This window comes from Leptidea sinapis, chromosome 40, assembly GCF_905404315.1.
Source record: "Leptidea sinapis chromosome 40, ilLepSina1.1, whole genome shotgun sequence".
Taxonomy (NCBI): Eukaryota; Metazoa; Arthropoda; class Insecta; order Lepidoptera; family Pieridae; genus Leptidea; species Leptidea sinapis.
Window position 1 is genome coordinate 589,944 of NC_066304.1, and position 138,879 is coordinate 728,822.

Genomic DNA, 138,879 nt, shown 5'->3' on the forward strand with positions numbered 1-138,879 from the left:
AACAAAGCGTGCGAGAGAGAAGTACATCCCTAACGGAGATATAGCAAGATAGAAAAGGAAAGCGAATCTATTGCTCCTGTAACCGATTTTGGTTGACAAGTCGTAACGCGTGGCAAATCAAAATTGGTCACGTATTATGGGGCTGTCAAGTCGTCTATACGCTAATAATAAATATCCTAAGTCTGTAGTTAAATCATTGACTGCCATGTAAATTCTTATTTATTTACGGGCGTTCCCAATATACTATCTACAGATCTAGAGATAAATTACTACCTTCTACTCTCAGTAATTAGCTGTCAATAATCTGAAGCTGTCCCAATATACCCGATAAGTCATTCTTTTCGCCTTATACTGGGACGCGTGAATTGCAATTTCCATACAAACTTCTATCGCTGGTAAGCTATACGTCGTCCCATTGACAGACAGCGTGTACGGATAAGGTGAGTTACCGTCGATAAGTATATTGGGACAGAAAAGTCAACGATAGTTACAATTTTTATCTCAAGTAACAAATAGACTGAATATTGGGAACGGCCGTTAGGCTATTCGGTCCAACAATGGACAGACCAAAGAGGATATATATACTACGGAATAAGAGGCGGGACTGCCTAAGTAAAATTTGAAATTTAGTTTAGTATGAAACGTGCAGTAATTTGACTCAAAGTATTTATTACAGTATCGCGATTGGCGACGCAGTATAATTCGGCTAAGGTTGGAAGCGAACAGTTGCTTAAAACGTAGTGGATTTCGGCTATCTCCGTTTTTTACAAGATTATAGCCGTCATCTGTCAATTTATCAATGACTGCACGTTTCATACAATCGAGTGAATCGCTTTTTTCTTAGAGAGTGTAGCTGTACCTACAACAAATAATATCAATGAAGTAATACAAATGTCTAATATCTAACTTGTAACGTAATACCTTCGTAGCATTATAGATCGTAGAAATATAAATCGTGCATATTAACTGTAATAAGCGTATGCCGAAAAATTCGTTCTGAAAAGAACATTTTATTTTATATACCGTAATATTGGCTCTTATAAGAACCATTTCATAATGCTGTACATCAACTCATAGAATCATACAGATCACCAGTAGTCATCTCATCGAAGTACAAGCATCGTCACGTTCTCTCGAAGACCGCAGATATGCTCACGTGATCGGTCATATGCTCCGCGTTGCACAACCTTACAGCAAGGCCGAGTGTACTCGACTGAAGCGTCGCGGCGTCGATCACTATTCATTCAATTATAATCAATGAGTGACAGAGTGGGTGCTAAATGCTCATTGACATCGGATGATCGAGGTTCGACGCGAGTTTACACAAGCGCGTGCTCGCTGGCCGGTTTACTGCGATAGCATTAGTTTTAGAGCGAGATAGAACACATAATATTATTCTCAATCCTTATTGAATGAAACGTTTAACTATTGGTCAAAATGTAAGCTTTAGTATTGGTGTGTATTTTCTAAACTTGTTAATATTTTTTAAGTAACAATTGTAATTGGTTAACTAGTTTTAAGGATTTTGTATATATATCATGTAACTGAAGTAAACTATATCATCTTCCACATATTCCTCACAGTCTTCATACTACTCAAGCAGTTGTTTTATTTAATTTCTAAACGCACAGTCTCTAAAAGAGTTTCACTGGGCTGGGACAATTGATAAGGAAGGCTTTCGTATTATGAGTTAGGTACCTACTTATAATATTTTTATTTAATTATGTTATTTTTTATTTAGTATACACTATTTTGCACTAACTACGTGAATCGCGCGAGTACTGCGCTCATAATTCGAAACACATTGAAAGAATGTAAAAAAAATGATGATAGATTTTGATTTGTCATTGTTTTCTTTACATTTTTTTAACTTAAAACTTTTTTCAATTTTTCTGCATTCCGGACCAACATATGACTTAAAATAGTTTTGATTTTGCCGCAGAATTAGGAAAGTTATGGTGTTCCGACAAAAAAATAAACATTTTTGTGACAAAAATAATAGATACAAAAAATGTATTTCATTGAGCGATAAAGTCAGCGGCAAAGTTCTGAGCGGCACCACAATTGCGCTCGTCATCTTGAGATATTAGATATTAAGTCTCATTTGCCCAGTAATTTCACTAACCACGGCGCCTTTCAGGCCTAAACACAAATATGCTTACACATTACTGCTTCACGACAGAAGAGAGGGCGCCGTTGCCTTTGCAAAGAAGCCTAAGACTGGTAATGGCCCTTAGTCTCACGACACCCTTGGGCCTGGGAATTCCCTATTCTTTTGAAGTCCGGGAAAGCAAAGGGCTCTCTATAAGGCTTACACCGTCCCTTCTATCCTAGATACTCTAGACTAAATTCTCTCGGTATCGCCACTTAGGTTGATAACACACCAATTTCCCTCGGTTGAGACTGAAAGACACAGGCTCAAGATTGCGTCTGATGATATCCCGAGAGAGGTCTAAGCAACAACCGTCAACAACAACCTGAATGCTGTCCCAGTGATGAAGCTTGTGATCCACTTTGAAAAACAGTAGAGAAGCTTATATCACGGAAGTTTCGTGAGATGCTCCTTGCAAACAAAGGCGTTCTATATATCCAGACTAAATGTCAATCCTTCTCCCATGCCCTTAACACCCGTCTAATGGTAGGTGCTAGTATAATTCAGCCGCTCGACCATTGTCATAGACGGACTGGCATTCCTCTAAATATACTAATAGCAGGTGGCTCATGATTCTCTCGATCATTTTCGAGATTAGAGAGAATATGGCAAAAGGCCTGTAGTTAGGCGAATCCTCGCTGTCGCCTTTTTTGGGTATTGGATAGAAGTGGGCTGAAATAATTACGAATTACTGAATTACTATACATCTAGCAAGCCACTAGTGTAGTCTTGTCTTACCAACGCATCATACCATTTGTATCTACCAATTATAGTAAAATACACTGCACTACAATAAAATAATCAACAGGTACAAAAATTCATATTTATACCGCTGTCACCAAACTTATATAAAATTCAATTAGATAATCATATATTTTTTATATAATACTCCTGCTTAATGTATACTCAAATTAAATTAAAATGTTTACGTAAATTTCCCGTGATCTGTTATAGCTCCATTTTCATCTCGAAAGAGTTATTGTAATGCAAAAGTTATCTATGGAATAAAAACGTTGTACGTAAATAGAAAACCGGCTCATCAGAATAAGCTGCCCAAAAATGAGCTGCGATTTAGTGGAATGAGTGACAAAGTGATTGCGACAGGGTGAAGCTTAGCTTAGAGAACGTTTGACGCTGCGCTCACAGAGCTTTACACGTTATTGCTTACAAATTAGGGCTGTCACTCGATATTTTATATTGTTAAAAACAATTTTGAAAAACAAACAGTATCGTAAGCAGGCAGACACGCTTGCCCTTAGCTTTTTTTTGTATTTTGAACATTAGCTAACGCACACATTGATAACTCAAAATTGATCTCGCTTTAACGGCTGTCGGGTCGTCTTTACGCTAATATATTCTAACTTCTAACGGGCGTTTTCAATAATGTATCTCTAGTTACGGATTATATACATTGCTGTCACCGTTTAATGACAAGATCTTATCTATCCATAGTTATGTCCAATATACACACATCAAAAAAGTCTAAGCAACATGTACTAATTTAAATTTTAGGATGGTTTTTCACATTATAACGTTGTATTTTATTTTTAAAATAATATTTTAAGGGTCCTATGATGTTAAAATAACAGCTGTTGTCTTAATAAGTTCTTTTAATAACAGAAATTAACAATATTAGAATATACTGCAGAAACTAAGGTACATAAGCAACTAAACATTTTTTTAACAAATTGAAATTTCTAAAGAAAATGAATTTATTGTGAAAGAATAGGATAATTTAATACAAAGTATGGCCCCCTCTGCTATTTAGAACTTGTCGGCAACGATTATTCATTGAACTAGTGAGACTGTTTATATCATCTTGCGGTATTCGCTCCCGATGGAATTGTAGCAAATCCTTCAGCTGTTGGGTTGTTGTCACTCCGTCCAAGTCCTTCAAAACGCGTCTCTGGAGCATGTCCCATGCGTGCTCGATGGGGTTGAGGTCTGGCGATTGTGCAGGCCAGGGTAATACCCGGACGTTCTCCGTTGCCAAGTATTGACCGGTTCGCCGAGATGTATGTGAACGCGCATTGTCATGCATTAACGTAAAATCGGAGCCAAAGGTTTGCGCAAATGGATGGGCATAAGGTCTGAGAATATCGTCAACGTAATTTTCAGCGTTCATGTTTCCATTTACAAAAACGAGCTCAGTTCACCTGTTCTTCATAATACCCGTTCATACCATAACTGTTGAGCCGCTGTGTGGATGAACTTCCTGAATGCACTTGAGCCTTTCAGTATTTCCGGGCCGACGGTACACTCCCTTCTTGTATCAGGCCGAAGCCCGAATCATGACTCATCGAAAAAATCTTAACCACATCGTCGGTCCATCTTGTGGGGGGCCTACCAACACTGTGTCTTCCGGTACGTGGTCTCCATTCGAGGAAATTACTGCCCAAAAAGGCAATGTCTCCGTCGAACTACCTGCCCTGCCCACTGCCATCATCTACATATCAAACTTATGTTATTCTATCAGTTTGTCATTAATTATCATAAAAAAGGCGTATACTTAGGTATACGCCTTTTAAAGATATACTTTGGAGTTTCCACCAAAACTACACCTGCACATTACACGAACTCGGCTGGATTCAACGTTCCGGACTTTGTAAGAGCTGAACACAGGTCTTCTTCTAGCTCAGATCTGAACCTATTATGGTCAGTTTTAGACGACATAGCCTGCTGAAAACGACATGCCGACATCGACAAAATTTCCCATTGAAACAGTGAGTAAATCCATAAATTTGTGGTTAAACTGATTAAAGAATAAGTATGGCGGGAAATGTAGTAAGAACTTTAACAGAAAAAGATTGATAATCTTACTAGTATTTGGCAGCCCTAGTGAGCTCGTTACGAAGCCTCAACGGAGTCATCAGATAAGAACGGGGCGCTCAAGTTTAATTGAATTTCCGCAAAGTTTGAACCACCCTAACCCCCGCCCTCTGATTGGTGGGGCTTGAAAGACATAATGTTCCTTTATGTATATATCTGTCTATAGTTAGCTACAAAGCTATAGACTGTTATGTTTCTACTAGATTTTATTCACTTCTACTACATCCTTGTCATTTTGATTTATGTATGCGTTTAAATGAGACTTCCGAGAATAATCAGATACGATGCATTTTTAAGAAATAGTGCAAGTCTAACCTAGGTCACTTTCGTACTTGTATGCACTTACATAGTTCTTAGCCTTCCTAAAGTTGATCGAAGTATAGACATTTATAATGATAAGTTCTCTGCTTTTCGGTATGAGCTTCGGAAATTGCTATGTTGCTAGGCAGGAATTAAAAAAATTATTCAACATAAATTATTACTTACTAAAAGTACTTAATAAGTAAAATAAGTTTTGTTCATTTCAATTATTTTCACCTCCCATTGTTAAGAGAACTCTACAACTAAGGCTGAGATCTAAAGAGTAACTTAGAGATTGCTCAGGCATTACTTACAAAAGCTTAAGAAAAAAAATATTCTCCTGACCAAAGTACAATATCTAAATGTACCTTGGCCACTGACCAAGGAACAATTGATTGTGGTACGAGGTACAGTGACCGATGTACAACACTACTCCAACTTCAACAAAACGGTAAAATTCAAACAATTTGGGGTTACTTATCTCGTAACTTTATGATTGTTTTAACACTTGATAAAGTAAAGAACCAATGGCATATAAAAGTTCAGTGACTATTTTAAAATTATCAGACTTCATAGCATATTATAAATACTTATTTTGCTCTCTAAAAAACTTTTTAAAGTCGATATCACGAAACACCGGCTTAATGGCGGTAAGTGACTACTTTCAAATTGAATAGTCAGTAGTGAAGTACAGAATACATTAGACAATAGAATTTAACATCGCGGAAATTTTTGAAACCAGCCTTATTGCTTAGGTACACATAGTGCTAAGGTACAACAGGTTCCACTACAATTTTTATTGGGAACAATTTGACAAAGCTAATACAAGCAAGTATGGCCTATTGCTATTACCTCCCTGCTCTCCAAAATGATGGAGAGTATAATTAGCCGTCAGCTCTTTGTATACCTAGAGGGTCACCAGTTGATCAACGACCGACAATGCGGGTTTCGCCATGGTCGGTCGGCAGGTGAGCTTCTGGTATACCTAACACATAGATGGGCTGCGGCTATTGAAAGCAAGTGGGAAGGCCTGGCAGTTAGCCTGGATATAGCGAAGGCCTTTGATCGTGTATGGCACAAGGCGCTCCTCTCCAAACTTCCATCATTTGGGCTTCCCGAGAGCTTGTGCAAGTGGACCTCCAGCTTCCTCACTGGGCGCAGCATACAGGTCGTTGTCGACGGATATTGCTCGAACCCGAAGCCCGTGAATGCTGGAGTGCCCCAAGGCTGTGTGCTGTCTCCAATGATATGTTGGACACCTCCAACATTCATTGCTATGCGGATGACAGCACTGGTGATGCCGTATACACGGGCCATGCAGGTCTCTCTCGGGAAATCATCGACCAGTGCCGGGAGAAACTTGTGTCTTCTATCGAGTCCTCTCTTGAGAAGGTCGCGGAATGGGGAAAATTGAACCTATTCCAATATAACCCCCAGAAGACTCAAGTTTGCGCGTTTACCACTACAAAAACCCCATTTGTCGTATCACCGCTCTTCGACAACACTTCTATCAAAGCCTTGCCTAGTATCGGAATACTGGGTCTCGAAATCTTCGAGAGTTTCTTGCGCCGCTTCTTCTCTCTCAGAGCGCCATTTGTTTCCGAAGCGGTGGTAGTGTAAGAAATGACCTCAAAATGAAATTGCAAAGGAATCAATTTTGAGAAAATAAATGCCTTTTATGCCAGGAAAATTGAGGTATTATAACTTTACAACTTTGACTTGCATTTTCGTTACTGAATATTTTAACATAGTTTTCGTAAATTCAAGTCGTCTGATTTAATTGAGAATTTACACACTTTAGGTACACAATATTATCAAGGGTCAATGGCAATAAAATATATTCTTACTTTCAAAGTCAGATAAACTTTATTCAATTAGACTTAACATAAACGGTTTTGAACACTATAAATATTTCTTTTAAATCTATCTTAAGCTCGCACTCGAGCTTGTCAGAAGACCATACAAGAAACTGAACGGCTTTTTCAACCAATAGAGTATTTTACAATGCCTGTAATATTATTTATTTATATTTAAACTAATTTGTTTTGTATATACAAAACAAATTAGTTTGTAAGGCGCTGCATCCGACTAGCAATGTGCCCAATATTGTATAAACACACATACAATCTGTTATAATATTTTGATGGTGATTCGAGACCAAAAAGAAAGATATAAAATTGCTGAGAAATTTAAAAATAGTTACGAAAAAAAATAGAAAACATATTTTTCACTTCTCATGCTCTGAAATTGCTTATTTGTGCACGATATAGGCTGCACAAAATCGATTTTTGTGCACAAGTGCACAAAAGGATCTACTCATAAATGTATCTATATGCTATCTATAGGCAAAGAAAATGAGCCATACAGCCAAACACAATAAAAAGTTCAGAGATAGAATTTGTTATTTTTTAATATTTACTTTAATTTATTTGCCTGTGTTTTTAAAGACATAAAAGATATTAAAATTTAAGTTTAAATACGATAGATTATTTAATTAATTAAAAAAATATATATTATATTACCAAATTAATTCAATAGTAGGCTGTATAGGTGTGGAGCCCTAGCCTTATATCAATGTCGTAAAATTAAAAAAAAAAGCGACGGGAAACAGGTCTTGTTTTTTCGTGCGTTTATTAATTTCTTCAAATTTGCTAAAATTGTTAAAAATGTCCATGTTATGCTACTGTTTTATTTCCTCGCAATCGAAATGAAAAGCAGAGTTTATAACTCGTCCTCAAAACCTTTTTATCCTCGACATTGCTAAAAGTCTCGGATAAAAATGGTTCGTTTTGTGCACTCGTTGTAAAATCTACTATTTTTAAATATGGAGAATTCGTTCTAATAGCGACATAAAATCCTCTGGCTTACTATAATATAGCTTAATTATAACCAAGCGTGCGGTTTCTACCACGTACTACAGAGCTTTGGAAGGAGCTTCCTTGTGCGGTGTTTCCGGGACGATACGACATGGGTACCTTCAAAAAAAGCGCGTACACCTTCCCTAAATGCCGGCAACGCTCTTGTGAGTCCTCTGGTGTTGCAAGAGAATGTGGGCGGCGGTGATCACTTAACACTAGGTGTCTCGTCGCTCGTTTGTCCTGAAGACACACAATGAAGCGACGTCTCTACGCAACGCCAAGTGATCCAGCCGTTCACAGAGCACTGGGACCCCGACAATTCGAGCTGCTCTGCGTTGCACGCGGTCAAATGGATCGAGCTGATACTGGGGTGCGCCAGACCAGAGATGACAGCAATACTCCATGTGTATTTTAATGACGCCCAGTTTCTTTGAAGCCAATTTGGCTTTGCCTTCCAGATGACCACGAAATTGGCAACCGCTCGAGATTTCGAGACCCAGTATTCCGATACTAGGCAAGGCTTTGAGGGAAGTGTTCTCGAAGAGCGGTGATACGACAAATGGGGTTTTTGTAGTGGTAAACGCGCAAACTTGAGTCTTCTGGGGGTTAAATTGGACAAGGTTCAATTTTCCCCATTGTATATTACAGGCATTGTAAAATACTCTATTGGTTGAAAAAGCCGTTCAGTTTCTTGTATGGTCTTCTGACAAGCTCGAGTGCGAGCTTAAGATAGATTTAAAAGAAATATTTATAGTGTTCAAAACCGTTTATGTTAAGTCTAATTGAATAAAGTTTATCTGACTTTGAAAGTAAGAATATATTTTATTGCCATTGACCCTTGATAATATTGTGTACCTAAAGTGTGTAAATTCTCAATTAAATCAGACGACTTGAATTTACGAAAACTATGTTAAAATATTCAGTAACGAAAATGCAAGTCAAAGTTGTAAAGTTATAATACCTCAATTTTCCTGGCATAAAAGGCATTTATTTTCTCAAAATTGATTCCTTTGCAATTTCATTTTGAGGTCATTTCTTACACTACCACCGCTTCGGAAACAAATGGCGCTCTGAGAGAGAAGAAGCGGCGCAAGAAACTCTCCCAGTATTCTTTTTATTTAAGTATTAATTTATTTAAGTATTAATTTTATTTAAGAGGTATTAACCTTATAATATAATTATAACTTCTCAATATGGAGAAATCCCCAATTTTTGTGTTTCTTAAAACAGCACACAGCTTGTCTTCTGTGATTGTTTTCCATACGCTATCTTTCATTGCATACATATATACTTCTGTATAATACATACAAATTGTATGGCTATTGTCTTAGTAAATTAATCTAATTAAATATTGCTAAGATAATATCGTAGTTGCAATAATTTATTGTGATTATTTAGTCCAAGGTGGTGTTGTGCCACAGAATGAGCTCCAACATAGAACTAGGGCGGATGTCCCCTATTTATATTCATTATTATACTTAAGTCTATGTAGGTAATAGTGACCAATTATTTTTCATTTTCAGCTTTGATTTGCAATTAAATAAATATTTCAATAAAATACTTTTGAAAGGATTAAAACGCGTGTAATTGTAACTGTTTTTACATTAGAAAAACAAAAATGTAACTTTTACGTAAAATCTAATGTAAAAACAAAGTTACAATTACACGCGTTTTAATCCTTTCAAAAGTGTTTTATTTTAATGTGTAACACTCGCGTTAATCAAAGAAATTACTAAGAAACAAATAATTTTGAGGAGGTTCTCTAATTTCTTTTTTAACCTTTTGGTCCTGACGTGAACTATCGTGCAAAATTTCATTCAAATCGGATAAGCCGGTTGGGTTGAAAGTTTACGCCCTGTTAGGGATACAGAGTTACTTTCACAATATTTCAATATAATAATAGTCATAGTAGCAATACTAAAAGGCAAGTCAATCAACACTCAATTTACCAATTACAATCACCCGCAGGAGTTACAAAAATACATAATATTATAATGTATAATTGGTGAAAATACTACAACACACCTGTTATAAAAACGAGTATAATAAGATAAATAATTATTTTACTGTAAAATTACATCATAAATCATCATTTGATTAAATTGTGATTTTTGATGTAAAATTATTGTTAAAAAGCATCAGTCGAAAACACGTCCACGTGCGCCGAGCCTTATAAATTGGCCGTATTTAAGTTTTTCTGAAATTTTTATTTTTTAATGTTTAATGGATCCAACGGTGTGCCACAAAGTCTACGGAAGAGGCTTGGAGCACCCTGAGGCGCGACGTGTGCTGATTTTTCCATCGCAGTATCTGCTCTCCGCAGGGTGGCCCTTGTACATGCTTATTTACATGGTATTCTGATAGATGCGCATACTTTGGAATGTTCTGGTGGCAACATGTACGGTGAGAAATTTTAATTGTGTTTGTTATAACTTATTATTTTTGCAGGAGGAAGACAAGATTGTTTTGTTGAAGAGCGCGGTTGCGTCCATGGCACTCACGATCTCTGCGAGATGGACATTCATCCTGGTTGATTGCAATGACGGCAGCCGTTCAAGGTAGGGCAGCATAGCCGAAAATCGGACTTTTAGTCTCATGATACAGTTTCGTTGCAGTTAGTGGAAGCTCTGGCCTTGGTTACAACTAACCGTGTGATGCGCTAATTTATAATCCGTCGGGCACCTCATTCTCGTGAACAGTTGACCGTATCGGCGGGAAACCTACCTGCGAAAATCACCTACTCACCGAGATCCTGTTGCATAACCAACCAAGCCCATTTCATCAACTTTACGAGAAGGGTTGTCACTACAGCCGCACTACGACTCAGTGTGAGGATAAGAAATCAGAATAATGGGCAAGTACCTGTATTAATAATTTAAAACATCCCGATGAAAATCTTTTATAAATCTGCGAGGAAAACCTATAAGAATAAGTGTCTGGAGCGTAGTATTTATTTATTTATTAGGTTTATTTACAATCACTTACAATAATACACACATATTATATAAAAAGTAGAACTAAAAACTAGGAACTAAATGTAGTGATTACTTACAAATAAACACAGCATGCATAATAAGTTAAGAATTAAATAGTTTTTTTTTAAATTAATAAATGAGTAGGTAACATAGTGATACACAGTTACATTAATTTTCATATTATAACATTATTAAAGATTGCCAATGTTGGTGGAAATGGTCTTGCGGAATTTGGCTAAGGAATCAGCAAATATGTCAATATCAGCTACGCTATAAGAATTTAAAATTTTACATAACCGTGGGACTGGGGAATTGGTAACTAGGATCGTTCGACGAAGTGGAGGACAAAGTGGAGTAATAGGCTTACGTGGAATTCTTACTAAACCTTGATGCTAAGCATTCTTGATAACCACAAAACCTTGATGTTTTCACAAGAGATACCGGGATTGGGATGCTTTGTGGAATCGTGACGTACACACCACAGATATATATACTTACAGTATGAGTGTCTGAAGCGTGGTAATTTTTAGTAAGTTATTGAGATCATCATAAAAAATTCTTAGTTCCAATTTACATGCATCACGCAAAGTCTGATTTTCATGATTTTTAATTTGTTGTATTCGTCCCAAATAGCAGAATAATATAAAATATTGTAAAATTGACGAAAACATAAAATAATTTCTTTCATCTAAAATCATTAAGTATCACAATTTTCTAAAGGCTAATCTTTTTTATGAAAAAGGAGGACAAACGAGCATACGGCATAAGTGATCATTGCCGCCCACATTCTCTTACCCCAGAGGAATCACAAGAGCGATGCCGGCCTTTATCTCTGGATCTACTGAACCGATTTGGATAATTCTGTTAGCAATAGAAAACCACTATTTTGTGAGTTTTATATATTATATGCTATTTAATAACCCGAAAATAGGATTTGTAAGGTTAAAGTTACATCAGAGAAAAAAAAACGAAACAAAATAATTTATGTATAGTAAAACAACGTTTGCCGTAAGTCTTAGTATACTAATACATGCAAAAAATCTGTATCGTAGATGAAGGTTTTCCTTAAACGTCTGTGGGGTGGATACATTTTAATTGTGTATTTCAGGTATAAACTTAGAATACTACGCTAGTATACTAACTATTTTATTCCTTCTGCTTACCAAGCACAACGCCCACTTATCGTTATCAAAGTCGCGCTTGGGCTCTATTGTTATATACTGTTCAGAGCACAACTGTAATGCGCTCTGTACAGTATGCGAATACCGTGAAATGCTCGAGTAGATAGCTTCACGCCTTCGCGATCGCGCTTCTCAGTGTTCCCCAGTCGATGTCGATATTATGTCCCACGACAAAGGATTTACGCTTAGTTCATACTGCGTGAACGATAACGTCGCGAGCGTGTCTACACTCGCACTGTTTTCGCAATAGTCAGCGGTGGATTTACAATAGGGGCAGTTGGGGCAAGTGCCCAGGGCGGCAAATTTTTTAGGGCGGCAAAATTTTGAAAGTGAAAAAAATTTTTTTTAGTCTTATCAAGATTGCTCAATATACTTAATTCATTCTTGAGTTCATTAATAATTTTTGGTTAAATTGATAATTCAAGAAATTCAATTTATCCATTATTTGTAAATTCATGTTTATAGAATATATAGGTAACATATAATAAAGTTTCTGCAATAAATTAGTTATTTTAGTTTTCAAAAATACAATATATAAACTATAAGTTTAAGTAAAATTCCAGTATTGGGGCGGATTTTTTTCTGGTGCCCAGGGGTGCCATTAAGTGTAAATCCGGCCCTGGCAATAGAATTAGTAGCGGACGTGACTCGTGATTGAGCGACATTCTAGTATTTTTTTACTCCTCCAGAAGGTTCAACTACAAATTCACTCAAATGCTTTCCCATAGTTGCACTGAAAAAAATAATTAATTAAATAACATAGACCACTCTAAACTAGGAATATATCAACTTTGAAGTGTTGAATTTTATCAGTATTATTACGGAATGATGACATGATGATGATATGTCGCGGGAAATCACTGTCATTTCCCGGCTGGGAAGACTGCAAAGTGGTGGGTCGTAATAATGATTTTGATTACCTGGTTCTTTTGCGATGAATTCCTGTCATCCATCATCTTCTTTATTTGTTTTTTATTTTTAATATACATATAATTGCAGCACGCTAGAGCGCACAGAGTCACGGCAGCAGCAACTTCGACGTCCATTTCTATCAAAGGCGCGAACGTTATTGCGAACATAACTGGCAAAGTTACAAATGTAAAGGGCATATTTTTCGCGCAGAGTTCAGACGCGAATCGCGGCTGTAAACTTTTGTCGTGATTCACGGCCGAGTGTAGAGCCCACTTAACGTTCAGTTGACTAAACTCAACCGTTCCGGACCTCGGAAAGTGCAACTTTTCAACCATCACAATTGATAATTGGCAAACTTTCCGCGTTTATCCATTTTGTTAAGAATGTTTGATTGGTGCAATTGTGTTTCTGCAAGAAAATTGACTTTTGACGATAAAGCTTTAATGTTATGTCATTATGCCTCAAGACACCATGGTCGTTCTGAACATAGGAGCGAGTTGAAAAGATAACGCAAAAACAGAACGCACCCCAGGCGTACGATTAGGCAATAGGCTGTGTGAACACTTTCAGTCCCCAAAGTATTTTTTCTTTTTTCAATTTAACCATAGCCTACTATTATTCTAACTACACTATTAGTAGGCTATGGTATATCCCAAAGAGTTTTTTGGCGGGAACGAGTGAACGAAGGAAGGCGCGCTTATACAAAAAAAAATTGTTTAAATTATTGTTCATAGTGCATATATTTTTCATACTTGTAAATTGTTTATCCTGGTTTATAAATATTCGATTTTTGTATATATAAATTGTTAAGTGCGCTTCCCCATCGCCATGGGGAAGCGTACAGGTAAAAGGCCGAAGAACGGCCAGAGCGACGCAGAACCAGCAGACGAACTTCCCCTATCCGAATCCTCGGTATCTGACGCGGAGGTGACTGAACGTCTCATTGTAAGAAGAAAGGATAAAGAGAAGTATACCCCTTATAGAGCGACAAATTATTATAGGTTATACGACGAAAATTCAAATAAGGAATTTATTGTATTTCTCAATCGCAAGCAGGGTGAAGTCAAAATATCAGACAAGGACAGGTTGGGTCTGTCAAATGGAATCAGGAGGCATTGCGTATCGGGTGTGTTGCACCTGAGGTCCGTTAATGCTTTTAAAGTTGGTGTTACCTTTGACCTGCCTAACAATGCGAATGTATTTTTAAAAAATGAAAAGTTACTTAGCGAGTTGGAGATGGTTGCCTCAATTCCGGCTTCTGAAACGGAGGTCACTGGAGTTCTTACTTCTGTTCCCACTGATTACTCCAACAAAAAAATTCATCAATTAATTGCATCGAGTAAAAAAGTTATTGCTGTGAGAAGGTTCATGCGGCGAGTAAAGGACCCACAGGGTGTTGTCTCCTTTGTTCCAACGCAAACTGTTGCAGTCACATTTGCATCAACGTTGTTACCTGAGTATGTAACACTTGATCACTGGAGGCATGAGGTTAATGTATATGTACCCCCTATTAAACAGTGTCTACGCTGTATGAAATTTGGCCATATTGCTAAATTTTGTAGAAACAATGAAGTTTGTTCCATATGTTCTGACAATCACAATTTTAAAATGTGTCCAAAAACTTTAACAAAATGTGCCAACTGTGGTGGAGATCACATAGCTATCTCATCTACCTGTCCTCTGAAAAAACAAAAAATTGAAGAAAACAAAGTGAAGTCCCGTAGTGTTAGATACTCAGATCTCTTCAATGAATCTGCTTTCCCTCAATTAAACTCAAAGTATATTGACACACACCTGAGCAATCTTATAAAATCTGACAAATTTATGAACCTCTTGGTTGAAGCAGTTTTACAAATTTGTACAAATAAAGATAAGTTAACTATAAATTCAAATAGTATTAAGGAAATTCTGAATAACACTTTTAGAAAAAAGACACCTAGTTAATTGTTATTATGGATACATTGAATATAGTGCAGTGGAACGCTCAAAGTATTATTAGTAATAGGCTTATTTTTACAAGGTTTTTATATGAAAATCATATCCATATTGCTATAATTTCGGAAACTTGGTTAAAACCACATCAGTATTTTTTAATAAAAGGCTATAACACAATAAGGAATGATTGTGGTAATAAACACAATGGTGTAGCAATTTTTATTCATAATAATATCACATTTTCTAACATAAATACATATTATGATAGTGCTCTACAAGATGTTTGCATTAAAATTAAAATTAATAACAAAGAACTGAGTATTGTGAGTTTTTACAGTCCTTCCAATTCAAATCCTCCATTTAATAAAAACAATTTAAACAGTTTAATTAAGTCCATTCCAGAGCCAATGATATTTGCAGGTGATTTCAATGCTCATCACATGTTGTGGGGATGTGTTGATACATTGCCTCGAGGTAAAGATGTTTTAGAGGTTATAGATGAGAATGGTCTTGTTATTCTGAATAAAGGTCAAGCTACCACAATAGGATCTCCATCTTGGCGTCCTAATGCTCTTGACTTGACTTTGGTAACTCCATCTTTGGCTCTTTTATGTGACTGGTCAGTTATTGACAGTCCTCTGGGCAGTAGTTATCATCTCCCTGTAATAATAAAAATGGCAGTAAGTAGTGATAGTATTAGTTTGCAAAACACATTATGTAATAATCTACATTTGCCCACTCACCCTAATTATAAGCAGGTGAATTGGAATATGTATAGTAACTTAGTTGTTTCTTATTTGGATGATGTTAAATTTGACACTTTATCTTCAATAGATGCTTTTAATTCCTTTTGTAATATTTTACTTTCTGCTGCCAAGCAGTCAATCCCTAGCTGTCTGTTTTCCAAAAGTTCTAATAGTAATAATGCTACTAGTTCTTGTTCACAAAAATCTTTTAAATATCCTTGGTCGCCTTGGTGGAATCAGAGGTGTACAGAAGCAGTTTTAAATGCTAAAAATGGTTACATTAATTTTAAAAACTCCACTGATGAAAATTATGTGGAGTTTAAGAGATTGCGGGCTTTAAAAAAACTTATCTTAAAAAGTGAAAGAAGAAATAGCTGGATAGGCTTGTGCAATTCATTTAATCGTTGTACTCCTTTGTCTTCAATTTGGAAATACATGCGCAAATTTAACAAAACTTACATTCCTGACAGTGTGTTAAATGATAGTTGGATTCCAGATTTTCTACAAAAGTATACTTCTGACTTTGTATCAAATGAGTTAACTAACTATGTAAATGTTGTTAATGATAGTAATAAATATTTGATAGAGCCTTTTTCTTTACAAGAACTAAAATCCGCTTTATTTACTAGAAGAGATACATCTTTCGGTCTTGATACCATTCCATATATTTTACTCAAAAAACTTAATTGCCACAGTCTCAACATCTTTTTAAATAATCTTAATCGCCTATGGAAGGAGAATACTATTCCTGCAGAATGGAAAACAGACTGTTTAATCCCAGTTTTAAAGCCAGACAAAAATAAAATGTTACCTGACTCTTATAGACCTATAGCTCTCACGTCTTGTGTTGGGAAGATATTTGAGCAGCTTCTAAAACAACGTCTCGAGTTCTTTATAGAACAAAATTGTCTTTTGCCTAATAATCAGTTTGGTTTTCGCAAAGGTCGGTCTTCTAGGGAGAGTATAGCGCAGTTACAGCTTGATGCGCATCAATGTTTAGCAAGTAATCAATATCTTTTGTCTGTATTTTTTGACATCTCAGGTGCCTTCAATAGTGTAAATATTGCCGTGCTTTGTGACGAGTTATCAATGTTAGGGATACCAGGTAAAATAATAAATTGGATGCAATCCTTTTTGACTGACAGAAAAGTATATGTAAAATTTAATAAACATTTGTATGGACCACGACTTTCTTCTCTAGGTGTTTGTCAGGGGGGAATATTGTCTCCTTTAATTTTTATTATGTACATAAGACGATTGAACCTTATTTTGGGGCCAAATATAGTAAACCTACAGTATGCAGATGACTTAGTCGTCTATGTATCGGGAGTTGATCTGATTAATTTAGCCGCTACTATTAATAAAGCACTTGTAAATTTATATCAATACTTTTCTTATCTTAATTTAAATGTAAATCCAACCAAATCAAAAGTCTTTGTGATTGGTCGTAAACGCATCATATTACCTCCCATTTTATACAATGGCATTCCACTGCCTATTTCATGTGACATAAAATTTCTAGGTGTAACATTTACTCCAAAACTTTCTTGGAAAAAATATACAGATAGTGTTATAATTAAAGCGAATAAAGCTTATAATGTATTAAAATCTTTGTGTGCAACGTCGTGGGGAGCGGACCCTAAAATATTGTTAATTTTGTATAAATCGCTTATTCGTAGTCATTTTGAATATGGCTTTCATTGTTTCGCCGCAGACAGCAAAATTGTTGATAGTCTGGATAAAATACAAAATAAATGTATGCGTACAATATTGGGTGCACTTAAAACTAGCCCAATAGCTGCTATGCAAATCGAGGCCAACCTTCCTCCTTTGTGTATTAGATTTAGTTATCTTAAAGAAAGATTTATTTTAAAGCTCTATAGCTTGCCGACGAACAATCTTCTTAAGAATCTTATTGCTTATCAATCGTCTTCATTTCCGAGACAGTTGTTTATCTTGCAAGATTTTTCTTCATTTTTTAAATTTCTACAAGATTTAAATATTCATCGGAATAATAATATACTTCCCTGCCATGCAGGTTCTTTTCGATGTAAATATTCTGCAATTAATGTTGTAATAGATCCAAATTTAACTTCAAAAGAGGAGGTTCATGTATTATTGTCAGAATGGTCTAATTGTAAATTTGTTTATACGGATGGCGCAAAAAACAATAATAATGTTTCTTTTGCAATCTACCTTCCTGAAATTAGGAAGGGTATTGGCTTTAAGATTAATAGATATGCCAGTATTTTTACTGCTGAAGCCGTCGCTATTCTTTTTGCTTTAAAGCATATTAAGAAACAAAATCAACTTAATAAGAAGTGGGTAATAGTTAGTGATAGTATGAGTGTGTTAAAAAGTTTGTCAAATAACAAAATGAGTGCTAACATCAATTACATCATTTTTGCTATAAAGGAATTGTGGTTCGAACTATGTTTAATCGATATTAAAGTGGATTTCGTTTGGGTCCCGTCCCATATAGGAGTAGCAGGAAACGAAAGCGCTGATTTTCTAGCTAGAACTATCATTAATATATCCGATCTATCCCTATATCCTGATTGCAAAGATCTAGACATTAACATACCATATACAGATATAATAAGTAATCTAAAACAGCGTATGACTCTTCTTTGGGGAAGATATTGGTACAATTGTACAGAAGTTGAAAATAAGGCTCATTCGTATACTTTGTTAGATAATCCCGTTAATAGCACACCCTGGTTTTGTAAGTTTAAAAATAACGCTCACAGAAAGTTCTATACTACAATAACACGAATGCGTATTGGTCACTATTGATTGAATTTACATCTTCATCGCAAAAAAATTGTCTCCTCTCCTTTTTGTGACCATTGTAATAAGCAACAAGATCAGTCTCTGGATCACATCTTTTTTGATTGTTCGTCCTTTGGCATACAGCGCCTTGTGCTGATGGATGAGCTACTGGAAATATATGGTGCACCCAATATAATCCCGCTCTCAGTAATAGATCTATTAAAGGACACATCAACTTATATGTCCTTGTATAAATTTGTATGTAGTACTGTAAATACATTGTAATTTGTAGATACATACGTTGTAAATTTGTTTATAATTATGTAAATACGTTATAACTTGTACATATACAACTAGTAATAGCATAGCGCAATTCGCGAACTGAACAGATAATGTAAATAGGTAGGTATTATTCTAAAAAGTTATGCAAATTACACTGGATTTGACTTTAAGAAAAGGGGAAAATTATTAGAGACTATATTACTGGATTTGGACTTACTAAAAGGAAAATATGGAAAATATTCTTTAGAGAATTATACATTAACGGAAATGGTAAAATAACTGATGACTTTAAGACTGGATTGGATTTGATGAAAGAAACTACTATAAATATTCGCTATCGAATATACATAATTGGAAAAGGAAAATGGAAATAATGTAAGATGAAATGAGAAAACTGGATTGGACTTTTTGTAAAACAAAATAGTGAAAATAATAAATACCAAAGAAATGAAAATACTAACGACAAGGCAGTAAGGCCCCTGGCTATAGCCTGTTCGAAAGAACGAATTAATATAAAAAAAAAAAATATATCCCAAAGAATCTTTTTTTATTTTTATTCGTTCCACAACGAACAGGCTAAGGTCACAGACCATGCTGCCCAGTCATCAGTTTTATCCCAAATAATCTAAAGACTAAAAGTACTCTGTGGTCAGTGTCAGCTGTTTGCTGATAAATCAACAACGTGAGAATGACAAAACAAAGTACAAACCGGCCGGTGAATCTTAAATTCCTATTGATTGGGATTTAAATTTCGAATACCAATGAACATGCAAATTATAAAGTGCAAGTAACATAGAGTTATAAAATCTTACACACCTGCTAAGAAAGAAATTTGGTAACTATAAGTAATATGGAAAAAGTAAAAGAAAAATCAAATACAGGGGTAAGGTTTTATTACATAATATTTAATGAATATTAATTGAAATCGTAATTTTAACTTCAAAATTAATATAAGGTATAACTAATTTTAAGTTTATTATTTACCTTTGGCCTCATCATAATAGCTACTTTCCAACAATTATTACCATAAATGATAAGATATTTGTAAACATCGGATAAAGATACATTTCCACGATCAGATCGGGGATCTATGTAAAGGGGTCCGGTCTAGAGTATCAAAAATAATATGGCTTGTGTGAAAGAGTGAATGTAGTCCTCCAGAAGACATGCATAATGCACATGTACTTGCTATCAAGACTGTGAGATATAAGAAAATAAGATGAAGCCTATTATTTTCCATTTATTTGCAGTCGGGTCTGTAGTAGAAATTCGCATCCTTATTTAAGAGTGGAGGAGGGAGAAGGGGCATATATAGCCCCCTTCAACCCCCAAAGCGCGAAAAGAGTAGTTGTTGTAATAATTATACAGGTGGTGCTATATTGGTGACATATGGGTAGAACTACTTAACTGTAATCATAAATATTTTAATACAAACAAATTATATATTTAATAAACAAAAATTTTGGTCATCTTTACGAGGGTGTTACTCACCTACAAGTTCTGAACAGCTTTGGTGTTGTGTGGGACAAGTTGATGCCAGTGCCTATGCTAGCATGTGTTTACTAGATTACTTAAGGGTTGCTCCAAAATGATATTATGAAAAATTTATTATTGACATTAAATTTTGTTTCAGAAAAAAATATCAATCATTTTGATATTATGTTCAGTTGCTCTATCATACTATGTCTATAATGTCCTACATACTGCTCCTGAGATGCCCAAGATAGACATGGATGCTTATTGGGGACATTATCCTTTAGACAGTAAACCTGACCTATCTATAAAACCCTTTTATGTGGAGTTTTCAGTTGAGGTAAGTGTGTTAATAATGGAGTTGCTTATTTTTTCATATGATAAACCACATAATGAACAATCTATAGAGTTAATATACATGGCAAACAAGATTTAAGATCTTATGTCTCAAGGAGACGAGCTGAATTGTAGTGCCACTCAGAATTTTTGGATTTTTGAAGAATCCTGAGCAGCACTGCATTGTAATAAGTAGGATGTTTCAATTACCATCAGCTGAATATCCTGCTCATCTCCTTCCTTATTGTTTTAAAAAAACATATACATATACTGAGGATTTTGTGGAGATGTCACTTCATTTTGTATCTTATGCCACATTTATCATGGGGAGTACTATGTTGCTGTCTGACCTGGCTCCTGCTAAAGAATTCCAGTGTCACACTAAATGCCACACAGTTAAATATAATCCTCAGCATTTGGATGGTTCATTTGGAGTGTCTCTATAGGGCAGTTTGAAAGATATACAATGAAGCTGTAGAATGAGCTTAATTTTGTGCTATTTCCATGTTGGTATGACATCCAGAGTAACTCCAAAAACCATGCAAACCTTTGATGCACAGAGACGGTGATCACTTACCATCAGATGACCCATAACCTCATTTGTCCTTCTGTTCTTTTTTATGGAATAGGAGGACAATCGAGTGTACGGGTCACCTGGTGTTAGGTGTTCACCGCCGCCCACATTCTCTTGCAACACCAGAGGAATCACAAGAGCGTTGCCGGCCTTTAAGGAAGGTGTACGCGCTGTTTTTGAAGGTACCCATGTCGTATCGTCCCGGAAACACCACACTAGGAAGCTCATTCCACGGCTTAGTAGCACGAGGAAGAAAGCTCCTTGAAAAGCGCACTGTGGAGGACCGCCACACATCCAGATGGTGGGGATGATATCCTAATTTGTGGCGTGTCGTGCGAAGGTGGAATTCGGTGGCAGGAATCAGGTTAAACAGCTCTTCGGAACATAATACGTGATAAATGCGGTAGAAAACACACAATGAAGCGACGTCTCTACGCTACGCCAAGTGATCCAGCCGTTCACAGAGCACTGGGTCGCCGACAATTCGAGCTGCTCTGCGTTGCACGCGGTCAAATGGATCGAGCAGATACTGGGGTGCGCCAGACCAGAGATGACAGCAATACTCTATTAATGACCCCCAGCTTTTTCGAAGCCAATTTGGCTTTGCCCTCCACATGGCCACGGAATTGGCAATCGCTCGAGATTTCGAGACCCAGTATTCCGATACGAGGCTTTAAGGGAAGTGTTGTCGAAGAGCGGTGATACGGCAAATGGGATTTTTTTGTGGTAAACGCGCAAACTTGAGTCTTCTGGGGGTTAAATTGGACAAGGTTCAATTTACCCCATTCCGCGACCTTCTCGAGAGAGGACTTGATAGAAGACAAGTTTCTCCCGGCACTGGTTGACGATTTCCCGAGAGAGACCTGCATGGCCCGTGTATACGGCATCACCAGTGCTGTCGTCTGCATAGCAATGCATGTTGGAGGTGTCCAACATATCATTGATATGCAGAAGAAACAGCGTGGGAGATAGGACACAGCCTTGGGGCACTCCAGCGTTCACGGGCTTTGGAATCGAGCAATAACCGTCGACAACGACCTGTATGCTGCGCCCAGTGAGGAAGCTGGAGGTCCACTTGCATAAGCTCTCGGGAAGCCCAAACGATGGAAGTTTTGAGAGGAGCGCCTTGTGCCATACACGATCAAAGGCCTTCGCTATATCCAGGCTAACTGCCAAGCCTTCCCCCTTGCTTTTAATGGCCGCCGCCCATCTATGTGTTAGGTATACCAGAAGATCGCCAGTCGACCGACCATGGCGAAAGCCGTACTGCCGGTCGTTGATCAACTGGTGACCCTCTAGATATACCAAGAGCTGACGGCTAAGGGTAACTATCGGGAACCGTCTGTCCATTTACCAGTGAACATGTTATCTTTCATAGAGTATTATTAGGTCCTATTGTCGTTATAACAACAAAAATAAAAACTGGTGACCCTCAAGGTATACCGAGAGCTGGCGGTTAATTATGCTCTCCTTGATTTTGGAAAGCAGGGAGGTAATTGCTATAGGCCTGTAGTTTGACGGATCCGAACTGGCTCCTTTTTATTGGATTGGATGGACAAGGGCTGACTTCCATGAGTCAGGGACTACGCCTTTTGAATAAGAGTGCCGGAATAAACGCGTTAGCACCCGCGTCAACTTAGGGGCACACGTTCTAAGCACAATTGGAGAAATGCCATCCGGCCCGCTCGACTTCCTGACGTCCAACGAAAACAGAGCTCGCCGAACAGTTTTTTGTCTGAACTGTACTTCAGGCATGGAGCTCTGACACCGCGGGATGGTCGGCGGTGTTTTTCCGTTGTCCTCAAGAGTCGAGTTGGAGGCAAAAAGAGTGCACAGGAATTCGGCTTTCTTTTTTGACATATGGGCCAGGGTGTCATTCCTCATGTGCAATGGCGGCATGGACAGCTGGTTGAAGTTACCAAGAGCAGCTTTCTTTTTTCTATTTCATATAAAAAACTGTCAGCTGTTGTAGGACTGTGTATCTGAAGTGAAAACTTCAGAACAATATTTTTGAGTTTTGAAGAATTATTTTAGGGAGTATTTTTCTCATCATAATTTATTTTATCAAAGTATTAATTTATTAATAAATTTACTGTGATGATGAAAGGATTATTATCATATGACACACAAATAATCAAAATTATATACAAATAAATTTTATAAAATTTAACCAATGGGAATTTTCAACATTACTTTCATCACTTCATCTTTAAGTATGTTTATTAATTATCATCATATTTAAATGCTGATACTACATGCTTATGGTGACAAAAAGAATAAAACTAACAAGTTAAAACTTAACACAACCACACTACCATAATTGATACGGTCACTATTGTGACTGTGTGATCCTGTGATTCATATGAACTAAATTGTACTATCACATGATTTCGCATTTAACACTTCAATAGGGAATTATGTGTTAGCAGAAATCAATAAAACTTCAACCGTCACCTCGAGAATAGATACCATGTCTTCTGTAACCATACCTTACAATTCTACCACTAGAAAGTTCTAAAAATTTCTTCATATCATTTCAGATGATCAGAGAGCTTCGAAACCTTCTGCTTCACCGACGTCAGTTTGTGCCACCGATAGAAGATGCCGGTTTCAACTATGGATTTAATTCTAATTTTCTCACTCAAGTACTTGATTATTGGCAAAACAAGTACAACTTTGCTGAGCGGGAGAAGTTTCTTAATAAATATAATCATTATAAAACCAAAATACAGGGTTTGGACATACATTTTGTCCATGTTAAGCCTGAGGTCACTGGTGATGTAGATGTAAGTATTTGTTACTATCCCTAATAAATTGTAATGTTCAATTTATTATTCAAGTTTAGTGTTAAAAAAACCATGTATGATATGGATATGAAGTAGAATGCGGCGACACCACTAAAAATTAAAAAATACCAAAACCAAAACCCCTGACTTATTTATTCTACTAGTAAACTAAGGTCATCGTCCTGAACTCGGTCCAATGGCGTAAAGCTAGCGTCAGCTGTGCGGCCGCTCAAAAGAATAAGGCGGGGCTTCTCACGCCTTTGTCCGCCGCTGTCCATTGATCGATGCCGCCATCGCGTAAATTAGAATTATTACTTTATAAAATTACAAATTACGCTGGAATTTCCAAATTTTGCGCTCGCGTCAATTGCATGATATTTGGTAAATTATAACTTATAGTGTTAGTTTTTGTGTGTTTATATACTCGAATGAAGAGTATTTTACCATGCCCATGTGTCTAGTCTGTCACACTCACAGACATGGATCCAAATAGATGCCACGAGTGTATGTAGGTACTTCGCGTGTCAAATGGAGGAACAATGCTCTTCCTTTGACGCTTTTATTTTATTTATAATACATTGCCGACTTTAGTAATAAGCAATACCGACTATTGATGTACTGAAAACGTCAACTAATAATGATGCGAGCGGCTAAACGTTAGGCTTTGGCATCTTAACGACGTCACAGTAGGTACAAAAAAGGGCATGCTTGGTTTTCATACAGACGGAGGGGTTTGCGTTATCTACTTGGATCTATGTCTGTGGTCACACTCGTCACTTTCAGACAACATGTTACGTCTGATTAGCCCAGTAATTCTACTAGCCTCCCAATGGTGGTCATTATTAAGTATTATATTATTATTTCAGGTAGTACCCCTGCTTCTTCTTCACGGGTGGCCAGGATCTTTCAGAGAGTTCTATGAGCTGATTGAAGAGCTATCCCCTAAACCGGATCAGTCTTTCGCCCTAGAACTTATTATACCGAGCCTGCCTGGATATGGTTATTCACAGGTATTTTTTTTTTATTAAGTGACAAAACGAGTTACCGATCACACCACCCTGCGCTTGTCGTTACTCATAAATAAACTCTGTGTCACCTTTAAAACTGAAACACGTTAGTTAAGGTATACTGGGTTGCAGCTGTAGTATGTGTAGGCCGGTGAAAACTCAGACTAAAACTGTTAACTGAACAATATACATAGTTGGTTCTTCGGTTAATGGTATCAATGTTACGGAAACGTAAAAAATACTTTAAAATATATTTTTGAATTCACACACCCTAACATAAAATATGATGCGGGTTACGGATCCGCTTCTCTGGTGCTACTGCCTCCAGCGCTCTTAACGCGTGCTTCCACTAACAGATAACTGCATCGTTCATAAATCTTTGTATGTTTGTTCAACTCTCCAGTTGTGACCTACAGGTTTTATTTACAGTTGATAGCCTGCTCAATCCCCATTATAGTAAATTGCCTAAGACACGTGAAAGATTGAAGTATCTAGGTCGACGGTGGCGATCGAATTATGTATAGTAAGGCCAACGAGAAGAGAAAAAGAATGTAAACAAAGTTTAAGTGCTTCAAAACATTTTTATTTGAAGAAATTATACACAACTTATGGATTCCCTTGTCTTGTTGTAGTCTTGTCTGTAGACAAGGATGGTTCGTGGAAAGACTCCGAATCAGCCGTTTTTATGACAATATAACTCAGAATAATGTAACTCAATCAAAAACGCGAAATCATGCAAACCATCAATATGAGGAAAGTCGTATATTTGGGGCACGTGTTTAGGCACGAGAGGTACGAATTCCTACAACTCATCATGATTGGAAAAGTTGGCGGAAGAACAGGCGTCGGTCGTAGAAAAAAGTCTTGGCTGCGTAACATCCGAGAGTGGACAGGAATCGCGAGTGCGGCATAGCTATTTCGCATCGCGAAGAACAAAAATTTAAAATTACAAAGCTGACTGCCAACCTTCGCTAGTCGAAGAGGCACGCAAAGAAGAAGATAATGTAACTCAGTAACGGCTCGTTTATGATCAAGTGTATAATCGATGAGAATTCAATTCTTCAAACTTCGTGCCTCACACAGCCACTTGGTAGTTGGTGGAATCATCTGCCGGACACTATTCCTAAATTGATACGACTTAGGAGACATCAAAGCTTAGAACATACACTTCAAAGGTCAACTCCTTAAAAATTAAATTACATCAAGCGTGTGTCACAACATAAACTTGTTATGCCTACTACTCGGCTAAGTCGAGTTAGTAAGTCTTTTGTGGGGCGATGTACCTATGCTTTTACAACAAGATCCCAGAAAATGTTCAAAACAAAAGTATTACGATATTCAAAAGAATTTTTAAAAAAACGTTTATGTGGTAAAGGTTACTATAACATAAATGACTTTCTTAATGATTCCACAGATTGGGAATGGAGCGACCGCCCTCAGGCTATTAAATAATAAGTTTAATTGTACAATATTACTTTGTAAACATATTTTTTTATCAAAAAAAAAAGCCCGGTGAGTTTGTTGCCCCCATTCTTCTCAGATCTGAGGCATTCTTTTTGGAATGGGTGGTAGTTTTTGCCTTTCAATAAGTGGTGATGTCACATACTATTTTTGAATAAAAATATTTGAATTTGTCAAATCTGCGATTTAGGTACTGACCTGAGGCCTCGTGGGATCTTCGAGATAGATATGGAGTCGGTTTTAATCGCTCACTACATCATTGTAAATGTTTTAGTTTTATTTATTTGATCGGACTAAAGCAGTCCTCTCAAACATGGAGTAGTCGTAGTGTACGTAAACTAATTAATCATGTATTATGAATCCGCGGCAGCTGTGAATTGAGTATAATTTAAAATTAATCTTCTCAGTCTTTCAAAGGTGTGTTTTCTTCATTCTGTGATCGCATTAAATAAAGTCTTTTTTTTATATTACAACCAATTTTATCGTGTTGGTATCGATTTATGTAGATGAATTGTATAGCAAGTTTAAGAGTAGTTAAATTATATCGCAAGTTTTTAAGATTTTTGACACAACTTCCTATCAAATTTGTCATTAAAAGAATAAAGATTACGAATAATGCCTTCTGATGTTACACCAAGTATTATTTCTTACTACAAATAAAAAGTATTTACAGTTCTTTTATTTTAGGCTGCTGTTCGTTCTGGTATGGGCCCGCTTGAAATAGGGGTGGTAATGCACAAACTAATGAACCGTCTGGGTCACAGCAAGTACTACATTCAGGGTGGTGATATTGGACACATAGTTGGGTCTGCAATGGCAACAGTATTTCCTGAAAATGTTCTGGGCTTCCACTCCAATATGCCTGTATTGAGTTTCACACCATTGACACTATTTTATACTATTCTGGGTATGTATAATTTGCTTCGTGGATTAAGGCCTTATCTTTTCGCCCTCCACTAGTCCATTAAGTACTAATGTAACGCAACGAGTCTCCCATCTATCTATACATATAAATAAAATTTTAGTGTCTGTTTGTAATATGTAAATAACCGTTTTAACATGTATATGAATACATACACCAAAATAACATTTTTTACAATTTTTGTCTGTTTGTTCCGGCTAATCTCTGAAACGTCTGGACCGATTTTGACGGGACTTTTATTGGCAGGTAGCAAGAAACGGTCTAACTCTAAAAATAATTTATATGGAAAAGCAACGTTTGCCGGGTCGGCTAGTTGTACATATGGACCAACGACGAAATCCACGCGACCTCATTCGATTTCACACCTTATTTTGTTAATAGGAATTGCTATTTTCCTTTGAACTTATAATATAATAAAAGTCTGTGAAATTCTGTATAAATTATAACAAAGACAATTGGATGTCCGCATACAAAAGTTAACGGAAAAGGGACTTCAGTCTTTATCGGCCGCCAACGTGATAGTGAAGTGCATAGAATTTTAGATTTTTTTTTCGAAGGGGTCTTTTTGGGTAAACCCCAATATTTAGTAACTTGCTATTTTTAATAACACATCCAGACTATAATTCCAAGACATTAGCCTAATTATAATAGTATTTGTTTTGTTTTTGTCCATTCAAATTTAATAAACACTTTAATTAATTTGAAATATGTTTACTTTACTAAAAAAAATTGTTAAATTCTCGGAAATCAACGGAATTAAATCTTAGAGCTTTTTGCGAAGGGTTAAATTAACTTGTAATAAATAAAGATATATAAAATTAATCTACCATAGTAAATTCTTCTCGCTGAAGCCCAAAAAATACGATATGTTACTCCACCTATTGTTAAACTAATCGCAGTTTATATTGGTAGTAATGCATTGAGCATGGAAAAATGCGTGGTATTAGCGACTTACTTCACGCGATTAATATATAGTTATTGCAAGATCAAGCGCATCAATAGGTACGTATTCGTATAATTCATAAACAGTTCATTCCACTCTATTAAAAAGCCAAAAAAGAGTAAATAATGTAATTGTGAAAAGAAAACGATTTCACTATCGATCACTCCGAAACGGGTAACAAATGCTTCAATAGTCTAACTGTAACATATCCAAGCTAGACATATAGGGCATGAATACACAATATCAATACGCAAACACAGAAATAAAATTTTGTGAACGATGCGGGACTCGAACCCACGACCTCTCGCGTTTCGTGCGAGTGCTCTGCCAACTGAGCAAGCCGTTCGAGTGACGTATCGTCATAAAATCTTGTATGCTTTGTTCAACTCTCATGCGTAAACAGTGAAAGAATCTCCTATTTTCCCAGACTTTGTTCCTTGCTCAGTATACTAATTATCGTTATGCTTTCAGGGAATTTCGTTCCCAGTTTATTGGTGGAGAATGAAATATATGACCGTGTGTATCCTTTAGGCAAATATTTCTCATTTTTAATGGAAGAGTCAGGATACTACCACCTGCAATCCACTAAACCTGACACCGTTGGTAAGTACTGATAATGAACACGAAGTTTAATTTTTTTTTATGAAAATAAAGGACGAGACCAGCAGCATGTTCAGCTGATAGTAATTAATATGACATGTCCATTACAATGCAGCGCCGCTCAGGATTGTTGAAAAACCCCAAAAGTTATGAGCGGCACTATAACTGCGCTTGATCACCTTGAGATATAAGATGTTCACTAGCTACGGCGCCTTTCAGACCGAAACACAGTAATATTTACGCATTGCTGCTTCAAGGCAGAAATAGGCGCCGTTGTGGTACCCATAATCTATCCGGCATCCTGTGCCAAGGAGCCTTCCACTGGTGAAATATTTTTATTCAAAATAGGATATTATATCTAACTACCATCCATTCCAAAAAGTATGTCTCAGTCCTAAAAAGAACGGGCGCAACAAAATTATGGTTACAATGTACAATCGTGCAATATTTATTATTTATTAGCCTGTGCACGGTCGCTTCATTCCCAATCTGTGGTATCATTAAGAAAGTAATTTTAGTTACAGTAACCTTTACCACACAAATGTTTTTTAACAATTCTTTTGAATTTTGTACATTTTCTGGGATACACTGCCCCACAAAATACTTGCTAACTCGACTTAGCCAAGTATATAGTACTACATAGGCATCACAACCATAATTTTAACACCATGAACAAAATAAAACTTACAGTGCCTACTACTCGGCTAAGTCGAGTTAGTAAGTCTTTTGTGGGTCGACGTATATGCTTTAAATAAGATTATCAAGAATATGTTGGGAGACAACAGTTAAGATGATTTTTCTTTAAAATTTGCTCTCAATGATGCTTTTGGATCTGGTTTATAGTAGCGCAAATCTGTTAATTCCACATTGATTAGAAAAAAAAATCAATATGAGCATTCAATATAGGTTGAAGCTTAAGAGAAATGACCAAGAAGTAATTTACATAAACGTCACTGCACTACGATAGTATAGCAAAACAAAAGTAAACCCAACTTGTCGCTACATGATATTATAAAACAAAGTCCTCCGCGGCGTTGTCTGTCAGTTCGCGATAAACTCAAAAACTACTGCACCGATTTTTATGCTGTTTCCAGTGCCAGAAGAATAAGGCGTCTGGGAGCTTTCAACGATATCGCTGTCTCATACCCTTTGAGATATAACAGAATAATTTTTGGTGGAATTGTGTATCTTATGTAGGTCCACAGAATAATCCGCGATAGCATGTCTATCTTTTACACTATAACTATTCCAATACTTATAACAAATACCAATAAAAACGAAACAAATACGATATTATTCCTTATCATTTGTTACCTACTTCATATTAAAAAATCATTCAGAAATACGTTTTTGTTTAATTTTTAACTCATTAACTTTGATTACACATTTCCGATGGCTGTAGACTACATTATTCCCGAATACTTATCTACATAAATTTTTTCTTCTATTGACATTACAGCGTCTGTCTTCGTATCTTATAAATAGCCTATTAGTTATTCTGATGTGTAAGCTATATTATTATAAAGTTTCATTAAAATCCATTCAGGTGGTTTTGCGCGAAAGAGTAACAAACATACACACATACATTCTTACAAACTTTCGCGATTATAATATTAGTATTGTTTTTTTTAATGATGGTTTTACCGAATGTATCGCGGTTATGCAAACCTTCTTCTCCCTTACCTTACCTTTATCGTGAAAATACTGCGAAGCGATGGAAGGTAGTGTAATTAATTTACATCATAAAATATATTTCTAAATGTATCTATTTTGAAAAGGTTACCCTTTACTATGTAGCATAAACGATTTTCTTAATGACACCACAGACTGGGAATTAAGCGAAGACCGTCCGATATCACTTTTTTTTTTATTGACACACTTTTATACAAATTATCATGCCCCAAACTAGGCATAGCATGTAGGGGAAAAAGGTACAAGACGATATATTTAATACAATATACTTACTTAAACATATATAAATACAAATAAACATCCATGACTCAATGACATGAAAACAAACATTCATATAAATGATTGCACCTACCGGGATTCGAACCCGGGACCTCTAGCTTAGTAGTCAGAGTCACTAACCATTCGGGCTATACCTATACAGCTATCGTCATTTATATAAAAAAAAGCCCGCTGAGTTTCTTGCGCCCGTTCTTCCAGGTCTGAGGCAGTCCATTGTGAATGGTTTTTGTATCCTATTTTGAATAGAACTATTTGAATTTGATAAATGGCGTTTTACTTTTTTTTTTTCTTATAAAACTTAGGCATCGCACTGACGGATTCCCCGGCCGGGCTTGCGGCGTATATCCTGGAGAAGTTTTCAACATGGACGAATCCAAACAACAGGAATGCCACCGACGGAAACCTGCTCTCCAAGTACATGCTGGTGCATCTCTTAGATAACATCATGGTTTACTGGAGCAGTAACTGTATCACCACATCCATGAGACTGTACAAGGAGCACGTTAATAGTAAATACGGAGCCATTGTTAGTAGGTAAGTTAGTTTTAATGGTCCCATACCCAAAAAGTGACCAAGTCAACCGTGTTATTCTTTTTTTTTTATGGGAAAGGAGGATAAACGAGCGCACGGGTTACTTGGTGTTAAGTGATCACCGCCGCCTATATTCTCTTTCAACACCAGAGGAATCACAGAAGCGTTGCCTGGCTTTAAGAAAAAATTACGAGACTGTATGTACTAAGAAGCAATAGACCACGTGCGTGGTTCCATTTACATGCGGCGCAACTCTCCATCCCCTTATTTCAACTCGAATGTCGTCAATTAATCGATATTGCGCATTTACATCTGTTGTGCTATTACGTGGCGCGACCGATAGTAAAAATGAATATATTATGACTTTGGTGCAACATTTATATTAAATTTACAAACGTTCCAGAATACCAACCAAAGTGCCAACGTGTGGCATTAAATTTAAATACGAATTAATGACTGAACCGGACGGAATTTTGAAGTTGAAGTATCACAACTATCTGCACACGACGGTTGTAGACGGCGGCGGCCATTTTGCCGCGCTCGAATCACCGGCGGTATTAGCGAAAGACATTCTGCAAGCTATCACTACTTTCAGAGAGTTTTGGGGGGAAAAGTAAGTATCTATGATCATGTTACAATAATTAAAGTTTTTAATAATTAAAAAAAATCTCCTAATGGTTTGGACACGTGGAGCGAATGAGTGAAGAAAGTATGACGAATCAAATATATAAGGCAAGTGTGTGTTGGCTGGTCGGTCGCAGGAGATCTCGTAGAACATTCGTCGAGCAAATTGGGGATGTTTTGAGAAAAGGAAAGGTCCGAAGCACCCGCAACCGGTGAGCATGTATGAAAAGAGTAATGAATGACGAGGAAGCGCGTGAGGTGTGTACTGTGGATAGAAGCAGTAGCATTCTATTGTCTCTGTACCCCGACGGGAACAAGGCTTGAGTGTGTGTGTGATTTTTCTCCCCATTTGAACGCAAATTTACTGCCACTTTGGAAAAGTTGAGCTTTAATAGGAAAAAGTGAAAAGAAACTCTTCAAGTAGAAGGGCTTAAGCATTTTACACTATATTAATCCACTGTGTTCGAAATGATGCAACAAAAATACTCCAAACGTTTCGCCTTATTTGTGTAAATAAAAAAACGAAAATAAATCAAAGTAGTGATGAGTGCAACTAATCCACATACATTGTAAATGAGTAAAGGTAATAGAATTAATGCAACGAAATTGCTAGTTTGGGGTACTGGCTATTTTGGATTAAAATACCAGATTTCAGAGTGAAACTTTTTTCAAATTGCAGCTGGAACATTCTTGATTTAAATAATGTTAAAATTAGAATTGTTCATTTATTCTGCGGTCCGTCAAAATATAATCGGGAATGAACATTGCAAATCTACTAAGTAATCTTCTTCTTCTTAACGTGCCGTCTCCTTGCGAAGGTTGGCAATCATTAGGGCAATTTCAACTTTCGACACAGCTGCTCTAAATAAAGATCTTGTGCTCTTCCCAAACCATTGGCGCAAATTTTTAAGCCACGATATCCTTCTGCGGCCAGGCTTCCTCCTGCCTGCCACTTTCCCTTGCATGATTAGTTGAAGGAGTTCATATTTCTTGGCATTACGCATCACATGTCCAAAATATTCTAACTTTCGTTCCTTAATAGACGTAATCTGTAAAACGATAAGTATCTCTGTAGCCTTTCCCATTCTCTCTAACACGATGCTATTCCGTACGCGCTCTGTCCAAGAAATTCTCAGCATACGTCTGTACACCCACATCTCGAACGCTTCCAGTTTTTTTAGCGTCCAAGCTTCTACGCCGTATAGGAGTACAGAAAAGACATAGCACGGCGCTATGCGGAGATGAGAGATGTTTAGGTTCCGGTCACAAAGTACTTTTTTCATTTTTGAAAAGGCGTTGCGTGCTTGCTCTATTCTGCGTCGTATTTCTAGGCTGTGATCTCCTGAGTCGTCAACCGTTGTGCCTAGATATCTGAACTTGGCAACCCTTTCAAGACTTTGACCATTGAGGGATAAAGAAGTGGTAAGCTCAGGTGTACGGCTTATTACCATGTACTTCGTCTTTTTGGTGTTGATGTTAATACCATACTCAGCACTGACAGAAGCTACGGAGTTGACTAGTCTTTGAAGGCCCTGAAGACTGTCCGCGATTAATATCGTGTCGTCTGCGTACCTAATATTGTTCAACATTTTGCCATTAATTGATATTCCGTCTGTGCTCTGTTATCAAGCGCTTCCGAAAATATGGCTTCAGCATACAAATTAAAAACTAAGGGTGACAAAATACAGCCTTGTCGTACGCCCCTTTCTATGTCGATGCATACATCGACTCTTTCATCATAATGAAAGTTTCCCGTTGACCCTAATGTTTGCACGCTGTTTCCAATATAAGTTTCTGATGAATCGACAGTCTTTAAAGTCCAAGCCAATTTTCTGGAGCACTTCCATCAATTTGACATGTTGAACTCGGTCAAAGGCCTTTTCATAGTCAATGAAGCAGACAAACAGATCTCTATTCATATCCCAGCATCTTTGTACCAGCACCTGATAGCCGAAAAGTGCATCTCTTGTACCCAAACCGCTTCTAAAACCAAACTGGGTATATGATAGTAAGGACTCACATTGCGAGTAAATTCTGCTATGAAGTACTTTTAAAAAGAGCTTCGAAACGTGACTCATGAGTGAAATTGTGCGGTAATCACTGCATTTTTTGGGATTATTGATTTTTGGTAGGGTGATAAATGTCGATTTGAGCCAGTCAGAAGGAATCGTGCCCGAGTCGTAGATAGCATTAAAGAGGTTAACGAGATAATCTAGATTACACTCTTCGATTTCTTTAATAATCTCGACTGGTATGTCATCGGGACCACAAGCTTTTCTTGTTTTTGAATTTCTTATGGCATGATAGACTTCACTTTTCGTAATGGCTGGTCCCGTGTCATCACAAACGAAATCTACAGGATCAGATCGAGTGTCATGAAACAGCTCAGTAACATATTGTTCCCATGTTACTAACATGTGGTCGGTGGAAGATGCATAATTGCCATATTTATTGAGAAGAGTTACTTGTCTGCGTCCTTGATGTTTAGGAGATATAAGCTCTTTAATCTTCTTATGCATATTAAAACAGTCAAACTTCTTATCCAGTTTCTCTATCTCAGAACAAAGATCACCATACCATGTTTCTTTTGCCTGTCTTATTTTATTCCGTATTAAAAGTTTTATTGTGTCATACTTTTCTTTGTTCGTTTCATTTTCACGTCTTTTATCCATTAAATCCAATATTTCGTCAGTAATCCAGTTCTTTTTCTTCGTTCGTGGCGTCGACGTCAAGATCTTTTCACTTGTGTCAAGTATTGTCGTCTTAAAACTATGCCACGATTGTTCCATGTCCGAGAAACCAGGATTAACATTGTTTCGTTTTAGCCTACACATGTCGTCATTGATGGCTAAATGAAGTTGTTTTTTGGATTCAGTGTTTTTCAATTTAACTAAGTAATATATACTTTTAATTTTCAGAAAACCTCAACACGCATCCCAAGGTAATCCATTAACCGCGAATACAGTCTATGAATTTTCAGTTACTGACTTGTATGGTAGAAATGTTAAATTAGAAAAATATAGAGGCAATGTCCTTTTGATTGTCAATGTTGCCTCCCAGTGCGGCCTGACACTGAAGAACTATAAACAACTAAAGGAACTGCATGAAAAGTATGCAGACAGAAACTTTAAAATATTAGCATTTCCTTGCAACCAATTCAACGGTCAAGAACCTGGCACTTCAAGTGATATCATCCAGTTTATCAATGAAAAGGAAGTCAAATTTGATGTCTTCCAGAAGATCGAGGTGAATGGAGAGAATGCACATCCACTGTGGAAGTACTTAAAGCAGGTTCAAAGTGGGACATTCGGAGATTTTGTTAAATGGAACTTCTCCAAGTTCATTGTTGATAAGAATGGTGTGCCTGTAGAAAGATTTGGTCCTAATGTTGATCCAATAGATTTGGAACCAGAAATAACTAAATATCTGTGAACTAGAGTTTATTTTTCCAAACTATTGTTAAAATTTATGCTTTCTCAATATTTTATTGCATATCTAAAATTTTATCACAATTGTGGTAAGAGATTCTTCTTATTCTTATTATTAGATTTCTTCTTATTCTTATTCTTAGATTCCGTAGCTTGATTTAAAGAGATTTGTAGTCTCTTTTCAATACTGAACTACTTTTTCATTTTCGCGCCCGCTTATGAATTAGAGTGAAATTGCATAGTATTTATTTACTTTTTCGGAAACCCAATAATCCCACACTAAAACATAAACTGCTTACAAAAATTAAAAAATATATAAGTGTACAGAATACGTACAAGGGTAATATAATTAAAAATTTTGCATTTATTGACGGTAATATAACGAAAATAGCAAAGCCATGTACATCGACCCCGTACACCCCATTCAATACAAACTATAGATGATCGCATTTGTTAAATAAGGACCCTTTTTTTAGTTATGGGTCGATTACTATATCGATGTTACTTACCCGATTTTTGTTACTCATCAGTGGAACTAAACATTTTTTCTAAATTGATGACAATTACGACATTTAAACGAATTTAAAGAAAAAAGGTTGATTTGACAATTTCGAATTAACGAAATTAGGATTACATACATTATGCCTGTTTTGGGCCGTATCTATTTTTGGGACCTTGTTTGAATATTATTTTGATATATTACATAGTGAACTGAAAATGTATTTAATATGTTGGGACAAAAGTTTATTTACATTTAATTACAGTACTATTATGCGCAATTTTTGATGCCTTCTTCTATCTTATAAATTTGGCAGAATCCCATTGTTTTTTGGGACTTCTGATTAAAGAAACTCGACAAGTGGTTTTGGCAGTCCTCTTTTGATGTTCAGGGCTATATGGCGGAGGCATTAACCCCTCCCAGCCACACTTAATTTTTATTAAGTGGCTACAGATGCGTGTGGTCCACCGTTATCGTAATGAAAGACCACACCCTTTATATTCATGGTTTCCGGCCAGTTTCTCTCAACTTCTTGCTTTTATCTCATCAATTCGATTAGATAGTGAGTCCCGGCGGTAAAAGCTGAATGAACAATTCCCTTCTAATACCACCATAAGCATAATCTTATTACGAATTAACCCCGATTTTGCCACCGTCTGTGAAGCCTAACCGACGTTTGTACGTGATCCACTTTTCATCACCAGCTATCGGTATTTCCGACAGTTTGGGTTTATTACGTCTCAATAAATAATCACAAATGAGTACACGATTCATTAGGGCTCTTTTATTCAGCTAGTGTGTGTTTTTTTTCTTTTCAACCGACTCTATTTGTAAGTAAATTTTAAAATTACATTAATTAAATTACTTCGATTGACTCATTTTGTCAGAAAGAAAAACAAAAAATGATGTGGTGTCGTGGGACACCAGGTAGGAACGAAGTTCCTTCGGCTAATGTAGAATCGACAAAAAGAGGGAGAAAGAGAAAGGTATTATACACTACTCGCTTGTGTATGCGACTGTCGCGCCTGCGCACGTCTCATTTAACGGTTTTATTCCACGGATTTTTTCTTACGGTTTTACTATCACATTTTTTTCAGTTCGGTCGCGCATCAAAATCCTTATCCCCTCCAAGCCTGCCGTAAGGAACTTCGTTCCAATAAAAAATAATTGGAATCAAATTTTTTCTAATTTCTTTTTTTTTTAAATGTAATCTTTTGAAGTTCACCAAAACCAGCTTTTATTAGAAGCTTATAGATACTATATGCGAATAGACTTTTTCCCCGACGTATTATTTTGGTCCCAAAGAAACATTAATCCAATATGCAAGGCGTAAGTTGGGAATTGATTATAAATTATTAAGCATTTGTTATTACTTATTAAGCATACAATGGTTAATCTTTTTTATTTTTATATGTTTCTTGTATGTAGGTACATACTTACATTATTTTTTACAATAAAATGTTTTATCATTTTGGTTATTACATTTGATGTTTTGCCCAAAAACGTTCATCTGTTTTATTAATATTAATAAACGCGATGTAAAGTTTAAAATTACTTCCAAATGTCATCTAATTCTATAGTGACAAAGTTAAGATAAAGACAAAAAGTTTTAAACTTGGAATAACTTTACTTCTTTATTAATAAATAACACAGATTAAGGGTATGTTCGGATATGCACTGCGACCACTGTACAGTGTGACGTCAATATAGTATACTGTGAAGCCGTTCCTTTATAGCCAGTTATACTGGTTACTATTTAAAACGGAACGCAATCCCGTATACTGTCAGTCGCATTTTTTAACGCAGCATTCAAATGAGTGTATTAAAGTTTTCTAGTCAATTAAAAAAAAACTGTTGTTGGAGTACTGTCAAACTAAAAATATTAGTAGGCGTAAAAGATAGGCACTCCAGTGGTTTTGACTGATCACGTGATCAAAGTACTGCGAGTACCTTACCTCGAAATCGCCAGTGCTCACAGTAGAATATGGCGGCGATTTATGACGTCATATATATTACCCTTGGGTACTGCGGCAGTATACTGGCAGTCCATAACGGAACGAATTCTTTCTACAGTGATAGCACTGTGCAGTGCTCGCAGTGCATATCGGAACATACCCTACGTAAACCCACATGAATTGTCATTGACACGCAAATTAATATACCAACTCTCTCTTTCACTAACATCGGAGGCCCTTTAATCGGAATTGTATGGGAAGTTTTATACATCCAAAGTAAGTTCTACATACCATAGATAGGTATCCACAATAAGACTATTTATGGTTAGGTCTTTGTATAATTAAAAATGAAATTGGCGAACTTTGAACCGATCTGTAATGATGGATTATCGAGCGCCTACTGTATTTTGTAAAATAAAAGAAATATGAGTTAAAAGAAAAATATATTTGGTATATTTTACATCAGATATCTATACCGTTTGTCTTCCAAGCCTGAGCTTCGAGAAGTCTTGCAAAGTATTTCTGGAACTGGACTCACTCCATTGCAGTTCTGGGTTGGCGGCTATCATCTACAATGGTCAGACATCATCAAAACAGGAAATGCGTACGAGACGTAGATGATCCGCAAAAACACCAGCATACCACGCAGTAGGATATCTGACATTCCACAACCACGCTTTTTTTTATGAAAATACGGGACGAGACGAGCAGGACATTTAGCTGATGGAAATTGGTACGCCCTTCCCATTACAATGCAGTGCCGCTCAAGATTATTGAAAAATCAAAAATTCTGAGCGGCACTACAACTGCGCTCGTCACCTTGAGACATAAGTTGTCAAGTCTCATTTGGCCAGTAATTTCACGGCGCCCTTCAGACCGAAACACAGTTACGCTAACACATTACTGCTTCACGGCAGAAATAGGCGCCGTTGTGGTACCTATAGTCTAGCCAGCATCCTGTGCAAAGGAGCCAGCCTCCCACTGGTAATGACGCACGGAATGGAAAACACCTGTTGCCTCGCACTATGCCACTATAAGGAATCAATCATTGGTCATTTCAGCTAAATCGATCCCTTAAAAGCGTGTCTCGAGATACCGTCTCCACGGCCGTACTCACACATTATTTTATTTTATTTATTGGGGTCAACAAACAGTGATACATTAGATCTCTTACTAACTAAAATACATTATAAGATGATGCTTAATGTTGACACATTACCAGCACCGTAACACATAAGTTACAAAAATTGAGAAAGTTAAACATTACAAGGTTAAAATTTATTAGATAGTACAAAAAAATAATGTAAAAGTGCAACAAATTATACATTTTAAAGAATAAAAAGGGTATTAGTTATGATATACATGCTTTTATGGGAACCTTTTGGCTATATATTCATGTAGGAACATCAGATATTTCTTAGTACAGCACTACACAATACAATGGGAGGCTCCTTTGCACAGGATGCCGGCTAGATTATAGGTATGAGGTAGTAATGTGTAAGCATTATTGTGTTTCGGTCTGATTCTGAAGGGTGCCGTAGCTAGTGAAATTACTGGGCAAATGAGACTTAACATTCTTATGTCTCAAGGCGACGAGCGCAATTGTAGTGCCGCTTACAGTTTGGGTTTTTCAAGAATCCTGAGCGGCACTGCATTGTAATGGGCAGGGTGTATCAATTACTATCAACTGAACGTTCTGCTCGTCTCGTCCCTTATTGCCATTTAAATAACCTTCCTTTAATATTTATGATGTTATGAGGCTATCTCTATTCTCCTATAAATCAATCTGAACTCAATTTAATTTTGCACACTAGTAGTCAAAAGTAGAGAGTGTAGGATATAGGGTACAACACTAGAAACCATAGACTTCATATATATTAGCGTATACACTTGAGAGGCCGTTTATGCGTGACCAACGTTGATATATGCGTGCAATATTGCAGCCCTATATGGAGTTCTGTTCTCTCCAGTTCCAGCTTCTTTCCCTTTGACCACACACAAAGAGCGACTTGAATCATGGACAATCAAGTCATTTTCGATCGGCTTGATTCTTGGCGTTGCGTAGAGATCTTGTGGTTGATACCAGCAGCCGAATTACGCATTACACATTCCACAACCACGCGTCCTACCAGTGGGAGACTGCTATGCCCAGGATGCCGGCTAGATGGGTACCACAACGGCGCCTATTTCTGCCGTGAAGCAGTGATGTGTGACTCAAACTGTTAACTTCGATCTTGATCTGCCTGATTTTTGCACACGATGAGAATCGTCCTTAAATATATAAATTTTAAATATGCTACCCGCAAGCGCCACAGGTCACGCAACATCGAAAACGTAGTTTGGTACTCAAATTAAAACTCCTAAATAAGACTTCTTAGAGTGCCGTATCACAGCATTGAAAGCTCAAATCAGAAAAGTAAGGCGTCTTATAATATCTCATATAGGCAACGGTTGATGGAGCATTATTAATGTTCGAATCCAAAAAAAAACACTGACAATTCGCTCATTATGAAATGTGGTTAAGGGCATACTGCCAAAGCTAAAAACTAATTCGGTATTTGTTTTAATGTCCCTTACAATTACTCCCGAAGGTTATAATCGAACCCCACAACTGCCCGACGGAAAGCGCAAATTATTGAATAGCTCATATCCAGAAATATAAATTATGAAGAACATATGATAAAAGCTCAGTTACCAGAAATCTTAAAAAGAGAAAAATTTAATTATCAAACTTTTGCTGGGGACAAGTTGGCTGCGGAAAATATTTATTTTATGTTTGGTAACTATTATCAATTAAAGACATTGTAAATATATATATTTATGTTTTATGTATTGTTAATCAAAATAAGTTTATTACAAAACTACCTAGAAAAATGTTGATAATCTCTGAATTGTCATTTTGACAATGACATTTCTTTGTTTACATTTTAGAGCTCGAATTACACATATATATATATATATATATGAATACCATTTATTTATTTACAAAAAAAAATCTCGGTCTTGTCAAACTTGTTTAGCCGTTGAGAAAATGGAATTGACTCGAGCAAATTCTAGAGCGATAATATATGACTTTCGAAGTGGTTTAACACAAAAACAGTGTGTTGACCGGATGATTTCTGCATTTGGTGACGAAGCTCCATCCAAAACCACAATTTATCGCTGGTTTGCTGAATTTCAACGTGGACGTGTCAAGCTCAGTGATGATCCCCGGTCGTCCAAAAACTGCAGTCACCAAAGAAAACATTGATGCTGTGCGTAAGCTGATTGAAGAAGATCGACATGTGACATACCGCGAAATTCAGGCAACTTTAGACATTGGCATGAGTCAAATACAATTAATCTTGCATGAAGAATTAGGTGTAAAAAAGTTGTTTTCCCGATGGATACCGCATTTGCTCTATGAAGAGCAAAAAGCGGCTCGCGTTACTTGGTGCGTCAGAACTCTCGAAAGATTCCACACAGGATCCTGAAATGCTGTATACAACATCGTATCAGGTATCCTGGATATAAGCGTACGAACCCGAAACAAAAAACCAGTCACGAGTATGGGTGTTCGAAAATGAGTTAAAGCCAACAAAAATTGTTCGTTCGCGGAGTGTTGCAAAAAAAAATGGTGGCCACGTTTGTCTCCAAAACCGGCCATGTTGCGACTATTCCTCTTGAGGGACAACGAACGGTTAATGCAGAATGGTATGCTAGCATTTGTTTGCCACAGGTCGTTTCTGAACTCCGTAAAGAGAACTGCAACCGCCGCATCATCCTCCATCACAACAATGCGAGTTCACACATCGCGCACAGAACAAAAGAGTTTTTAGAGCAAGAAAACATAGAATTATTAGACCATCCGCCGTACAGCCCCGACCTAAGCCCTAATGATTTCTTTACTTTCCCTAAAATAAAGAATAAATTGCGTGGTCAGAGATTTTCATCACCTGAAGAAGCTGTGGACGCCTACAAAACGGCCATTTTGGAGACTCCAACTTCCGAATGGAATGGTTGCTTCCATGATTGGTTCCATTGTATGGAAAAATGTGTCAAATTTCGCGGAGAATACTTCGAAAAGCAATAAATACATTTTTAAATAGTAATGTTGTGTCACTTCCTTGATTCCCGAAATTTTCAGTGCCGCCCTCGTATGGCAGAGTAAAAATATCATTACAATTTACACCAGATGTATGTCTATCGTTTCCAATATTCTCTGATTAGCAGAAAACGAAATTTATATAATAAAGAGAAATTTTAGATGCCGAAGATTGACTAAGTCACACCTTTTAAAGAAATACCTTCTTTAGCTACAAGCTAATTAAATTCATTTTAATCGTGTAGCGACATAGCCAAATAAAGAGAAGAGAAGTAAAAGGGAGAAAACAAAGAGTGACGACTTGCATCGACGTGGCAGCCGCGAATGACAGCTCTGCGATGTCCCCTTAGGGGCTTTGTTGAGACCTGCTGCTATGGGCGTGCGTTGTTTTAAACGTTTGTACGTAGTTTCTCCGCGTATGACACAGGCGAGACGTCGTAAACCACGAAATTCATGTGACCATAGATATATAGAAATCCACCAGTTAAGTCCGCTCGCAAGTCACACAATGCGTCCTCCTCGCCATATCCAAAGATTAGGAAAATGGCTATCGAGCCATCGCCTAACATTAACACAAATATGTGCAGGACTTCCGTTTTGCTGGTATATCATGTTTTGCTTTATAGCAAAAGCCTTGTTTCGATGTTACATCTATGACTTTGAATTGAAAGTTAAAGTGAAAATTGAAAGGCTAAAAACCCTGATAACTCAAAAATGGTTCACTTTTGCATATGGGGGTTAAAATTATCACAAATAGTCACCCCTATCACGTTCTAACAGGAATAGGTACGTCGAATTCATATCTTACAACACAAATTCTTTCGACCTTACAAATAATTTTGGTATAAAGTTATAACTGAGAAGATTATGCAAATTTTTTACAATTAATAGAAATTTTGCTTAATTCATTTATTTAAGTTCCTGTATCCCCATGCTGGGGCAGAGGGCATCCACAGTGCATTTCCATCGCCGACCGCGGTCCTGAGCATCTTTCTTGATTTCACTCCAGGCCTTTCCGATGTCTTTCGGTTCGTTTGACATTTTGCTTATAATTTGTTTAATCAGATGTACCTACCTATAAAATGTCACTCGTTTATTTGCAAGGCTGCTTGACATTCGGAAATCTTCAGAATTATCATTGTTTTGACAGTGTTGTCAGAGATATAGTCAACATTTGGCATATTCTTCGAAGTATATTATTTATAACAATTTTATTTGTAAGGCCACTTATGTTTGAGAAGGCTTCTACTCTGAGCAAATAATGAAGCCATGACTGTAATAGAAGGAGCACTCGATATGCGATGACTCGCTCGAGGAAGGATTGTGTTCATATCTAAAGCGCGGAGTAACACACACCTGGGTTTGCTCGCATTCACCTAGCCGTCGTATCGCTGTGATAACATCACAGTGTGGCGGCACGTTATGAGTGTATATAGATGATATTATAATATCACTCACGTCACCCACCATCAGAAATCCTCACAACTTTCAGCTACTTATGTCTACTATTTGATATACGAAAACTAAAATACATCTAAAATAATACAAAACAATACAAAGTATACTTTAATTATATCATGATACTTATTTTAAGGTTCACAATCTCTCACCACCCATATAATATTACAAATAAATTATCCTCAATTCTTAGTGCATCATTGTTGTTTCATTCAGGTATTTATATTGTCTCCATGTCTAAAGATAAGAGTTTAAACTCAAAATGGGGAAAATGTAGGCAATAATTTGCAAAATATTGCAAATGTGATATTTGAGCTATTTATGGTGCAAGTAGCCAGACCACTTTAGGACCTTTAACAGTATATAATATACCAATAACCCAACATAAAATAAAGAAAAGAAAACATCAAAAGGGAACAGAACCCTTTGTATGTACATGTACGTCCAAATCGAACTTGACAAGAATTGTATAACATACATACAGCAATGATAAAGAAGGTATAAAATTGTAGCAACTTAGCGAAACTCTTGGGTCAATTAATAGTTTCTTTAGAATCAGGACAGTATGTTATTATTTAAGGCCCGTAGTGGTGAGAATTATTCAAAAATTTAATAATCCTTCCACATTACTAATTAAAACTAAAACAACAGCTACAGTTACTGTTACTAAGAACAATTTACTTGTAATATTACTTCTAACAACAGTGTACAGATGGGCTTCATTACTATTATGTGAAGAAAAATACAAACAGTACTTTTTGAAAAACAAAGTTGCCACCTACCCAATACTTTTTTCATAGAAAACCAATTCGAAATGGCTCAAAACCATGATAAAATCATCTCAATCAGTCACAAAATGAGCTGGGATGTTAATGTACAAGGATACCACTTTTACATTAAACAGGTGTTTGATTTTTGATAGAATCTCTGAATTCAATGGAAAATTCGGGAATCCAAAAGAAAATGACTCTTAGATTTGAAGTTAAATTATCGAATACTATTTTGGTTAAGCCCAACATTGACAAATGAACAACATCCCATGTACAAAGTCTTTATAAAATATTACCAACAGTTCCACTTTGGGAATGGTACTACAATGATTGACCAATGTATTACAGAGAAAAATACATGTATTTGGAGCAAAAACTAAAACATCAAAATTTATAAATGCACTTAATTCTTCCTTTAATAAAAAAAAAACTAATTACACCCATCTGTACAAATAGAAAATACTTAAGGTATATCTTTTATAACCTCAGCCAGCTGTTCCCGAGTGTACATGTGGAATAGAGAGTCCGGAGTCATAGTGACCACCTCAACATTGTTCTCTGATAGTTTCTCCTCCATTACTTGTTTTAGGATTGTAAGAGATGACTTGATCGCTTCCTTTAATGTCATAGACTTGTGATACACCTCCTGAAAAATTAAAAAGTATATTTTATAAAAATCATCAGCCGAAAGACACCTTCGCCAAAGATCTCCACGACGAAAAGTCCTGCGCTGCCATCATCCAACGTATTCCGGCGATCTTGACCATATCATCTTGTGGGGGGCTTACCAACACTGTGTCTTCCAGTATGTGGTCGTTATTTGAGGACTTAATATAAAAAAAAAATACTTTTCTGTTACTTTTTTAATTTTTAAGAAATTTAGAGGAAATTATTACTGTAAAAACTTCATCAAACAAAAATATTACTGCAATTAGAAGTCTAAACAATTTTGTTATTTTTAAAGTGAATGATGAACTTCGAGGTATATCTTCCTCGCATCTGGGTTTAATTAAATTGAAGCCACAATCTGAGAGTTGTACAACACATACCGAGATTTAATTTCAGTTATAAATTTAATTTAATTAATCCCAGAAGTAAGGGATATCACTTTAAAAATAACAAAATTGTTTAGATTTGAAAGTGTGGCATCTCAAATCAATTTCCTAATATGCAATTGTAAAGGGGTTTGAGCAGGTTATCAACTGTAAAGTAGATCCTGTAGATGAAGCCACAACCTGAGAGTTGAACAACACATACCAAGATTTATGAACAATATGCGCGCTCAGACTGAACCCGAGAGGTCGCAGGGTTCGAGTCCCGCATCGTTCATAAAACTTTCAGAACAATAATAAAATGTGTCATTATATTTCATTTGTCATAATTTTTTTATGAAAATAAGGGACGAGACGAGCAAGACGTTCAGCTGATGGTAATTGATACGCCCTAACCATTACAATGTAGTGCCGCTCACGATTCTTGAAAAACCCAAAAACTCTGAGCGGCACTACAATTTCGCTCGTCACATTGAGACTTAAAGTGTCTCATTTGCCCAGTAATTTCTCTAGCTACGGCGCTCTTCAGACCGAAACACCGTAATGTTTACAAATAAATGCTTTAAGGCAGAAATAGGCGCCGTTGTGATACCCATAATCTAGCCGGCTTCCTGTGCAAAGGAGCCTCCCATTGGTACTACTTACTTTAGTACAATAAAAGCTCTTTTTCGCGGGGTAGGTATGTGTAAGTATGAAGCGAATACAGAAACCGTTAAATATGAAATGATAATATTTTATATGTGGTTATAGAGGATTCGTTCCTAGGTGACAAAATAAAGAACTAATATATAAAAAATCAATTTTATTGAATTTTTAGACCATATTGATTAATTATTATCTTTAGGCTAAGGTAATGTTTTAAAGAATTTTGTAATATTTTCTTGCTTGGCAAGTTTTAAAGCTAACCGACTTCAAAATGGAGAAGGTTATCAATTAGATCGGTATTTTTTTTTATGTATGTACACCGATTACTCTGAGATTATTATCCGATATGTATATAGAATATGTACCGATATACCGATAAGTTCCACGAATAAAGCTGAAAAATCTTTAGCTGCCAATATAGGAATTGGGTCGCATTTTGTTGATCCGCTAAAAGTGAAAAAGCGAATGAAGGAAGCACGAATATGAAGCTCTTACACATGTACAACTTTGTAATACTGAGAGAATTGACTGTACAACTATGGATAATCAATGGATTATAAATCAAAAATCACTTTATTACTTTCGTCACGCAAATGACACTTATGAAAAAATTAACTTTACTTATTGAATTTACGGCAACTTCGTAAAGGGTTGAGCTAATGAGAAGAAGTGGCAAGAAACTGATTGCCACTCTTTTAAATCAACATTTACATTTTCATCCTTTTACAAATCATTTCAATTACAATACTATATTATGTAAAGTGATTAGCGATTATAAAAAAAATAATAACTTTAATTTTAAGAATCTGAAACATAGTTTTTGGTAACAGGATTATCCTGCCACCACGAGTAGCACCCGTTAACGAGCATGACGCCTGGGCCAGCCATCGCCCACCTCGACCATATTTTATGGAAGGGAACGACCCGTTCCACGTCGCCGCCACAAGTAGTGACATTTAAGCGAGCATGACGAAACTTATCACGAGAACTCAACCAAATAAACAGACTCATATATATTTTTTTTATTTAGGAATTTGTGACATGATTTAGGTAGATTTTTTACTAAATCAATAATTTTAAATAATAATAACTTATTGTGAAATAATGAAGCATAAGCAGCAGATATCTTTAAGCTTTACCTTTAAGCTCTGCTGTGCCCCCTCGCTGCCAGATCCAATAGCTTTAGCATCATACTGCACAAATGTTCCGCTTGGATCCATATGGAAGAGCTGAGGTCCTTTCTCATCAATACCTGCCAAGTTATACCAAAAAGTATAAGTAAACTCAAAATATACAATGCTTAAATTTTTTAAGGAAATTTAATAAAGTTTTGACTATGCTCACATAACTTCCTTCAAGAGGGTATCCCATAATAGAATTGGATTTTTATAAAATTGTTAATTTAGGTGTTATTTTGCGAAAATCCTCCTGAGGATGCCTCGTGTGGAGGCGAAACGGGTGTCGAATTGATATTTATTAGAAATATTTAAAGAATTGGATTTAAGCTAATCTTTTAATGAAGTTAATCATAAAGCTTGATTTATAGGTACCACAGTTTTTTATATGACAATAAGGGACAAGACAGCCAGTATGTTCTGCTGATGGTAATTGATATGCAATGTCCATTATAATGCAGTGCCACTCAGTATTCTTGAAAAACCCAAATACTCTGAAAGGCGCCACAATTGCGTCATCCTGAGACATGAGATGTTAAGTATTATTTGCCCAGTGATTTCAATAGCTATGGCGCCCTTTAGACTGAAAACCAGTGAGGAAAGCTACACCCGAAATCCAAAGATTGTGTGTGAAGTTGATCAGCTCGCACAGGGCTTAAAAGCTCTTGAACACAAGGTATTTTCACGTAAAATAGGCGCATAGTAAACATCAAGTTACTTGATCATCATCTTCAGGTAGAAAGCAAGGTTTATTTTTTTCTATAATGTATGAGAGTGTCCAACTCATGAACATAATTAAGTCTAAGTGATCTTATAAAGGGGTTAGGGTTAACACTTATATAATGGCCATTATAATATATACTATCTTTTTTACATATGTATATCATTACATATTAACAACCCATATAGTCCAGAGCTACAGGTTGAGCTACAGGTCCCGGGTTCAAGTCCCGGTAGGGGCAGACATTTTTATTATGAATATTTGTTTTCAAGTGATGGATGTTTATATGTATTTATTTATGTATATTGTAACAAGGAGTTCTTATCCGCACATAAGTTATGCGGTTGACCAAAAGGATTCAATATATTATTAAAAATAGGTTGAAGTGACATAAAGAAGAACACAATCGAAAAGATCATGAAGTGAGATAAGAACAGTCGGCCCCCCGGCCTAAAATAATGTTTAACAATCCTATGTGTGAGGGAAGACTTATGTGCTACAATATAAAGTATTAAATATATTGTTGTCTTGCACCCATAGCACAGGCTACACCAAGATAATTTGTATTAAGTATCAATAAAAGTTGATTCATTTAGAATTCTTTTTGATGTCATTTCTTATATACTAGATACTACTACCGCATCGGAAACAAATGGCGCATTGAGAGAGAAGAAGTGGCGCAAGACACTCTCGCAGCATTCTTTTTTTGCACTCTTTTGAATAAAAATATACAATATTGTACTGTTATTGCTATAAAATAATCATAATCTAGTCCCAGGCTGTTTGATCACTTAGATATTCAGCTGTGGAGTAGTAGAATATACGACAGAGCCATTTTTTTTTAACATTTATAGATTTATGTGACAATTTTTGTGAACATATATTAAATCTCTTAAAATCAGCTTAAAATAATAGGGTGTATTATTATTGCCACTATAACAATAAATAAAAATTGCAATTTTTTTTTTGACTTATTGTCATATAGTTAATCTCCTACTCTTAACACTTTGGTGGACAGTCACGCTCACAGGCGTCTATGTAGATAAAAGTGATACAGCAGTACGCCTGTCGACGTCTGAGTTTTTACTTGCATAAAATCAGTACGCCAAACGACGACTGATTTTCCATACTATCATAAAGAACGCCATCTTGTACTGTCACCACAGGTATAATTAAGACTTTAGTACTGTCACAACACAATTTCCAAAAAATCGCCAAATAAAGCACCTCCACGCTCACATTCACGTTTTTTATGGTCCTCTCCCTACGTACACTACGCTCATGGGCGTCATAGTTTCATACGATGAGTCGAGTAGCGCGACGCTGCGGTGTTCCGACATGTCGCTATATGATTTCGCAATTTTTATCTAAAAAGTAACTACTGTTTATTTTCAATGAAATTTTATTGTTTTATGTATACCAAATACTAATTAAAGTCTAGTTTCAAATCTAAACAACGTATTTACGTTGATAATGTTTGTAGTGAGCTCGATTTTGTTGTACTAAATTTGTAACTAAATTTATTGCAAATATCTCGAGACTCGCATGAAAAATAACAAAAATCAAGTGAAGACCCATTTGCTGGTGATGGAGAGTACGTATCTGACAATCAGTATCAAACATCCCTTGCCGGATCCACAAATTCAGACAATAAATCTCTTGCCTCATATACAAGATGTATACGCTAGACTAGAGCTGCTATATCATCTGGTGTGTCAACATGCTCTTCGTCTAGTTATGCAGAAGTCGATGGTGACAAATCTTCATATTCTGACTAGTCTCAACTCAATGAACATCAGGAAATTATATAAAACTACGGATAAAAGCGTGTACGTCTATGGCCGTTGTGTCATATCATATATTTTTTAAATATGTGTTATGACACTACGCCCGTGGGCAATGTATGAAAATAAGTAGTGTCTCAGTAGCCGCAACCACTAACACAATACTGTCCACCAACATGTTAATTCTGCATACAAAAGAATATAAAAAGGATATTCTTATACCTTGCATGATAGTATGGAAACCTATATTCTTAAAATCAAACTTACTTGCAGCTTTTATTATTTTAGAGACATATGGAAAAGATTTAAACTGACCAGCAAACATCACTGCAACACCAAATGGTCTTGACATAGCTGTGCCACTGTCATCATCACTGTCACCAAACTGAATAGCTAAGTTGGAGACAGCCTGTGCACATGATTCCACAGTCATCTTCTCATTGTACACAAACCAATGGTTCTGGCACTCCACTCGAGCTCTTTCAATTAGGGTCCTGGAATATGCATTTATAACTTCAACAAACCACACTTCTTTTTATGACAATAAAGGATGAGACAAGCAGGCTTTTCAGCTGATGGTAATTGATATGCCCTGCCCATTATAATGCAATGCCACTCAGTATTATTGAAAAACCCAAAAATTCTAAGTGGCACTATTATTGCACTCATCACCTTGAGACATAAGATGTTAAGTCTCATTTGCTCAGTAATTTCACTAGGTATGGCACCCTTCAGACTGAAACACAGTAATGTTTACACATTACAGTAGAAAAGGTGCCATTGTGGTACCTATAATTCCATAATCCTTTGCAAATGAGCATCACACTGGCAAGATTTAGAAGAATAACTCAATAGAAGGTAAAGAGGAACACTTGAGTGAATTGAATTACAGGAGCATTGCCAGCCTTTAACATGGACAAGAGATTGAAATCATCTAATATTCCCATCTACCTAAATAGTTGAGGGAGGAAGCAAAGTGTTGTAGCATGTGAAGTAAAAGTTATACAACTCTACAAAAAATTGTGTGGGGCAGCACTGTCTATCTATAGTTTTCTCACACTAGTGTCTGTACACTGGATTTTTTTTATACATGCTAATCTCTGGAACTACTAGGCGGACTTGCAGGAATACCATCAGCATATTATTTACTTATTATAATATTTACAAATCTTTAGTTTCTACGAGCAGTCGTTATATCTAAAGGTACCTGGAATCAGCCATCAGTCCAGAAACAGCACAAGCTACATGACGATCAACTTCAACAATCTTTTCAATAGTTGTTGGTTCCATAAGTGGAGAAGTTATTCGTTTTTCTACAGCCAGTACAACTCCTTCCGAAGTGCAAATGCCAATAGCCGTTGAGCCCAACTTAATAGCTTCAATAGCATATTCTACTTGAAACAGTCTACCTTCAGGACTGAAGGTGTTAACACCGCGGTCATACTCCGAACGAGTTAAAAACATCTACAAAAACAGCCGGTAAAGGTTATTTCAGAAAAATGTTGTACACAATATATTATAAGTTCAGTTTGTAATAAACATATTAATACTTACATTTATAGCTTTATCGGTTTGTTTCAATTAAAAACAAAACTTTTACTTGGAAAGAAAAAATTCGTGAGTAATCAAAAATCGGTTCGAATTGAATGACTGAAATGAATTTAGTGATTACCTACTGAATAATGTCAAGTCATGACAAATGACAATCTAGTTAAGTTTTATATGTTTAGAGCATTGGTAACAAGACCATCAGCTCAAACAAAAAAGAAGAATATTTATCTGGTTTCAATATACTCAATTACAAGAAAAAAACCTCTTAAGGCTCTTAAGGCCTCTTAATTTTTGGAGTCATAATGCAATGAACTGATATTGACAATATTTCTCTATTGTTACAAACTTTTACTTTATAATAAAAAATACGCTTTTTTAAATAAGAAATATTATATCGTATCAATGATATTATAGTTTAAAAAGAGGTAGATATGTCATTAGCGCGCCAAAAATGAATCGCCTAAAGGGAGACAATTGGTCCCTTTGGTCGCAGTCGCACTCTCGATACGAAAACGGTACGCACGCGTTTGCTGTTGACAGAATTGCTTACAATTTGATATAGGTACAACATTAAATGCCGTCTTGTGTTATGGGAACATGCACTAATTACGAAAGTAAAAAAAATTCATAGAATTACATACCACAGTTAAGAAATCATGAATTATAAAATTTCATTTGATTTCATTATTTATCTAACAAGAGAAATATGTCGCCATGACAACGCCGATCGCCGCCAAGCCGATCATAGGTTACCGTACAGATATGACGAAATATTGATGCTGTCTGTTGCGGGATGATTGAGGTAATTACATCTGAGGAAATGATGTAAAAAGGCGTTGTTGCGGTGAATGTAATTGGAAATGCATAATTTTTAATAAACAAGTGCGTATATAGGCAGCTGAACTATCAAACTACAAAAACAAGTTTAAGAGTAGGTAGCGGACGTAGAAAGTGCTATATGTTTACCTAATTTTTTCACTATCCCATTCGGTATATCCTTTCCTAACTGCAGAAGAATCAATGGATCATTTTCTTCTTCTCCCATCATATTATTGTAATACACCCCCAACAAAAAGACATTCATAAATAATATAAGATACAAAAAATAATAATTGTAAACTTAAAACATTTTAGGAGCCATTGTTAGTAAAATTGTCAAAAGCGTCGCACCCATACTGTAAATACTTTTCGGTTTTGTTTTGTTTGTTTTTTATTATTTTATGTACAAATAACTGATATCATTAATGTGGCTATATATTGTAATCAATATTAATTTAAAAATTCATAAAATCAATGACACTTTATTTACCTAATTTCAATGCAGTTTTACTACTTTACAAATTTTACTACATGAAGTCATGAATGAATAGTATTTTAGGCATAAATAACGGTACACGATAAAAAATCATATCTGATGAATTGTTCTGTATTGTTTTATTCAAATATGAAGCAATTAGCAAATTAGATTTATCCCTTTTTCGCTTGCGATAATTGCATTTACTATCCTTCTTTGACGTGTAAGTAATTGTAATGTATGTGCTATTGCAATGTTATATTATTCATGTGTGCGTTAGTGTATCATTTTCAAACACCAAATGTTGTCTAGGTAACCTATCTATACTTTTAAATATCTTTGTATCGTATGACAAACCGAAAAGCAACAACAGTACCTAATTGAATAAGTTATTTATTTTATGATATATTTTGCTATTGAATATTAATGAATAAGTTTAGTAAGCAATTGAATAAATAATAATATTCTTATTAAAGATCTCAACGAGAATCATGATAAACATATCAATGTTAAGGTTCTATTAATATAACATATTCATTAAACTAACTTCAAAATTGGTACCTTGTTAAATCAGTTTAAAGGCCGGAACGCATTAGCGCGGCGCTGCACTAAGCGTCAAAATATTATTTCAATCATTTTGTATGGAGCATGTCGCACTAGAGCGTCGCTGCACTGCGCGTCGCGGCAGAGTTGCCTCCGAGAGAATATTTTGACGCGCAGTGCAGCGACGCTCAGTGCGACACAGCAGGCGGCGCGTCGCTTCAGTATGCATACTGTTAATTGTTGTCTATAGAATTTTATCTTATAATTTAAAATAAAATAATTTAATTATTAATTTTATTAGTTTAATTTAATTATTATTTTATTCATATATATTGGATGCATACCCTTACAAACCAATTTATTTTGTATATTACAGCCATTGTAAAATATTATATTGATTGAAAAAATTGTCCGTTGTATTTCTTGTATGTTCTTGTAAGCTCTACTTTTTCCGAATATTATAGATTCAGTAAATTAAATGAACAATTTATAATGACGATACAAAAGCGCTTAGTTGAAGCCTAATTGAATAAAAAGTTTATTTATCTTTGATTTTTTTTTCTCTTCCATTAATGATTTCTTCTTTTGCACACAATAAAGAAATAATGACCAAATTCTCGTCACTATCGCTCATCTTAATAATTGTAATGTTGCTCGCACGCGAATTGCTACAGAAATGCCGCGAGCTGCCGCTTACTGCAGTTGTAGTGCGGTAGGTGTAAATATAAAATGGCTTTGTTAAAAAAAGCAACAGGAAGCTGAAAATTTCAATTGTTGTGTATGGAAAAAACTTCCCTTAAATAAATATTTTTCTTAATTTAACCATAACATTTGCAACTCGATTCATATTACATTTAAACTGCCACATTGACTTATATATTTATACAACACACACACTCACAAATACACTCATAATTTATACAGAGGTTGATTTGCAAGAGATTGAGAGGCATTGTAATCGTTATTAGTTTGCCCTCTTTACTATGTATCCCACTGACTTAAGCGATGAGACAATCGAAATGATAAACACCCTCACAAATGCATTTCGATCCTTACTCCCCCACGGGGAATCATGAAGCCGCAAAACCTCGCCGACCAGCTGAGCGCCCCGTGTATCCTTCCTACGGGGCTTGATCACTGGGGACGAGCGGGGGCGCCTAAGAAGCCTAAATAAGATTAATTAAGGAAAAATGGAAGGAGAAACGTCATGGGGGACGATGTTGGGCGGGGGTATCGTCAATGAATTTCTGACCTTGGTTGACGCAACCCCGATGCTGGGTTTGGCGAATGAATGAATGGCGATGAATGGTTTAGAGGTATATCAATACAGCGACCCTCTAAGCAAGGCCAGTGGACTATCCTTCTCGAGGTTGCCGCCCGTTTTTTGGCCAAGAGCCTCCATAGAGTCATCAAATAATTTATACTAAGGTAATTGGCAGAACAGAAACCTCTGGCCGCCCTCCCCCAACCTACCCACACAATCTTTTCCTCCTTCACCTCACCTCGCGTGATCGAGAGGTCGAGGGCTCAGTAACATCAATGAGTAAGGAACTTGCGATCACCCAGGTGTTTGTGCCGTGCGTGGATACCCGTAAGGAATCCTGGTGGTTGAGCGGATAGCGGTCGGTCAGTTACCTGCTTGATGCAACACACCTCTTTGGCCCTGATCTTCCTCTCAAACGGGCGGTCGGGGACTCAGCTGAGCCATTCTCGATCAATCGGCTGTGGCTTCCCGTCAGAGGGCTGCCGGCGAGTGACCCAAATCCATGTGGGTGCCTATGGCCCGGTCGCGGATGTTGAGGTGAGCGCGGGAGGATCTCTTCCTCACGTATGCGGCTTCTACATTACTCGGCCGTCAGTCATCAGGTATTTACGGTGAGGGTTACTATATCCTCGCAGTAGTCCTGGCGGACATGTACATCAAGGTGCATGACGTCCCCTACTGAGGCTCCAAGGCGGGTGGGGCACTGACGAGGATGAATCTTAATAAATCTCTACCCATGGACCAAAAGAGAAACTTCGACCAAAACAAACGAGGTGCTCCCTCGGGAGCGCTTAGCCAATCCGTCCAGAATACGGCTGCTCCCACAGCGCCGAAAGAGTCTTCCTTGCTGGATCTTTCCACCCTAAAGAAAGCCATACCGGCAACTACCTTCACGGACGATGCCTTGACGCATCAGGAAGGGAGATGCCAAGCCTACATACAAGGCACCTAGCAGGACCGCACGAAACCGCACGCGAGCTGAGGCTAGGAAAGCGAGAATAAAAGCCGCTAAAAGCAACCCCCCCAAACCCAAAGAGGTTCAGGTAGACAGCGCTACTGGAGATAAAGGCAAGTCCGCAGGACAGCCGACTATCGAACCAGTAGCAGGCGGTAGTAAGCCCCAAAAAAGGCCACGAGGGAAACGCGCTGGCCGAAATGTTCAAGAGAGGGCGGAAGCTCGTGCTGCTTCCGGGCAAGGTCCACACCTACCCAAGGGCAGCAAAAGAGCTCGCCCGGATGACACTCTGTCACCCCGCGAGGACGTTAAGCGTACGCGAACGAAGCCGCGGCCTACTCCCAAAAAGGGCTCCGTAAATTACGCCGACTTGTGTAAATCTAACGATTTACTAGTCGCGATCATGAATGAGCCCTTCAGGGACATAAAAGCCGAGCAAGCCCAGGCGATACAGTCGGAAATAGAGGGTGCGATAGACGCAGAAGTCTGCGCCGCCACCTCTTCCACTGATCCCTTCAGGCTGCCCAGCTTCAGAGGCAGTGCCAACCATGGTGAGGGTACTCTCAAGCTTTGGTGCGAGGACACTTACACCGTGGAATGGCTTAAGAAGACTGTCTCCAAAATCACTTCGCCACTTCCACACACCAGACTCGTGGTCAAACGCCAAGCCGACATCCCCAGGAAAGTCAAGCCGACCATGATCATCCCAAGGTTTTCCAAGGACGAAAATCTTGGCATGCTGCAGACCAGATTCGCCGAGCAGAATTATCATAGAGGTCTTACTCATAGAAGAAGAAATTAGTGACTTTTGGTTACTATGACTACAAAGCAGTCATGAAAGTTATTGCGTTGTTATGCTTATAAAAAAGTTGTAATTAATTTATAAAATTGTTTTCTTATATTAAATAATGGTGAATGCACTGATTTGCTCATAGTCTACTGCTGCTACTCTGCTTTATCTCATATAACAGGTTTGGGCCCAGAAACGGGAATAAAAGAGAAAAATGAGTAATCACGTGCACATAGAACAATTGAAAAAAGAAAACTACGATACATGGAGGATCCATGCAAAAGCTGTACTATTAAAACTTGGCCTTTAGAGCTATGTTTCAAATAAAATTAAGAGACCAACGCGAGAAGGTGATTCATTGAATGACTATATGGAAAAAGATGAGTTAGCATTAGCCGAGCTATTTCTCATAATGTCACCGGGCGCATTAAAACAAGTTAAAAATTGTCAAACAAGTAAAGATGTCTGGGATACGCTAGAAAGCATATATTATAGCAAAGGTCCTGCAAGAGAAGCAAGCCTATTAAAAGAGTTGATATTGAAGAAGATGAAAGATGGTGATAATATTGTCAATCACTTGAATAAATTTATGGATATCGTCGATAAACTAGCAGATATGGACATACCAATTAATAAAGATCTTCTTAGTATTATGATGCTTTACAGCTTACCTCAATGTTTTGAAAATTTTATAAAGATAATTGAAGAAGCTGAGGCAAGAAAAAATATAGCTAGTACAAGTGAACAAAACTCTGAACAAGAGGCGCTGTATAGTAGACAACGTGACAAAAATAAAAACTTTATTGTTAAATGTTTTAAATGCAAAAAGAAAGGACACAAAGCTCATGAATGCTGGTCAAAAGTGGACCGAGTTAATAAAAATAATGCAAGTCTATGTTGCTTAGAAGAAACATGCCTAAATACGTCTGATAATAAATGAGAAAGAGATAAGAAAAAAATAAGAAATGGTGTCTTGACAGCGGATGTACGTCACATATGAGTCATGAATTGAAAAGATTAATTAATATGGACAGAGCTGATAACAAAACGTTAGGGTTAGCATCAGAAAACTGTCTTGCACAAATCGAAGGACGAGGTCCAGCAAAACTTTACACCTATAAAATACCAAATCTGAAACTAACTGAAGCCTTGTACGTACCATCGCTGACTACAAATCTAATGTCAGTTGGAAAAATAACAGACAAAGGTGGTTTTATTTAAACAAAAAAATGCTATCGTGATGCGAAACAATAAAATTCTGTTAAAAGCAGAGAGACATTCAGACGGTTTGTACTACGTTAAAGAAAACATAGAAGAGAAAGCTAATTACTGCGAAGCAAGCAAAATGCAGCAATGGCATAGAAAGTTAGCACATCTAAATGAAGGACAAATGAGAATAGCACTTGATAAGAAAATTATGGATGTCTTAGAATTCAATAAAAGTGACACAGTCAAAGACTGTGAAGTCTGTGCTAAAGGCAAAGCAACAAAACTACCGTTTAATGCACCTAAAAATGAGCAACTTACAAATGAAAGATTAGAAATTGTGCATACTGATGTATGTGGTCCCATGAGGCAGCCATCGAAAGGGGGTTCCAACTACTTCATCACATTTACAGATGATTATTCAAGATATACAAGAGTATATACAATGAAAACTAAGGATGAAACTCTATCAAAATTTAAGGAATTCAAAAATGAGGCTGAAAGATTTACCAAAAAGAAGATAGTATGCTTACAAAGTGACAATCGGACAGAATATATTAACAATAATTTTGACAAATATTTGAAGGAGAATGGCATCAAAAGGAGACTTTCCGCACCATACACGCCAGAACAGAATGGCTTAGCAGAAAGAAAAAATAGGACATTGCTTGATAAAGCTAGATGTATGTTGATAGACGCCAATATGAAACAAGTTTTTTGGGCTGAAGCTATTAATACAGCTAACTACTTGGCAAACCGTAGTCCTTGCACAAGTATTGATAACGCGACTCCATTTGAAAAATGGGTAAAGAGAGTTCCGTCAGTGGACATTTTCACATAATAAAGATTTGAAAGAACATGAAATTGATGAAACTGCCCAGGAATTGAACAATGATGAAATATTTGATGACGCAAATACAGAAACAGATGAAATAGTACCGACTAGTTCTACTGATAAAAGACAGAGAAAACCACCAGCATGGCATCAAGATTATGAGATGGATGCTGAACAATCATACCTCTGTGAAATAGACGAGAACATGGATGAATGGGAAGATGCAATTATAAGCGAGATTGAATCTCATCTTAAAAATAATACTATGAAAATTGTACGACAGGAACGAAAGCAAAAATTTGATTGATAGTAAAATGATTTTAATATATAAATATAATGCAATGGGAGAAATAGATAGACGAAAAGCACGACTTGTGGCGCGTGGGTTTAATCAGAAAGAAGGAATTGATTACACTTACTATGACTACAAAGCAGTCATGAAAGTTATTACGTTGTCATGCTTATAAAAAGTTGTAATTAATTTATAAAATTGTTTTCTTATATTAAATAATGGTGAATGCACGAATTTGCTCATAGTCTACTGCTGATACTCTGCTCTATCTCATATAACAAGAATCCGTGGTACAACTTCCGCACTTGGAGCTTGTACCACATCCCAGAACCGGACGAAAATGGCAGGGTGCGTATAGTCCTTGGGATACCTGAGGCAGATGTAGCTGAGCTTAAAAAGCGAGATCGCAGGGTCTCGTACAAATGTGGCTCAGTGTACGTAAATTTCCCCGAAGAGGAGGGTAAAGGCAGCGAAGCACCGAAACCAAACCCGGACGTGGCAGCGCAGCCGAAAGTACCAACCTCGACCGCACCTGAGGCGGCGCCCGACAACCGCATGGATGTCGTGCCGGAAGGAGGGCAGCAGCCCTCAGGTGCAGCCCCTGACGCTACACATCAGAAGAGGACCGACGGTGTCTCCATGACCGCCACTTGTAAAGAGGTTCGGACTCCCATAGACACCAAATCGCGTTCCATAGACTGGTGGCAGCAAGGGGCCGGGGAAGAGGATCAGACAAAGGAGCTAGAGGATAGTCTACTGCACAGCGATGGCAGCCCGGACCGATCCACCTCCACTCCTTAAACTCATACAAATCAACCTCCAGCACAGCTACACCGCGACGGCTAACCTGCGACGTTTGCTGGAGGGAAACACCGAGACCATAGCCCTAATCCAGGAGCCGCGGATTAGGAAAGGCAATATATGTGGTCTCAACAACATCGGAGGCAAACTTTTAACTGCTACCGAAGGTTAACCACGTTCATGTTTTTATACTCCACGACATGTAACGACCACCATTATAAATGAGCTATGTTCCAGAGATCTAACCGCTGTGAAGCTCCAGGCAGATGACCGCCTAGGCCTAACAGACGTGGTCATAGCGTCGGTCTATTTGCCGGGGGAAGAGGAGGTACCAACACCGGAGCTCACCGCGCTAGTCAGCTACTGCGAGACAGAGAGGCTGGAACTCATCATCTCCGCTGACTCCAACGCACATCACACCATCTGGGGCAGCCAAAATACCAATAAAAGAGGTGAGGACTTACTTACATACCTTTTCTCAACTAACCTTAACATACTTAACAGGGGCTCCGAGCCTACCTACGTTACGGCGCGAGCCCAAACTATAATCGACCTAACACTGGCAACCGACCATGTCTCTTCTCTCGTCAATGACTGGCACGTGTCAGACGAACCTTCATGCTCGGTTCATAGATGGATTAGGTTCAACCTTCGCTTAAACATCAAACCTGCCCTGCCAAGGCGGAACCCGTGTAAAACGGACCGCACCAAATACGACAGAATGGTGAGAAATGAGCTTATGGCTATTTCCCTACCAGACGATTATAACGGTACCGCAGGTATAGAAACTCATGTAACTAACATAACTCAAACACTTATCAACAGCTATGAACAGACGTGTCCTCTTACTTCGACAAAGCCCAACTCAATCGACAAAAGTTTGTGGTGGGGTCCAGAGTTAGATAGGCTGCGCTGCAAAGTAAGGAAGCTGTTCAACAGAGCCAAAAATACCCGGGCACCAGACGTTAAAGAACGAGAGGTAAAAGTGGTATTTATCCCTAAGCCCGGCAAAAGTGATTACACAAATCCCAAATCGTACAGGCCAATCAGTCTCACATCATTTTTGTTGAAGACTCTAGAGAGACTCTGCGATAGGGATATTAGGGGAAATGCCCTGATACAAAAACCGCTACTTGACAACCAACACGCCTATACTCAGGGCAGATCAACCGAATCCGCACTCTAATGCGTAACATCTCTCGCAATGAAAGGATTATCACGTAAACAATCAACCTTAGGTGCTTTTATTGATATCGAAGGCACCTTCGACAAAACCTCTTTCACTAGCATAGGCCGAGCGCTAGCCGCTCATGATGTAGATCCTACAATTGCCGGGTGGATAGACAGCATGTTGAGGCATTGGGCGATACGATTCACTGTGAACACCAGTACTAGATGTGTGGTGGCAACGGGCTGCCTACAAGGAGGGGTACTCTCGCCGCTGCTCTGGAACCTTGTGGTAGATGAGCTCATCACAAGGCTAAACAAAAAGAAACTGTACACGGTGGGCTATGCTGACGACCTCGCCATTCTAATAACAGGACCAGTCGAGAGCATCTTATGTAGCCTCATGAGATCTGCTATTAAGATTTTGGAAAAATGGTGCGCGCAACACAACCTTACAGCTAATCCGTCAAAGACGGAACTAATACTATTCACTAACAAACGCAGCCTTGGTAATCTAACATTACCAAAGCTGTTCAACACCGAACTAAGCCTTACTAAAGAAGTTAAATACCTGGGGGTTATACTGGATAGTAAGTTGCTTTGGAACAAACACCTTGAACACAAGCTGGAAAAAGCATGCATCATCTTTTGGCAGTGCAGAAGACTCATAGGCAGAACCTGGGGTCTTGCTCCAAAGATAAGCAGATGGCTCTATACAGCAGTCATCAGACCAATTATCTCCTACGGAGCAATAGCGAGGTGGCCCAGGACAGAGCTTGTGACAGTACAAACCAAGCTGCAACGTTTCCAGCGGCTGGCCTGCACAGCCATAACAGGATGCATGCGCACCACGCCTACCTCGGCCCTTGAAACTATTCTAGGGCTAACACCACTCGACATACACTTTCAACAAGAAGCGACAATGGCGACTCTACGTCTAAAGCTGTTGGGTGTATAGAAGAATGAAGACGGCCTAACAGATAAGCTCTGGAATAGGGTAACAAAGGATTATCCACTCTGTGAGGCACCATGTGATAAGATACCTAAAACACATACCTTCCATAAAAACTATCACATACAGCTATATGAGAAAGATGCTGACCAGTCAAGTGTAAACGAATTAAGAATATACACAGACGGCTCGAAAATGGCTACTGGAACTGGTGCCGGCATATTCTCACAGGAACTAAACATACACATTTCCATACCCTTGGGCACACACACCTCCATCTTCCAATGTGAGTGCGTAGCCATCAAGGAAGCCGCCAGCGCTATATTAAGAAGAAAGGTACATGGCCACAGCATCAGATTTCTTTCTGACAGTATGGCAGTACTAACAGCGCTGAAGGGTACCACACACAACTCAGCACTAATACACGAATGTCACCAAACCCTGTAGCAAGTTGCCTCTTATAACCAGATAACTCTGCAATGGATCAAGGGACATAGTGGTTCGTTGGGTAATGATGCAGCGGATGAGCTTGCAAGGCGGGCATCGGCAAATATAGTGACTGGTCCTTTGCCACTTCTGCCACTGCCCTTCAGCCAAATGCGCTCATGGATACGCTCTCTCACCAACGACCTACACAACACCCGATGGATGAATGTCTCAAGCTGTAGACAGTCGAAGGTGGCGATACCTGCACTATCGCTCAAACTGACACGTAGACTTATCAGCCTCAACAGACATGACATCCGTATAATGGTGGGCACCCTAACGGGTCACACATCACTAAACAAACACCTTTTCACAATCAGCGTAACGGACAGTCCTAAGTGCAGAGGTTGTCTGACCGAAGACGAAACGATCGCTAACATAATCCTGGAATGTGCGGGGGTGACCAACGGGCAAAAACCTTAACCAATACGAGGTCGCTCCAAGAAGTCTGTGAACACCCCAGGAATGTTCTGAACTTCTGAAAGGAGCTGGGCTGGTTGGAGTAACTGGCCATTACTGCACGCAAAATGGACCCATGCTAGTGGTTTAATTGCGGAAACAGGAGCCCCTATACCATACCATACCATGGGGGATGCAAGAACCCCGCCCCGACGACCTGGACACAGTTATGTCCAACGCTTGATACTTGATGCAGGAGGCTATCGCCTCGATCATCATACCCACGCGCACTTCGGGCGCGCGTGAGATGACATCATACGACCGGCTTCGGCACCCCCTCGGGCCCCGCCCAGTCGGACGCTAAAAAGGCCGAGGCATTAGATACACACTTTGAACGACACCATCGACTCAACGTTCGTGGGTCTGAGCGACCCCGACTCCGCAAGCTATCGCGATCTCTAGACCACCTTTATAAAATACATGGACCGCCCGCACCAACGCCAGTTCAGCCTCGCGAAGTTCAATTAATTTTAAAACTGTTAAGAGAAAGTTAGAGTCAAAAATAGTCTATATATGTCTAATGTCCCCCACATACAGTAGTAGCAGGTGTTCCACAGGGCTCCATCATCTCACCCAGGACATTTTTACTCTATATGAGAGTCATCCCTAAACCTCCTAACACCGTCCTCGCCCTGTACGCTGATGACACAGCTTATCTGCGCAGCAGTAAGAACATCAATTCTATACCATAATACAGCCCTCCATTCTGTATGGAACTACATTAAGTGGAAGCTTAAAATCAATGACAAAGGCAGATACTTTTCTCATACAAAAGATCCCGTAAACTCAATCTCAGATTAAAACCACACATCAATAACCACGCTGGTCCAATGGCAGTCACAGCCTGTGACCTAAGTAATACCTAGGATTAATCCACGACCAAAAACTTTCCTTCACGCCTCACATTAATTATGTCCGCTCTAAGGCACTTAATGCGTTGAGCCTTTTGAGACCCATTTTCAATAGAAATTCGACTCTTTCAACTAAAAACAAACATCTATTTTAACAGTCCTACATACGCCGTGTCACGACATACGCAAGTCCGGTATGGATTAACACAAATCAAAATAACTATCGCAAACTAGAAACTATACAAAATAGAGCCCTTAAAACCATTTACCGGGCTCACCCGCGTTCAACCCTCCGGTCGACTTGCAAAAAACGTTACAAACATGCATTACCACATCACAACTGGTTAGAGCTCACAGAACACTAGCATACACATACACACACACACACACACACACACACACAGAGTTCTCGCTAGGCCCAAATCAATGTAAAACCAATATTGTGTATTTGAATTGGTTTAGTTATAACTATTAAATATCGGCGAATACTGGCCTTTTATTTCCTATCCCTCCTTTCCTTATTCGCGACCTCACCAACTCTAAACAAAACTCTAAACTCAACGAAAGATCTCACCAACTATGTCACCGATACACACATTCACAGCCAAGGGACATTCGTCAATGGTCTTCCATCGCTTGAGCCTGGCGGTATCATGCGAATACTATTGTACAGCACACTTGTTCCTGTATATTACCAAAATTCATTACAAAGTACAACTGTAAACATCATAATTAAAGTTTCTCTCATCATGGGACTTATTAGTGGGAAAACTCACAAGTTTGTCTCACTCTCCCATTCATTTTTTTCATTAGTTTTAAGCATAATAAAGTTTTATCCCTCAACACAGATAGAGTGGTAGAAATAAGTTTTCTGAGACCTACATATATAAGACTTAATTGTTAATTCTAAATTATAATTAGTAATTTTGTACATATTTTATTAGCAAATACCGATTTTTTTTTTAAATATATATTCCTCAAGCAGTTGTTTTATTCAACCTCCAAACGCTCAGTCTCTAAAAAAGCATAAAGACAATTAAAATTGATCAGAGGTCATTGCAATCCAAATTTAGGACTCCTAAAGACACTGAAATGATCTAACATGATTACTATTATTATGAAATTACCATTCATGTTAGCTACATTGCTATGTATATATATAGTATAGCTATACTAAGTAGATTTAATGGTTGTGTTTCGCTTTTTGTACTTGGACCAAGAGATGTCTGCAAAAAAGTTAGTTGTTATATAAAACCAAAGGGGATGTGTGTAAGTCTAGCTCGCGTCATGGTTCTGTTCAACCTCATATGTATTCTGCCCTTCATTGTTTTGTAAACACCAGCCTAAAATGGTGGATATTAAAATATCACTGTAGAGTTTAGACTGTAGTTAGAACAGTTAATGTGATGCTAAATGCTAACTTATCTATTATTTTCTACAAGAACTATTATTATAAGGAACAAATTTATACTTGTTATGCCTACTACTTGACTAAGTCAAGTTAGTGAGTCTTTTGTGGGGTGATGTATATGCTTTTACATGAGGTCAGAAAATGTTTATTATAAATGTACTTATAACAAACTTCAAATGAACTTTTCATAATAGATATTTAAGTAGTAAAGGTTACTATAACATAAATTACATTCTTAATGATATCACAGATTGGGAATGGAGCAAATGCCATCCGGCAATATTTTATTATCCCCAGAATTACATAATGTTGTTTTTTGCTACCGAAAAGATAATGATGCGCCTTAGAGGCACTCAATTTTATCCTTAGTAGTATCTCCAAGTCTATATCATACACCTCCAAAAATGCATACATTTTGATTCAATTCCAATAACAATTGAAATTTAACATTTTATGAAACACATTTGTTTACACATTCAATTATCAAAGCCACATAGTAGGTTAAATAAAACCTTGTAATTACAACAGTATAAAACAGTATGATGTTCTGTTCGCAGTTTAATTTGGAAATTTGGTTTTATACCAAATTCCACTTCAAATGGTATTTTTTTCATAAGTGAGTTTGGACTTGGCAAGGCCATCAATTTGGTTGGGCTTAGCATTATGGTACTATTAGTGTTAATGGTCCATTGTACATAGCTTAGTAAAATTGCCCAACATTTCATTGAGGTATTATTTTCCAGAATGAGATAGCATCAATAACATTCTCCAAAATATCTAAGCACTTTAACTTTTTATTTGCAAGTACTTCAAATTGTTGTGTTTCACATGTGACCATTTGTCTGATAAATTTAGCAGCCAGCTCTATTTTTGATCTGTTTTGCTCTGTTGTGCTAATAACTTCTGGAACACCAAAATTAAGCATTATTTTGAACAATTCAAATGATATTTCTAATAAGTCTGAAGATTGAAGCGGTTTGGCATACCGTGTTCTATCATCAATGTACAACAAAAGGTAATGGAAGCTGTTATCAGGGGTGCCAAGTAACTGAAGAATTGAAATCTCTGCTGTGTACCTCCCTGTTGAAACATTTGGCATTTGTTCATTATTTTGTTGTTCTATGGACAATGTTGCAGGACTAAGCAGCACATTTACAGGTAACCCATGTGGTTTATTAGAACAAATAGGGCAGAGTGAACAAAGGTAAAGATCCACCTGTGAGGAATATAGTATGAGGAATATAATATTGCAGTGATTGTTTTTGCTGGAGCATGATCATAACTAAAATGTATATCATATATTAAATCAAACCAATTCTCTATTGGAATTACAGGTTTTGCGAGCTTACTCTTTGGTTGTCTTTTGGATACAAGGATGCTTTTCTTAGATTCTCTAATAACTTCAAATGCTTGTTTCAGCTGATTTAATTTCCTTGCAGAAGTATTACCAGCAACTAATTCCACACCATTCAAAATATTGATAATTTTCACTACATCTGATTTGGTTGCAGGATAAACTGATTGATCAGTTTAACAGTGTTTCTAAACATATTTCTGAAAACTGAGTGTTTGATGATTGTCGTCTTATCGTCATCTAATAGTGCTTTAAGCATCAGATTATTTTCCTGGGGATTCTTTGCCATACTTAATATTGCTAATTAGTTAATTATAATAAATATCTTTTCATTGTCATAGCACTACACTGAGTTTTTAACCCTATTTTTTATTTAGAAATATTCTCTACGTGATTTTATCCTATATCTAATAACTTTAATTTAATATTTAAATAAGGCATAATATGAAAACATTCTAAATAATACCTACTATCATAATATATTATTGTAAACAAACATTGATTGTATATTGTTTTTTTTTTTTTTTTAATTAATTCGTTCTTTCGAACAGGCTATAGCCAGGGGCCTTACTGCCTTGTCGTTAGTATTTTCATTTCTTTGGTATTTATTATTTTCACTATTTTGTTTTACAAAAAGTCCAATCCAGTTTTCTCATTTCATCTTACATTATTTCCATTTTCCTTTTCCAATTATGTATATTCGATAGCGAATATTTATAGTAGTTTCTTTCATCAAATCCAATCCAGTCTTAAAGTCATCAGTTATTTTACCATTTCCGTTAATGTATAATTCTCTAAAGAATATTTTCCATATTTTCCTTTTAGTAAGTCCAAATCCAGTAATATAGTCTCTAATAATTTTCCCCTTTTCTTAAAGTCAAATCCAGTGTAATTTGCATAACTTTTTAGAATAATACCTACCTATTTACATTATCTGTTCAGTTCGCGAATTGCGCTATGCTATTACTAGTTGTATATGTACAAGTTATAACGTATTTACATAATTATAAACAAATTTACAACGTATGTATCTACAAATTATAATGTATTTACAGTACTACATACAAATTTATACAAGGACATATAAGTTGATGTGTCCTTTAATAGATCTATTACTGAGAGCGGGATTATATTGGGTGCACCATATATTTCCAGTAGCTCATCCATCAGCACAAGGCGCTGTATGCCAAAGGACGAACAATCAAAAAAGATGTGATCCAGAGACTGATCTTGTTGCTTATTACAATGGTCACAAAAAGGAGAGGAGACAATTTTTTTGCGATGAAGATGAAAATTCAATCGATAGTGACCAATACGCATTCGTGTTATTGTAGTATAGAACTTTCTGTGAGCGTTATTTTTAAACTTACAAAACCAGGGTGTGCTATTAACGGGATTATCTAACAAAGTATACGAATGAGCCTTATTTTCAACTTCTGTACAATTGTACCAATATCTTCCCCAAAGAAGAGTCATACGCTGTTTTAGATTACTTATTATATCTGTATATGGTATGTTAATGTCTAGATCTTTGCAATCAGGATATAGGGATAGATCGGATATATTAATGATAGTTCTAGCTAGAAAATCAGCGCTTTCGTTTCCTGCTACTCCTATATGGGACGGGACCCAAACGAAATCCACTTTAATATCGATTAAACATAGTTCGAACCACAATTCCTTTATAGCAAAAATGATGTAATTGATGTTAGCACTCATTTTGTTATTTGACAAACTTTTTAACACACTCATACTATCACTAACTATTACCCACTTCTTATTAAGTTGATTTTTTTTCTTAATATGCTTTAAAGCAAAAAGAATAGCGACGGCTTCAGCAGTAAAAATACTGGCATATCTATTAATCTTAAAGCCAATACCCTTCCTAATTTCAGGAAGGTAGATTGCAAAAGAAACATTATTATTGTTTTTTGCGCCATCCGTATAAACAAATTTACAATTAGACCATTCTGACAATAATACATGAACCTCCTCTTTTGAAGTTAAATTTGGATCTATTACAACATTAATTGCAGAATATTTACATCGAAAAGAACCTGCATGGCAGGGAAGTATATCATTATTCCGATGAATATTTAAATCTTGTAGAAATTTAAAAAATGAAGAAAAATCTTGCAAGATAAACAACTGTCTCGGAAATGAAGACGATTGATAAGCAATAAGATTCTTAAGAAGATTGTTCGTCGGCAAGCTATAGAGCTTTAAAATAAATCTTTCTTTAAGATAACTAAATCTAATACACAAAGGAGGAAGGTTGGCCTCGATTTGCATAGCAGCTATTGGGCTAGTTTTAAGTGCACCCAATATTGTACGCATACATTTATTTTGTATTTTATCCAGACTATTAACAATTTTGCTGTCTGCGGCGAAACAATGAAAGCCATATTCAAAATGACTACGAATAAGCGATTTATACAAAATTAACAATATTTTAGGGTCCGCTCCCCACGACGTTGCACACAAAGATTTTAATACATTATAAGCTTTATTCGCTTTAATTATAACACTATCTGTATATTTTTTCCAAGAAAGTTTTGGAGTAAATGTTACACCTAGAAATTTTATGTCACATGAAATAGGCAGTGGAATGCCATTGTATAAAATGGGAGGTAATATGATGCGTTTACGACCTATCACAAAGACTTTTGATTTGGTTGGATTTACATTTAAATTAAGATAAGAAAAGTATTGATATAAATTTACAAGTGCTTTATTAATAGTAGCGGCTAAATTAATCAGATCAACTCCCGATACATAGACGACTAAGTCATCTGCATACTGTAGGTTTACTATATTTGGCCCCAAAATAAGGTTCAATCGTCTTATGTACATAATAAAAATTAAAGGAGACAATATTCCCCCCTGACAAACACCTAGAGAAGAAAGTCGTGGTCCATACAAATGTTTATTAAATTTTACATATACTTTTCTGTCAGTCAAAAAAGATTGCATCCAATTTATTATTTTACCTGGTATCCCTAACATTGATAACTCGTCACAAAGCACGGCAATATTTACACTATTGAAGGCACCTGAGATGTCAAAAAATACAGACAAAAGATATTGATTACTTGCTAAACATTGATGCGCATCAAGCTGTAACTGCGCTATACTCTCCCTAGAAGACCGACCTTTGCGAAAACCAAACTGATTATTAGGCAAAAGACAATTTTGTTCTATAAAGAACTCGAGACGTTGTTTTAGAAGCTGCTCAAATATCTTCCCAACACAAGACGTGAGAGCTATAGGTCTATAAGAGTCAGGTAACATTTTATTTTTGTCTGGCTTTAAAACTGGGATTAAACAGTCTGTTTTCCATTCTGCAGGAATAGTATTCTCCTTCCATAGGCGATTAAGATTATTTAAAAAGATGTTGAGACTGTGGCAATTAAGTTTTTTGAGTAAAATATATGGAATGGTATCAAGACCGAAAGATGTATCTCTTCTAGTAAATAAAGCGGATTTTAGTTCTTGTAAAGAAAAAGGCTCTATCAAATATTTATTACTATCATTAACAACATTTACATAGTTAGTTAACTCATTTGATACAAAGTCAGAAGTATACTTTTGTAGAAAATCTGGAATCCAACTATCATTCAACACACTGTCAGGAATGTAAGTTTTGTTAAATTTGCGCATGTATTTCCAAATTGAAGACAAAGGAGTACAACGATTAAATGAATTGCACAAGCCTATCCAGCTATTTCTTCTTTCACTTTTTAAGATAAGTTTTTTTAAAGCCCGCAATCTCTTAAACTCCACATAATTTTCATCAGTGGAGTTGTTTTTAAAATTAATGTAACCATTTTTAGCATTTAAAACTGCTTCTGTACACCTCTGATTCCACCAAGGCGACCAAGGATATTTAAAAGATTTTTGTGAACAAGAACTAGTAGCATTATTACTATTAGAACTTTTGGAAAACAGACAGCTAGGGATTGACTGCTTGGCAGCAGAAAGTAAAATATTACAAAAGGAATTAAAAGCATCTATTGAAGATAAAGTGTCAAATTTAACATCATCCAAATAAGAAACAACTAAGTTACTATACATATTCCAATTCACCTGCTTATAATTAGGGTGAGTGGGCAAATGTAGATTATTACATAATGTGTTTTGCAAACTAATACTATCACTACTTACTGCCATTTTTATTATTACAGGGAGATGATAACTACTGCCCAGAGGACTGTCAATAACTGACCAGTCACATAAAAGAGCCAAAGATGGAGTTACCAAAGTCAAGTCAAGAGCATTAGGACGCCAAGATGGAGATCCTATTGTGGTAGCTTGACCATTATTCAGAATAACAAGACCATTCTCATCTATAACCTCTAAAACATCTTTACCTCGAGGCAATGTATCAACACATCCCCACAACATGTGATGAGCATTGAAATCACCTGCAAATATCATTGGCTCTGGAATGGACTTAATTAAACTGTTTAAATTGTTTTTATTAAATGGAGGATTTGAATTGGAAGGACTGTAAAAACTCACAATACTCAGTTCTTTGTTATTAATTTTAATGCAAACATTTTGTAGAGCACTATCATAATATGTATTTATGTTAGAAAATGTGATATTATTATGAATAAAAATTGCTACACCATTGTGTTTATTACCACAATCATTCCTTATTGTGTTATAGCCTTTTATTAAAAAATACTGATGTGGTTTTAACCAAGTTTCCGAAATTATAGCAATATGGATATGATTTTCATATAAAAACCTTGTAAAAATAAGCCTATTACTAATAATACTTTGAGCGTTCCACTGCACTATATTCAATGTATCCATAATAACAATTAACTAGGTGTCTTTTTTCTAAAAGTGTTATTCAGAATTTCCTTAATACTATTTGAATTTATAGTTAACTTATCTTTATTTGTACAAATTTGTAAAACTGCTTCAACCAAGAGGTTCATAAATTTGTCAGATTTTATAAGATTGCTCAGGTGTGTGTCAATATACTTTGAGTTTAATTGAGGGAAAGCAGATTCATTGAAGAGATCTGAGTATCTAACACTACGGGACTTCACTTTGTTTTCTTCAATTTTTTGTTTTTTCAGAGGACAGGTAGATGAGATAGCTATGTGATCTCCACCACAGTTGGCACATTTTGTTAAAGTTTTTGGACACATTTTAAAATTGTGATTGTCAGAACATATGGAACAAACTTCATTGTTTCTACAAAATTTAGCAATATGGCCAAATTTCATACAGCGTAGACACTGTTTAATAGGGGGTACATATACATTAACCTCATGCCTCCAGTGATCAAGTGTTACATACTCAGGTAACAACGTTGATGCAAATGTGACTGCAACAGTTTGCGTTGGAACAAAGGAGACAACACCCTGTGGGTCCTTTACTCGCCGCATGAACCTTCTCACAGCAATAACTTTTTTACTCGATGCAATTAATTGATGAATTTTTTTGTTGGAGTAATCAGTGGGAACAGAAGTAAGAACTCCAGTGACCTCCGTTTCAGAAGCCGGAATTGAGGCAACCATCTCCAACTCGCTAAGTAACTTTTCATTTTTTAAAAATACATTCGCATTGTTAGGCAGGTCAAAGGTAACACCAACTTTAAAAGCATTAACGGACCTCAGGTGCAACACACCCGATACGCAATGCCTCCTGATTCCATTTGACAGACCCAACCTGTCCTTGTCTAATATTTTGACTTCACCCTGCTTGCGATTGAGAAATACAATAAATTCCTTCTTATTTGAATTTTCGTCGTATAACCTATAATAATTTGTCGCTCTATAAGGGGTATACTTCTCTTTATCCTTTCTTCTTACAATGAGACGTTCAGTCACCTCCGCGTCAGATACCGAGGATTCGGATAGGGGAAGTTCGTCTGCTGGTTCTGCGTCGCTCTGGCCGTTCTTCGGCCTTTTACCTGTACGCTTCCCCATGGCGATGGGGAAGCGCACTTAACAATTTATATATACAAAAATCGAATATTTATAAACCAGGATAAACAATTTACAAGTATGAAAAATATATGCACTATGAACAATAATTTAAACAATTTTTTTTTGTATAAGCGCGCCTTCCTTCGTTCACTCGTTCCCGCCAAAAAAACAATTGTATATTGTTATCACAATAATTGTTATTTTTTTTTGGGATTTTATGACCTGGTAACTAAGACCTATGTTATTTGTTAAGTGGTCAGTGGAACACAGATGACAGAACACTTATCACTAGTATATACAAAGGTACTCTGTAACACTAATCTAATTTTACAATTAGTCTATAATATTATGTAGGTACCTACTAACGTAGTTTTGATTTGAATAAGAAGTGTATGTAGGTATGCTTTCAATGGATATCTCTTTTCAATTGTATTTGCGCTCGTTTAGTACGTGTAATATTATTTACGTAGGTACTCTGCCCTCAGTCCCTTATGTACTCATCCTACCTAATTGAAGTATTGAACATGTCAATTATGAAGCGCATTGGATGACAGCTGACGGCTACAGGACACCAGACTACAAATTATTTGTATTTACACTTTTGTTTATCACGTCACGTCACCAATAATCATTCTAATTAATTCATAACTAATTATTAGTTTCAATGTGGGCTTGGTACGTGTATCACGCTTGATCTGTTCTTTTGTGAGTATCTAACACAAAATCTATTTAACATCTTTTATTAGTTACTTTTGGTATGTAGCATGTTATTACTTTACTTATTCGTTTTCTTTTTTGTGTTTACGGGACTAAAAGGTACTCTGTGGACTAGGACAACGAGAAATTAAACACTACGTGACCGGGAATACCAGTGGGATGATAAATATCTGATATCTTTAACATTTTTTATTTTATTATATTTACGGCTTTAGAAGCAAGTCCTTCAAGGTGCATGGCTTTCGTTTTGAATATTATTCATTTGTTTCTAATTTCTACACAAATTTACCGGGCCTACGACAGAAGTTTAGTCTGAAATGTGTAAATGACTAAGTACCTAATGTTTTTTAGTTTGATTATGTAAAGGTATTAAATATTAATTTATTCGTGACTGTAATGTAAGAGAATTTAAATAAAAATTAAGAAAATGAAGTATAAATATTTAAAGAGGCTATAATTATAAAGTACATGAATAAAAATTCATTATGAAATTTAGTGGCCCTCTGCCTTGCGCGTTTACCACTAAAAACACCCCATTCGTCGAATCGCCGCTCTTCGATAAAACTTACCTTAATGTCTTGCCTAATATCTGGAAGGCAAAGCTAAATTGGCTTCGAAGAAGCTGGGCGTCGTAAATAGAACACGGCAATACTTCAAGCCGGCCCACATCCTAGCGCTCTTAAAAGCGCAGGTACGGCCACGTATTGCTATCATCTCTGGTCTAGTGCACCCAAGTATCATCTTGAACTATTTGACCGCGTGCAACGCAGCAGCGTCGAGCACCTTAAATTGTCGAGGATTTAGTCTTCTGTATTCACAGAATAGAATACTGCTATTCTAATCTAGCTATTCAGCTAGATCACCTGGTGTTGCGTAGAGGCGTCGTTTCTTTGCGTGTACTCTATCGTATCTATCAGGGGGAATGTTCCGAAGAGCTGTTTTTTTTTTATATATGAGAGGGGGCAAACGGGCAAGAGGCTCACGGGATGGGGAGAGGTGAGGCAACCGCCCATGGACATCCGCAACAACAGGTGTGTCAAGAAATGCGTTGCCGGCCTTTAAGGTGGGAGTATGCTTTTTTCTTGAAGGTCCCTAAGTCGTATCTGTTCGGGAAGACCGCTGCCGGTAGTTGATTCCACAAAGTGGCTGTGCGAGGCAAGAAATTTCGAAGAAAACGCGCGGTTGTGGAATGCCAGACGTCTACGTGATGCGGATGGTACTTTGCACGTAATGTCCGATGGTGGAATTCGGCCGCTGGAATCAACCCGAACAGCTCCTCTGAGCACTCCCCGTGATAAATGCGGTAGAAGATGCAGAGAGAACCCACATCTCTACGCAATGCTAGAGAATCAAGCCGATCGGAGATGACTTGGTCGTCGATGATTCGAGCCGCTCTTCGTTGTATGCGGTCAAAAGGAAGAAGCTGGTACTGGGGAGCACCCGCCCAGAGGTGAGAACAGTACTCCATGTGAGGCCGAATTTGCGCCTTATAAAGTTGCAGGCGGTGGCTTTTAGTGAAGTACTGTCTCGCCTTACTGAGTACACCAAGCTTTTTAGAGGCCAGTTTGGCCTTCTCTTCCAAGTGACCACGGAACTGAACGTCGCTCGATATATCGACGCCAAGTATGCCAATACAGGCTGTGGCAGTTAGAGGAGTGATCTCGAATCGAGGGGATACGACAAAGGGAGACTTTTTAGTGGTGAACGCACAAACTTGTGTCTTCTTGGGGTTGAATTGGACTAAATTTTGTCGGCCCCATTTTGCAAAGCATAGTCTCGATTTCAGACACAAGTTTGATCCGGTTCTCGTCGACGCTATCCCGGGACATGTTGGCACGGCCGGTGTAGGAAGCATACCCCGTGCTTTCGTCTGCATAGCAATGAATATTGCTGATTTGAAGCATATCATTGATATGCAGAAGAAACAGCGTAGGGGATAGCACACAGCCTTGCGGTACACCAGAGTTTATGGGTTTTAAGTCGAAGCATGCACCGTTGATAACAACCTTGATGCTCCGATCAGCCAAAAAGCTAGTGACCCATTTGCACAACTTCTCGGGAAGCCCATAGGATGGCAGTTTCGCTATAAGCGCTTTATGCCACACCCGATCAAAGGCCTTCGCTATGTCCAAACTCACCGCCAACGCCTCTCCCTTCGACTCAACCGCTTGCGCCAATTTATGGGTGAGGTACGCAAGAAGATCACCAGCTGAGCGACCCTGACGGAAACCGTACTGGCAGTCGCTGATCAGCTGGTGCCCCTCTAGGTATCCCAAGTGCTGGCGGTTGATAATCGACTCCATTACTTTGGAGAAAATCTAGGTAATGGCAATGGGGCGGTAGTTGGACGGATCTGAGCGTACACCTTTCTTAAGGATCGGGTGCACTAAAGCCGCCTTCCATAATTTCGGGACTACGCCTGATGAGTAGGAGAGCCGGAAAAGACGGGTAAGGACCGGCGCCAGTTCCGGAGCACATGTCCGCAGCACTATCGGGGGAATGCCATCGGGCCCGCTCGATTTGTGAATGTCCAAGGTGAGAAGCGCCTTAAGCACGGCACCATGCCGGATTTTTACCTCCGGCATATATGAATAGCACCGCGGAATATGCGGTGGTGGTGCACCTTGGTCATCCAGAGTCGAGTTGGACGCGAAGAGGGAGCCCAGGAGATCAGCTTTCTCTTTCGCGTCATGGGCCAGCGAGTCATCATCCCTGTGCAGTGGCGGAATGGCTGGCTGGCAGAAGTTTCCTTGGACAGCCTTGGCGAGAGACCAGAACGCACGAGTTCCCGAGGGAAGGCGTGCAAGTCTCTCGCCAATTCTGCCAATGTGCTTCGACTTCGTGTCAGCAATAACTCTTTTGAAGTACCTGGAGGCATGATTGAAGTGTTTTTTAAGTTTGCTAGAATTCACATCCTTAGATACCACCGCATTGACCCAAGCCTGATAGCACTCCTGCTTTCGGCGAGAGGCCATTTTGTTTACCTGATTCCTGCCCCTGAATTCCATCTTTGCACGACACGTCTTTAATTGAAATATTATCCCCACCATCTGGATGTGCGGCGTTTATCCACAATTCGGTTTTCAAGGAACTTTCCACGTACAACCACGCCACAGCTTGACACTCCACAGGAATGAGTTTCCTTGTTCGGTGTTTGCTTGACGATACGACATGGAACCTTCAAAAAAAGCGCGTACACTATCTTTAAAGGCCGCCAACATTTCTGTGATTCCTATGCTGTTGCAAGAGAATGTGTGCGGCGGTGATCATTTAACCTCAAGTGACCCACGTCACTTTGTATAAAAAAATGGCTCGCGGACCCGTCCACAAGCCAATTACGTAAGTGCCGCCGCCATATATAACATTGTATCGATTTGTATTATTTTTAAAATCAAATGAGTGAAAATATTGTCCTGTAATTTAAGTACTAAAACTCAGAACCTAAAAACAATTCTAAATACCGAAAAATTATAGTGATACCACTTATAGGTATATAAAAAACCAGTAGGTGGTCCTTAACGGACACAAAATTTTTCCATGAAAGAAATATGCGTAGAGCAAAATCTATAAATGATAACTAAATTAAACTGTTATACTGATAACTTATATTCCCAAGGAAAATCCCAAAATGGAACTAAATAATACGAGAAAGAGCAATTCAAAATTGATTGTTAGATACTATTAGAACTACAAATTATTTTATTTTATCTGCATTTCTTTATCTATTCAATGAATAAATTAAAAAATTATTCATCAATACAATGTGAAAGTAATATCCTGTTCAACCACAGAGTACAATAATAAATACTTCGTTCAACCAAACAAGCTAATTAGTTAGCACTAGATTGATTCGATAAATTGGGGTGTCGCGGTCATTTTTAAATGCATTAATAATTAATTAGGTTAATTAGTACTCCGAGATAAAAACAAATATTCATATTATTTGGGTACACAAATGATAATGATACATATAATTGACACCATTTTAACATAATATTTTCGAGGTACTTTATAGTGCGTCGTTATAAAGATCTTCCTTGAAAATACTACGATATCATATTGGAGACACTTAGTTATATTAGGTCTGTTTGTTACGGCAGATTTTTCTATAAAAAGGAAACTCAATTTCCTTATACAATCCGGTACTAATACCTATTACAGATGTAAGCACACTATGTTATTGTAGCTGATTTTTCAATTCAATAAAAGTCAATTTTAATTCCATATACTTTTAGATTCCATATATTATAGATTTTGGTTCATTTTACCATTAACTACCACCAACGTTGGGTTTTAATGAGAAGAAGTGGCAAGAAAGGCATCTACACTCATTTAAATCAATATTAAGAGCTTCATCATAATATTACAAATATTATACAAAAAGGCTCGTTTAGCTCATCTATACATAATGTAATTAAATAGTAGAATATCCGAATTTTTACTTTATTTATTTTTGCAAAATAATAACACATGATGATGAAACAGGCAACAGAACATAAAAACATATATTGAAATTTTTGTATGTTTGAAGGCGCATCACGTAGAAGCAACTCATTGGAGCCAAAGTCTGACAATCTCCCATAGTACAGGTGCAGGTACACACCCTCGATTCGAGATCACTCCTTTAACTACTACACTTTCCGTGGTCACTTGGAGGAGGTCAAATTTGCCTCAAAGCTATAACCTAGGTAAACTATCCCTAGTTTAGCGATAGATAATTTGTAGATTATTTATACTATGTAGTTTTTCATAGATACATTTTTATACGCCTTAACGCTTTGCCTACGTTCGTATGAACGGAATGTTTGAACGGAAAACTCCCGCCACACCGATCTATTTACTTGGGAATTTGCAGCCGTATCAGGACCAATGACAAGACAGTATTTTCACACTATTTTGGCATTGTATTATAACCATGCCCACCACGGAACAGGCATCAGCACACAATATCGACAAAAAGAGGCCGTCTTTTTAGCACAGAATGACGACTAGGTGATTTTTTCTGCCGCAGTTATTTGCAAGCAATATTGGGGTGAAGGGTGGTGTAATGAAACATCCTATGTCCTACACTGTAGTACATACAGTGACAGTCCTCAAATTATTGGGTTTTTTGTATTGATATTTTATACCTGGATGACTTAGCCTTGCTCGGATTTTTAAGAAGGTACAAACTTGAACAAAAAAAAAACTAATAGGACATCTGGATTCAAACCGGGTCTTCTGCGTTCCGGTTCGAACCCAATGTCCCATCTGAGCTAGTATATTCTTGTATATAGTGGAGAAATTTACCTTTGTATTCTAATATTATTGTAGCAGTTTCTCATTAAAACACCGATAAAAATATTTTTTTTTAAATTGAAGTAGATCGATTTCTCGCCCGCGAAACTACCTGTATACTACTATATACTAAATTTCATTAAAATCGTTGGAGCCGTTTCCGAGATTCAGATTATATATATAAATAATTCAGTATATATATATATACTATATAATATATATATATATATATATATATATATATAATCTGAATCTAATCTATCTAATATACAAGAATTGCTCGTTTAAAGATATAAGATCAGGACGAAAATACGGTTCAGCAATCTGCGAGGCGGTTACGGCAAGTACAGGCCGCTGCTATTTGTAGTATTTTTTTTTTCATAAATTATGGTATAATCTAGACTGTTAAAAGAATAAAACCTTATGGGAAAAAATTACGACTAGTACGTAGGAAATAACTAGCTTTTTTTCGAATCTCTGTTTTCGTAATGACGACATAAATGTTTAAATATTGAGCCATAAATTTTTGCATGATAAAGCCTTTCTCAATATATTTACTTACATTACTTTAACAACGTAGCCTAAGGATAGGTGGTTGGTTATAATTATTGAATACTATGAGAGTATTTTGGGTGTAAGGATAAAATCAATGTGTTTATAAAATCGGTGTAAGTTCTTTGTGGATTTCAAAAGAGCTGGAGTTCATGCTAACCCAACGTAATACCTTGCGAAGTTTTGGTAGGCACAGGCCCACAGGTGTTGTAAAAAGTGGCTAATTTGATGTCGGTGGGTCACGCTGCCGCCTTACAAGGAAATCCTGGGCGGGCAAGACTCGACTGGATTAGTATAAGACTCGCACGGAGAACCGGCGCGTAGTAGTGTAGTGGCTAATTTTCGCTTAGTTTCGCATGTGTTTGTTTTAAGAACAGGCGCCCTCATACGTCTAACACAGTATGACGAGGCTGTTCGAAGATGTTGTACCCCGGAAGCAACTTTCCTAGAATTTCCTGTTTTCGCTCTACCGCCCGTAGTGTTCTGAAAAGGGCACAGTGCTGCTTGTACTTGCCTAAAAGGCCGACAATGATCCTTTCACGCTTTTAATGATTGCTTTTCTTTCATTCCAGTTTGATACGGGAGCAGTTTTGATAAAAATGATGAATGACATTGACAATGATGTTGCCGAATCGTCGTTGCATGGCATAGTATCAATGAAAAAACTTGACAAATACTATTTAATCAAATTTAGAACCAAAGAAATATCTAGGTTGTTTATATTGAACGATCACGTATTTAGATATTACATGTCTCCGACTGGCGAGTTCTTAGATTACCCAGAACCAATGGACCCGGAAGACAATGCAAAGATAATCTACAAAGATATGGATAACTATGGTTACAATAGTTTCGAGAATTCATCGCTCCATGATATGAAAACACACTACGTTGTTAAAACGCAACAAATAAATATTTTATTGGATAAGATAAACGCAACAATGAAAGTGCACGACGTTAGGAACGGTAAAGATGTATTGGTCGAGGCTAGATCACTATCGTATGCAGAGTGTAAAGTAATTCAAACGCTTCAACAAAGGCCACAAGAATACTTCTTCGGTGGTGGAATGCAAAATGGCAGATTTACGCATAAGAATCAAATAATAGATATAATGAATACTAATAACTGGTTAGACGGTGGCGTTACGTCACCGTGCCCGTTTTATTGGTCGACAAATGGCTATGGTATCCTCCGAAACACTTGGCAACCGGGTATATACGATTTCGGAGCACATTCCCATAATACTGTCAAAACCATTCACAAAGGAGAATACTATGATGCTTACTTCTTCATAAACTCTAAGCCCCGACATATTTTAAGAGATTATTATGAACTTTCAGGTAATCCGTTACTTTTGCCTGAATTCGCGTATTACGAGGCACATCTGAATGCGTTTAATCGTGATTATTGGGTGCAAGTTACAAATGACACTCGTGGTGCAATTTTGTTCGAAGATGGAAAGTATTACAAAAGTTATAAACCTAACGAAATGGATGATAAAGTGGGAATTTTGGAATCATTGAATGGAGAAAAAAATAATTACCAATTTTCTGCACGAGCAATGCTTGATAGATATAAGAAACATGATATGCCACTTGGGTGGTTCATTCCTAATGATGGATATGGCTGTGGTTATGGCCAAACAGATTCTTTAGAAGGTGATTTACAAAATTTAAAGAGATTTGTTGACTATGCTGAAGAAAACGGAGTAAGAGTAGGTCTTTGGACCGAATCAAAGTTAGAACCAGTTGATCCGGTTAATCCTAGGAAAGGTGATCGGGATTTAGCCCGAGAAGTTGGGTTCGCAAAGATTGTAGCTCTTAAATGTGATGTCGCCTGGATTGGATCTGGATACTCTTTCGGGTTGAGTGCTGTTGAAAATGCTGCCAATATTTTCACCAAAAACTCATCTCAAGCAGCTCGACCATTTATAATTATGGTTGATGGTTGGGCAGGAACTCAAAGGCATGCTGGTATTTGGAGTGGAGACCAAACTGGTGGCCAATGGGAATATATTCGTTTTCACATTCCAACCTATATCGGCTCTGGTCTATCTGGTATACCAATTGTTGGTTCAGATATGGATGGTATTTATGGTGGTGGGGATATAGAGGTAAACATTCGGGATTTTCAATGGAAATCATTTACGTCACTACAACTAAATATGGATGGATGGGGGCGAATGCCGAAAACACCTTTCAGCTATGACGAAGATGCTTCGCGAATAATTAGAGGTTATTTAAAACTCAAGTCCATGTTTTTGCCATACAATTATACTCTAGGATACGAGGGAATTAATGGTTTCCCTCCGATAAGAGCTATGTTTCTTGAATTTCCAAATGAAACGAGTTCATACACAATAGATTCTCAATACCAGTATATGTGGGGTCCGAACATATTAGTGGCTCCCATATACAATGATAATGTTAACGAAAAAGGTTCAGTTAGGAATGGAATATATTTGCCAGACGAAGATCAATTATGGATTGATCTTTTTACTGGAGAAAAATATCAAGGTGGCAAAATATTCAATAATTTTATAGCACCACTTTGGAAAATTCCAGTTTTTATAAAAAATGGCGCGATAATACCTTTAATTAAGCCAAACAATAATCCTTATGAAATAAAAAGGGATTGTAGGATATTTGCTATATACCCGAATAAGAAAAGCGAATTTAGTGTTTATGAAGACGATGGAATCACATCGGAGTATCAAAAAGGTCATAAAGCAACTACAAATATATCTGTCACCTCTCCTGATTCAGATGCAACAGGTAATGTGCTTATCGTTATCAAAAAAACAGTCGGTTCGTACAGTAATATGATCAAAGAAAGAATTACTATTTTACAAATAATGGCATCACACGACGTCGATTCTGTTAAAATTGCTATTAATGGAGATAATATATCAGTACCAAGGGTCTATAGCGAAGACGAATTTAATGAAAATGATATTTCGTGTTATTATTATAACAAAGATTTTGTCATCAATCCATACATGAAAGAACTCAACGATTTCAAACAAAAAATGTTGCAAATAAAAATAGGCAAAATTGATGTAACTACAAGTGAGACTTATATAAGCATTAATAAATATACGAATAAATCAAATATTTTAGGAAAAATTACAAATGCATCAACTCATCAAATACCAAAGAATTTTACAGTAGATAAAGAAGAAACAACACCATATACAATAAGTCTGAAATGGGAATCTACTGATAACGTTAGCTACTATGAAATAGAACGGGACGGAACAGTTTTTACAAATATAATGGAGAACAATTTTGCTTTTGAAGATTTTCCATGTGATAGCAGTCATGCATTCAGAATCCGATCTGTTACAGACGAAATCGCCTCGGAATGGAGCGAATTACTTACCGCTAAAACACTGAACAATCCTTTTAAGAACATAATACAAGGTGTAAAAGTTTCGTGTAACTTACCGTGTCAGCCATGCCAAGAAATACAAAATTTGTCGATTCCAAATTCAAGACACATTTGGCATACTCATTGGACTCACGGAAAAGTAAAATCTGATGATTTTAAACTATTTTTTGATTTAGGTGCAGCATACGATGTAGAAAAAGTTGTATATTTGCCTAGGGACGATGCAGGAAATGGAACAATATTAGAAATCCAATACAGGGCTTCCATAGACAACGAACAATGGACGGCATTATCTGATGTCATAATATTTAATCATGACAATAAACCAAAAAATATACATTTTTCAGGCCTCAGATTTAGATATATAGAATTTACAGTAATTAATACTATTGGCGGTTTTGGTTCTGGAAAACACATGGTCTTTTTCAAACATTAACCTAAAGTTAAAATAAAAATTGCATGTCTAGTACCTAGACTCTATTAAGTGTGCATTTGTAATGGCTTTGTTTTCAGCCATATGAAACTATATTCCTTAAGAGTAAGACTAATCCTAACTAATCATACTTAAGGTAGGTAGATTGTAACTGTATGTGATTCATTGTAACTCTAAGAATATTATTTTGTATGAAGAGAATAGGCAGTAATTAAAAACTCTATTGATTACGTGTACCTAAACTCTAAATTAAGGCAATTATACACATTTAGAAAATCGTTATATTCACTTATTTAATAGGAGCTCCCGATAAAGACCGGTCCACATGTAACGAACGATTTTGAGAAATCAGAAAAGCTGTGTAACGGAAGAGCCATACTTAATAAATTTTGATTGTGTAGCGAGACGGGTGAAAGAAAATGAAAACCTTTAGCCGGTTTTCCAGTTTCGATCGCTGTAGTTCTTTGCATGTGGACGATTTAATATAAAGAGTAAAGACACAGCAAATATTGGTATAAGACGAGTTAGTCAATTATAGGTATTACCTATCTATAACCTTGTTAATTGATAATCGGTGTGATTCGGTTGTGCGGTAAATCATTTATATTTTACAGGAATTTCTATTATCTTCCTTGTTAAATACGTTAAGTTAGTTAATGCTTATTTTATTTATAAACGTTAATTTGCGACCTTTATTTTCTGACCATAGAATTAAGTTCCTAATGACATTTTTACATTGAACGTTAAAATGCGTCCTAGTCACTTTCGGTGATGATAAAAAGTGATGTAGAAAATTTTGCATATTTGCCTACAGGGACGATGCAGGCAATGTAACAATTTAGAAATCAAATACTGGTATTTCATAGACAACGAAGAATGGACGCATTATCTGATGTCATCATGACGAATGACAATAAACAAAAAAGTCTTTTTTCAAAAATTAACTTAAAATTTAACATTCAACGTTGAAAGTGCGTCCTATTCTCTATAAGCGATGATAAGCTTGTAGGTACTGTTTTATTAATAAATTATTCCAAATTTAAGTAATTTTAAACTTGGAATAACTTTACATTGCAGATAATGTGGATGGGTTACTCACTTGAAGTCGCCGATAGTCGAATTTAATAGTTCCTGGTGATCGCAATTTTTTTAGTTTTTAAAGCACGCATTAAAGAGAATTCAGTTGGGACACTAGGATTACCTTCTAGTTGTATAGGTGTACTTTGTTCCATTACATTGCTCAAACACCATAATTTTTTCTTCCATTATTTTTTCACATTAATTTGGTTAAAAAAGGAGCCAAAAATGTTGGTATACTGAAATTAATTGAATGGTAACAAAAGTTACTGCTTAGCTTCTAACTTGTATCGAACACCATTCCGCCAAATATTCGCTCACTTCGCTGTTAAAGTGGACTCAAAATACACTGACAAAAATAATTTCTGCACACTATATTTTTTTACTGCCCAACTTTATGGCATCTGCAGAGTCGGTAATTTTTAAGTAACAAAAAATAATGGGTATTTAAAAAAAATAATAAACTAACATACGTTTCTTACTTAAAATAAAAACTTATTTAATTCTGCAAATCATCAGCATTCCTTACAGCTACAATAGTACAAATAGAAGAATTAGCATCAAACACACAACTTATAGACAAGTCCTCTAAAACGCAGCAATACTCGTGATCAGAATACCTAGTCCTCACATACAACGACCTTGGATCTTCACACAACAACGATTCAATGTTGGACTTAAACGCCTCCGCTCGGTCCCCGATTAGACTGTATAGTCTTTCCATGGCTTCGTCTGTGAATCTAACATCATAAGTCTGAGAAGGTGGATTTGTTATCCAATTTGGAACTCTAATCCCTTCGAGATTGAGTTGAGTCTGAGGTGGAGTGAATCTCTCTTGCCCATCGGGGGCTCCCCGTTCAAAGTCCAATCTAACCGGTGACTGTTCAATACCATCAATGGCATCAGGTGATGAGTGTGATGATGGTGTAGAATTGTCTTGGATAGATGGTATGTCCTCGTCAAATGGTGAATCAGATAACACACTAGCGTCGATATCGATTCGGTGAGATGACTGTGGGTCCACGCTGAAAATTAAAAAATATTTAATATATAATTCCCGCGCCTTGATAGAGGGGCAATCCGCCATCTTAGTGACGTCATACCCAGGCAGACACTTTAAAAATCAAAGTACCGGTATTCTGACGGCAGCAAACTGACATTCGGTCGTTAATATGAGAAGTTGTACCAACTTCTAGTTCAGACACACAGACGTACTTAAATAAGTATTAAGTAAATGAAATAATAACGGTTCGAACCGCAGTGTTTGCTTGCACCTTGCTTGAGCACCGCGAGGCGATGGTTTGCTGTATTTGAGAGAGGTCTGGTTTCTTTACATGACGAATTTTGTGAAGGGCGGCCTTCAACTGAAAATAATGTGACTACTGTTAAGCGGCTAATTAAAGAAAACGGATTACCTATGAAAAAATTCGAGTACTATTGGACATTGGTATGAGCCAAATTTAGAAAATTTTACACGAAGAATTGAAAATTCGGAAACATTGTTGTCGTTGGATCCCTCATGAACTGACAGCGGAGCAGAAGCGGGCTCGCCTAGAATGGTGCTCACAGATGCTAATGAAGTACGACCACGGACATTCTAATGCTGTTTATGACATTGTCACAGGAGACGAAACGTGGATTTATAGTTTTGAACTCGAAAAAAAACAGCAATCTTATGAATGGGTGTATGAAAATGAGAACAGGCCCTCAAAAGTGAGGCAGGCGAGAAACGTTGGTAAAAAAATGATCGCATTTTGTTCTCAGCTACGAGTGCCATCTGCACAATTCCACTTGAAGATCAAAAGAGAGTTAATGCCGAGTGGTATTCTACCATTTGTTTACCCAGGGTGTTAAAAAAATTCGCGAAAGACGACCAAAAAGCCGCGTTCTCCTACATCATGACAACGCTTCTTCACACACAGCCAACAAAACCAAGTCATTTTCGAAAAAGTACATCTCGTCATCCATCCTGCGCATAGCCCCAACCTAGCACCTTGTGATTCCTGGTTTTTCCCCAAAATCAAAGATTTGATGAGAGGTTTTACTTTTACCAATTCCGAAGAAGCAGTGATAACGTTCAATCAGCACGTAGAAAACATGCCTTCAGATCTGTGGTCTAAAAAATGGTTCAATCGCATGAAACAATGTTTTAAATGTAAAGGAGTATTTTGAAAAGCAATAAACATAATATTTTGGTTATAACATGTTGTTTTTTTAAGTTACGCCAAACTTTTAGTGTGACCTACGTACACTGTCTAACCAACAACTTAAACAATGCAAAGCACTATCCGCCCAGACTGTCATATCAACACGTTTCCGAATTATAATATAGAGCGCTCACCACAGATCTCTAAACAAATACGTTTTCCTAATAGTCACTCACAGATTTAATGGTCACTCATATAATCCTGGAAATGGGCCTGTTTCCAAACTATACTACTAAATTGTATCCATTTTGCGTACAGGGTTTGCGGGACACTCTAAGCTTAGTCTTCACTTCTTAACTCTAAGGTTAGTTACCAGTGGGAGGCTTCTTTGCGCAGGATGACGGCTAGATTATGGGTACCACAACGGCGCCTTTTTATGCCGTGAGGCAGTAATGTGTAAGCATTATAGTGTTTCGGTCTGAAGGGCGCCGTCGCTAGTGAACTTATATGCCATTCGTCCAATGACGAATGGCATATAAATCTTATGTCTCAAGGTGACGAGTGTAATTGTGGTGCCACTCAGAATTGAATTTTTAGGTTTAATCAAGAATCCCGAGCGGCACTGCATTGTAATGAACAGGGCGTATCAATTTCCATTAGCTAAACTTCCTACTCATCTCGTCCCTTATTGTCATATTAAAACACTTATTCAACTTGATATATTAAGATAAATAAAAAGCGGAGGATTAAAAACGTACTAAATAATACAAGCAGTACCTGTGAATGTTATTTATCTGCAGGTCCCTCACGGCTTCACTAAGTCCTTCTGTCGGAGGTCGGTCCAGTGACAGCATTGGCTCGTAACTAGGCGATGGGTAGTCATACTGTGGTATGTAGGGCTTTATATCTAGTACTGGAGTGCCATTTATCATGTCAACGCCTTGGAAACATATTCTGTTACCTGAGAAAATAAATATGGATTAAGAAAACAAACAAGCATATCACTACCACGTGCTACTAATACCATCCATCGATATTATAACCAAGTAGACTCCTTATGTCTATTTATTCCATAGTGTCTGAAGACGAAGGTTTTTAACAACTGTGTGTTGCCACTAATGACATACGGAACGCAGACGTGGTCGCTAACTATGGGACTTATGAGGAATCTCATGGTTACTCAGAGGGCAATGGAGAGGATGGAGAGCACTATGCTCGGAGTTTCCCTGCGAGATCGGCTCAGAGATGAAGAGTACCGTAGGAGATTCAAAGTCCCCGACAGAGCCCGAATGGTTGCGAAACTGAAGTTACCGTGGGCAGGACACATAGCTCGACGGACAGATTGTCTATGGGGCAGTAAAGTCCTCGAATGGCGACCACGTGCCGGAAGGCGTAGTGTCATGACGATCTCTGAGGGAGGCCTTTGTCGACCAGTAGACGTCTTCCTGCTGAAATGATCTATTTATTCGTAAAGGAAACAATTCAGTCACCCATCTGAGGCGAGCGGGCGCTGGTGCTGAATGCTCTTGTTCTGGTTATAATCACATATTTAACTGGCTACTGTGGATTTATATAAGACTAGCTGCTACCCACTACGTCGTTCGCGTGGGAAATACATACTATGCCTGCATCTACCGTGACAATATGTAGCCGACCTCATAGTAAAATTAAAAATTTGAATTAAATTTATTTAGTAGTTTGCGTGCCGCGGACCGGACCATATTATCACGCACTCGGTTTGTCATCGTTGTAACTATTTAAAAAAATTGTCCAAATGATGTAGCATGAAAGACAAAGTTTATCTACTTCAAATAACAAAAGGGTTAAAAGTGCTTATTTTATAAAAATACGCTTTGTCAGATTGGTCCTCTATGAACTGAATACTATTTAAAATGAATCTCATGAGTGGAGTACTAAAGTAGCTATTTCTTTAAAAGTAGTAACTTAGTGAAACTTCTCTACTATTGCTCTTTAAACTGTGCTTTAACAAAACCAAAACATAATAACAGTATACAAAATATTGAAATTAGATTACCTTCAATATTATGTATCTTAACCAAAGATAGCCCTATAGGGCAGGGCCGATGAGGTGACCTTGTAGAAAATACACCTTTACGGTCACCTCCGAGTCTAGGAGGTGACACCTTAGCTGGAACACTGGAACTACCAGTCGAATGAAAGTGGAAGATTATCCTGAAAATGTAATATAATTGATATACCAAAAATTAAAAATGTTATTACATATATCTACAACGTGAATCAAAAAGGGTATAACATCCCTTCAATGCTACGTTATATAAGTCATATGCAATAGTATTGTGATGTTTAAATTTGAATAAATAAAATAAATAAGATTAAAAAAAGTCCCTACAAAATAAAAATATTATTTTTCAATTTCTTTTCTCAGACAACCCTAACTTTTAAAGAGACCGCCATTTAATATGGGCGGAGCCGTTGTTTGTAAACAAAATCAGGTAACCTACCTACGGACTTAAACATTAGGTATTCGATAATAATAGTACATACCAATCTTGCTGCGCAGCTTTTTAACACTCCTTGAGTTTCACAATAAATACACAGAAAACACCACATCACGTCATGTTGATTATGTTTTAGGTAGTTAGGTACCTAAGTAGATACCTAGTTATTTCATCACTAGTACATTCAAAACAGCCCAGGTACATCACACATGATACAGTTATAAGGAGGTACGTAGGTTTTGCAGCAACACCACTAAAGGAAGGGTTCAATCATGCACCAATCTTCGGAAACAGGCGTATGAGGGAAGCCTCCTATTCCGGTACCGACGGTGGCACAATTCGCGAGCTGCGACCAGATTGTTATTTGTCACCGCACCAACCACAATATCATGTCGTAATATTCATTGTTCCCATAATCTGCCATGATTATCATACGAAAATACTGCAATCCAAAAGTACAACGCGACGATCTAACAAACATGAATGTCGGAACATAACTAAAGTATAAAAATTATTAAATAAAATGTCCATTGAATTTGGTATTATGATTAAGGGGTATGCACACTCGCCGAAATAACACGTGGCTTGTATTTTTTATGGAAAGGGAAGACAAACGAACGTACGGAACACCTGGTGTTAAGTGATCACCGCCGCTAGCATTCTCTTGCAACACCAGAGGAATCACAGGAGCGTTGCCGGCCTTTAAGGAAGTTGTATGCGCTTTTATTGAAGGTACCCATGTCGTATCATCCCGGAAACACCGCACAAGGAAGTTCATTCATAAGAAAGCTCCTTGAAAACCGGGGTGCGTCAGACCAGAGATGACAGCCTATTTGGCTTTGCTCTCCAGATGGCCTCGAAATGACAATCACTCAAGATTTCGAGACCCAGTATTCCGATACTAGGCGAGGATTTAAAGGAAGTGTTGTCAAAGAGCGGTGATACGACAAATGGGGTTTTATTAGTGGTATACGCGCAAACTTGAGTCTTCTGGGAGTTAAATTGGACAAGGTTCATATTTACCCACATAATAGGCGCAAGCCTTCACATTTCTAGACTCTGAGCTTTGCAAATGCCCGGCCCGGGAATGAAATACCTACCTATCTATTATTAATACGAGAATGGTCAAAGACATCCATTTTTGACTAAAGTTATCCGTGAAGAACAATTTCTTAATAGGAGCCTATTAGAATTACCTTTATTGGATAATACATTTTTTTGTGTTAAGAAGGGACAAGACGAGCTGGACATTCAGCGAATGGTAATTGATACGCCCCGCCCATTACAATGCAATGCCGATCAAGAGTTAAGAAAAACACAAAAACGCGTGCTGAACTACAATTTCGCTCGCCACCTTGAGACATCAATCATTCAAATAATCCTACATTAAAGTGCTTAGGTAATAACTTATCAAAAATGAGAACTCATTTAATTTTCAACACAACAAAAATATCTTCAATTAGAAATGGTCCGGTGTGTAGGTTCCTTTACAATCGGCAATCCCTTTGATTTTACAAACACAAACATTCTCCAATCACAGAGCAGTAAATATTTGATCAGTAAATGCAGATAGGCCGAACTTTTTAACCTAAAAACATGCTTTACAGAGTTTCATAATTGGATTAGAATTACCTATCTTTATTGGTAATTAAAGTTAATACAAATTTAGAATGATTTTCAATGTCAGCTAAAGAAAATGCACATACAAAAGTAACTTCGTCTTCATGGCAAAATGAGATTATAATTTTCCTCACAGGTGCAATGAGCAGTAGGCATTTTACTATTATCTGATATTATGTCACATCTACGTTATTCATCTGTTTTAGGTCAATGAGAGTTCAGAAAAACAGCTGATAAGGGTTGCCGAATGCATAGTTTTTGCGAAAACTGTGGAGTGTAAATATTGTATTTAAATATAACACTAATTCATTTCTGACTTCACATAGTCATTAGAGATGACCTAAGGGATGTCGGGTTCAAAGCATAGTATACCCTTTATGATTCACGTTGTATATATATTTCTCTTGTTTTAGATTTTATTTTATTTTTTTATTTTATTTTATTTGGGGAGCTTACAGCAACATTTACAATATAAACAATAGTAAACATAATTCTAAAAGCCAATTACAAGCTTCCACATTTAGAAAGAAATTTGCTTAGTCTAACTATAACTATAGATTTAGAATAGAAACACTTATACATACACAGATATAAAGATACACTTATGATACATTTTTTGATTTCACAAAATCATTTGCGAACACACTTTTTATGATTATTATACTACCACTAAAAAGATCAAATTGGCTATCACAATTATACATATTGAACAGTTTGGTGACAGATGGTATGTAACTGTTTATGTATTTTTTGGTATAAGATTCAAAATCTAATTATTCTAATCGGCAACTCTTTTGGTACACTGAAAAGCTCCAGACGAAATTTCTATACATCCAAAATATTCGAAAGATTCAAATTCTTATGATACTCATTACTCTATTGGAACTTGAAAAGCTCCAGACATAGACATAGGCATTACAATACCTAGGTACAAAATAAGTATTAGTTTTTTCTGTTTCAGAGTGTCACATTTTTGTATTAATATAATAAATAAGAGGGGGCAAACAGGCAAGAGAATTACGTAATGTAAAGTGGTAAGGCAATTGCATTGACATCTGCAAAACCAGGGGTCAAGAGATGTGTTTCCGGCCTTTAAGGTGGAAATATTTTCTATGCTGTAAGGTCCCTGAGTCCTATAAGATCCGGAAAATTGCAACAGGTAATTGATTCATAAATGTCTCATAGATAGTGAATATCTCCAGGGAGCCCGTCGGATTTGCCACAGTCTACAGTCTTCAATATCACCACCATGAGATCATTTAGCAGATCCGAGGTGTGGAGTGATTCTTATGGTCTCTGTCTAAATCAGAGGAGTGACAGGAGTGTGGCTGGCTTTTTAGACAGGTGTAAGGATTGTACACAGTGGACATGTAAATTTTGCACTTCTTTCTTCAGTTTTATTGTATTATATGGAGGATAATAAACAACATCATTTTGTCAATCCACTTTTCTGGACTGTGGTGGTCATTTATCAGTGTAGATGAACTTAAGGGTGATAGGTAATATGTATTGCTCGCCGTTTGGCTGTGTTCTTCATAATTAGAAGGCTATAAAGTTATATGTGCGCACAAATTAAGGCTTAAAACATAAAAAACTTACCACATATGTGAAAAATCTTCCAAGCCACACAATGCATGCTCAGGATTATTGAAAACACATGGATCTATCACAACTACACCTTTAGCTTTGGATAACACAGTTGCTTGCCGGGGCACTGCCCTCTTGTTGTCAAATGAAGTCTCTATGTAGCCAATGGGAGAGTAAGATATGCAATCTGATGGTGTTACCGTTTGGCTCTCGGATTGCTGTTGATTTTTTACAATTGTTGTAGCTGAAACAATGTCAATTCAGACTGTACAAATCATTGAGAATTAAGTTTGTTAATTTTCGCTGCCATAAAAGGAACTGTGACACAAAAGCTTGTGGCATTGCCTCTGATCCCGGGTGTTCCCGGTTTTACCTGCCCAAGGCCAATATGTTTTATCGTATTCATATTTATGTTTTTTTGACGACCAAACATTTTGTGTTAAGTTTATCAACTCATAAAGGGCATGGAAAACAGGTTAATAACAAGCAAAATTGGAGATTCGAATTTGGAGCTGCTCAAATTAGCTCGCGAATATGTATACCTTCACTGCCATAAAAATAACTTTTATAAAACTTTGTGATAATATTTTGTAATTCATTATAATTATGTAACTATTAATAACAGATTAGAGAACCTGTACAATGTCATCTCTTCATCTGTTCAGAGAAGCATATCTTCAAGGAATTTGTAATAACTAAATAAATGTCATGGTGAAAAGGTGTGGTACGACATTCTAATCAGATGTGATGTACAAAACAATAATATAAAAAATATATATTTTTAAAATAGTTCACTAATAAAGGACTATTTAAATTTTATTATATACATTTTTGATGTTTTCTTTTAGAAACGTACTAGGCATTAAATTAAAGCTAATGAGAACACATCATATTTCCACTTTAATTACAGTTCTAGGTGTAAGATATCTAGATAGCTAGAATGTGTATTGGTTTTATAGCAAGGAAGGCATATAACTAGTTGTAGTTGAGCCTGGAGATTGCTTACCATAGGTATTTAGAAAAATTTAATTAATAGAAGGTTCAATAGAAGTTTAGTTATAAAATAACGTAACCAAATTAAAACTAAATTAACTTTAACACTAGTGCTATAATTATTTAGGTCCATAACGAGGTAGGCACTGCCTAATTGCCTATATGATATGCACGCCCCTGCTAGATAGATAGACATAGTAGTAGAAATACTGAATGAATTGCCTTTATATTAGTTGTACAAACTGAGTCAAAACAGAATATAATCTAAAAAAGTAGTTACAATCAGAGCATTACAGTTAGCAAATAAATTATCATTGTTCATTTGACCTACAATTCTGAACTTTGATTGACCTACAAATTTAGCTGCGGAATGAACTTCCTTCTGCTGTGTTTCCAGGACGATATGACATGGGTACCTTCAAAAAAAGTGCGTACACCTTCCTTAAAGGCTGGCAATGCTCCTGTGATTCCTCTGGTGTTGCAAGATAATGTAAGTGGCTGTGATCACTTAAAATCAGGTGACACGTAAACTCGTTTGACCTCCTTATCCATAAAAAAAAAATTACGATTTTGAGATTATTACAGAGCTCAATGTCATATTTTGTGTAAATGTGCTCTGGGTTTAAGCCCTCATAAGACCAGGTGTATGTTAAAAGGTTTTAAAGGTTTACTCATAATGTATTCCTTCACTGAGTATTGAAATAATGAAACAAAATGTGACTTGGGAAAATTGAAAAAGGTGGTAATTTTACTAGCTTCCCAGATGAGAGGCATGGCATTAGCATTTGTGACACTTTGCACGAATAGAGATAGCAAAATCCTAATGTGAGCATCAGGAAGAAAGAATGATACAAATCACCATTATTGATTCTTTTCTCTATTGACTCATTTTAAGATATAATTGTGTACCTTCTGCAGCACAGTTCCCACATCTGAGTGAATTTAAAGTTGTCTTAATGAGATTGATTTCCTTAATATGTTCATGTTTGAGAGATGAAATCCGTTGTCTAAAAAACATCAAAAGATATAGGTAATGGACAAAAAATAAAACAAAATTTTCATGGCAATTTTAAGACTTCTTACAAAAGAACATAGTAGTAGTTGGTAAATAACTCCATTCAATTATTGCAAACTTTTGAAGAATAAAATGCCTAGTCAAAACATAATGTATAAAATATTACTCATTACCTTAAGTTCCTAATTTCTGTTCTAGCTAATGAAATTTGATGCTGATAATATTCGTGCATTTCCATCATATCTTCAGAATAATAGCAAATCTCTATAGTGCATAAATTCTCTAATAAAGAATATATTATTTTATTTTCATATTTGAAGACAATATTATAATTCTAAGTACTTAAGTACGGTGTACTAAATACAATATATGTTCGAATAGGTGTTGCATATATTCAAGAAAACTATTCTTATGTACTATTATCAAAAATATTTTTATTTATTGTTGTGTTTAGTTCTACTACTTAGCCGCTACGCACAGAATTTACAAATATTTGAAGTTTGAACTTGAATTTTGAAAGCTATCACAGCCAATCCTAAATAAGCAAAGAATATAAATATTACTCTATTACGAGTATTTACGTCCTCTTTGATTCACTCTTTTAATAGCTCTGAGGCTAAGCCAAAATATAAGGCCTAGTGTTATATGAGATAGAGCAGAGTATCAGCAGTAGACTATGAGCAAATCAGTGCATTCACCATTATTTAATATAAGAAAACAATTTTATAAATTAATTACAACCTTATATAAGCATGACAACGTAATAACTAATAACTACTTTGTAGTCATAGTAACCAAAAGTCACTAATTTCTTCTTCTATGAGTAAGACCTCTTTGATACCTAGCCACAGACGGGCCTAGCACGCATTCCGAGTAAATTTCCGAGCAGAATTTTTTTTTACGGATTAAAACACGCGTAGTATGTTTCAACTACCACGCACTGCCTTAAAAATTCCGCGCGATTTAAGTCAGTTTTTCCCAGGGATGAAACGATACCACTCTTTCATCGATACTAGAACTTGATACTAGTATCGAATCAGAGTTTCGATGCCTGTGCTAGATCAGCTGCTCATTCATATATGATACTCCCCCTCACGATGACCTTCAGGTCTGAGTGACGCCTATCATCTTTAGAAGCTTTCACAATCTTGGTTGTGGTAATGCCTTTGTAAAAAGGTCTGCCTCCATATGCTCTGTGTCCTTGTAACGGATGGTCACTAATTTCTTCTGGACACAATACCGTATAAAATGTTCCTTTATGCTGATATGTTTCGATCTCTTACCAGTCATTTGATTGTTTGCTAACATCTGTGCAGCCAAATTATCATTATAGATCGTAACAGTTTGTTAAAAAACTCCAATATCTTCCAACAGATATTTCAAGTGTAAAGCTTCCTTCGTTGCTTCTGTCATCGGCATATATTCGGCTTCTGCTGTTGACAAAGCCACTGTTCTTTGTTTCTTTGATGCATAACTGATAAGGCCACCACCATACTTAAAAATATAACCGGTATATGAACGACGGTCAACGGTACATGCCGCCCAGTCAGCGTCACCATGCCTGTTAGTGCCATTCCTGATTGTTTATATATGATGGTTACATTCTTCGTTCCTTTTAAATAACGAATCGCCCTTTTTGAAATGAAATGAAATGAAATGAAATGAAATGAAATGAAATGAAATGAAATGAAATGATTTATTTGTATGAATCGTGGTAACATAGTTGTTAACAATTAATTGGTGTACAGCACAATTCGCCAATATATCGGCATACAAATATTTGATTGTCAATATTGGAATATCATATTTAATTTATACTTATACGTTCTTAATACACATTACATAGCTTTAATTCAATGAGATAATATAAAATAAACATTAGTTTGTAGGTACCTCTCAAAAATTACATTTGAATACTATTATTTTGCAGCTTGCCAATGTGTATTATCAAAACATGTATTATATTGGCTCAAATAACTAACAGCAAACATTATATCTGGTCTTGTGGCTACAGCGAGGTACATAAGAGATCCAATTAACATTTGGTATGGTATATTCTCCATTTCTGTGAGTCCATTACCCTTCTCCAGTTTCAGACCAGTCTTCATGGGCCTTGACACTGGCTTACATTCAGCCATGTTGAACTTATTTATAAAATTTTCAATATAATTCTCCTGTGACAATGTTATTTCTCCCCCTACATGGGTGAATTGTATGCCCAGGCAATGATGGAGTGAGCTCATACCTCGTAACTCAAAAACTTTTTGCAGTTTTGTTTTGACTTCTCGTAACAACATTTCTGATTTATATGCTAGTAATAAGTCATCCACATAAATGTTTGCAAACAGCTTTTCTCCTCCTTTTTCTAATATATACAAGCAAGGATCCGCTGAAGAATTCTTAAATCCGATTTCCAACAATTTCTCATGTAACTTTAAGAAACATTGTCTTCCTGCTTGTTTCAAACCATATATGGCTTTGTTTAGTTGACATATCCCATTATTTTTATATCTATGTATATCTAAAAGCATTTCTTTTGCTTTTTTAATCAACTCTATGTCTTTTCCATGTGTAATTATGTATTTTAAATATTTATCCAGATTTTTCGGCTTCTTCATATAAATTTGTTCATCTAAATCGCCGTTTAAAAATGCAGTACACACGTCTAGTTGGGATAACTTAAATTTATTTTCAATTGCATGTGCAATAAGTATTCTAAGAGTACTCATTTTTGCAACAGGTGCAAATGTTTCAGTGTAATCAATTCCTTCTTTCTGATTAAACCCACGCGCCACAAGTCGTGCTTTTCGTCTATCTATTTCTCCCATTGCATTATATTTATATTTTAAAATCATTTTACTATCAATCAAATTTTTGCTTTCGTCCCTGTGTACAATTTTCATAGTTTTATTTTTAAGATGAGATTCAATCTCGCTTATTATTGCATCTTCCCATTCATCCATGTTCTCGTCTATTTCACAGAGGAATGATTGTTCAGCATCCATCTCATAATCTTGATGCCATGCTGGTGGTTTTCTCTGTCTTTTATCAGTAGAACTAGTCGGATCTATTTCGTCTGTTTCTGTATTTGCGTCAACAAATATTTCATCATTGTTCAATTCCTGGTCAGTTTCATCAATTTCATGTTCTTTCAAATCTTTATTATCTTCTACATTTTCTTTTTCAGTAGAAAATATAATTTCTATTTCCTTTTTATTAACTACATCTTGTTTTTGTTCTCCTTTGATCTCGTTTTCATAAAACATTTTGTCCAGTATTTTGACATCTCTGCTAATCATTACCTGGTCTGTTTTTGGGTTGAAAATTCGGTATGCCTTGTGATTTTCCGAATATCCTACAAAAATTCCAGGTGTCGCTCTGGCTTCAAATTTTCCATTTTTCTTTCCATTTTTATGTACAAACGCCTTAGTTCCGAATATGTGAAAATGTCTTACTGACGGAACTCTCTTTACCCATTTTTCAAATGGAGTCGCGCTATCAATACTTGTGCAAGGACTACGATTTGCCAAGTAGTTAGCTGTATTAATAGCTTCAGCCCAAAAAACTTCTTTCATATTGGCGTCTATCAACATACATCTAGCTTTATCAAGCAATGTCCTATTTTTTCTTTCTGCTAAGCCATTCTGTTCTGGCGTGTATGGTGCGGAAAGTCTCCTTTTGATGCCATTCTCCTTCAAATATTTGTCAAAATTATTGTTAATATATTCTGTCCCATTGTCACTTTGTAAGCATACTATCTTCTTTTTGGTAAATCTTTCAGTCTCATTTTTGAATTCCTTAAATTTTGATAGAGTTTCATCCTTAGTTTTCATTGTATATACTCTTGTATATCTTGAATAATCATCTGTAAATGTGATGAAGTATTTGGAACCCCCTTTCGATGGCTGCCTCATGGGACCACATACATCAGTATGCACAATTTCTAATCTTTCATTTGTACGTTGCTCATTTTTAGGTGCATTAAACGGTACTTTTGTTGCTTTGCCTTTAGCACAGACTTCACAGTCTTTAACTGTGTCACTTTTATTGAATTCTAAGCCTTCCATAATTTTCTTATCAAGTGCTATTCTCATTTGTCCTTCATTTAGATGTGCTAACTTTCTATGCCATTGCTGCATTTTGCTTGCTTCGCAGTAATTAGCTTTCTCTTCTATGTTTTCTTTAACGTAGTATAAACCGTCTGAATGTCTCTCTGCTTTTAACAGAATTTTATTGTTTCGCATCACGATAGCATTTTTTTGTTTAAATAAAACTGTTCCACCTTTGTCTGTTATTTTTCCAACTGACATTAGATTTGTAGTCAGCGATGGTACGTACAAGGCTTCAGTTAGTTTCAGATTTGGTATTTTATAGGTGTAAAGTTTTGCTGGACCTCGTCCTTCGATTTGTGCAAGACAGTTTTCTGATGCTAACCTTAACGTTTTGTTATCAGCTTTGTCCATATTAATGAATCTTTTCAATTCATGACTCATATGTGACGTACATCTGCTGTCAAGACACCATTTCTTAATTTTTTCTTTATTATCAGACGTATTTAGGCATGTTTCTTCTAAGCAACATAGACTTGCATTATTTTTATTAGCTCGGTCCACTTTTGACCAGCATTCATGAGCTTTGTGTCCTTTATTTTTGCATTTAAAACATTTAACAATAAAGTTTTTATTTTTGCCACGTTGTCTACTATACATCGCCTCTTGTTCAGAGTTTTGTTCACTTGTACTAGCTATATTTTTTCTTGCCTCAGCTTCTTCAATTATCTTTATTCTGTATCAAGTTGTCTGGATCTGGTAGATCATCCCTGGATTCTATTGCAATTCTAAAATTTTCAAAAGATTGAGGTAAGCTGTAAAGCATCATAATACTAAGAAGATCTTTATTAATTGGTATGTCCATATCTGCTAGTTTATCGACGATATCCATAAATTTATTCAAGTGATTGACAATGTTATCACCATCTTTCATCTTCTTCAATATCAACTCTTTTAATAGGCTTGCTTTTCTTGGAGGACCTTTGCTATAATATATGCTTTCTAGCGTATCCCAGACATCTTTACTTGTTTGACAATTTTTAACTTGTTTTAATTCGCCCGGTGATATTATGAGAAATAGCTCGGCTAATGCTAACTCATCTTTTTCCATATAGTAATTCAATGCATCACCTTCTCGCGTTGGTCTCTTAATTTTATTTGAAACATAGCTCCAAAGGCCAAGTTTTAATAGTACGGCTTTTGCATGGATCCCCCATGTATCGTAGTTTTCTCTTTTCAATTGTTCTATGTGCACGTGATTACTCATTTTTCTCTTTTATTCCCGTTTCTGGGCCCATTACCTGTTATATGAGATAGAACAGAGTATCAGCAGTAGACTATGAGCAAATCAGTGCATTCACCATTATCTAATATAAGAAAACAATTTTATAAATTAATTACAACCTTATATAAGCATGACAACGTAATAACTGCTTTGTAGTCATAGTAACCAAAAGTCACTAATTTCTTCTTCTATGAGTAAGACCTCTATGATACCTAGCCACAGACGGGCCTAGCACGCATTGCGAGTAAATTTCCGAGCAGAATTTTTTTTTACGGATTAAAACACGCGTAGTATGTTTCAACTACCACGCACTGCCTTAAAAATTCCGCGCGATTTAAGTCAGTTTGTCCCAGGGATGAAACGATACCACTCTTTCATCGATACTAGAACTTGATACTAGTATCGAATCAGAGTTTCGATGCCTGTGCTAGATCAGCTGCTCATTCAGGTTCCTTTCAGTATTCTGAAATATTCACTTATGACTTGTGCTCTACCCTGAAACCCAAGATGTATGAGAGTTGGTCAAACATTTAGCAAGTTTCCAAAACTTTAAAATGTAAATTTTATGGAGAACTCCAACCAGAAATTCCTCTAAAACCTTGGTTCTCAAAATGTAGGATGCATAATAAAACAATAATCTCAAGTATGAGAGTTGCCAATATTCGATACTGAGTACTGGCATCGAATTAAAGTATCGATACCGTATGAGTAGTATCGATTCATCCCTAATTTGTGCTCAGTTCTTAGCCGAGTCGCATGCAAATGTTGTCTAAGAGCCGTAAAAGATCGACCTTCACCGATCTGATAACCAGATGATACGTATTTGTTATCAGCAGCCTATCAAAAAATGCTCATAGCTATTTTTAATTTTAATCAATTTTCTTTCATCACCTTCACACACATTTTTAGGAGTGGAAGTGCCATTTTGGGTCCTCACGGACACAACCGAATTGGGCTGGAACGCTCGGAGAAATACCACTCCCCCACTCCAAACCGGTGTGAAATAGCGGCTGTGTTTCGTCCGGTGAGTGGGGTATCCGAAGGCCTACACCCCTCCTCCCAAATACAAATGGCAGCACGGACTAAAAATAGACTACTCCAGGACGGTACCAGGCTATGCAGTCCTGGAGAAACCGTCCCTGGCCGTCCACAATTAGGGCCTGTACCTAATAGTGGTTGCCCAGGCTGCCCCGCGTATGCTGGAGAGGGCAAATCTGTACTGACTCGGGGCAAACAGAGCAGGAGGCTCAAACCACCCTCCTCCACATTCGCTGTGGACTTTTCAACATCAGGGGGCTTCGCTCAAATTTAAATGTCGTCCACTTTCTCCTGGAGACGGCGAAGCCGGCCGTGCTCTTTTTAACCGAGACCCAGATATCCTCTCTGATTCATCTTACCTTTCATACCCTGGGTATAATAATTTGGAACACACCTTTATAAGGTGGGCTGGCGTGTGCGTTTACGTCAGGGAGGATGTCTGTTCTCGACGCCTGAGTTTTCTTGGAGGACAGAACCTATCCATCATATGGCTGCGTGTAGACTGCGACGACCATCCGCGAATATACGCATGCCTGTATAGGTCCCATAGCAGTAACGCAGAGACTGACCGGCTCATCGAACACATCCAAATGGACTATGCCCTTGAATGTTATGGTCTAACTTTTAAAACAAATTTAGATAAATTAGAGTCATTCCAAATTAGGTTCCTAAAACTAGTTGTTGATAAAAAAAAAACTAAATTTAAATGTAAAAATAACTATAAAAAACTATTCAAAATATGTAAAATACTGCCGGTAGCCATAAAACATAAATATTTCCTTCTGACTAAACATCATGGTACTCGGGAGCATAGTCTATCGCTGGTAAGTCACAACCATAACACTAGGATAATATCCACGGGCGAATATTATGAACCTAGGGTCAGTAATTATTATGGTGATTGAACTATTAAAAATCGTCATCACTATTTACTTAACTGCTTGCCCGAGGATATTAGAAACGAACCTAAGAAAATTAAATTTAAAGATATGATAAAAAAATATCTATTGGAAAGTATTTATTGCTAAAATGTTTATTTCTTGTTACATAATATCCTATAGCTATTATTATAATAAAGTGAGACTGTACGATCCCCCAGTCAAACCTTTGGAGGCTTTGGAGGACAATGTATATTTATCAAAATGTATAATATATATATATATATATTGTTGCGTAGCAACCCTTCGAAGTATATGACGAGAGTTGTCAAACTTCAAGACATTGTTAATTTCAACAGCTCCGTCAGCAATACTCGTAGCTCAGCGGAAAAGTGTTTACTTTAGACGCTGTAGACCCGGGTTCGATAAACCTACCAGTGAATGGATTTTTTTGGGTTTTGTAAAGTTAAAGGAAATTTCTAGTAAGTTCAGGATCAAATCGAACAGAAAAAAAGGGATGGAAAATGTATAAGTAGGATAAAAATAGTTAAAAGAATTTTCTAGTACAATTTAAATTTAAAGATGGAATGGGAGAATCATTTTGAAAATAGAACGGATCCGGGGGTATATAAGCCGTACTAAGCGTGGCCTACGGCAGTTCTAGTTCTGACTCGAAAGTGTAAAGAAGAAAAAGAAGAAAAGAAGAAGTAGTGAAAAGTGGAAGTGTTCCAAGAAGAAGAAGTAGAAGAGACTTAGTGTTCGGTGCGGTGTGACGCGTTGAAGGTACCGCCGCCCACAAGAGGAACAGCGGCAGACCGGCGAAGTGCAAGTTCAGAAAAAGTGAACGCAAATAAAGACTCGTTCCTACAAGCGGAGTATTATTTCCAATCCCTGACCCACTCCCGTGTCAATATATATATATATATATATATAGCATAATTCTAATTTGTAACTAATGGTTTGCTGCGTTGGCCCTGTAATATTTGTATTCTTTTTCAACTTTTGGCAGCTGAATTCATGAATGCAAAAATATTTTAATAGCATTCAAAGATTTTACTTGTTTTCTTCTTTTATCTTATAAAGTTGATCATATCATAGAGTATCTTCTTGATATTCGAGAATACTTTTTTCTCATCTGTAAGATCTTTTGCCTATACTCTATAGTCTATACTCAATAATTGCTTTTTTCCGATTACGGCACACGTGCCGACTGCCGACAGCTTATTATTTGTCATATTTTTAAACATATTTCTGTTTTGCAGAACAAGTTGCAACATAAAGCCTGGCTTTGAAGAAAATTAAATCCTTGTAAGCTTTTTAAACTACAAACGTAAATGTAAGTTTCTTCCAGTATTATTTTGACACAATGGGGTGGGGCAAAATGTCTTTGATATTTAACGCCACGTGTTCTAAATATTACATTTTTGTTATAATGATAAATGGGAATAATAACATGTATGACTAATATAATGTTCCATTTATAAGCTAGTTTGGTGACCTAGTATTTTGCTTATTACATGTCGATTTGACTTCATCGATCTTTTGTTATTGCATTTTATGTGATGTTATGTATCTATGGTTAGCGGCATGAATGTTTTCTGTTTTTGTTCTATATATGCAGGCGACGGTCATGATTGAGGCTCACTTGAAGTCAGGTAATCATCGCACTTCTCAAATCTCAAAAAAATAAATAAAACGATTCTAGCCAAATATATCGAAATAAATAGCATACGAGTTGTCTGAAAAAATATTGGTGATTTTCGTGTTTCCCATAACCATCCATTCGAATCCAAACGATCTATAGATCTCATATAGCTAAATGTATTTGTAGGTTTTTTTAATACACAATTAATGGTTTCACATAACATGTATTATGTTAGAATTGTTTTAAGAAACATCACAAAAATCCTTTAAAAATAAGTATTTATCAAAAGTATCCTTTGCCAAAAAGACACTTGTCTAAATTATAAAGTTATAAACATAGAAATTCATAAAAAATACCAAGACAAAAAACTTTTTGGAAGCTTTTCTCAGAGCTGTACGGCACAGCTAAAATCCATATTATTCTATTTAAAAAAAATGTGTAATACTTAAAATTACCCTTTAATAAGTACGGAATACACTTAGTATTCCTGATAGTTTTTCATTTGAAAAGTATCCACCAATAGGAAGGAAAATTAAATTAATAATTTGGCATGAACAAAACTGCTGTTCAAAAATTTTAAGGGCTCAGATGGTTTGTTTTAGTTTTTCAATTTTGCCACAACTATTTCCTGTCATTAGCAACCTTCTAATTAAAACATAAAAAGTATTTGCACTTTACTGCTTCTCAACAGAAAAAAGGGCTGCTGAGGTATTCATCAAGCTGGCATACTACTCTAAAAATCTCCCACACAATATATATTGTGCTCCCATTCCTTCCACATAAAATACAAACATCCATAGTTCAAGCTTAGTTTGTGACTTGCAATAAATGGTTTATTATTTTTATGCAATGGAGCTGGTGATTACCTTGCATACCTTGCATCAAGTGTACAAGGAATAAGCATGAATAAGTACACAGCTTAAACAGTTGATACAACTTATATGGTAATGGTATCTTGCTGCAGCATGTTACTATAGTCCGAGCTTCTAATCCAAACACCTCTAGAAGCTGAACACCCTACTCACAAAATATATTCCTTGAATAGGCTGACCAAGTAGACAAAAAATGATTTTATGTAAAAGTGTGACAAAGATTTTTATTTATCATTAAATACCCCCTGACAAAATAAAATATATGAGCTATATGTTTGATATAAGATGACATAAACTCTTGACAAGGTTAGGAGTTAATATAACATATATATATATATCATATAAATTGGTAGGTTGACTACCCCTAGAACTTGATCTATTATTTAATATTTGATATTGTTTTTAATCAAATTATAACATTAGAGTAAAGTGATGTTTTTTTTGTATAAAGAAATGTGTTTTAACAACAGTTCGTTGATGGTGAATAATTCTGAATACTTGTTCATCCTTGCAGTAAATAGATGTTTAAGAAAGTGGACATTTTCTTGGGTACCCAATTTATTTAAAGCTTGACATACTCCTGATGGATATTTGTTCCAAAATTATTAAGATGTTATTTAAATAATGTTTTTTAATTCTTGTAGCTGTCACTGTGGTGTTATAATTATTAAATGAAATGTGTACTCTCTTAATAATTGTATAATTTCAGTAGATTTTGTACATGGAGATGGTGTCTGAGACTAAGCAAAATGGAAGTGACGCACCAACAGAGGTGTTGCCAGCGCTGGCTGAGAAGCCAGCCGGCCTGCCCCCAGGCAACTATACTTTGGTTGGTTGGGACATGGACACAACTGGACGTAGGCTAATTGATGAGGTATATACTTAAATTACCCATATAAAAATATAATCTATGCATATAATAAAATTGTAACAAAGTGTTATAGTTGTTAACTGTACATTGAATATTTTTTTTAAACAATACTTGCTGTTTGTTCTACAAACAATACCAAATTCCATAAGTACTTGTAAGTTTTCGTTGTCTGTATATTTTTGGGTTAAAAGGTAAAAACATTCAGTAGTTTTCAAGATTTCAACTTTTGCATCAATATTAATATGAGATCAGGACAACATGTAGGGTACTATTGTCACTTTAGATTTAGACATACACTATGAGTGTCCACACACTGCAAATTATTTATATTTTAATTGTTTATATATTAAAATTAATTATTCAGCTGATGTTAATTGATATTCCCTGTCCATTATAATCCAGCACTGCGGTGTTGTACTCATCACCTTGAGACATAACATGTTATATCCCTAAATGTTGTCACTGCTCTATGTGAGATATGAAAAGGCATTTATTTTCTCAAAATTGATTCCTTTAGAATTCTTTTTGATGTCATTTCTAATATACTATTACCACTTAGGAAACAAATGGCGCTCTGAGAGAGAAGAAGGGGCGCAAAACACTCTCCCAGCATTCTTTTTTTGCGCTCTTTTCAATAAAAATATACAATATTGTACAGTCATTTCTTTCGCTATAAAATAATCGGATAATAGGATTTACGACAGTCATTTTTTATAAAACATTTAAATTTATTTAAAGAGAATGCCTGAGTGGCTGGGACTTTATAGTGTATATATTTACGCTTAAAGCTATTTATGTATCTTATGAAACCTTCTAGAATTAGTTACAAGCAATCCCTTATTTCTAGTGTTATAATAATGAAAATCACTATTAAGAGCAATTTTCATTATATATTATTTTTTTGATTTTGCAATTTTGAGAAGCAGCAAAAGAAAAATTTGTTTAAAACACTTATTAACTTTTCTGAATCATGTGTTATTGGTTCCGGAGCAATATTTAACTGTTTAATTACTACAAACAAAGCAAGGGAACATATTAAGTTTTGTTTATTGACAAGAGCCTTTATTCATGAGAACATTCTCATGAATAAAAGCTTAAATTAATTTTATTATAATATGAATTTCAAAACTTTCAGATATGTCAATTAGCAGCATACACACCAAAACAAACATACTCGCAATACATAATGCCATATGGTGACCTCAACCCTGGTGCGAGAAGGAGACACAATGTACGAGTTGTGACAGTTGGCAGGTATCGCATGCTTAAGGATACTGTTACTCATAAGGTGAGTGGTTTTCCCTTATGGTGTTTATAAATAATTCTACATAATAAGTCTATATTAATGGTATACACCTCATAAATCGTCATTTTAATGTTTTATTTATTTTAGATACTTAAAACCAAGTCTGAAATATCAGCTTTGTCAGATTTCTTGGAATGGCTGGAGAAGGAGAAAGGTGATGGAAGTATTATTCTCATATACCATGAGCCTAGAAGACTTAGTCCCACAATGCTTTTAGAAGCACTCTCACGGTGAGGTTCTTTTAAAACTAACAAAATTAATGTTATGCCACAATAATTTACTGCTTACTTTTGTGTTTTAAATCCATTATTGAAGCAAAATCCTCTTAGGTAGTTTACAGTAAGCTGTATAGTATATTTCTTAAATAATAAATGTCCTAACAATCATTTTTAATTTTGTTTCAGCCATAACTTTTTGGATCGGTTCAAGAAAATAGTGGCTGGTTTTGCAGACAGCTATGCTCTTGCGGCAGAAAAATGCAAATCTACAGTAAAGTCTGTGTCTCTCCGAGTGTTAGCTCGAGTACTTCTGGATGCCGATACACTCTCAGTGGACAGTGCACTTGATAGAGCAACTGCTGCTTATAGAATTGTGGAACATTTATCTCAAAGTGAGTTGTTTTATTTCTTCTGGTGTTATAATATTGTAATTATTATTATGGGTACTCAAATTATATATATTTTATTAATTTGATGCCAGTATGTCGATCCACTTTCACTGACCATGATTCATGTAATTCGATCTAAATATGGGCATCAAATTAATAAAATATATACCATTAGTACCTGTCATAATAATTACTATGTTAAAAGTTTTGCGATGATAAATGTTTAAAGACATAATATTCTTGTGTTATTTATAATAATACTGACATGTAAAGGGATGTATATGTATGATTCACCTAAGATTGACAAATACTTTCTCATGTTAAAATTTTCAAAATATTTTTTGAAATACCTGTGAGTGTGAACTATAATTAAATATTTGATTGAAATTAATTCTTAAACATACTTTAAATTGTTATATTAGTATTTGGTGGTAAAGTAGATGCCTTTGGTTCTGTTATTGTTATAACTGTATCATTGTGCCGTGCTCACATTTCTCAAGACCACTAGTGTTAATTATAATCATCAGGTGAACAGCAAGAAGTGGGAGGTGCTGGTGAAGGTTCCACAGCCAGCAAAGACATGGTAGAGACAGCATGCGCATGGGCTCGACCAGTGCATACAGAACTAGAGGTCTTAGACAATCTCAAGAAACTTTTAGAAAGGTTTGTTTTAGTATATTTTAAATTTTACTTAACAAGAGTGACAGTGTCCTCATTCATGTATTTTTTTATTGGATTCCTTCAGTTCAGTTCACATCCTGTGTGCCAGTATTGAAGCCTTTCTTGAATTTCTTCTATTGTATTCTTCAGATGTGGCATTGCTTTAGCGAGGGTGGTCCTTTTCGAACTTAACCTACCATGACCAATATATTTATTATTATACCCTGTATATTATGAATATAATGTATTTTAATTTTATAAACAGTGCTGAACGAAATTTAACAGTGGGAGGCTCCTTTGTACAGGATGCCGGCTAGATTATGTGTACCACAACGGCGCCTATTTCTGCCGTGAAGCAATGATTTACAAGAATCCTGAGCGGCACTCCATTGTAGTGGGTAGGGCAGGGTAGGGCATATCAATTACCATCAGCTGAACGTCCTGCTCGTCTCGTCCCTTATATAAAAAAAAGTAATATGCCTGTAGCAATATTTTTTATTATAATTTTAGTTTGAGGAAGAAATAAATATTTGAAAAGTGCAAGTAATCCTGAGAAATTCAAATGACGCTGTTTTAATAAAAAACATTGTCTTCATGCTACGTTTTCGGAGTTTAATATTATGCTTTTACCAGATATCTAACCCATGCAAATACTTCGCAAGCACTAAACGGACAGATTCTGTACCCGCGCATCATAAAATCGTCTTTGGGCGTTATCCAATTATTAACAAATCAACAGATCACACTGTTAATTTTTACCATCTTTTTGGAAAATGACTAAATACAATACAAAAAATACAATTTAAAAACAATACATATGAAAAATAGAGTTTTAGTCAATAGAGCAACTAGAAGCTCACTGGTATTTGAATGATTAAATTTAATAAAGGTTTACCTAACCATCCACTAGTGAAGCACTCTAGATAACACACAATATATTGATTACACCATAAGGGGGGGTTACACCATCTTCTATTCCTGTAAATACACTAGTCTTGCATTCAGTAGACAAGTTATGATCCCAGAAAATGTACAAAACAAATGTGTTACGAAATTTAAAAGAATTGTTAAAAAACGTTTGTGTGGTAAAGGTTACTATAGCATAAACGATTTTCTTAATGACACCACGAACTGGGAATAAAGCGAAACCCTCAGGCTCTTTAATTATAAATTTTTATTGTACGATATCACATTGTAATCCATATTTTTATGTAGAAAAAAAGCCCGTTGAGTTTGCGCCCATTCTTCTCAGGTCTGAGGCAGTCTCTTTTGAATGTGTGGTTTTTGATGTTCAATAAGTGATTTTGAATCCTACTTTGAATAAAAATATTTGAATTTGAATTTATGCATATGCATCAACCTTGTATACATTTTAGGGTCTTTTTTTAAATTAGACTAATGCTTCTTTCCATTTTCAAATAAAACTAATTGTTTTATAAATGGCCAGTCCAGAAACATTCATAATGACCCACAAATTATATAATACATAGAATAATACATACGCTATACTGGCACGCGCGCCTTCACGACGGGTACTTACCACTTCTCGTGTTTGTTCTTCTACCGTTCATTTCCCAAAAGGTCATTCCTGTAATATTTACATTGCTCAATCAGTATGCGCTTATTTGTAGAATTAGTAATCAAAGTACTAATTCCATCATTGAGAAAGAGAGACACAATCCGTTGGTGAAGTTTCTTATTTTGCTTTTTGTTGAGGGCCACATCGAACACGAATAATATTATGTTATATCAACACCTTGATAATACTTGATGGCTAAATTGGTAAATAATCATCATCAGAAACATCATGTGCAGGGCTTGCATATCCATCTAAATCATGATTGACATCATCTTCTATGTCCGAATTTTAGATCTAGACTTCAACGTAATCAGAATTTTCGTCATTTGATCACGGAGTTCCGTCTACCACGTCTTCATCTTCCTCCAACAGCCATTATCGGGTCTAAAATAGAAAAAAATAACAATTACATAGCATAGAAGTATGATCAATGGGTTATTCCATTGAATTGAATATCATTTATTACTAAGATGCTATAAATATACAATAGAACAAGAGTAACATTGTTAACATATAGTAAAAAATACTCACGCCAACAGTCGCGCGGATGACATGCGTCCTTCACCCACAATTTCGAACTACTCCTGACTCATCCAAGCCACTCCAGCATATGGCCGTTACTGATATCACGAAGCGTATCATAGGCATTACTAAACTCAGTGCCAGCTAATTGTTCCCATATAAAAAACAAAAAACTCCGCAAGTTTAATCAGCTTGGATGACATATATCATCCGCGCGACCACTCTAGGGTTAAACACTACCATATTATCAACTAAAATAAATGGAATTTTCCTACTACTTACATACATAGTTACATACATATTTCGTCCGTCATATGCAATTTTTTTAGTGCACATACATATTGTGGTAATTTGATGTTTGATGCCATACAAGTTAACTACATTTTATACTTTACAATGCTCTGACAACTTTAGTATAAAACTAAATATTAACTATCAATGTTGATAAAAACATTGTTTATTTATAATATTATCAAATAATTTCAGACAGAACACTTTTCGACCGATATTTGCTCCACTTCTGCATCTAGCTCGGCCTGAACGTAGACGCGTCACTCACCTCCGGCGCATGCTCGCTGATGCTGGGCTGCTCTACGAACACCTGCAGCAGGCCTGGGAGGAGCAACGTTTGACTGGTAGGTATTAAATAACCGGTTGCAAAAACTGAGTCATATCTTAAGTTGTCTATCAATGTGTCAAAGCCCTTATTCATGAAAAAGGTAGGTAACACAGTGAATGCATATAAAACATGGAAGCAGTCTTTTCAAACTATCTACCGTTGATTATTAGCACTAAAAATTATAAAGAAGAGCATATGCTTGTTTGTTTTTTACTTTTTTTTATTTTATTTATTGTATGTATAACACAACCAACCAATATATCAAACTAATTATAATGTACATGGATTGGCAGGCTTGGAGAAACAATTAGCAGCTCTGTCAACTAAAGCCAAAGAAGAAGATATGAAAGAGTTGATAGAAATCTTAGACTGCCACTTTGACCCAGCCAAAGAACCGAAGGGACTCAAGCCTAGAATTAACAACAAAAACAGGGTAATATATAAATTTATTTTATTGGTTGCGTCATGTGTGTGTCACTCCATGTTTTAGGCACGCACAAATTCCACACTATCATTCAATTCAAGGAGCTGCCAGCTAAGTCCAATGTTTCCATTACTCTTAGTACTACTATTTAATAATAGTTAAAGTATCCTTACAAATGGAGAAGAATAATAAGAAAAATTTATTATTGAACTATTTGATTCAGGCTTTCATAAGGTTGTATTTACATTTGATAATTACTATTAATATATTATGTACATGAAGAATACATTTTATTCGCCATAAACTGATTTGACTGTAGTTTAATGTATGGGGGCAAAAGCATGTTTCAACTTCAATAAATATAGATTAGAAAATGTTAAGAGTTTTTAATTTGTTACAGGCGGTAGGCGAGGGCGAGGAAGGCGCAGGAGACGGTGAAGGGAGCAGCAGCAACTCTCAAACACCGGAACACAATTCTCCCGCCAAGACTAACAGTGAGTCTATTGCACTACTTAACAAATTACAAATAATGGCTCACCCATATATTACGTAACACGAATTTCTTGCTTTTTGACTCCTCCCTATTTTTTTTTGTTAGGAGACTTCCTCCTATATCATTATATAAATTATAATTCTTCTGTATGTGTGTTGACAGTCAACTCCTGCTAAAAGGCTGGGCCGATTTTAATGAAATTGTCTGTGTTAACACAAGTGGATTCGAGGATGGTTTAGATTCACAATTGAACTACCTCCGAAATGGCTGGACCGATTTTGATGATTTTTAGAGTGTTCCAGTGAATTTGAGATTGGTTTAGATTCGACATATAATTCTCCTTCGTATGTTAGTGATCTCCTTCTAACATCTAGACCGATTTTTCAAATTTAACAGGTGTATACATGATCGGGTCCGCTAGTATGTATTCCAGAGGAAAGGGTTCTTTGAGACCCTTTTTTGCCCAATAAAAGTAGTTAATAGTGGTATAATATTCAAAATACTATGGAGGTAATGTCAAGTGTGGCTGTAGGTTGACTGTTTATGACATGTGATATAATGAAAATCGTTTATAGTAACAGTAGTTTTACTTTCCTTTTCTAGTTGTATCTCCATTAGGGTAGTTTTTACATGTCCAAATATAGACCTGATATGATAGGATATCGTAAGAGATTGAAAGAGGGGAAGGCAACTTAAAAGGTATGAGGATGATGGTGTAATCTGAAGGAGACCTATGTCCAAGGATAACCTGGACAGGACTTAGATGCTGAGTGATTGTTAATAAAATGTTAATAATAGTTAAGTAAATAAAATTCAGTAAGTAATTAGCAAAGAGTATGTAATAAGTAGTACAAGTGCAGAAAGATAACTCTGCTTGAACCAGAAGCATGCCTCGACCTAGATTTGTACACGTCTTCTTAGGTATTAAACAATAACTAGTATATATATTATAGAAGTATATAAACAATAACAAACAATTTATTGCGGCCGGCTCTTGGTCTAAATACAAAAAAACGAAACACAAGCCAGTGGGCTCCGTTTGCACTGGATGCTGGCTAGTTTATGGGTACCATTAGCTTTTTCTGCCGTGAAGCAGTAATGTGAACATTATTGTGTTTCGGTCTGAAGGGCGCCGTAGCTAGTGAAATTACTGGGTAATTGAGACTTTACATCTCATGTCTCAAGGTGACGAGCGTAATTATTGTAGTGCCGCTCTGAATTTTTGAGTTTTTCAAAAATCCTGAGCGGCACTGCATTGTATACCATTACATTGCCTTGCCCATGCAAGGCGTATCAATTACCATCAGCTGAACGTTCTGCTCAACTCGTCCCTTATTTTCATTAAAAAAAATGAACTTACTTAGTTGATGTAATAAATAGGTATCATGAATGGAAACATCATAATATATTATTATTATCACTAAATTTGTTTCCGTGTTTTCACGAAGCTTAAAAAATTTAAATTAGGATAGTTGTGCAACCATCAATAAGCTTTGCTTTTTTTATTCTCTTTTTATTTCTCCATTTTTAAAAGATCGGTTGGATAGGTAAAGTAGGAGACGATCAATGCTCGCGCGTGAGTCACTGCTCCTCGTGAGTCCTACTGGATAGTCACGCTAGCGTGGCCGCCGCGCGTTCATACGATTTCAATACATACCTAATTCATTATATTAGAATAAGATATTTTTATTTAGTTTAGTCAATAATAATATAGATACACTAACGCAAATTATCTTGCCCCAAACTCGGCATAGCCTGTACTATAGGTGAAAGACAACAATATATTTAATACAATATACTTACTTAAACATACATAAATACAAATAAACATCCATGACTCGGAAACAAACTTTAATATTCATAATATAAATTATTGCACCTACCGGGGTTCGAACACGGGACCTCTATAGATCAGTAGGCATGGTCACTAACCACTGTGCTATAGGGGTTGTCTTAATAATAATAATATTTTTTTTTATATTCTTAATACTTCACTGATAGGAACATTTTTCTTTGGTTATAAGTTACTTCAAACTTGGCCATAGAATTTTAATTATGATAGATTAGATATTCTATTTGATTTAAAAATAAATATGTCTGACCCTATAAACTGAAAAGTATAATTATAAATTTAATATTTTCAACCAAATTCTGTGAATATAATTTGTACTTTTTTTTTCAGATGTAACATCAAATGATGAAGGCCAGGAGGTAGCTGCTAACTAACTATTGTCTGCGATATAGCTTATTATCACATTACTATTATTTAGTGTTCGGCCATAGAATGTGAGAAAAACCATTTATTCATATTATACAAGTAGGTGTAAGCCCTCAGAGGAAGAAATATTAATTATGTTTTGTGTGCACTGGTCAACAACTCACAACAGTTTATTTATTTTTATTTAACTCTTAAAATAAAACTAATATCGCTTTCTAATCTGTTATAGAATTGAGTGCCTTAGCAACTCAGGATGTAAGATATAACGTTTTTATAATTGTGGGCTGACTAATATTTGTTGGGCTGACAAAAGTGGTACAATGTATACTGCTAGTAGCTAAAAAGAGCGCATAATAGAGAATTTGTAATTAATGTTGATCAACATTAGTAGTTAAAATTTAGTTACATTTAATTGTAGTTAAAATATTTTTGTTGTTGTGATATAACTGACACTGTAGTAGAAGTTGAGTCACTCAAGAGAGTGGGTTCTCATCCCAAAGCGAGCATTGCCTATGATCATTATTATCTTTGATATCTCTTGTTGCTGCTACAAACTAGTGGAGCAAGTCCTCAAGGGTAGTATCTATGGTAAAAGTTCAACTAATATGTATGTCTTCTATTCAGGAGATCTATATCTGTTAAATATTTTTTGAACAAAAATAGTTCATAGCACTTTCTCTTTAGTGGAAGTAAATGTTTGGGATTTGATTTACTTTCTAGTTCATTTGAAATTGTTGTGCAATATTACACATATTGGTGATGTAAGTGAGACTGTGTCCAATTATATGTGTATTATAGACCTAATTAGTCGGCTGATCAGCCCTAGTTAGCCTGTGACACTTATCTAATATTAGTCAGCCCAGTACTAGTTTATATATATGTGAAAGTTTGTGTTGGTGGAGATGAGATTTTTGTTGTTTTATAGCCATTTTTGGCTTTTTTGCTGATCGTAAGGGTTTGTGCAAAATATGTCTTAACAAGACAATGTGTTAAGCCTTATAGAAAAATAAAGTGCAATATAGTACTTTTTTACTATAAAAGATAGTTAGTTTTATTTATTGAAAGTGCAATGTGCTGAGTGAAGGGTGGGATTGATTTTGGTCCTCCTTCGAATATTTATTTACTTTAATATTTTTTTAATGCTGAAATGCATTTTCTGTAAAACTTATGTTTTCCACAATCACCATTGGTTATGTGTTTGAAATGCTTTGGGATTTATTAACTTCTTGCTTACACTTTTTTAAATTATATTAAAGTTGGTTTATCGGAATGAATATACATAACTGATGGTGTAACATTTTTTTTCTATTTTTCAGAAGTAACACAATACTACCGAAGTGTGTACTTTACATATTATACTTACATGTACTTTAGTTTAACATAGACTGTACATATTATTTAATTTTCTTATTTTGTTCAGATCTCTAATAAATATGTAAGTCTAAAGTGTGTTTTATTGATATCCTAACAAGCTATTAACCGAGACATTGTGTTGGATGATTGCAGCGCGTTATTTTAAAAAAATGGTTACACATTGGGTGTAAAAGATATCAAACATCTCAATGAAGATAGAAACTTTTAATAATTATAAACAAAAAATCAATAAAGTATGTTAAATACTGGCAAGGAATATATAATAGTACAAGCACGGGTCTCATTTCGCAAATTCAATTAAAGAAATAGGGACTTTTTCAGTCAAACAATAAGGTGTAATTCAGATCGTTACTAACCTACATTTTTATTCACCTAGAAATTGCCTCTCTTTCTATCGCGTGACCCTTACCTCTTCTGACGACATTAGGGTTGACTCCTTTACCGAAAACTGTACCTACCTAGAATAAGGTCATCTTATAAAAATAACTCAGTTTTTTCTATAATATAAATAGGTATGTAATCGTAATTTAAAATTAATATTCTTTTGTTGTCAAACCTACATTAGCTGCAGATAGTAATGTATACTTTGGAAGATCATGACATAGTCAAACCTACTTATAGTATCTAGCACAGAGTACCTTTGTATGGAACGCTCGTGAGATATACAAAGGTACTCTGTGGCCTGTGTTCGTGAGTCCCGACTGACTGGCTTACTCTGTAGAGGCCGCCCGATTTCGATGCCTGCACGGGTAGTGAGACAGGCTTAATCTGGCGGCGTAAAGGGTACAGTTAAAGGATAGTAACTAAAGTAAATTCATTTTTTCCAGTCAATAATATCTGAGCTTTTTATCTAGCATAACATTCGAAGTTATGTTATTATTATTTATTGTATTATTGAAATCAGTCTGATTCTCTAATCAGTATAATGTAATTTGTGCACTAAAAATCTACTTTGGTGCGCAAATGTACCCCACATAAGTGCGCATTCCTATAGTACGGGGATGGTGTGCGCATTTAGAATCATTCGGATTAATCCGTTGTATCCCGAAGTGTTGTAGACATTACTTATTAATTTAATTATTACCGAACTAAATACTCTGTGGCATTTTTATTTTCCTATCATGCTTATTTTTTAATTTTGACACTATTTTTTATGCACACACTTGCCCCATATGACTCTACCTTGACAGGAGCACCCATAGTGTTTCTAAAAAATTATCCAAAATTCGTTTTTTACTACCCTGAGAAGCCTGGAACCGTTATACATATTGCTTAATACTGTTTTGCGCAGCGGAAATTGTGTTTTAAAAATGATTCGTACCAAATTTCTTTACTACCTTTGTAGTAAAGTAGGCACCCATCCATATTGTTGGAATCATAAATTACTCAGTGGTCAAATTTGAATTCAAAAATTATCCCAAATTCGTTCTCAGCAACCCTGAATACCTTGGAAACGATATCCAAACTAATATTGCAATGATATTATTTTTTTTACAAATAATTCCAAATTCGTTTTACGCCATTCTGAAAATCTTGGGAATGTTTCTCTTTCCCCAATAGCTTTCTTGCGTCGTCTATATAATATGTTATCTCACCCAACATATGTATTGCACTTCCTTGGGAACTCTAAAATATTTCGAGATAAAAGTACCATATGTTGTTTGTTGTTGTCTAAGGATTTTGTGGAAAACTTTCGAGTTTAATTCATGGCTCATGGGCCTAATTCTTATATTTTACTAGTAACTTCATCTGACATGTAAAACTATGCAGTAAAGATTTTCTTTTAGCTAAGTATAATGAAATGATATATGCCATGCGCTCTAACTAGATACCGCAGGCGTAGTCCTAAAGTGCTGTAACTAATACTACGCCCAAGTGGGCCTACGCCAGCCAGTCTCGAACAATGTGTGACGTTGACGTGCCATATGTGCTGTTAAACTTTGCTAATAATTGAAACTAAAATGCCGGACTGTGTAGAAAACCTTGTATAATAATAGTACTTAATAATCAATGACTCAATAATATCTTCACATATAACACATCTTAATAAAATAAATAAATCTTAAATAATAATCAAAATTGATTATACATTATTGGGCTGTCAGGTCGTCTATAACCTAGTATAATTTAAGTCTATGGGGTAAACAGGTAAAATAATAGTCTTCGTAATATCAAAAAGAATATATTTCATATTGTTATTGTGGCATCTTGTTGGGTCCAGCCCTCCGCTAAATGTTCTCTCACTGCCTCGTCTAATATTACCTGAAAATATTAATTATTATAGATACGACATATTTTTTATTAATAAAATACCAATTTTATCAAATGGTTGATCTTTGCAAATAAAACCACTGAGATCTGTGCTATAGCATAATTAGTCTACATGCTTAAATATATTTATTTCGCTTATCCACTATCATTAATATAAGTACTATATGAAGATGTGTCGGTAGATCTGGTTATAATATAACAAAAATAATAACAATTATTAAATTTGAAGCATAGACAAGCCATCAAACCTTGTCCAATTTAACCCCCAGAAGATTCAAGTTTGCGCGTTTACCACTAAAAAACCCCATTTGTCGTATCACCGCTCTTCGACAACACTTCCCTTAAAGCCTCGCCTAGTATCGGAATACTGGGTCTCGAAATCACCATCTGGATGTGTGGCGGTCCTCCACAGAGCGGTTTTCAAGGAGCTTTCTTCCGCGTACTACAACGCTGTGGAATGAGCTTCCTTGTGCAGTGTTTCCGGGACGATACGACATGGGTACCTTCAAAAAAAGCGCGTACACCTTCCTTAAAGGCCGGCAACGCTCTTGTGATTCCTCTGGTGTTGCAAGAGAATGTGGGCGGCGGTGATCACTTAACACCAGGTGACCCGTACGTTCGTTTGTCCTCTTATTGCATAAAAAAAAACGTTTTTTTATAATTTACAGTATATACTCTATAATTGTTTAAGAATTGTTAACGGGTTGGACTTAGTATCCCGTAGCACGAATAAGGTGGTAAAAAAATTTGTATTTGATAGAGCTTTATTCCACGATTATAATGATACCACTCTTATTACAGGCTAATCCACCGTAGAAAATAACAAAAAAAAATTAAAACCTAAAACGGGTAATCACGTAAATAAAACGCTACATGAGTATTGTCATGGCGGCTGGAGGCCAAAAACTGTCAATTGGAAATGAAAAACAGTGAAATGAAACTTAAAAAATAGTCTGGGACAGATTAGAAGGCTTCATCAATAATAATTTTTAAACTAAAAAGGCTAGAACCCAGAGTTGTAAAGCCAGTTAAAAAAACAATAACTATTTTTCGTTTATTTTTGTTATTCAGTTTTAATCGTAATTGCGTGAATGTTACTCTTCAGCTTTTAGCCTTCCGCAGCCATGCCAGCACTCCATTTGAGGGTAGAATTTTTGTTTTATTGTTGTCTTGAAAACTGTACAATAAGTAATAAGAGTAGTTACACTATAGATAGTCGTGGACCAAAAAGCTCTATCAACTACAAATATATTTATAAAAATTGGTTAGGTAAGGTCATGTTAGAACAGTTACAACGCGCGAGCCGAGCGTAGCGTGCGAGTGTCAGAACCTTCCCAACCTTTCAAAATATCATAATTTGAGGTTAGGTTATAATGCTTTTTTCTCTGGAACGGTGCATTACGTTGTAATGGGAGTAGTATCAAGGTTACCCCTTCCCCCCTCGTGCTCCGGGATACTAACTTTTAACCTTTTTTATATAGAATAATCATATTAATGCGTGATAAATAATTAAGAATTATAATTAAATTCTGAGTGCTAACTTTAACCTCCGCCATTTTGTTTTCAAAAATACATGGATCAGCGTGTGTTAGCGGCATGACCCGTTGTCGAATAAGTTTTAGCACATGTGCTATGGATGTTCAGACACAAAAGATAAACGGGAAAGCGCACTTTGAAAAAAATATAGCAAATCATCATATCTACTAATTAGATCTCATAGCACATGTTACACATTCTTATAAGGCCAAATAATTGATACAATACCTCGATGTCCTTGCAGCCCTGCATTGCACGACTCAGCACCACGTCAAAATAGTCCATGTGCAGTCTGTGTGACATCTCCAACAGCGCTATACTGCCTGCCAACAAAGATCAATATCGTGTAAAAACCTACCATTAATCACAATGTCATACGGTAGGTATCTATAGTTATATAAAGTCCCAGCCACTGTTCAGGTATTATCTATAAATGTTGTTGTTGTTTTATTAAATGTTTTATTTGAGAAATGGACCTGTCGTAAATCCTACTACTCCACAGCTGCATATCAAAGTGATCCGATCTTGTATGTTTCATTAAAAATAGCGCAAAAAAAAGAATACTGGGAGAGTTTCTTGCGCCGCTTCTTCTCTCTCAGAACGCCATTTGTTTTCGAAGCGGTAGTAGTATCTAGTATATTAGAAATGACATACATACATAAGTGTGCTTGCGCGGAATATATTATATTTAGGTACATACACATACCGACATTCTGACCTGCCTTGCTCGGATTTTTAAGAATGTACAAAACTTGAACAAAAAAAAACTAATAGGAGATCTGGATTCGAACCGGGTTCTTCTGCTTTCCGGATCTCCCAATGTCTGAGCTATTAAAGTCTTGTATATAGTGGCGAAATTTACCTTTGTATTCTAATGTTATTGTAGCAGTTTCTCATTAAAATACGGATAAAACTACATTTTTTAAAATTGAAATCTAGCTAGATCCATTTCTCGCCCCCGAAACTACCTGTATACTTAATTTCATTAAAATCGTTGGAGCCATTTCCGAGATTCAGATTATATATTTATTTATATACAAGAATTGCTCGTTTAAAGATAAGATATATTGTATTAAACATATTGTTGTCTTGTACCCTAATACAAGCTATGCCTAGTTTGGGGCAAGATAATCTGTGTAAGAGTGTGTCAATATTATTATTATTAATTCTACAGACTTGTATAACGACTGAACGGATTGTGTTAAAATTTGCTGTTTTTGGAGTAAAAGTACGCTCAATGGAGTTAAGTCGGCTAAACTTGTATTTATTAACTTTGCCTTGATGAAGCCAGCACACACTTTCTTTGAAGTCATAAGTACTGCAATATTAAAATTTTAAACGAATTTCTTTCTGGTTTCGTTGGCTATGCTTTGCTTAACTACTATGACTACGCTCGCCATTACTGTAGGTGCTGTGTAATAAGTTACCTACGATAAAGGTAATGACGTTCTATACACACATAAGGTCAAATCATTCACAGTCTGATAGCAAAAGTGTGCTTAATTGACAAGGTAAGCACACTATTCTCATTAGTCGTGTGTCTACTGCCACTGTTTGCATCGGGGTTCTTTAAATTCAATATAGGTACGCAACACTAAACTGTATGTTTTAAATTGCTGTTTATTGACCAAGAATATTTTAAACAATTGGACTCTACGCATCAATGTACAGACTACAGATACAGCGATCGAAGCTTATTATGAAGAACATTATTATGAATTTACAGTAGTTTGTTATGAAGCGAAAACACGTTTGATTGCAGATAAAATTAAAAACAGTAATAATAAAGTAAAAGCGACTTGGGAAATGCGAATTAACAATGAAACTGGCAGATCGAATAGCCGTAACACCTGTATCTGTTTAAATATTAATAATCGCGTTATAAATTCGGATATAGAAAATGCAAATTAATTTGATAAATATTTCTCCCGATTATCACGACCAAAGAGACCTTAACTCTTCACTAAAAGCAGCACATGATATGCTTAATTTAAGCATATACACGTACCAGTATCTTCCACAGTCTCTCAAAGTAAAAATTAAAGAAATAAATATTATGACTGTTCATTGTCAGCACATTTATGAAAATTTTATATACAGTATGTATTTATCATCTATGAATTAAATGTAGCCACATACTTGTTATAACATTTGCTGACGATATACAAAACATGACAAAAAACGGTGCACTAGTTAGGTCAAAAAGTAGACTTTTAATTTTGAGCAAATATTAACATGCTGTACATTGTACAATCGGGTCACGAGGTCACTGGGTCAACACTCAATGATTCAATGAACTTGAATCTTTGCACATCAAAATGCGATGTTGCCACCCCGCGTACTTCAAGTTCAAAGACGCTGGTCGTTTGTCGGATCGAACACAAGCGATGTTGCCTGTTCGCTTCTCGCGGTGACTTCAACTGTGTCGGACCGTCCTAAAGTGAAAGAACGCGGACGGGCTTAGGGTAGGGCGCAACCTATCGATAAATAGCTTCTTTTAAAGGAAATAATACCCGATTCAAAAAGCTATTTAACTTTAAATACTTAGCGCACAGTGTTTCTAGAAATAGCGTAAAAAACCTTAAAACACTACGCTTACTAAATTAGTTAAACTTAAATACTTAGTGTATTTAATGAAATGAAATGAAAATGAATTTATTTAAATTATTATTTTTTTGTTTAAGTTGTAAACGGATAACATGTTATGTAATACAAAGCAATCTAATTTTTTAAAACCGTATCATCTTACCCGTAGTTACTCAGGTTTTATTAAACGGACAAATGAGCGTACAGGACACCTGATGTTAATTGATCACCGCCGCCCTCATTACAACACCAAAGGAATCACAGGAGCATTGCCGAGCTTTTAGATAGGTGTACAGGCTGATTTTAAAGATATCTATGTCAAGGATGAAAGTTCTTTGAAAAAGGCACTGTAAGGGAACGCCTGACATCCTGATGGTGGAGATGATATCGTAATTTGTGGCGAGTCGTGCGAAAGTGGAATTCGGCGGCAGGAATCAGGTCAAGCAGTTGTTCGGAAACCCAGCAACGCCAAATGATCTAGCCGTTCACAGAGCACTGGATCCCCGACAATTCGAGCAGCTATTCGTTGCACGCGGGCATCGTGATCTATTAATGACCCTAGCTTCATTGAAGCCAATTTGGCTTCCTTGACACCTTCCAGATGACCTGTAGACATGACCGGACATGGTCTTCATAATCTACTCGCAGCCAGAGAGTACAGCCTACCCATGAAATTGCCGAAACGTTGACAGCAGGTATCCTCCCCAATAAACACACCTACCCATATTATTATTCTTTCATTATTCTGTGCGAGTGACTTCAGTCGTCACTAATCAGTGACCAGTGTATTTGCGAGTGACAGTGTGCGAGTCTTTTGGGCAAATAGATTATGTGTTTGCCTTTCGAAGGAATCAAGCTGAAATGGACACTTTCTACTACTGTATGTGTATGTGTGTACATGTGTAAATTGTGTTTTTAAGTTTGTTAATTGTTATTGCTTTTACGGTAAATTTGACATTTAGTTTTTCTTTGACGTTTGCGAATACGGGTGAGTTATTTTGAATATAAAACAAGATGCACAATATTGAATTTACAGTTCAGTTCAGTTATACCGAAATAAAAAGTGTTCGTAAGAATGAACATAGAGAATTTTTATTTCGTCGCAAATAATCAAACAAATCAAAGGTGAAGCCGACGATCCAGAGGTCAATGTTCGTCGTCTGTACAGTACTGCTTATTCTTATTTCAAAGTCAAAGTTTTTATTTGCATAAACATGTTAGATTGATGTTACATAAATATTATTGAGTACATGTTTGCCACATTTATGACGTTCAAATTTTATAAAATACATTTCTTACAATACAAAAAAATCATTAGTTACAATAATATAAATTTAACAAAAGATTAGTAGCAGTATTATATTGTATATAGTTAAGTTTTTAGTTGAAAATATTCGTCTAATGAATATAGGCAGTTTTTACTAAGGTATATTTTCAATTTAGATGAGAAATTCCTATTTGACGATACCTCTCTTATTATTTTTGGGATGTGATTATAGATTTTTATGCACATACACAAACAGTTTCTCTGATATAATGTAGTTCTACAGCAAGGTACTTGTAGTTTGGTGGGGTCCCTGGATGGGAATAGAGAAGTGTTTTCACGTTTACTGAATTCGCTAAATTGTTTTCGAACACATACACAACATACAGCACTCAAATATGTATAATTCAATAATTGTTAATAAGTTATATTTTTTAAATACTGGTCTGCAGCTTTCAAGGGGTCCTTTTCCCGCTGCAGCCGTCAAACATTTTTTTTGCGCTATTAAGACTCTATTTATTACTGTTGAGTTACCCCATATTATGATCCCATACCTAATTATAGACTCCACGTAAGCGTGGTAGGCCGTTAAAGCCGCTTTTTCCGATATAGTTTTTTTTAATTCTCCTTATTTCAAAAACAAACTTATTAAGACGTTTGCATAATGATTCAACGTGAGCTTTCCAATTACAATTATTATCCATTATTATGCCTAAGAATTTGGTATTTTCAACCTCATCAATTTTAATGTCATTGTATGTTATGTTTCTAAGGGGTGGATAAATGGTATTATAATTTTTAAATTGTATAAGTTTTGTTTTTAATATATTAATATTTAAATTGTTACTTTCTAACCATTTGCCGATATCAATGATTTCATCATTTATGACCGAGTCGTATGGTCTTTTTGAGTTTGTGTCAGGGATAATTATTGTAATGTCATCAGCATATAACACACACTTATTTTCTGTAATATTTGGTAGGTCGTTGATATATAGTAGAAATAATAATGGTTCAAGTACACTGACCTGAGGTACCCCGGCTTTAGTTTGATTCCAACTTGATTCATATCGTATTATATTTGATCTTCCGTCAGCGTATTATATTTATTTTGTTTGAAAATTTCATTTTTTCAATTTAAAGTTTTTAATTAAATAATTAATTTTGCGATAGTTTTGTGGACTAGTATTTCTTATATTTTTATTTATGTCATAGGTATGCAGACCATACTGTATGTTCACAAAAATCGTCACCTTTTTGCTCTTAATAGTGATTTTCATTATTATAAAACTAGAAATAAGGGATTGCTTGTAACTAATTCTAGTAGGCTTCATAAGATACATAATAGCGTTAAGGGTAAATGTATACATTTTTATAATAAAGTCCCAGCCACCATTCAGGCATTATCTATGAATAAATTTAAATGTTTTATAAAAAAATGACTCTGTCGTAAATCCTATTACTCCACAGCTGAATATATAAGTGATCGGACAGCCTGGGACTAGATTATGATTATTTTATAGCGATAGAAATGACTGTACAATATTGTATATTTTTATTGAAAAGAGCGCAAGAGTTTCTTGCGCCGCTTCTTCTCTCTCAGAGCGCCATTTGTTTCCGAAGCGGTAGTAGTATCTAGTATATTAGAAATGACATCAAAAAGGAATCAATTTTGAGAAAATAAATGCCTTTTTATGGTGTAAGGATTTTCTAAATGTTTAAAACGTCATTGGGTAAAGGACTCCTTGATAGATCTTGGTATTCAATTTTACAATAAAATATTACATAATATACTCACTCACTGAGCACAAATGCAAAAATATCTTAATGCTCTTTTGACAAAGAAGTCTAACTACAGTATAGCAGATTATAAAGAAGATAATAATCCATTGTTATTGTCTGGTTCAGCGCAGGCCACCTTATATTTGTATAGTATTATATTAAGTAGGCTATTTATTTATTTAAGATGTACCCACAATAACTCAACTTAACATTAACAATTGATTTGCACTTACATACTAATTCTAGATTGGCTATTCTAATTAGGTACATTCAGCATTTTAGTTATGAAAAAATTAAGTAACTTAGTAATAAATCTTAAATCTAGAAAGTATAGAATGTAAATAATAATTATAAAGTAGTAAGTGTGGAATTACAAAAAAATAAAAGTAAGAATTAATAAGTCATTAACAATCTAATACAATCTATTATCTACCGTGGTCGTTATTTTTTCTAAAACTTTATTTCTAAATGACTTAAACGTGTCGTTTAAAATGCCAACTTCATGATCGTTAATATCATTGAATGTTGTAGATATTCTATTATGAGGACCGTATTGTTTCACATTCGTTCTAGAGTAATTATTTGAAAATATTTTATGAATCGGTTGTCTTGGTAAACATCTTGGAATGGAGAAATTTAAGTTAGATATTATGTTAGGTTCTAAGGATCCGTGTATAATTTTAAAAAGGCCGCAAAGGTCCAGAAATTTTCGTCTGTTGAACAGAGAAACAATCTTAAAATGATTTAATCTGTCACAGTAACGTGATCGATTTGAGAGGCATCTTTGAATGACTAGAATTTCGTAAATGATTTTTGAATTTTTTCCATGCGTTTTATGTGGCATTTATAGAAAGGGTTCCATATTATGCTATTGAACTCTAAAGTACTTCGAACAAGCGTGTTAAATATACAGCGATGTTTTAAAAAAACATGTTGATTGTCTGTTATTATATTACTTAAGTAGGGAGTTACTGCTGATAAAATTAGTCGCTCAAAAATTTTGGAAAATGTGTTTAATATTGAAACTGGGCGATAGTTTTTGATATTATCTCTATGGTCCTTTTTATATATAGGAACTATATTTGCTATCTTCCACAAATCAGGAAAAATTGAGGTTTGCATGGATTTTTTGAAAATAATATTTCACGGCAAAGATAAGTGCCTCCATGTTTTTAAAAATAAAGTATGGCGGAATACCATCGGGACCAGCTCCTTTACTAGGATCAATAGAACGAAGTAACTTAAAAATGTTTCTTTCACTTATTTCTACATTGGAAATGGAAAACTGGGGAAATGTAGTTTTACTATCAAGATTATAACCATTGATGTTATCTTTTGAAAATATTGATTGGAAATGAGTAGCAAATAGTTCTGTCATACCTTGACCAGTTTCTGAGGTTGTGTCATTCAATTTCATCTTACTAGGTATTTCGAACGAGGAGCTCTTTTTATTTTTTATAAACCCTCAAAATTTCTTTGGGTCACTGTGTATTAGTGATTCAATTCCGGCATGATAGTCATTGTAATAGGTTTTAAGTAATGAAGCAACACGTTTTTTCAATAAATTGAGTTCAAGTTCATCTCTTGGGTTTTTATATGTTTTGAAACGCTTGCGGATTTTCTCGTTTTCACGAATTAATTTAATGAGATTCGGTTTATACCGAATTGGATATTTTGTGCCTTTTACTTTCCGTTTTGGAACATAAACTGCAATAATATCGTTCAGCATGTTGTATAATTATGAAACCATGACATTAACATCTTCACTGGCTATAAGTGTCTGGTCCCAATCGGGTTCGCTCGATTTTCTTATTTATTACATCATAATCAGCTTTATAAAAGCGTGATTAACAAAGGTTCTACATTTAAGGTATTTACATGTGTTTAATTCTACGTTGATTATGATTGCTGGATGATGAGTATCAAGTTTTGATAAGGGGCACTTGCTTCCGTGACTTTAACAATACATTCTCGACCAAGAACGAGATCTAAAATGCGGTTATTACTATTCCGAACATTATTATATTGAAGAAAGTTGTTTTGAGACATAAAATCTACGATTGAAAAGCCTAATTTATTGTTGTAGTTAAAAGGTTGTAATAACTTATTGTCATCTAATTTCCAATCTATGAATCCTAAATTAAAATCACCAACTACTAGTACTTCATTTGAGTGTGATTGCACAACCGTACTTATGTTTTCCAAGACAACGCTACACACTGGAGGGGGGACATAAACAGCACATAGAAGAATGTCTTTAGTATTACCATTACATGTACACTTAATAGAAAGCCATAAGTCCTCGTTAGGACTCTCGAAATGGATAATACGCGTACTATTAATAGATTTAGCAACTGCCACGATCACACCACCTCCCACCTTTTTTTTGGGAGTCGGTGGATTCTCTATCTCTTCTGTGTATAAAATATTGTTCATTAAAAAGTTCACCGTCGTATATCGAATTATCAAGCCATGTTTCTGTTCCCACAATAATATCGTATTTACTTGCAAGAGACTCGAACCTTATGTTTTCTAATTTCGTTTTCGTACCTCGAAAATTTTGGTAGTAAATATTGTTTTTTTTTTGCTATTAATCTGTCATATTTTGATGATCACGTCACTTTCAGTTTCATAATTTGTTAAGTGATTCATTGTTTTTAATGAGAATTGGTGAAGAGTGTTCGTCTTTGCGAGTATATATTTTTCCGTTCCTGACCCACACAAATCGAATACCCTTTTCTTTGGCACGAGTACTTTTATTGCACGAGTTTTAGCATGAAGTGACTTGTAAAAGGGCGATAAGTGCTCTGCAACATAGATAGGTACAACATGGGTAGGCTATATGAGCTGGGTGTGTCTTGACATTCATAAGTGTCATTTCCGTGACCTACATGAATGAAGTGATTTTGATTTGATTTACGAATTGATGTTGCTTCACGATGTTTACCAAGTATTGTTATTACCCTATGGTAAATAAATATGTTTCTATTATATTTTCTTAATTATTCCTTTTTCTCGGTTTGCACCGGGGTCATGTACGAGAAGCTTTAAGGACTTTATATCACCGGAACAACCAGTTGCGCCGCAGTGGGGTCCGTAAGCTACCAAAATAGACATTAGTGATGCCACTTTGTTGAGACAGTATCAAAATGTTTCTCGAAGAGATAGCATGACTACTGGTGTATGTAAGAAGGAAAAGAAAATTTAAGAGAAAAAAGAAACAGTGGTGGGTTCATCCCTATTTAGACTTGGCATTTCATTTTTAAATGTCGAGCCCCTAATTCGTTGCGCAACCAAACGGACACCAGTTATAGAGCTGTATACATATTGTTGGTAGCGGCGACTGGTTGCCACCGTGGGGTCCCGGTGTAATATAGCTCTAAGATTGCAACTGGCCAACATTACATTACAACGCACCAGTGGAAGGCTTCTTTGCACCGGATACCGGCTAGATTATGGGTACCAACAACAACGGCGCCTATTTCTGCCGTGTAGCAGTAATGTGTGAGCATTACTCTGTTTCACTCTGAAGGGCGGCGGGGCTAGTGAAATTACTGGGCAAATGAGGCTTGGCATCTTATGTCTCAAGGTGACGAGTGCAGTTCAACTGACCCGTACTCGGCAGCGCGGCGACCGTCAGACACACGCCGCCCGCCGCCTCCTCCACGTGGCCCACGTCCACGAGCGGCTCGCGCGCGCCGCCTGGCCCCGCCACGCTCGCCGAGCTGGCGCACGCGTACGCCCGCAGGGGCACGCCCGCATCCACCAGCGCCAGCGTCGAAGCGTTCACGCACGCGCAGTACGCGCCGCCGTCTGCCTACCAACGGTCATTATTATTGTGTGATTTACACACTGCAGTTAATATTATGGGTGTTTACCACTAACCTAACTAATATAAATGTTGATGAAAGTGACATAAGCATGGATGAAATAGTGAAAGCATTGAAAAGTATGAGATTAGGTAAAGCTGCAGGGTATGACAGGATTACCGTCGAGATGCCGAGGGCCGGTCGGGGCGTAGTGGCTAGCCAGTTGTCCCGCCTCTTCAATTTGTGCTGGCGAAATGGGCAAGTACCAGGAGACTGGTCCAAAGCTGTAATCGTGCCATTGCCAGTGCCAAAATACAAAGGACCTATGGGGCCATTCGACTAATATTGTTAAATACATACTTGACATTATAGCACCTGAATTAGCAATAATATTTAATGAATGCATAGATGAGGGTGTGTTCCCTGACCTCATGAAATACAGCAAAGTTATACCTTTGTTTAAATCGGGCAGTTATTTTGACCCTGCTAATTTCAGACCTATTTCAGTGCTGCCTGTTTTTAGTAAAATTTTTTGAAAAACTTTACTTCTACAAATGCATTTTTGTAAATTAATGAACAAAAATCAGTTTGGTTTCACTAGGGGCTTATCAACAATTAATGCGGGTACTAGACTCATTGAGCACATCTTTGACGCCTGGGAAGAGTCACAGGATGCATTGGGCATTTTTTGTGATTTGTTAAAAGCATTTGACTGCGTCCACCATGAAACTTTACTCCTAAAACTAAAGCATTATGGAATGAAAAATAGAGCCCTAAATCTGTTAAAATCATATTTAAGCGAAAGAGTTCAGATAGTCGATGTAAATGGCAAACGGTCTTCGGGTAAACCTGTGGGAATAGGTGTTCCACAGGGTTCTATTCTCGGTCTTTTCTTGTTTCTTATATATATTTACGATCTACCGTTTGTGGTAGATGATAGCCATGAGATTGTATTGTTTGCTGATGATACTTCACTTATTTTTAAAGTGAAGCGACGTGCGGATATTGATGACGAGGTAAGCAATGCACTCTCAAAGATAGTGCGTTGGTTTGAGACGAATAATCTGCACTTAAACAGTAAAAAACAAAGTGTTTACGGTTCATTACACCAAACACAGCGGAGGTACAAACCAACGTACTTATAAATGACCAGAGATTGAAACTTGTGGACACTACGGTCTTCTTGGGTATCACGTTAGATAAAAAGCTTCAGTGGGGTCCACATATTACCCATCTAGCAGATAGACTCAGCTCTGCGGCATATGCAGTTAGAAAGATTAGAGAGTACACGAATGTTGCGACCGCTAGATTAGTGTACTTTAGTTATTTTCACAGCATCATGACATACGGTATATTACTATGGGGTCATGCTGCTGACATTGATATAGTGTTTGCACTGTAAAAGAGAGCTGTTCGTGCTATATATCAGCTTGGTTATAGACAGTCTCTCAAAGAAAAATTTAAAGAAATAAATATTATGACTGTTTATTGTCAGTACATTTATGAAAATTTAATATATGTTCACAAAAATCGTCACCTTTTTGCTCTTAATAGTGATTTTCATTATTATAACACTAGAAATAAGGGATTGCTTGTAACTAATTCTAGTAGGCTTCATAAGATACATAATAGCTTTAAGGATAAATGTATACACTTCTACAATAAAGTCCCAGCCACTGTTCAGGCATTATCTATAAATAAATTTAAATGTTTTATAAAAAAATGGCTCTGTCGTAAATCCTATTACTCCACTGCTGAATATGTAAATGATCGGACAGCTTGGGACTAGATTGTGATTATTTTATAGCGACTGTACAATATTGTATATTTTTATTGAAAAGAGCGCAAAAAAAAAGAATGCTGGGAGAGTTTCTTGCGCCGCTTCTTCTCTCTCAGAGCGCCATTTGTTTCCGAAGCGGTAGTAGTATCTAGTAGTATAAGAAATGACATCAAAAAGAATTCTAAAGGAATCAATTTTGAGAAAATAAATGCCTTTTATTGTATAAGGGAAATGGGTCCCGACAAGACTGTGGAAATTACCGCGATATAAGCCTTCTCAGCGTCGTCGGTAAATTGTATGCAAAAGTGTTGATTGAAAGAGTTGTGAACGAAACAGACGAAAAAGTATGGGATGCCCAAGCGGGATTTAGAAAGGGAATGGGATGTACGGATCGGGTCTTTTCCTTGCGGTGCATAGCCGAAAAGTTTTTGGCTAAAAACAAGAAGGTCTATTGCGCGTTCGTGGATCTAGAAAAGGCCTATGATAGAGTGTTAAGGAATGAGCAGTGTGATCATCCAAGCATTGCAATCTCTTTTTAAAGATTCTAGTGCTTGTGTAAGGATAAACGGGCATACACTGAATGGTTTAATATCGAAAAAAGTTTTAGACAGGGATGTGTAGCGTCACCGTGGCTGTTTAATCTGTTCATAAATAATTGCTTGACAGATTTAAAAGAGAATGAAAGTGGGTTGAGAATGAATGAGTTACTCGTCAAATGTTTTCTCTATGCTGATGACCAAGTATTACTTGCATCTTCGGCCGAGGAGTTGCAGGAGATGGTAACTGCTATGAATAGAGCTTTTGGTAGAAAGGGAATGAAGATGAATGTAAAGAAGACGAAAGTGATGGTGATTGAAAGAGATGAGATAGTGACAGACTGCAATATCGTGATTGGAGATGAAAAAATTGAAGAGGTGAATGAGTTTGTGTATTTGGGTTCTAAATTTACAAGAGGTGGAAAGTATGAGAGTGATATTGAAAGAAGAGTGAATGCAGGAGACATGGTGAATGGAGCTTAGCACTCCTTTATGAGCAGGCAGAAGGTGTCTAATAAGGCTCGTTTGGCTGTGCATGAGGGGGTGTTGGTTCCAACACTCGTGAAAGTTGGGTATGGCAGAAGAAACATGAAAATAGAATAAATGCAGTTGAGATGAGAGCGTTGAGAAGTATGATAGGAGTTAAACTGAGTGACAGGATGAGAAATAGTGAGATAAGGAAACGTTGTGGTCTGAAAGAAGATGTTGTGACAAAAATTGAGAAAGGTATGCTTAGATGGTTTGGACATGTCGAGAGAATGAATGAAGAACGACTGACGAAGGAAGTGTATAGGCCAATGTGAATGAAAGTGTTGGAAGGGGTAGACCTAGGCGGACGTTTCAAGATCAAATCAGGGACGTCTTGAAAAAAGGCCAAGAAATCAAGAGTACCCTAAATCGAAGAGCATGTATGAAAGGAATAATGAAAGTGGACGAAGCGAAACAAGTATGTAAGGATCGTAGCAAGTGGAAAGAAGTGGTCTCTGCCTACCCCTACGGGAAAGAGGCGTGATTTTATGTATGTATGTATGTTACTACTAACCGTACTAACTCTTGTTGGCTATTTTTCAGTTCACAAAAGAAAACCACAGCTATATCAACCGATTATTTCTTTATGTACCATTCAGTTGACGGAGCCAATTATTAAAAAAAAAAGGCGGTGGGAGGGTGGAGACGAAGTGTGACTAGGGGCGCCGAGTTGTCCCAAATTTTGTGTCATAAAATTTTTCAAGATATAATATTTTATATCTAAGTATTACAACAATAAGTTAAACTACATACCCTAAAGAATAACATAAAAATAGTTGAAACAATGACTAAGTAGCGAGGTAGCGATCTATGAATATCATTGTGAATTGTACAAACACACATAATAATAGATCCGGACATAGTATTTTTTCTCATAAATGTGTTCATTAATCGTAACTGAGGAACCAATTTACCATACCTGTTCTACATCCTTTAAGAATCTCCTTTCCCTGGTTTTTACTAAACTTTTAAATAGTTTATGTTAATATAGTAGGAAAAATAAGATTATGTTTTACAACACTCTTAACACTAACATAAGTCTTTTTATATAGTACTAGTTGACCCGACAGACGTTGTTAGAGTAGACAGAAAATAATGTTTTTATTAATTTGTTAATAATATTTCATAACATCAAGAATTATTTCGTAAAATATGGACCCTGTTGTTGTAATGAAATTGTTTCACAGTAGAACTGTCAAACCGTGCGTCGATAAATTCTCTCATAGAAAATATGTCCATACAAAACAAATATCGGACGACGGGAGACACATCAAAGGAAAATTGTTGTTTTTATTTCATTCCGAACACTTTCATATTTATTCACCTTTTAAACCTTCCCTGGACTTCCACAAATAAATCAAGACCAAAATTAGCCAAATCGGTCCAGCCGTTCTCGAGTTTTAGCGAGACTAACGAACAGCAATTCATTTATATATATATATATATATATAGAAGATACATATTTGTGTGAATTATTTTTTAAGTCATTTTCTAATTTTACTAAATCTGGTTTCAGAATTTCAGATTTTAAAATAAAATTATAAAACTGTTTTATATAAACACGGATACACTGACTGTACCATTATTCATCACCTGGTAGCTTACCTCAACCTGACACTGGCTCAATTTTGGCTTCCAACAAAAGAAAAAGAAACGATTTAAAGAATAGAATACAATAAAGAATACAAAAACCTGAAGAACTTGAACATAAATATCAATCTGCGACCGCGGGTACAGCTCAGTTTTGATAGCCGCAGACAATGCCTGTCGTAAATGCATAGACATCTCTTGCGATTTGCGATCGCCGTGTGGCCTGTTCTTCCTTTCACCTGCAATCATTGTTATGTTATAAAGGTATGAAACACATCCAACGTCCAACTACATCATCGCCATATTCTCCAGTCGTGGAGACCAGGGATATCAGGAGCGACACAAGGCGATTGCCAGCACAGTTTCTATCAAGGTCGCTCAGGTGCTGATCTTCTGAACTAACAAAACACAACACAAAACGTAACACTGAAAATGTTTAGAAAATGAAATACGGCTTAATATAGAAAGTTGCCAATACTTTTATTGTTTTTCGAAGTAATCTCCGTTCCTTTCTACACATCGTCGCATTCGATGGAACCACTGAGAAAAGCAGTGGGCCCATTCTTCCTTAGGACTCCTATCTTCTATGGTATTTTCGTACGCTTTCACCGCATCTTCAGGGCTCGTAAAGCGAATACCTACAAATTTTATGTTTAGTTCTTAGGAATAAATAAAAGTCGCAGGGCGCCAGGTCAGGACTGTATGACGGATGACTCATTATCTCGACACCTGCAATAGTCAAATATTCAACAGTCCGTTTTTCGGAGTGCGCTTAAGTATTGTCGTGGTGAAGGAGGATCCTGCTTGGAGGGTGCTGCTGTCGAATTTTTTCAAAGACAACAGGCAAACAGCGATTGACATACGAGTCTGCAGTAACTGTCCTTCCATCTTCTAGCACAACTGTCGCGAAATGACCTTACCGACCAAAGAATGAGGCAATCATCTTTTTTCCTTGACTTCTTCCTTTCTTTACCTTAGTTGGCCGATCCTCGAAAGGAAACAGCCACTGAGCTGATTTTCTTTTGGGTTCGGGTACGTAGCAATATATCCAGCTTTCATCACCTGTGACGATGTCAAATACAGCATTTGAGTCACCGCCATTGAACTTATCTAAAATTTGGCTACACCAGTCTGTGCGACGATGTTTCTGGTTGTCGGTTAAAGTATGGGGAATCCATCTGGTACAAAGCTTCCTGACGCCTAAATGTTTTTGAACTTGACTCATGCCAATACCTAGACTTGCCCGTATCTGCTGATAGGTCACTATCTTATCTTCTAGCTGTTAAAAGACATCCTGCATGCTGATTATCATTGAGATTGCTATGTCCACACTTAAACTTGTTAAACCAATTGAAAATATTGGCATGAGAAGGGGCTACATAAGGGCAAATAAGTTCTAAAATTGAAATTCAAAAAAGTTTTCATTACCAATGTTTCTAACTGGCCAGTTCTAAACATTTCAGTGTTACCCACAAATACCTTGGTCAAAGCACTTATATTGAAGCTTCCTTCTTATGGGCTATGAGCTTATGCAAATTGCCCACTAGCTTTCTGGCTGATGGGAGTATCAAAGTTGATATTGATGACATATGCTCTGACTTAAAACGCATAAGTACTGGTATCCCAACTGCTACAAATATCAGTCAAGATAGTGTCAATGATAACCGGAAAAAACTTGTATATGAAATCAGGACTGCACTATTAGATTACGAAGAGCTGTTTCACGTGATTCCTGCCGCCGACTTCTTCAACATGCCACATATTAGGAGGTTAATTAGACCATAAACGGAATTGTTGAAGGAACTATGATTTTGGAGTGGAGCAGCCAGTGCAGCTGCTCCCCCCTATAATATCTGGTCATGTTTTAGTGGCTTAACCATTCATTTAATTATTATTTAGCATTTCAAAAATAATTTTTACTTTACAATGGTACTTATGTATATGAAGCCAAAATTAAAATATTTGTCTATTTGTTGGTTTGTTTGTGATTGCCCCTCTTAGAATCTGGTAAACTGATTTGGATGTGGTTTAAATTACTGCTTGTTCAATTCTTCTCAACCAAAAAAGGAAAGTTAATTGAAATGAGCTTCCTTGTGCGGTGTTTCCGGGACGATATGACATGGGTACCTTCAAAAAAAGAGTGTACACCATCCTTAAAGGCCGGCAACACTCCTGTGATTCCTCTGGTGTTGCAAGAGATTGTGGGTGGTGGTGATCACTTAAGAACAGGTGACCCGTACGCTCGTTCGTCCTCCTATTCCATAAAAAAAAAATACACTAAAATCTATGTGAATTGAACTAAGGGCTGTATCTCACCAGTAGAAAATGTGGCCATGCTATATTGACAGTTGACAACTACTCCATCAGTTGACATTTTTGATTTTGATGCCTGAAAGAAGGTAACCCATTTTAGCAATACATACATCACACTTTGACATTATGAATTTACAATATATAAAAATAAAACATTTTAAGGTACTGTGAGAAACAATGCACCATGCAAATGCAAACTCGCAAGATATTCTTAATCCAGGTATTTGTGTGACTATACCATTATATTCTTGCCTATGCAGCTTCTTCTCCAATCAATTCAAATAACTCATTTCTTTTTTTTTTCAAAACCTCATGGTGGCTAATACATATGGCCAGAACAAAAGTGTTGGTGGCGCAATAAGTTGAACCATTGACTGTCACCAAGGACAGCTGGTTCAAACCTTGCTTACCAATTTACCAATGTAATTTCGGTTTTCCAATTTATATGTAATGTAAAATGTATGTTAATGTATATTCAGAGTGACATGTGTGAAGGGCAAAGTGAATGTATGAAAACGCAATTTCGACCGAAATAATTAGTATCGAGATCCCAGTATGCTGTTATTGGGTTCCCTAACGTTACGTAACGCTTTAACAACAGAGGCATACCCTTTATATAAAATAATGACTTCACATAAAATATTAAAATTACGCCGATATAAATATTGACTGTACCTCCATAACCTCAAAATATTAATGATTAATCGCTAACCTGATGAGGACCATAAACCGCAGCTATGACTTTTGTATTTCCTTGTTCTAAATATGCACTACCATCAGGTTGAGTAAAAACACCTAATTTGCACCTTATTCGACGTAATTCGTTTGGCCTCCGACCATCCAAACGAAGACCCTGGGCAGACAACAAATCCGGTCCCGGCATAGCTTTAAGCTAATGTATTTTGAATTTTATGAACGACGTAAAATGTTTATAGTAATGGCTTATTTAAAGTTAAACATGCACAGATTGTACGTTAAAATTACATTACAGCATTTAAGGTCGCAAAAAGTACGTAAAGCAACAATATTTACATGATCAAAATATTATTACACAGTTTTTTTTGGATTTTATGACCTGGTAACATATATATTCCCTATATATTATTATACTCTTTGCCTGGTAACTAAGACCTTTAAGTCAAGTCTTTTTTATTATCTAAATAATATATATACTTTTCATTTCACAGTTCACTTATCACTTCACTTTATATTTAAATCGTTAGAATTGTATTCTTAATATATTTGTATAATGGTTTATAACTTCTTTTGTCTCTTAATAACTGATCAAGTGGAGGCGGGTGAGACGAAGAATCACATAAAATTTTTGAATCACTGATTTCACTAGTCAGCACAAGTCTGTCAATCAGAAATGTTTGGCAGTCGAAAATAAGGTGTTCCAGAGTTTCTTCATTTAATTGCAATGTGGGTAAATTTTATTCTCAACAATACCCAATCTTGCAAGGTGTGACGGTGCAGTATTATGGCCATAACGCAATCTTTTTATCGTGGGAATAAAATCTCTGTTGCAATCCTTCAATTGATTGTACCAGGCTCTGACAGGTATGTTTTCTTTTATGCAGCCATACTATTTTCCTTTATTACCTTGGCCTGTCTGCCAGATGTCTAATCATAACTTTTGAATTTCTTCGTCAATATATTGGAGACAATCATTCATAGGAAACTCTGTAACATTTTTAACATCAACTGAATTAATACCTTCATATGCAGTCTTATCAGCCATTTCGTTAACTGTTATACCTTTGTGTGATGGCAACCATAGGAAGGCCACTTGAATATGCTCAAGGTGGTATTTATATATTATTTCTTTTATAAAAAAGAGGATATATTTAGATTAAAAATTAACTGTAAGATTAGTTAAACCTTTTATTAAGCTTAAAGAATCTGTTACTATTAAAAAGTTCTTAAAGTTGTGAATTTCGCGTATTCTTATTAATGCCTGATAAACTGCATATGCTGTAAAAATTGAGCATGATTGGATAAAAGCTGGTCAATTATTAGAGATCGAAAAATGATTGGATACCCAAGAATACATCCAGAATATGTTCACTTCAATTAAAAAATGAAGATTTTCATTTATCAAAAAAGAAATTCACGATAGTTTCCAAAAAATTTATACGAATTTGAACCATGAGTATTAATTTGGTTTGATGATATTACGATTTTGTTCAATGATGTACTTAATTCCCTTAAAAAAACACATAGCATTGGTTTTTCAAGAGTTTGTAAGCATTCGTATGCACTGCATTGCAAGAACAGATTCTTTGCTTACTCATCACACGAAATTCTACACATACTTACGATTTTTTGCGAAACATAATGCTCGTAATAAAGTGCGTCATGTAAATATTTCATCATAAAGCTAAATTCAGTGTTGTAGCAATAAGGTTCTCTAAATTTTTTATTTAACCATATCGATTTTCTTTGTAAGTTCCGTGTGTTGTGTCATGAAGAATTATGTAATTTTTTGGACTCGTGACAATTCATAAAAATAATAAAATTATCGTAACTATCAAAATTCATTAATTTCGTAATTTATTTAATACCTGCTTTTCTTTAGCAACTTTTTTTACACATTATAATAAACATTGGTACATATAACAAGTAATTCAAGACAAGGGACGGAGATTCAATGACTGAGTTTGTAAAGAATTGTTTTGTAGCTGTTCCTATATTTTGGTCAACACATGCACTAAGGTTTGTTCGACAAAATGTTTCCATTCTGTGCAATAATGTTAAAACTCAAAAATTATTTACTGATATGATACAAGTATTGAATTACAGAATCATTTGAAGAAAAATTCAAATCTCACACTTTTAATAAAAAAAATAATATCGGAGCAAATACTACAACACGAATTGAAAACACGTGCACGTGCCCCATTAATACGGCTGCAACAGCCGCACGGTCGACACTTGAGTCAGTCGTGCTCGGGCTGTCGTACGGTATATACGTTGAATAAACGAAAGTAATAAAATACTTACTCGTGTAGTTTTCTTCACAAGAACCAATGAGTGATCTTCAGCAAGTTAGCAATTGTGATGTCAACAGTAATGACGTCACACCTTTTAAAAACAATACAGAGGGTTCTTTCCTCGTCATCAGAAGTGGGATACGACCAGATTAACTGCAACTAACCAACATCCAGCAGAAGAGACCGTTGGTAGATAACAATGTGCCATTGGAAGCAGGGTCACAAGGACTGCAAGCATACCCATATTATGGAAATCAGATGGGAGGGATACCAAGTCATTTCTTGATGCAAATGATGGAGACGATGCAGAAAATGTCGGTGCACTTATGTGCTTTATCTACCGAAGCAAAGATAAAGGATTCAAGTCTACTTACTTTGACTGTAACGAGTGCGCTGCAATGCGTAGTGCAGAACGACGTGACGTTATATAATACCTTGCGCAGTATTCGCATGATACAGCGACGGTTAAGGGCTGAAAGTCCAATGTCCCTGAGACTGTATCGGCGGAAAACGAATTACCCACTCACCGAGATCCTATTGCACAACACACCCAGCCCATTCCATCAATCATATGAGAAAGGCTGTCACTGCAGCCACACTAAGACTCAGTGTGAGGAAAATCAGAGTAAAGGGAAGTACCTCTATTCAACAATTCAAACAACCAGACGAATATCTTTTATAAATCCACGAGGGAGTCCTACGAGAAAAGTGCCTGAAACGTGGTACCTCTGGCGGTGGTAGCTCAGGCTCAAAACATCCTGATGAAAACCTTTTATTAATCTACGAGAACTCTATTATTTATATTTTTGCAGTTCAACGAGAACTCTACGAGACCCTCCGAGAACTCTACGTGACCCTCCGAGAACTCTTCGAGAACCTCCGAAAAGCCTCTTAAAACTATATATTTTTGCAGTTCAACGAGAACTCTACGAGATCCTATGAGAATCTCCAAGAACTCTACGAGAACCACTGAGAACCCTCAGTTATAATTATAGCATTTGTGTTTATGTAACTACTACAAAGCAACTCAAGTTGATAACAGATGCACTACTCAGAAAAACTTTCTATACTTGCAGGTCAACAAGAACCTACGAGAATCTGCGAGGACTCTGCGAGAATCTCCGAAACCTCTACGAGAACCTCCGAATCCTCTACGAGAATCTCCGAGAACTCTGCGAAAAACTACCAATCCTCTACGAGAATATCCGAGAACCTCCCAATTTTCTAAAAACATCTTTGAGAAATCTACGAGCACACTCAATCCTCTACGAGAATCTTCGAGAACTTTACGAGAATCTTCGAGAACTTTACGAGAACCTTCGATAACTTTACGAGAACCTTTGACAACCTACGGTTACAATAACAGTCCATAAGAACTAACGAGAATCTATAAGAATCCACTACAACTTACAAATACCAACCAGGCTGGTGCAGAGCACGCACCGCCTGTCAGAATGGCCGTATCAGCGCAAATACTACAACACGAATTGAAAACACGTACACGTGCACCGAGCCCCATAAATACGACCGCATTTTAAAACACGTGCAGTAGCACGTGCGCCGGGTCCTACAAATACAGCCGCACGGTCGACACTTGAGTCAGTCGTGCTCGGGCTGTCGTACGGTACAGACCTCTCTGGGACGTCGTAACGCTGCCCGTTGAATAAACGAAAGTAATAAAATACCTACTCGCGTAGTTTTCTTTAGAAGAACCAATGAGTGATCTTCAGCAATACAGCAATTGTGATGTCAACAGTAATGACGTCACACCTTTTAAAAACAATACAGATGTTCTTTCCTCGTCATATTTAATAATAAAATATTGCTGTTTATGTAATTTTTACTGTATGTTTTACATTAGTTGTTTGCGTAAAAGTTTATTTTTTAATATTTATTTATTTATCCCGACGTTTCGTGACATTCGCAGGAGCATTAATCATAGAAAATTCTATATACTTACTAAGATGATTTAGATACCTACCTATGTGGACGGACCGACGGACCGGTCTTATGACGGTCAGTAATTATGTGAACACAGCCGCCCACATTCTCCTGTTGAACCAGAGGAATAACAGAAGCGTTGCCGGCCTCTTAGAAGGTACACTAATCTAGCTAATAATATGTATAGTTAAAAATCTATGACTGATGCCCTCATACATAACATCCATCTTAATATCATACGTATCTGACATCTACCACTATTTTGCTAGAGTAAATTTGTTATACATAATAATAATATTATATCTATTATTATTATTACTA

General features: G+C 36.3%; 6 protein-coding genes and 1 long non-coding RNA gene across 10 annotated transcripts; 4 read left to right on the forward strand and 3 right to left on the reverse strand.

The window, feature by feature from the left end:
• Nucleotides 1-19,599: 19,599 nt before the first annotated feature.
• LOC126976304 (juvenile hormone epoxide hydrolase-like) lies at nt 19,600-37,578 on the forward strand. The gene is made up of 9 exons (XM_050824582.1): nt 19,600-19,825; nt 20,576-20,755; nt 23,866-24,111; nt 24,978-25,121; nt 27,267-27,486; nt 28,916-29,047; nt 31,318-31,549; nt 31,950-32,159; nt 35,089-37,578. The coding sequence occupies exons 1-9, from the start codon at nt 19,793-19,795 to the stop codon at nt 35,600-35,602; spliced, it is 1,911 nt and encodes a 636-aa protein (XP_050680539.1). The 5' UTR covers nt 19,600-19,792; the 3' UTR covers nt 35,603-37,578.
• Nucleotides 31,292-93,867, reverse strand: LOC126976306 (tRNA (adenine(37)-N6)-methyltransferase). 2 transcript variants are annotated; one of them, XM_050824585.1, is made up of 7 exons: nt 93,363-93,867; nt 93,084-93,181; nt 91,194-91,425; nt 87,530-87,687; nt 86,272-86,455; nt 83,830-84,372; nt 31,292-31,303 (listed from the first exon to the last, which is right to left on the reverse strand). In XM_050824585.1, exons 1-6 carry the CDS (start codon nt 93,428-93,430, stop codon nt 83,847-83,849), a joined length of 1,266 nt encoding a protein of 421 aa, XP_050680542.1. In that variant the 5' UTR covers nt 93,431-93,867; the 3' UTR covers nt 31,292-31,303; nt 83,830-83,846. The 2 variants fall into 2 exon arrangements, with proteins under 2 accessions (XP_050680542.1, XP_050680541.1); XM_050824584.1 differs by lacking the exon at nt 31,292-31,303 and having other exon boundaries at nt 83,818-84,372.
• LOC126976313 (proteasome subunit alpha type-5) lies at nt 43,690-51,430 on the reverse strand. The gene is made up of 5 exons (XM_050824595.1): nt 51,296-51,430; nt 50,949-51,205; nt 50,057-50,235; nt 47,201-47,313; nt 43,690-45,010 (listed from the first exon to the last, which is right to left on the reverse strand). The coding sequence occupies exons 2-5, from the start codon at nt 51,203-51,205 to the stop codon at nt 44,828-44,830; spliced, it is 732 nt and encodes a 243-aa protein (XP_050680552.1). The 5' UTR covers nt 51,296-51,430; the 3' UTR covers nt 43,690-44,827.
• On the forward strand, nt 68,828-70,585 carry LOC126976319 (uncharacterized). The gene is made up of 3 exons (XR_007731883.1): nt 68,828-69,236; nt 69,786-70,053; nt 70,137-70,585. It is a non-coding gene; the product is annotated as an uncharacterized LOC126976319 (long non-coding RNA).
• On the forward strand, nt 72,508-82,933 carry LOC126976302 (alpha-glucosidase 2-like). Of its 2 annotated transcripts, none has more exons than XM_050824578.1 (2): nt 72,508-72,605; nt 79,019-82,933. In XM_050824578.1, exon 2 carries the CDS (start codon nt 79,046-79,048, stop codon nt 82,271-82,273), a length of 3,228 nt encoding a protein of 1,075 aa, XP_050680535.1. In that variant the 5' UTR covers nt 72,508-72,605; nt 79,019-79,045; the 3' UTR covers nt 82,274-82,933. The 2 variants fall into 2 exon arrangements, with proteins under 2 accessions (XP_050680535.1, XP_050680536.1); XM_050824579.1 differs by lacking the exon at nt 72,508-72,605 and adding an exon at nt 76,964-77,305.
• Nucleotides 93,868-101,607: 7,740 nt separating the features above from the next.
• Nucleotides 101,608-113,701, forward strand: LOC126976307 (maternal protein exuperantia). Of its 2 annotated transcripts, none has more exons than XM_050824586.1 (10): nt 101,608-101,775; nt 103,666-103,830; nt 104,963-105,115; nt 105,221-105,363; nt 105,538-105,743; nt 106,268-106,403; nt 108,988-109,136; nt 109,414-109,553; nt 109,945-110,038; nt 112,220-113,701. In XM_050824586.1, the coding sequence occupies exons 2-10, from the start codon at nt 103,678-103,680 to the stop codon at nt 112,261-112,263; spliced, it is 1,218 nt and encodes a 405-aa protein (XP_050680543.1). In that variant the 5' UTR covers nt 101,608-101,775; nt 103,666-103,677; the 3' UTR covers nt 112,264-113,701. The 2 variants fall into 2 exon arrangements, with proteins under 2 accessions (XP_050680543.1, XP_050680544.1); XM_050824587.1 differs by having other exon boundaries at nt 101,611-101,775; nt 103,669-103,830.
• A 2,094-nt stretch (nt 113,702-115,795) lies between these two features.
• LOC126976312 (exosome complex component RRP41) lies at nt 115,796-134,721 on the reverse strand. The gene is made up of 6 exons (XM_050824594.1): nt 134,337-134,721; nt 133,628-133,700; nt 131,414-131,550; nt 126,681-126,885; nt 117,665-117,759; nt 115,796-115,891 (listed from the first exon to the last, which is right to left on the reverse strand). Exons 1-6 carry the CDS (start codon nt 134,505-134,507, stop codon nt 115,817-115,819), a joined length of 756 nt encoding a protein of 251 aa, XP_050680551.1. The 5' UTR covers nt 134,508-134,721; the 3' UTR covers nt 115,796-115,816.
• Between the last annotated feature and the right edge of the window lie 4,158 nt (nt 134,722-138,879).

Coding starts and splice junctions, on each gene's coding strand:
- LOC126976304 (XM_050824582.1), top strand. CDS start 19,793: ATGGAAAAAGTAAAAGAAAAATCAAATACAGGG. Junction 19,826..20,575: donor AAGAAAAATCAAATACAGGG/GTAAGGTTTTAT, acceptor ATTTTGTTTCAG/AAAAAAATATCAATCATTTT. Junction 24,112..24,977: donor AGGTCACTGGTGATGTAGAT/GTAAGTATTTGT, acceptor TTATTATTTCAG/GTAGTACCCCTGCTTCTTCT.
- LOC126976313 (XM_050824595.1), bottom strand. CDS start 51,205: ATGTTTTTAACTCGTTCGGAGTATGACCGCGGTGTTAACACCTTCAGT. Junction 50,236..50,948: donor GGACTGATGGCTGATTCCAG/GTACCTTTAGAT, acceptor TGCATATTCCAG/GACCCTAATTGAAAGAGCTC. Junction 47,314..50,056: donor TGTTGCAGTGATGTTTGCTG/GTCAGTTTAAAT, acceptor ATAACTTGGCAG/GTATTGATGAGAAAGGACCT.
- LOC126976302 (XM_050824578.1), top strand. CDS start 79,046: ATGATGAATGACATTGACAATGATGTTGCCGAATCGTCGTTGCATGGC.
- LOC126976306 (XM_050824585.1), bottom strand. CDS start 93,430: ATGATGGAAATGCACGAATATTATCAGCATCAAATTTCATTAGCTAGA. Junction 91,426..93,083: donor TGGGAACTGTGCTGCAGAAG/GTACACAATTAT, acceptor ACATTGTTTCAG/CTACAACAATTGTAAAAAAT. Junction 87,688..91,193: donor GAAGATTTTTCACATATGTG/GTAAGTTTTTTA, acceptor TTACATTTTCAG/GATAATCTTCCACTTTCATT.
- LOC126976307 (XM_050824586.1), top strand. CDS start 103,678: ATGGAGATGGTGTCTGAGACTAAGCAAAATGGAAGTGACGCACCAACA. Junction 109,137..109,413: donor GGAGGAGCAACGTTTGACTG/GTAGGTATTAAA, acceptor ATGGATTGGCAG/GCTTGGAGAAACAATTAGCA. Junction 109,554..109,944: donor GAATTAACAACAAAAACAGG/GTAATATATAAA, acceptor AATTTGTTACAG/GCGGTAGGCGAGGGCGAGGA.
- LOC126976312 (XM_050824594.1), bottom strand. CDS start 134,507: ATGCCGGGACCGGATTTGTTGTCTGCCCAGGGTCTTCGTTTGGATGGT. Junction 131,551..133,627: donor CATGGCCACATTTTCTACTG/GTGAGATACAGC, acceptor CAATGATTGCAG/GTGAAAGGAAGAACAGGCCA. Junction 115,892..117,664: donor AGGGCTGCAAGGACATCGAG/GTATTGTATCAA, acceptor TAATATTTTCAG/GTAATATTAGACGAGGCAGT.